Consider the following 144,179-nt stretch of genomic DNA (forward strand, 5'->3'; position numbering starts at 1 on the left):
AAATTGTTTCCTGGTATTCTGCTTTCATTCCAATCTTGATAGTATTAGTTATGTTTCATCAAAACCTTTTTAATTTAATGTATTTAAAATTATCTGTTATGTATTTCAAAATTTATCCCATCTCTTGTTGGGTCATAAATTGTTTCCTTCTCTATATATCTGAATAAACAATTCCTTTGTCTCCTAATTTGTTTATGGTATCTCCTTTTATTTCTAAATCATGTTCACATTTTGACTTTAACTTGGTTTTGGATGTAAGACATTGGTATATAACTAGTTTTTGTCATATTCTTTTTCAGTTTTCCCAATTTTTTTTAGTGTATGGTAAGTTCTCAGCTCAGACGCCGAACTCAAACAGTACTGTTTCTTTGTACACATTCTATTTCACTGCTTAAGCATTCATTCTATTTCTTAACTGATACCAAATAGCTTTGAAGATTGTCACTTTCTGATATAGTTTTAGATCTGATACTAATAACCACCTTCATTTGCATTTTATGATTCCTTCCAGTTCTTAACCTTCTGTTTTTCCAGTTAAATTTCATTAGCATTTTCTATAGCTTTACAAAATAATTTTTGGAAGTTTGATGTGTACCTTTTGTTTTTAGTCTTAGGAGTTAAGAAATCCTATATTGTGCAGTCAAACTTTGTAATTGATGTTATAAAAATATATCTGGGAATAGAAGAGGATTTTTTTTCTGGTGAGGGCTTAATTTGCCACATTATTTTATTCTTCTAGTTAATTTACATTTCATTTTTATCCATATGGTCTAAAATCCAAAGACAATGGGTTTCTAGATTCTAATTCACCATTTTTTTGCACTCAGGGTTCAGCATTATTGGAATTCTCTCCCTCTTCACATCATCGTTGTGCTTACACATAGAAATCAGCTTAAATTCCTCTTTCTTCAGGAGACCACTCCTTCCCTAATCTCTCCTTTTAAAGTCTGCTTTTGCCCTCTCATTAAGATTATCTTTCATTATATTTTATATATCTTTGATATAGAATTTTTTCCTTGTTGTCTTCCATTAGACTGTGAACTCACTGACAGCAAAACGTGCAAGCCTTGCTTCATATTTCAGTTCTTATCATGGTACCTAACACTTACTAAGCCCTTCCTATTTTAGTAACTATGCTTATAGTTTAGTAATGAAATGAGTTTAAATATGTGTGGTTATTTTCAATTTAGGCTTAAATACTGAATGTAATTTTCATTTTTAGAACTGGTAGAAAAAAAAAATTAGAATGATTTTATTTTTCTACCTAGTAAATAATGGGTGTTGTATGTTTATTTAATCTCAAAAGTTCTTGTACTAATAGATATTAGAGATTTTTTGGAAGTTAGGTATGATGCTGAACACACTTAGCATGGCTCCAATTTTGGTGCCAGTTGAATTATGTAATTTCTTTTTGAGTGAATGAAAGGAAAAGTGAAATAGGACATAGCTTACAATATTTACTTTTCTATTATAAAACTGTCAAAAAACCTAAAGTAAAGTAAAAGGGAAAAAGCTTTTGCATTTATTAGAAACCTGTAATGAAAAATTTAAATTTGATTAAATTAAAATAATCTAAAAGTAAACAATTTGGAATTTGAAAGCTTTCACAATATCAAAACCCCATTTAGGATTTTTTGCAATGCTATTATTCTGTCTTTGAGTGAGAAGCATTTGTTTCAGTAATGAATATTTTCTAATAAAGAGGAAATTTATAAAAATGTCAAATCAGATAATTTGAAATTATTTCAATACTAAAATAATTTCATTGTTAAAATTAATCTATGTAGAAGCCCCCCTTTGCCTCTTCTTCACAGCCTACTGCTATGTATAACAACAACAGTATAAACAAAAACAGCATAGGGAGCTTATAAGGGTTCATAAAGCATTTTTCAATTATTATCACATTTTAGCCCCTAAAAACTCTTGGAAGTTAGATGTTATTATTATCATCATCCCTATTTTACTGATGATGAAATTCAGACAAAAATATTAAATGACTTTCCCAGAATGACAGAGCTAATAATCATCTGAAGTATGACTTGAATGCAGATATCATTCACCCCAGCTCCTCCATTCTTAGCTACTGTGCAACCTAGTTGCTTTGGTTCTTATAAACTTGGCCTGCTCAGTTTGTGGTTTCATTTGATCTCTATTATTTGAAGATAATAATGCATATACAATTTGACTATAAAATATGTTTAGTATCATTTTTCCTTCTGTTAATATACCTATGGAAGTAATTCATTATTTCTATCAGTTCAACACTTTATTAATATAATAATATCTCCCCTTTCATATCTCTGCAAAAACTCACACAATCACAACACACAATTTACATTATAGCACTTTAGGAATGACTGAATATTTTTATTTGCTAAGAAATGCATATATTTCTGATAATAATATAGGAGTAAAATGATTTATCTACTAATAAACAAAAAATTTAAAACTAAATACTGAATTCCTCTAAGTTTTCAATTTCACTTAGAGTTCTTCATTATTTCCTCACTTTTTACAAAATGAAAACTGTTCACTTTTCTTTTCCATGTGTTATCATTGTTCAAATACAATGATTCATTTTTATCTTTGTGATGAGTGACATTTTCATTATAAAAGTAAGGAGAAAATTTGTTAATCAATGTCAAAGAAAATTTTATTCCCTTCTGTCTCCTAATCCATTGTCAGATTGAAATTATTATTTTTAATTATTATTGTTAATTATTATTATTATTATTTGTGAAAGAGCAACAGTTGACATTAGGCAAAGATCTAAAGCAAACCAATGTCAAAGAAAATTTTCTTCCCTTCTGTCTCCTAAACTATGCTCAGAGTGAAATTATTATTATTATTATTATTATTATCATTATCATCATCATCATCATCATCATCATCATCATCATCATCATCATCATCATTATTTGTGAAACAGCAACATATGACATTAGGCAAAGATCTAAACCAAACCATTTGATTGGTTTTCCTTCATTTTCCTGAAGAAGAGTATGAAATATTGATGCGATTGTGAATTAGTTGCAAGTTATTCTATAGATTAAGAGGAAAAATTTCTAACATTTAAGGGATGTTTCTATTCTAGAATTTCTATTCTATTCTTTTCTCATGAATAGACTTGTCATAGCTGGGTAATGAAAAAGTACTAAAAGAACTTCTTTTTAACTATGAAGTGCATTAATCAACACATTTTTTCTCAATAAAAATTGTGATAGTCCCTGCCCTTAAAGAGTTTACCATCAAACTGGGGGAAGAAGGGAATATCAAGGGCACTAAATGTGAAACAAGTAGAGAATAATATTACATAGTTTATCCTTAAATAATTAATCCTCTGCAACAAATTATAAGTGCCATGTTAGAGTAAATGAAGTCTTTAGGCATATAAATAGACTAGATTATGATTGTAAATAATTATTATCTATTAATGGAAGAAAGTATGTAAGTGTTATGTGACTGACCTTAACACTAACAAAATAAGTAAGGAATGGATAAACAGTTAACTTAGCAATAACTCAAATATTCATGCACATTAAATAGAAAAACGTTATTTCAGAAATGAAAAAATGGATGAACGAGACCGAGGTGAAACATTTTCTTGATCATCACACATTGTTGTTGTTAATGTGTACAATATTCTGATTCTGTCCACTTCATCAACTTCAGCTCATGCAAGTCTTTCCAAGCTTTTCTGAAGTTCACCTGTTCATTATTTCTTACAGAATGATAGTATTCCATCACATTCACAACTTGTCAGACATTCCTCAATTGACAGACATTCCTTCATTTTTCAATTCTTTGTTATTACAGAAAGAATTGCTATAAATATTTTTTTATCACATGAGTTCTTTTCGCCTTTTTCATGATTTGAGTAATATGAAATGAAGAGAGAAGAGAATGACAGCAGGAGAAGGCATCAAAAGTTTGAGGAGGGATGAAAGAAAATGGAAAAGTCTTTGTGAAGAGCAGGAACCAGGTTTAATAAGACACGTGAAGAAGAATTGCTTAAGGGACAATAAGGGCCCAGTTGACAAGTTTAACATAAATTTCTAGTTGATTAAATCAGAACAGTTATGTGATTTTTCTCAGCCTACTTTCATCAATACATGGATTGAAGCAAAGGTAATTGATGGTGAAAGTTATGCAAGCTTATGGCTCAGTATGGTGCAATTAATAATATGATAACAGTGACCCAAGAAAACTGTATAGAGTTTAAATCATACACCAAAGCGTCAAGTTGGGGAAAAGAGAACTGAAAGTACAGAGCAGGTGGTCTTAGAGAAAATAGAGGCATTAAGAAATTAGAGGTCATAATATCAAAAAATAAAATAATATTGATTAAGAGAAGTATAAATCAAATAGATTATAGCAAGATTTAATAATTCTTAAATATGGAGGTTATAAATATGATGGTAAGATCCAGAATATGAACATTTTTGTGTGTAGCTGTGGTAGGGTGGATGAGTTGGCCATGAGAAATATGCTGAAGAACTGCATGTTTTGATTATTTGGGAGAAGAATCAATATCTTGAAGTCTTTAAAAGGATAAAATAACCCTTGTGAGGCAAGAAATGAACTCATTGAAGAAGAAGGGGAAATGATCTGGTGGTCTATAGGTATCTGCCAGGATTTTGATGGTAGGTAGATATAAATAATTTGAACCTCAAAGGAGGAGAGGTTTCTGAAAGAATTAGGGCAAGAACATGGAAGTGATAATGGGAAGCAAGGTGCAAGATAAACCTTTTGGTTTGATCAGTGAGCTGAGGGAAATAAGTAAAAGCATAGTTAGTACTAAAAAAGGGTAGCCAGGTTTCACTATTTGCTAATTGAATAGCTAGGTTGTTCAGTGAGTAGAGTGCCAAGCTTGGAGTCAGTAAGACCTGAGTTCAAATTTCGTCTTAGTCACTTACTAGCTATGTGTCCCTAAGCAAGTCACTTAAACTTGTGTGCCTCAGTCTCCTCATCCTTAAAATTAACCAGAGAAGGAAATTGAAAATCACTCCAGTATGCTTGCCAAGAAAACCCTAAATAAGGTCACAAAGAATCAGATGCAACTGAAATGATTAAACCACAACAGATGATGAAAAGAAGGGGAGAGGAAAAGATTAAGAATGAATGGAATTTTTAATAGGTATTTGGAAAGTCATAGTGGAAGGGACTAAGTGGTGTTCAGTTGGGACTTGGGTTGAAAGGACTGAAAAGGATGAGGAAAAATTCAGTTATTACGAGGAGAATTCAGTTTGAATGATAGTTCGAAAGGGTTCAGAATCATTGGAATGTGTGGGGTATGACCAGAGTAAGAATGCTGATTACTGAGTGAAAGATATCTTAGTTCCAAAATAAGCTGGAAATCACGCAGAAGAAAAGAACATAAATTGTAAGACAGAAGCCAGAATATCTGGATGCGGATATCATTTTGTTCCTCTCCTTTTCCCTAATATGACTGAAGATTAGAAAGGAAATGAAACATTTGGAGGTAGAAGTAGAGCTTGCCTGGTAATAAAGGGAAGTTCTACTCTCCTCTGTCTTTACTCTTCCTTCATGTGATAGGTGCAGCAAAAGAGGAAAAGACTAAAGTCAAAAAGAAAATTGCTTCTCTTCTCATTAGAGGCCCTCCACAAAGCAAGAATTTATTGGGCAGGTGAAGGAAGTTACCTCAGTGATTCATAGCAGCCTTCCCTCAGGGGACTTACATAGTGGGAGCTACAGTACTGGTTTGCATGAAGGTATTTTGGTGATGGTTAAAGGATGTCTTCCTGGAGGTAATAAGAGAAAAGTGGTCTCACAGCATTTTTTTTCTGACAACCTTATCCATGACTAAATCCTATCTGCCTTGGCTTGCTGGAAGATCAATAGGTATTTGCAAAAGAGAAATGATATATTATTTGGAATATGCTATCAGCATTTTGGTCATACAAAAAATAAATAAATAATACATTGTTTAGTGCTTGTCTAGCATGGAGGGATGATATACTAAAATACTAATTAGGAAGACTTTAATTATCTAGACATCATTTTTTTGGCTTAGCCACTGATTAGATACAGAGTACAAAGGAAAGAGCAGAGTTAAGATAGTTTTAGGCCTGGACAAATTGGAGGGATATTGAAGACAACACTAGAAATACACAAGTAATGAGGGAATAAGAGGAGAAGAAAAATGGGGACTTAAATTAAACATATACTGATTTTGAGGTATCATCAGCCTGTCAACTTTAAAATAAACAAGGGGCAGAGAAGAAGATTTTACTGAGTGTTGAGTTGGACTGGCCATAAATTTGGAAAATGAAGCCAAAAGGGCAATACTTGAAGCCATGGAAATGGAATTTGAAGGGAGAGGATATAGAGAAGTGAACCTAGGGAGGGCAAAATGGAAGAGGGAGTTACATTTAAAGTTTAAAGTAATATAATTCATACATTTAATTCAATGAACTTACTATTTTCAATGCATAAGGCTAGGCACTGAATATTCAAGAGAAAATGACATAGATACCAATTTGCTATTTCTGAAGAAATATGGCCAAGAACTGTTTTATTTTTATCTTTGTGTTGTCAGCATCAAGTAGGTAATAAACCCTTGATGAATTTGATTTATCTCTTTACAGCAGAAAGAGAACCAGAAGAAAGCAGTGAAATAAATGACATGGTAGAAGCAAATATGCAAAAGGAAGGATAGAGGAATGGAAAGACCAAAAAAGTTTGAGGATAGATAAAATTAGACATCAGTAGAGTGGGAAAAACTTTTATAAGCCAAGTTGCAAAGGAAAGAGTTAAATGGTGAGTAAAGATTACCATTTCTAAAAGTTCCACAGTAAAGGAGAAATACAGAATGATAGTTAGATGGGATAACATGTTTAGTGTAATAGATTCAGCAGTATTCCAACTTCAGTTACAAGAGAAGTAATAAAGTGAGAATCTTGGAATATATTAAATATGCCAAAATACTTCACTAGAATACTATCCTTCAACTTTTGAATTTAGAAAGACTATCACTTTTGTTTTACTTTTCATATCCTCCCATCTTTGCATTCTGAAATTTTATCCAGTTTTCAAATCCTATACCATACATTCCTCTATTGAAACTTCACCAATATGCTCAATAAGTGATCCACCTCTCCCAGGAATTCCATTTTAACTCTCTGTATTTCTTATTCACTTTTTTTATCACTCAATTAGACTTTCAATTCCATGGGAGGAGGGTATGTGACCTTTAAACTACTTATTCTTCAGCACTTAGTACAGTGAATTTCACATAGTAAAATGTTTAATGATTTTTGCATATGTTGAATACATCCATAAATAAATGAATGTCAAAACAAAACTGATGATAAAAATACTAAAATTCACTAAATACATGTGTTTAACCTCTGGTGTGATGCACATGATATCTCAGCTAAAGAGGAGGCTGATGGGACTCATGTACATCATCATCTATTACCAAAGTGATTACATATTCCTTTTGTCCATATTTGAAAAAATCTTTTTCATTAAAATTTTCTTTTTTTCCAATTATATACAATAGTAGTTTTGAATTTTGCAATTATTCCCCCACCTTCATTTCCTACCTCCACCCCACACTCACAGAAGGCAGTTGAATAATTTTTATATTGTTGCCATGGTATACTATACATTGATCAAAAATAGAATATGTTGAGAGGGAAGTCATATCCTTGAGGAGAAAACAAAATATTAGAGATAGTAAAATTATATAATACATAAGAAACTTTAAAAAAATTGAAGGCAGTAGACTTTGGTCTTTGTTTAAACTCCATAGTTCTTTCTCTGGATACAGATGGTATTCTCCATTGCAGGTTCTCTAAAATTGTCCCTGTTTATTTCATTGATGGAATGAGCAAGTCCATTAAGGATGATCACCAGCGCCACATTGCTAATTCAGTGTACAGCATTCTTCTGGTTCTGCTCATCTCAGTCAGCATCAGTTCATGCAAGTCTTTCCAGGCTTCTCTGATATCCCATCCCTCTTGGTTTCAAATAGAACAGTACTGTTCCAGAACCTATATATAAAGCAATTTTTTCAGCCATTTTCCAATTATTGGACATTCACTCGATTTCCAGTTCTTTGCTACCACAAACAGGGCTGCTATGAATATTTTTATTCAAGTGATGTTTTTACCCTTTTTAATCTCTTAATGGTATAGACCTAGTTGAGGTACTGCTAGATCAAAGGGTATACACATTTTTGTTGCCCTTTAGGCACAATTCCAGATTGCTCTCCAGAGATTTTGGATCAGTTCATAGTTCCAACAACAATGTATTATTGTCCCAGATTTCCCACATACTTTCCAACATTGAAAATTGTCCTTTCTGATCATATTGGCCAATCTGACAGGTGTGAGATGGTACCTCAGGGATGCTTTAATTTGAATTTTTCTAATTAGTAATGATTTAGAGCAATTTTTTACATGACTATGGATAACTTTGATTTCCTAATATATTTATTGCCTTTGCATATCCTTCAACCATTTGTGAATTGGGGAATGACTGTATTTTTTTTTAATAAATTTGACTCAAGGGGCAGCTAGGTGGCATAGTAGATAAAGCACCAGCCTTGGAGTCAGGAGTACCTGGGTTCAAATCCGGTCTCAGATACTTAATAATTACCTAGCTGTGTGGCCTTGGGCAAGCCAATTAATTCCATTTGCCTTTCAAAAACCTAAATAAATAAATAAATAAATTTGACTCAGTCCTCTGTGTATTTTAGAAATGAGTTCTTTGTCAGAAATACTAGCTGTACAGTTTTTTCCCAATTTATTACATTTCTTTTGACCTTGGTTGAAATGGTTTTGTTTGTGCAAAATGTTTTTAATTTAATGTAATAAAAAATTATCTAATTTGTCTTTAATGATGTTCTCCATCTCTTCCTTGGTCAGAAACTTCCTCCTTTTCCATAGATATGACAAGTAAATTATTCCTTGATCTCCAAGTTTGCTCATAATATAATCTTTTAAGTCTAAATCCTGTACCCCATTTTGATCTTATCTTGGTATAGGGTGTGAGTTTCTGCCATGCTAACTTCCAATTTTCCCCATCATATTTTATAGAAGAGAGAGTTCTTGTCCTAGAAACTGGACTCTTTGGATTTATCAAACAGCAGATTACTATAACTGTTTCCTGCTCTCTCTCTTTTGCACCTAGTCTATTCCACTGATCCATCACTCTATTTCTTAGGCAATACCAAACAGTTTTGATGACAGATGTTTTATAGCATAATTTTAGATATTTTAAGGCTAAGTCATCTTCTTTCACACTTTCTTATTATTTCCCTGGATATTCTTGAGCTTTTGTTTCTCCAAAAAATTTACTTATAATTTTTTAGTGCATTAAAGTAATTTTTTGGACGTTTGATTGTTAAGGCACTGAATGAGTAGTTTAATTTAGGTAGAATTATCATTTTTATTACATTAACTTGGTCTATGCATGAACAATTGGTATTTAACCAGTTATTTAAATATGATTTTATTTGTGTGGAAAATGTTTTACAGTTGTTTTCTTAGCATTTATGAATCTGCTTTGGCAGGTAGACTGCGAAGTATTTTATATTGTCTGAAGTTAATATATATATATATATATATATATATATATATATATATATATATACATTTATACACATATACAATTTAATTTAATTATTGAAGCCAATGGGGTTAAGTGACTTGCGAAAGATCACACAGCTAGGCAATTATTACATGTCTGAGGTCAAATTTGAACTCAGGTCCTCCTGACTCCAGGACCAGTGTTCTATTCATTGTTTTACCCAGCTGCCCCTGAAGTTACTTTAAATGGAATTTCTCTTTCTTGGTCTTGCTGCTGCATCTTGCTAGTAATATAGAGAAATGCTGAGGATTTATGTGGGCGTTTACTTTATATCCTGTGACTTTGCTAAAGTTTTTAATTGTTTCTATTAGTTTATTAGATGTTTTTATGATTCTCTAGGTATATCACCATGTCATCTGCAAAAAGAGTGAGAGTTTTGTTTCTTAATTCCAAGCTCTAATTCCTTTAATTATGTTTTTTCTTTTATTGCTGAAGCTAACATTTCTAATACAATACTGAATAGTAGTGGTGATAATGGGCATCCTTGTTTTACCTCTTATCTTATTGTGAATGCCTCTAGCAAATCCCCATTTTATATAATGCTTATTAATGGTTTCAGATGGTTGCTACTTATTCTAAGGAACAATCCATTTATTCCTATGCTCTCTAGTGGTTTTTAGAAGGAATAGGTGCTGTATTTCAAAAGTTTTTTCAGTGTCTATTGATTTAATCCTGTGATTTCTGTTAGTTTGTTATGATATAGTCAATTATACTAGCAGTTTTCCTAATATTGAACTAAGCCTACATTCCTGGGATAAATCCATAGTAGTCATAGTGTGTTATCCTAGTGATAACTTGCTGTAATCACTTTATTAAGATTTTAGTATTTTTATTAAAGATTTTTCTTAATGAATATAGAACTATATTCATTAGGAAATTTGGTTTACAAATTTATTTCTCTGTTTTGACTCTTCCTGGTTTAAGTATCAACATCATAATGGTGTCATAGAAGGAGTCAGGCAGAGTTCTGTTTTCACCTGTTTTTCCAAAGAGTTTATATAGAATTGGAACCAATTGTGCCTTAAATGCTTGGTGGAATTCATTTTTTTCTTAGGGAGTTCAATGATGGCTTGTTGAATCTCTTTTTTTTCTGAGATAGGATTATTTAGGTATTTAATTTCCTCTTCATTTTACCTGGACAACTTATATTTTTTGCAAATATTCATTTATTTCACTTAGATTATCAAATTTATTGGCATACAGTTGGGCCAAAACATTCCAAATTATTAAGTAAATATTCCCCTTATTAGTGGTGGAGTTCACCTATTTCATTTATGATGCTAGTATTTGGGTTTCTGCTTTCTTTTTTTTAAAATCAAATTAACCAAAGGTTTATCAATGTTATTGACTTTTTCATAAAAACAATTCATAATTTAATTTATTAGTTCAATAGTTTTCTTGCTTTCAATTTTATTAATTTCTCCTTTAATTTTTAGAATTTATAATTTGGTGTTTAACTGGGTTTTTTAAATTTGATCTGTCTCTAATTCTTTTAATTGAATGATTAGTTAATTTCCTTTTTCTCAATTTTATTTACATAAACAGTTAAAGATATAATATATTCCCTACTAACAGCCTTGGCTATATCCGAAAAGTTTTGATATGTTGTCTAGTTATTGTCACTATATATGATGAAATCACTAATTCTATCTGTAATCCATTGTTTGATCCACTCTTTCTTTAAAATGAAGTTATTTAGTTTCCAATTAGTTTTAGTTCTGTTTCTTCCTGGACCATTATTCCATGTGATTTTTATTTCTTTATGATCTGAGAAAGATGTATTCACTATTTCTGCCTTTCTACAATTGATTATTAGGTTTTTATGCCTTAGTACATGGTCAATTTTTGTGTTAAGTGCCATGCACTGCAGAAAAAAAAAGGATCTTCCTTTCTATCCACATTCAATTTCCTCCACAGGTCTACCATGTTTAGGTTTTCTAATAATCTATTTACCTCCTTAACTTCCTTCTTGTTTATTTTATGGTTATATTTATCTAAATCTGAGAGTAGGGGTTTGAGGTCTCCCACCAATAGCATTGCTTTCTATGTTTTCCTCTAACTCCTCAAACTTTTCCTCTAAGTATTTGGATGCCATACTCTTTGGTGCATACATATTTAGTATTGAAATTACTTCATTGTCTATGTTGCCTTTTAGGAGGATGTAATTTCCTTCCTTAACTCTTTTAATAAGATCTATTTTTGTAGCTGCTTTGAGGTAAGTATTGCTACCCCTTTTTTCACTTCAGCTGAAGCAAAATATATTTTTCTCCAATCTTGTATGTTTGCTGTATATTTATGTCTCTGCTTCGAATCAATTTCTTGTAAGTAGCATATAGTAGACTCCTGGTTTTTAATACACTCTGCTATTCTCTTATGTTTTAAGGGAGAGTTCATCCCATTCACATTTAAAAAACAATTACTAACTCTTTCTTGCCCTACATGCTATCTTCCCTTTGCTTATATTTTTGCCCTTTTTTCACTTTATCCATATTCCCCAGTATTTTCCTTCTGAAAAGCACTACCTTCAGTGGGGTTTCCCCCCTCTATCTAGACCCCCCTTCACCTTTCTTTCCCCTTTCCCTTTGCCCCTTCTTCCTTCCCCCCCTTTCCCCTTTTAATATTTGAAAGGTAAGATAAGTTTCTTAACTTAATTGAGTGTATTTATGTTAACTTTAAGCTAAATATGATGAAAGTAAGATTCAAATGGTTCTCAACTCCTCCCTTCTTTCCCTGTTTGCAGTAGGTCCTTTCTACATCTTAATGTAATGGGACTTACCCTATTCAATCTCTTCCATACTCCTGTCTCTTTACGCCTTCTTTTTAAGGAGGTATTGCTTTTAAATTATTTTGAGTCACAGAGAAGTCATGAGTGTCAATCACTTCTGGCTAAGTGTATTCTCTCTAATAGTTAAAATTCTCAAGAGTTATGAGACTCTTTCTCCCAGGTGGGTATATAGCCAATTTCATCTTATTGGATAGTAGTTTTTTTTCTTTACCCTTTTTTAAAGCCTTTTCATGTGTCTCTTGAGTCACCTGTTTGAAATCCCAATTTTCAATTAAGCTCTGGTCTTTTCGTTAGGAAAAGTTGGAAGTCTCTTGTTAGATTAAATGTTCATCTTTTCCCCTGGAAGAGAAGGCTCAGTTTTGCTGGATAGTGAATTATTGACTGCATTCCAAACTCTCTTGCTCTTTAGAATATCTCAGTCCAGGTCCTTTTGATCCCTTGATGTTGATGTAGCCAGATCTTGTGTAATCCTTACTGTAGCTCCTTGGTATCTAAATTGTTTCTTTCTGGCTGTTTACAGGATTTTTCTCTTTTATCTGTAGTTCTGGAATTTGGTCACAATATTCCCTGGCATTTTCATTTTGTGATCCCTTTCTGGACAGGATGGATATATTCTTTCAATAACTATTTTTCCCTCTAGTTCCATAATGTCAAGGCATTTTCCCATCACTAAATCCTGTAATATTAAGTCCAGGCTTTTTTTTCTCTTCAATATTTTCAGGGAGCCCAGTGATTCTTAAGTTGTTTCTTCTGGTTCTATTCCAGTGGTCAGTGGTTTTGTTGATGAGGCATTTTATAGTTTCTTACATATTTTCAATGTTTTGGTTTTGTTTAATGGATTCTTGTTGTCTTATGAAGTCATTAGTTTCCAAAGACTATATTCTTTTTTTTAAGAGAAGAATTTTTTCATTTATGTTTTGTAACTCCTTTTCCAATTTGTCAATTCTATTTTTGAAGAAGTTTTCCATTTGTCCAATTGAGGTTTTAAAAGAATTATTTTCTTTTTTGCATTTTTCCAAGTCTATTTTCCAAGGATTTGTTTTCTTCTTGCAAGGTGTTAATTTTCTCTCCCAAATTTTCCAACTGATTTTTAAACTCCTTCCTGATTTCTTCAATGAATTCTTTCTTGTCATAGCCTACTCAGAGGTTCTAGATCTCTCTGAGTTATGGTGGTTAATTTATAGGTAGTTATCTATGGACCCCCCCCCCTTTCAGCTGGCCTTTCTTTATTTTCTTACGATTTCATGCTGTGGGATGGGATGGTTCACAAGGGTTTGGTGTTGAAATCCTTAGAGTTTTTGCTCACTGGGTTTTGTAACTCCAAGTGACTGGCCTGTAGGGATGCTGATTCCTTTCTCTGGAGTGTCTGTGACCTTTATTTGAGACCCTCCTCCTTGGCCTGGAGGGGTTGAGTGGTGCTGATGGATACTCCCATCCTCAAACAATGTGGGCTAGGCCCTGGGGTGAGAATATTACTCTCCTTATTCAGTTGAGGGAGCTCTGCTGCCCACACCTGAGCCTGAGGGGAGGGGAGGTGGTCTGTTACTATGGTTTTTTTTTTCTGTGAATAGGGTTCTAGTGAAATGAAAGTATGGAGTTTGAGGTGCTCCATTCCAGGTGAGCCCAGTGGCTTGACATCTAGTTGTACTCTTCCATTCTCTGTGCTTTTACTCACCCTCCAGTCCTGTTGAAGTGCCCCAGACCATCAGTCCCACAGCCAAAGCTTCCATGCCCTAGTTGGTTCTGAGACCACAGCTCCTACACTCAAGGCCTGTTGGGTTGATCTTGGATTAGTCCAGCTTTCAGCCCACCCCCACTGGCTCTCAGCTCTCTGTCCCTAGTTCATCCACAATCCCCCAAAATAGACATTGTTCTTAGATGTTCTTCTTCTAGCTTCTTTTCTGGGTTTTGTTAATTGAACTTTTGCAAGAGGTTTGTTTCATATTATATTTGAGGGAAGATGAAGAGACCTCAGCACAGTGCCTGTCTTCTCTACACCATCTTGGTGGGAAGTCCCTCCAGTTGATTTTTAAAATCCTTCTTGATCTCTTCTAAGAAGTCGTTCTGGGCTTGAGACAAGTTCATATTCTCCTGCAAAGTTCTAGCTCTCTCTGAGTTAGAGTCTTTACTTTTGAGGTAGCTTTCAATGGATCCCATTTCTGCTAGCTTTTCTTCATTTTCCTAGGATCACATATTGGGGGAGGGGCTTTGGTGTTGAAATCCCTAGATGCTTTGCACACTGGGCTTAGTAATTATAGGTGGGCTGGTCACTAGGGGATGCTAGACACTTTCTCTGCAGTGTCTGTGGCTTTGATTTGTGGCCCACTCCCTGGTAATGTGGGTAGGGGGAGTGGGGGGGGCAGCATGGTCTAGCCCAATGTGGACTGGGCCTTTTGGTTACATAGTTAATCTACTTATTCTACTGAGAGAGATCTGCTGCTCAAGCCTGTGCCTTGGGGGAGTGAGGGGGGTCTGTTACTGTGCTTGTTCTAGAAGAATCACTTTCTCCCACAGGTATGGGGGAGAGGGGACTCAACTGGAAACATAGGCACTCTGCTGAAAATATGGGGCTCACTGCCCTGGTCTTCCAGGCCAGCGGAACTGACCATATTGATATCTAGCTGCTGCACTGGAGCTCTCCTGCCCACTGTGCTGTAACTCTCCCACCTACCTCGCTGGAGCTCTACCACTAACCACTCACAAGGCCATAGCCTCCATGGCTTTTCTCAAGTTAGTCCTAGGCCTCTACCCCCAGTCACTGGATTGGGTCTCTGCTCACTGACCCAACTCACCCACATTCCTATGAGACAGACCTTGTTGGTAGATGTTCTTCTCTTTTTTTTCCTCTGGATTTTGTGGATATGAATTTTGTTAAGATTCTTGATTCATATTAGTTCTGAGGGAAAGTCAGAAGACCTTAGGACAGTGCCTGACTTCTCTCTGTCATCTTGGTTGTAAGTTGACTTTTATATATTCAATCTCAGTGTTATCAACCCAAGAAATAGATTCAGGTCTGGTAATGTTTTGGTGTTATGCAATGCAAAATTGGTATATGACTCTCAGGATTTATTTAACTCTTAGCTTAACATCTGGGAGATGAAGCCCAAGTGGAAAAGCCCATAATGTTCCAGATTCCCCCCAAAATACATATAAATTAATCTTCACACAAAATGATCAGTGAGGAAGGAAGCTCAAAAAACAAGTTTGTAAATTAATTAAGATTAAATAATAGGGAAAAGTCAAAAGATTAGCAACTGAAAAAAAGAAAATGGAAGAAAAGCTGTGACTTTTTTATGCTTAAGAATTCTTTGTTAAATTCAAATATAATGATTTGAAAAATGATTTTATCTTTTATCCAAGCTTGAGATTGTAATATCAGTAAATACTAGAAAGCTATTATTACCATGTGGAAGTATCTTAATTATCATATATAGTATTAAATGAATTTTTAGTCTCCTTTAAACATAAGGGCAAGGAAATGAACTACCATATCTTGGTCTCTTCTCAGTTGTTTTTCATAAAATGATAAGAGAGAGTCTTTGTTTATAAAGTATAAACAATATTTCAGACTTCTTTTACAATCACAGCCAGATCAATATGGAAAAATTGAATATCTTTATAGCCCTCCTCCCCGTTTTAACTTAAAATGAGATTTTGTTTATTGCCAATAACAACAGTGATAAAAGGCCTCAAAAAAATGGCAGGACTTGCAAAATTTATTGAGTTTTCTCAGCTAATTCATTAGCAGAGATCCTGAAGTTCACTCAACTCTAATTACATGGTGTTCAAAAAGTCTAATGCCACTGGCTATGATTTGTTTACTTGTCCAGGAGAAAGGCAAAGAATGATGCACACACACACACACACACACACACACACACACACATACACACATACACACACACATATACACATCTGCAGATGCATACCTACTTCTTACTTCAACAGGAAAAAAAGCAAAATAAGGAAGTCAAAGTGTTGTCAAACTCGGAAATAACCTTTTTTAAGTTTCAGAAAGATTTTATTTATTTTGAATTTTACATTTTTACCCCCTGATCTTGCTTCGCTCCCCCCCCCCACCCCACACAGAAGGCAGTCTGTTAGTCTTTACATTGTTTCCATGGTATGCATTAATTTAAGTTGAATGTGATAAGACAGAAATCATATCCTTAAGGATGAGATATAGCAAAATTAGATAGTAAGATGACATTTTTTAAAAAAGTAAATGTAATGGTCTTTGGTCTCTTTTCAAACTTCAAAAATCCCTCTCAGGATAAAGATGGCATTCTCTGTTTCTCTGTCACAGATACACCAAAATTGTGCCTGATTGTTGCTGTCCTGGAGTGAGCAAGTCCATTAATGTTGATCATCACTCCTATTTTACTTTTAGGGTGTTCAATGTCCTTCTGGTTCTGCTCATCTTATTAAGCTGCTCTGAATTCCCATCCTTCCTGGTTTCTAATGGGAAAAGATTGTTATATGACCTACATATACCACAATTTATTAAGCCATTTCCCAATTGAAGGACATTCACTTAATTTCTGATTCTTTGTCATCCATAAACAGGGCTGCTATGAATAATTTTGTACAGGTGATGTTTTGACTATTTTTCATAATCTCTTCAAGGTATAGACCCAGTAATAAATCGCTGGAACAAAGGGTATGCACATTTTTGTTGCTTTTGGAGCATAATTCCAAATTACTCTCCAGAAAGTTTGGATGAATTCACAGCTCCACCAACAATGTATCAGTGTCCCCTATTTACCACATCTCTTCCAACATTGATCATTGTCTTTTCTGGTCATAATGGCCAGTCTGAGAGGTGTGAGGTGATAGCTCAGAGATGTTTTAATTTGCATTTCTCTAATAAATAATGATTTAGAGAAATTTTTCATATGACTATGGATCACTTTGATTTCCTCATCTGTAAATTGCCTTTGCATATAATTTGACCATTTGCCAGTTGGGGATTGGTTTGTCTCTTTTTTTAAGAATTTGACTCAGTTCTCTGTAGATTTTAGAAATGAGACCTTTTTCAAAAATCCTAGACATAAAAATTGTTTCCCAATTTACTATATTTCTTTTGATCTTAGTTACAGTGGTTTTTTCCTGTGCAAAAGTTTTTTTTTTAATTTAATGTAATGAAAATTATCTAGTTTGGGGTGGGTAGGTGGCACAGTGAATAAAGCACTGGCCTTGGAGTCAGGAGTACCTGAATTCAAATCCGGCCCCAGACACTTAATAATTACCTAGTTGTGTCGCCTTGGGCAAGTCATTTAACCCCATTGCCTTGAAAAAACCTAAAAAATTACCTAGTTTATTTTTAATGATGTTCTCCATCTCTTCCTTGGTCATAAACTGCTTCCCTCTCATAGATCTGACAGGTAAACTATTCCTTAATCTCCCAGTTTGCTTATATTATTTTTTTATATCTAGATACTGTATCAATTTTGAATATATCTTGGTACAGGGTGTGAGATGTTGGTCTAATCAAAGGTTTTATCCTACAAACTTCCAGTTTTCTCGACAGTTTTTATTGAAAAGAGATACTAATCCAATAGCTGGAGTCTTTGGGTTTATCAAACGGCAGCTTATTATAATCAGTTCCTGCTATTGCACTTATTCTATTTCACTGATTCACCAATCTATTTCTTAGCCAATACCAGACAGCTTTGATAACTGATGCTTTAATAATATAATTTTAGATCTGGTAGAGATAAACCACCTTCTTTTGCACTTTCATTAAATCCCTGGAGATTCTCTACATTTTATTGCTCCATTTGAATTTGCTAACATTTGTTTCTAACTCATTAAAAAAAATTTGGAATAAATATTGGTAGGGCAATAAATAAGTAGTTTAATCTTGGCAGAATTGTCATTTTATTACATTAGCTTGGCCTATCCATGAGCAGTTAATATTTGACTAGTTATTTAAATCTGATTTTATTTGTGTGAGAAGTGTTTTGTAATTGTTTTCAAAAAGTTTTTGAGTCTGCCTTGGCAGGTATACTCCCAGGTATTTTATATTGTCTGAGGTGAGTGAATAGGATTTCTCTTTCTAGTTCTTCCTGCTGTATTTTGCTAGTCACATATAGAAATGTTGAGGATTTCTGAGAGTTTATTTTATATTATGTGACCTTGCTAAATTTGCTAATTATTTCTAGTAATTTTTTAGATGATTTTTTTGGATTCTCTAGGTATACCATCATGTCATCTGCAAAGAGTGACAGTTTTCTCACTTCCTTCCCTATTCTAATTCCTTTGATTTCTTTTTCTTCTCTTATTGCTGAAGCTAACATTTGTAATATGATGTTGAACAGTAGTAGTGATAACGGGCATCTTTGTTTCCCCCCCTGATCTTATTGGGAATGCCTCTAGCCTATCCACATTGCATATAATGCTTGTTGATGGTTTCAGATAGATATTTCTTATTATTCTAAAGAACAGTCCATGTATTCCCACACTCTCTAGTATTTTAGTAGGAATGGTTGATGTATTTTTGTCCAAAGCTTTTTCAGCATCTATTGATATCATCTTGAACAATCTTCATTTTCCAAGTAGGAGTTAGTATTATGATATTCTGTGCTATTGAGTGAAAAACTCCAGAGAGCCAGGAAGACTTGATTAACTCTGGTTGGTCAGAAGTGACCAAAAGATATGGGAAATTTATTCTTTTCTAGCCAAGTATGTTCTGGAAGTTATATTTGGCTCATGGAGGCTTATTCATTGGGTCTTCGAGAGTCTTTTAAGGATGATAGAAGGACATGTTTGGAGTTAAAGCAAAGTATTCAGCTTTGGTAATTGCATAGAATTAAGAGAATGTAGTCAGAATACAGCAAAATCCTAATGGAAAAAGATCCTTTATCTTTAATTATATTCCACCTATATTGTTGTTAACAGTCATATATACTAAGAATGTAACATTGGAAGGGATAGGTAAGGCTGGATGATAGGATCTAAATGGGGTTTCAAAGGAATAAATATATAGGCCTGTATGAATAAAAAGAGGCCTATTATTGATATAAATAATCACACTAACCGTTTTCCTGATATGGAACCAACCCTGCATTTCTGGGATAAGTCCTCCTTGATCATAATACATTATCATGGTAAAAACTTACTGTAATTGTTTTGCTAAGATTTTCTTTAAGATGTTTTCATCTCGAGATGGCTAGGAGGTACAGTGGATAGTGCACCCGGCCTTGGATTCAGGAGTACCTGAGTTAAATCAGGCCTCAGACACTTAATAATTACCTACCTGTATGGCCTTGGGCAAGCCACTTAACCCCATTTGCCTTGCAAAAACCTAAAAAAAAAAGATATTTGCTACTCTATTCCTCAGGGAGACAGGTCTAAAATTTTCGTTCTCTGTTTTAACTCTTATTGGTTTAGGTATTAGCACCTTACTGGTTTCATTGAAAGAGTTGGGCAGAGTTCTGTCTTCACCTATTTTTCAAAAGAGTTTGTATAGAATTGGAACCAATTGTTCCTTAAATGTTTGAAAGAATTCACTTGTGAATTCATCAGGCTTTGGAGAATTTTTTCTTAGGGAGTTCAAAGATGGCTTGTTGAATTTCCTTATGTGAGATAGGGTTGTTTAGATATTTAATCTCCTCTTCATTTAACCTGGGTAACTTTTATTTTTGTAAATATTTGTCCATTTCACTTAGATTGTTAAATTTATTGACATTGAGTTGGACAAAATAATTCTGAATTATTACTTTAATTTCCTCCTCATTGGTGGGGAGTTCATATTTTTCATTTATGATGCTAGGAATTTGTTTTTCTTCTTTTTTTAAACAAATTGACAAATTTTTATCATAAAACCAGCACTTGTTTTATTTATTATTTCAAACATTTTCTTGCATTCAATTATATTAATTTCTTCTTCAATTTTTAGAATTTATAATTTTATGTTTAATTGATGGTTTTTAATTTGTTCTTTCTCTAATTTTTAGTTGCATATTTAGTTCATCGATTTCCTCTTTTTCTAATTTTTTCATATAAGCATTTAAAGACATAGTATATTCCCCAGCAGCAGCCTTGAGTGTATCCCATAGGTTTTTGTATGTTGTGTCATTATTGTCATTATCCAGGATAAAATAATTAATTTGTTATTTAATAAGTTGCTTGTTCCACTGATTATTTAAAATGAAGTTATTTAGTTTCCAATTAGTTATATATATATATATATATATATATATATATATATATATATATATATATATATCCCTGGACAAATATTTCCTAGTTTTTATTTTTATTATGATCTGAGAAAGATGTATTCACTATTTTTGCCTTTCTGCAATTGATCATTAGGCTTTTATGGTCAATTTTTGTGTAAGTACTGGTACTGCAGGGTAAAAAAAGTATATTCCCTTCTATCCCATTCAATTTCCTCCATAAGTCTATCATAGCTGGGATTTGAAGCAATCTATTTACCTATTTAACTTCATTCTTGTTTATTTTATGGTTTGATTTATCTAAATCTGAGAGTGGGGGGTTTGAGGTCTCCCACTAGTAGAGTTTTATTGTCTTTGTCTTTTTGTATCTCCTAGAACTTCTCCTCTAAGAATTTGGATGGTTTACCTTTGGGTGCATACACATTTAGTATTGAAATTACTTTACTATCTTTGATGCCTTTTAGGAGGATATAGATTCCTTCCTTTTCTCTTTTAATGTTATCTATTTTTGGAGCTGCTTTGTTTGAGATAAGGATTGCTACCCCTGCTTTTTTCATTTCAGCTGAAGTAAAATATATTTTACTTTAATTTATATGTATCTCTCTGCTTCAAATGAGTTTCTTGTAAGCAGCATATTGTGGGTTCTGGTTTTTACTCCACTCTGCTATTCCCTTATATCTTAGGGAGAGTTTATCCCATTCAAATTCAAAGTTATAATTACCAACTCTTCATTGCCCTCCATCTTATTTTCCCTCTGTTTGTATTTCTCCCCTTTTTGCCTTTTAATCTACATCCCCCAATATTTTGTTTCTTAATACCTCCACCTTCAGTGTGCTTGCCCTCCGATATCCAACGCCCTCCCCCCTTTCCCCCCCCTTTCCCTTTGCCCCTTCTTCCTTCCCTTCCTTCTGTTGGTTCTCCCTTTCCTCCTCCTCCCCTGCCCCTTTTAACTCTTTAAAGGTAAGATAAGTTCTTTAACTTAACTAAGTATATTTATGTTAATTTTAAGCCAATCTAATAAGAGTAAGATTCAGGCGGTTCTCACTTCCTCCCTTCTTCCTCTCTATTGCCATATGTCCTTTGTACCTCTTAACACAATGAGATTTGCCCCATTCAGTCTCCTCTATCCTTCCATCTCTTTACTGTTCCCCTTTTTAAGGAGGTATTGTTGTTGAATCATGCTATCTGAATCAGAAAAAAAGGCCACAATTGTCCATAATGTCTGGCTAAGTGTATTTTCCCTACTATAATTACAATTATTGAGAGTTTAATTAAAGTCTTTCTTTCAAGTAGGGATATAGCCAGTTTCATCTTATTGGATAGCAGTTTCTCAAATAAGTCATGCATATCCATCTCTTCTGGCTAATTAAATTCTCTCTAATAGAGTAATAGTTCTCTACAATTATTAAAGTATTTCTCCCAGGTAGATATGTAGCCAGTTTCATCTTATTTGATATGTTTTTTTCTTCCATCCCCCACTTTTTCTAATTTTACCCTTCCATGTGTCTCTTGAGTCTCCTGTTTGAAGGCCAAACTTTCTATTAAGCTCTGGTCTTTTCATTAGCAAAAGTTGGAAGTTTCCTATTTCATTAAATGTCCGTCTTTTTCCCTGGAAGAGAAAGGTTAGTTTTGCTGAATAATGAATTCTTGGTTGCATTCCAAGTTACCTTGCTTTTCAGAATATTGCCTTCTAGGCCCTTTGATCCCTTAATATTTATGCTGTCAGGACCTGTTGCTACTTAGTATCTAAATTCTTTATTTCTGGCTGCTTACAGAATTTGCTCTCTTATCTGATAGTTCTGGAATTTGGCCACAATATTACTTGGTATTTTCATTTTGGGATCCTTTTCTGGAGGGGATCAATGTATTCTTTCAGTAACCATTTAACTCTCTAGTTCCCTGATATAAGGGCAATTTTTCATTACTAGATCCTGTAATATTGAGTCCAGGTTTTTTTTTTTCCTTCGGTTTTCTCAGGAAGGCCAATAATTCTTAGGTTACCTCTCCTTGATCTATTCTTGTGGTCAATGGTTTTGCTGATAAGGCATTTCACATTTTCTTCTATTTTTTTCAATTTTTTGGTTTTGTTTAACAGATTCTTGTTGTCTCATGAAGTCATTAGTTTCCAAAGACTCCATTCTGTTTTTTAGTGAAGAATTTTCTTCATTTACCTTTTGCTACTTTTTTCCATTTGATCAATTCTATTTTTGTAATAGTTTTTCATTTGACCAATTGAGGTGTTGAGAGAAGTAGTTTCTTTTTGCATTTGTTCAATTGTATATTCCAAGTATTTGCTTTCTCCATACAAGGTGTTAATTTTCTCTTCTGTTTCTTTTCCCAAATTTTCCAGGTGATTTTAAACTCCTTCCTCATTTCCTCAAGGAAGTTTTTCTGTGCTGGAGACCAAATCATATTCACCAAAATGGTTCTACATCTCTCTGAGTTAGGGTCTTTTCTTTCTAGCAACTTTTCTATGGACCCTCCTTTCAGCTGGTCTTTCTCCATTTTCCAAAAATCTTGTGTTGGGAGAGGGGTTGGTTCACAGAGGTTTGGTATTGGGATCCCTAGGGGTTTTACTCACTGGGTTTAGTAACTCCAAGTGGGCCATCCAGTAGGGGGTGCCAGGGGCTTTGCTTGCTAATTGTAATATCTCCACCAGGCCAGTAGAGGATGTTAGAGGCTTTGCTCACTGAGTGTAATAACTCTGCCTGGCCAGTAGGGTATGCTAGAGGCTGGAACTCATCCTTCAGCCTTCTTGTTAAGCCCCAGATCATCAGTCCAACCACCAAAGTCTCCACTCTCCAATTGTTTCTGAAATTGGTTCCCCCAGTGAAAGCTTCTGGAGATGATCTTCTGGTAGTACAACTCTCACCGTGCCCCTACTGGCTGTCTATTCTCTGCACTCAGCTCACCCATGATCCCCACAGATAGACTTTGAGGTTGGTGTTCTTCTCCTAGCTTCTCTTTCTAGGTTTTGTTGATCATATTTTTTTAAAGATATTTGTTTCATATTATAAATGAGGGAAGATTAGGAGACCTTAGCACAGGGCTTGGCTTCTCTCCACCATCTTGACCGGAAGTGTCAAAAATAACTTTTTTAAATACATTCTAAACACATCAACCATTCTCAGTTTTTAAAATCTGGTGATTTATGCATCTTAGTTTGCATTTCCCCATCTCCCCCAGGCTTAAAGTACAGGCTTTTCAATACTGATCACTATGGGAGACTAGACCTACTCTTTTTTCCAAATAGGAATATTGCATATCTCCATTGACAATCTGAGAGACTTCCTCCACACAGAGGTGAGCCATATTGATGCCAAACTTACTGTGTAACCCAATCTTAATATCTCACTGCTTGGAAATGGAAGCTGACACAAAGTGAATTTCTGTTTATCTGAATCATTGAACAAAGAGTACAACAGCCTTGATGGAAGGAAAGGACAATTCATATGTCTACTACTTAAAAAAAATAAGTTGGCCTATTATTTGAATTTTATTCTATTCTGTACCTAATCCAATTAAATTACTAAGTAAAGTAATGATTGTTTGTGAAGAGGTTTGATAAATAAATTGAGAAGGTAAAAAAGAAGATGATTAAATGTAAGGTTACGATCAGAAGTTGTGTCTTAGAAATTAGGGGAAGAATTGTTACTTTGTAATTCCAACTAATCAGTAGACCTTCAGTGGTAGATCAAAAAGTAGATATAGGGATTAATACAATCCTTTTGAGAGACATTTGGGGTAAAGAGGCATGTTAGTAGGAAAGATGAAGCCAAATCTAATAGCAGGGCTTGGAAATAATGGTCAGATTATGACACTGTCTTTCAAAATACAAGCAACATATTATAACAATTAAAACTCTATTTATTGAATAAAAATTCAAATTCATTGAGTTATTTTAAGGATTACAGCTCTAGTACCTGGGAATCACACACATATATTTATATATACATGCATGGCCTAAAACTGTGATATTTCTTCCCTCTTATTTGTCAAAATTACTAGCAAGGGTTAATCTAAAAAACCAGACAAATTGAGAGTGGACACAAAATTAACTTTATTTGCCATTAGCGTGATCATTTATTTCAAAAATCCTAAAGAGATAACAAAGGTATTGATTTAAATATTGAATTAACTGGGGTCATGAAAAACTTCGGTCAGTATACCATAATTTAATCCATAAAAATCAATAGAATTTCTATTCAACATTTATAGTTTCAGAAGGAAATAATGGAAATTCTGTTTAAAATAACTATAGATGAATAGAATAACTTGGAGTTAATATGTTAAGGCATGCCAAATTTTATATTAATACATAATACTCGTTAAACAAATAATGACTTAAAAAATTTTCAAGGTATTCATTGCTCTCATTGGGTTGTATCTATAAAAATGATGGTTCTTAAACAAACTGCGATTTAGTTGTATACTAATAAAACTACAAAATTAATTTAGATGAAAAACAAAGTTCTAGAATCTAAAGATATTTTTCTATCTCATGTGGTTATTGCTATTATTTAGGCAACCAATGGACTATATTGCAATTGTCTGTCCTAGCATTTATGCATCCAATTTTATCTGGTGACCATGTTAATGGAGAGAAAGAGGCTGATAGAGGAAATATTATAAATGAAGATGTGGCAAGATTTTGCCATTTAATTGGATATGAAACTTCAACGAGAGCATTAAGAAATATCTAAGTTTCCAAGCCTAAATGACTGGAAACAGAATGTTGCTTTCACCAGATCTGGAAGAGAAGTAGTTATATGCTGCAGGGATACCTTCTAAATATGTTGATTTTGCCTGTAGGACTCATGACATTTAGTAATATAGTCCTGAATAATAAATGCTTAATCTATTTAAAATTAATTGGAATTATAGAAAAAATATTAGGTATCTTTGTCCATCTATCTGCCTCTTTTGATAAATATATACGTAGATGGATTACAGACAGAGTGAAAAAGAGAGGAATGGAAAGTGGAGGTGAGAGAAGGAAGGGGAAGGGTAGGAGAGTTGAGGGGAGTAGAGCAAAGGAGAGAGTTAAATTATTTCCAAAGACAGAATACATGGTTCCAGAATTCAGGATTTCAGAACCTATTGAAATTATCAAGAGGGAGATAAAATACAAAAATAAAATAACACAAATGTAATATGATTACCTCTATAGATGATGAAAAAGCATTTGACAAAATACAGCACTCATTCCTACTAAAAACACTACAGGGAATAGGAATAAATGAATTGTTCCTTATAATGATAAGTAGTATCTAACTGAAACCATAAACAAGCCTTATATGCAATGCGGATAAGTTAGAGGCATTCCCAATATGATCAGGGGTCAAAGAAGGATGCCTGTTTGCACCAGTAATTTTCAATATCGTATTAGAAAAGTTAGGTTCAGTAATAAGAGAAGAAAAAGTAATTGAAGGAATTAAAATTGGAAAGGAAGAAACATAACCCTCCCTCTTTGCAAATGCTATGATGGTATACCTAAAGAACCCTAAAAACTCTTCTATAAAAAACTACTGGAAAAAATAACAACTTTAGCAAAGTCACAGAATATAAAATAAACCTACATAAGTCCTCAACATTTCTATATATATTACTAGCTAGATACAGCAGCAAGAGCTAGAAAGAAGAATCCCATATAAAATGATTTCAGATAACATACAAGACTTGAGAGTCTACCTGCTAAGGCATACTCAGAAACTATGAAAACAACTATAAAACAGTTTTCACACAAATAAAGTCACATCTAAATAACTGGGAAAATATCAACTGCTCATGGATGGGCCAAGCTAATGTAATAAAAATGACAATTCTACCTAAATTAAACTACTTATTTAGTGCCATTCCAATCAAACTTCCAAAAATTATTTTAATGAGCAAGAAAAAATTGTAACTAAATTCATATGGAGAAACAGAAAGTCAAGAATATCAAGGTCTTTACTGAAAAAAAATGTAAAAGAAGGTGGTTTAGCCTTACCAAATCTAAAACTATACTAAAGTATCAGTAATCAAAACGATCTGGTACTAGTCAAGAAATAAGAGTGGTGTATCAGTGGAATAGATTAGGTGTAAAAGATGATTATAGTAATCTGCTGTTTGATAAACCCAGAGTCCTGCTTCTGGTATAAGAACTCACTCCTTGATAAAAAGTGTTGGGAAAATTGGAAGATAGTATGGCAGAAACTTGGATCAGACTAACATCTCACACCCTATACAAAGATAAGAGCAAAATGGGTGCGGGATTTAGACATAAAAGACAAATAGGAGAACAAGGGGTAATTTAGCTTTCAGCTCTATCAAAAAGGAATAAGTTTATGGCTATGGAAGAGATAGAGAATATCATCAAAAATAAACTGGACAATTTTGATTACATTAAATTAAAAAGCACTGTTACCAAGATAAAAAAGTTGCAGACAATTAGGAAACAATTTGTACAACTAGTATTTTGGACAAAGGACTCATTTCCAAAATTTATAGAGAACTGTATCAACTTTTTAAAAAACAAAGCCATTGCCCAATTGAAAATGATGAAAAGATATGCAAAGGCAATTTGAAGATGAGGAAATCAAAGTTACCCATCATCATATGAAAAATTGCTCTAAATCATTACTGATTAGAGAAATACAAATTAAAGGATCTCTGAGATATCCCCTCATATCCATATGTCCAGAAAGGACAATCATCAACATTGGGAGGGATCTGGGAAACATAGGAAATTAATGTATATTTGGTGGAGCTATGAACCAATCCAACCTTTCTGGAGAGTAATTTGGAAATGTACCCAAAGAGCAATAAAAATATGCAAATCCTTTGATCCAGCAATATCACTTCTGGGTCTATACTCTGAAGAGATCATGACAAAGGTCAAATCATCACTTTGTACAAAAATATTCGTAGCAGCTCTATTTGTGGGTAGTAAAGAATTGAAAATTGAGGTGATGTCCAGCAATTGGGGAATGCCTGAACAAATTGTGGTATATATATATATATATATATATATATATATATATATATATATATATATATATATATATATATATATAACATTATGAAGAACATTATACCCTCGCAGTAACATGGGAGTGATGATTAAACTTAATGGACTTGTTCATTCCATCAGTACAATAATAAAAGACATTTCTAGGGTATCTGTGATGGAGAATACTATCTGTATCCAGAGAAAGAATTGTGGAGTTTAAACAAAGACAAAAAAGTCTTATGTACTATGTAATTTTGCTATTTCTAATATTTTATTTCTTCTTCATGGGTATGTTTTTCTCTGAATACACTTAATTTTTATCTTTGCATAGCATGAAAACAATGAAAAGATTATCAGATTTCCTTCTGTGGAGGGAAGAGGAAAGTGAGATTGGGGAATAATTGTAAAATTCAAATACTTACAAAAATGATAGATAGGAACTACTATTGTATATAATTGGAAAACAAAAAAAATATTTATATAATAGAATCCTACATGGGCAATAGAGTAACTAATAATTAAATCATGTGAATAAAGGGCATTCAGGAAAAGAAATGGTTGAAAAGTCAGAGAATTCAAAAAATGAGCATGAGAACTGATTTCATTTTAGAGTATTTAGTTTGATAAACTTTTCAAGAACTGTTTCAGTATCATGCTGGAAACATAAAGCTTATTGTAAGGTTTTTTGAGAAGTGGGTGGGAGATTCCAAAAAAAATGGATCGTGTTTTAGGAGCTTGAATGCAAAAGTGAGGAGAAATCATTTTAAAAATATTATTATTGGGGTGGCTAGGTGGTGCAGTGGATAAAGCACTGACCCTGGAGTCAGGAGTACCTGGGTTCAAATCCGGTCTCATACACTTAATAATTACCTAGCTGTGTGGCCTTGGGCAAACCACTTAACCCCATTTGCCTTGCAAAAACCTAAAAAAATTATTATTCATTTACATACAAAGATAGTTTTCAACATTCATCTCTTTATAAACTTTTGAGTTTCACATTTTACTAGTCCTTTACTTCTGTTTTGCCTTCTCATTACAGCAACTTATCTAATGTAGCTTATGCATGTACAATAGTGTTTAATGTATTTCCATATCAGTCATGTTGTGAAAGAAGAATGAGAACTAAAGCAGAAAACCCATAATAAAAAGGAAAAAAAAAACACAAAACCAATTTGTAAGAATGAAAAGAGTATGGGTTTATCTGCATTCAGTCTCCATAGTCTTTTCTCTAGATTATAGATAACATTTTCCAACACAAGTCATTTAAAATTGTTCTTGGTCATTAAACTGCTGAGAGGAGTTTAGTCTATCATAGTTGATCATAATGTATACAACATTTCCCAGGTTCTGCTCATTTCACTCAGCATCAGTTTATGCAAGTCTTTGCAGGTTTTTCTGAAGTTTACTCACTTATTATTACTTTCAGAACAATAGTCCACAATTTCAGTCATTCCCTCATGAGGCAACCCTTTATTTTCCTGTTCTTTGTCACTACAAAAAGAGTTGTTGTAAATATTTTTCTACATTTAGATCTTTACCCATTTTAATGATCTCTTTGGGAGATATCCATAGCAGTGGTATTGCTAGATGAAAGGATATGCACAGTTTGATTGCCATTTGGACGTTCTTCAAATCTGCTCTCCAGAATAGATCAGTTTACAACTCCACCAACAGTGCATTTCCCACTTTTGCCACATTCCCTTCAACATTGATCATTGTCCTTTTTTGTCATATTAGACAGTTTGTGAGTGTGTGATGGCACCTCAGATTTGTTTTGATTTGCATTTCTTTCATCAGAGTTGTAAGCTGATTCAGTCATTCAGGAGAACAATTTGGAACTAGTTCCCCTTGGGCAATTTAACTGTGTATAACTTTTGATTCAGCAATACCACTAAAAGTCTCTAATCCAAAGATATAATAAAAAAAGAGAAAATGACCTACATGTGTAAAAATATTTGTAGCAGTCCTTTTTCATGGGGCCAAATGTTGGAAATTGAGGGGATGTCCATTAGGAAATGGAATGGACAAATAGTATATGTTATATGAATAAAAAGGAAAACCTTTGTGCTATAATGATAAGAATTTCAGAAAAATGTGGAAAGATATATGAACTGATGCTGAGTGAAGTCAACAGAACAGGAGAACATTATATACAGTACAAACAACATTATTTATCATCAACTATGATAGATGTAGCCCTTTTCAGCAGTACAGTGATCAAGACAATTGCAAAAGACTCATGATGGAAACTGCTATGCACCACAAGAGAAAGAATTATGTAGTCTGAAAGCAAATGGAAGCATTCTTTTTTCACAATTTTTCCTTTTATTTCTTGTGTGTTCTTTCCCTATTGTCTATTTCTTCTTTTATTACAAGATTAATGTGGAAACATATCTAACATGATTTTCATGTAAAACATATTTTAGGTTACTTGCTGTTTTAGGTAGGGAGAAGTGGAAGAAGAGAGAGAGCAACAATTTAAAACTCAAAATATTATACAATAAATGGAAGTTGAAAATACTTTGAAAACTTTCTTTACATGTAATTGGAGAAATAAAATTTCTTTTAAAAAACCAAAAGTAACAAAATATATTAAAATCTGTGAATCCTTCCAAACTATGCAGCACTGTTTTTAAATGTATTATTATCAATGAAAATTCACTTTCTTTTTTCTCTTATCTTTTCCTCTACCCTCAATTGAAAAGGAAGGGGGAAAAAACCTGATTCTAAACATGTGTAGTCATGCAAAACAAATTTCTGAATTGGCAATGCAAAAACAAACAAACAAACAAAAAAATTTCCTCCATCTGAAAGCTTAGGAAAATTTTTTTTTCATTTTCTTGTCCTTACCATTGATTTATTTGGCAAAGGGGAATTTTGAAGAAATTTTTTATAATATACATTGGCAACTAATTTTCAATTTATCATTTTAGAATTGCCTGGGAATAAAGAGAGGTGATGTGACTTGTCTGAGTCACAGAAAGCGTGTATATATATATGAAAAACCAACTTGAACCCAGGCCTTCCTTTCTGACATGGATAATCTTTTATACAATGCATTGTTTTCTCCTAGAACATGATTGTTTTGAGAAAATAAAGATCACATTACCACATTTCCTTTCATTTGTGTAAATTAAAGAAATACAATTTTTGAGGAAAGTGATTACAAAAGCATATTTAAAAGATTAAGGAGAAAAATCGTAATGGTCAGATTCATCCAAAGGAGAAACTGAGTGCTTTGGGGAAAAGTGAGTTACTCATTTATGACCTTCAACTAAATAAAATATATACTTGCTTGATATGTTGTAGAGGGGATTCTTGTGCATCTGCACCTTCTAATTCTTTGATGTTGCAGAAAAAAAATAGAGAAAATAAGGTAGTTCATATACACAAATACATATATATATGGGAAATAACTAATAAAACAAATTTTGTCAGGGTCATTAGAGAAGGAAAAGAATTTTTCAGATATTTAAAGGTGATATGATTACTTCTGTTTAACTTGATCAGGTGAGATTTTCCCACATCTAAACTTGGATAAAAGGAAGGAAAATATTTTAACAGAAAAATATGAAGAGAACATTCTAAATTGTGAGAATTTTGAAATTGCGTAATTAAGTTGAATGGAGGAAAGGAACTAAGATAAGTTTTTGTAATTATAAAATCACTTCTTTACTCATTTCTTTGGGTATGGATTCCTAAAATTACATATTAAATACAAACTCCTTAAATGTCTTTTTCAAAAATTTTTATATTGTTAATCACTTCTGTCTAAAAATATGAGAATGGGAGACAACTAAAAACACCTAATAACACATATTTCTCTACTATGAAAAATCTCTAGTTGCTTCTTGGTTTTTTGCCAATGCAACATTGGTCTCTACAAAACCATTTTACTCTATTATAGATAAAAGTACTTTATTTTCTAGGAACAATCTGTCAGAGAACATTGATGTGTGTCCTACATGCCATTTATTTATGTATTATTTTTTTTCCCTTTGTTGTCAGCTTAGTGATTAGTTTCTATCTTCCTTGCATCATGATCTTTTGATTATTTAAAAAAAAACATTTTCAATCCTACTTTCAAATGTTAAACATGACATTTGTAGTTGCAATGTAAAACTAGAACTTATGTTTGTTTGCTGTGCTTCAAAAACTATAGAGTAATATTTTAAACTTCTTTTTAAGAAAGGAAAATTTCAGTTATTTTAGACTTTACAATGGATAGATGTATCTGTGAAGATTGCTTGTATAAATTGTAAAGTGTCACATACTAGACTAATAAAAGAAGGAAGTACCTTTTACTTTTGTTCCTCTAGGAATGTGACCATCACCCACTTGTCCACCAATTCCTCTCCTACTTCTACTTCCTATTGTTAAATTTTTAGTCATAGCCCTTGGTTCCACCTCTGAAGTGAGAAGGCTCTTGGGCTTCCTAGGCAAAAACAATAGGAAACAGGTTCATGTGAATCAGTGTTGCAGTCTACTCCACACAGAAGACAAATCTACTTTCTTTTTATGATTTGTCTAAGGGCAACACCATATCTATGGTTCCTTACCCAACCATGGGCAGTTTATAAAATAGAAGCATCAACAATCTCTCTGGTTTAATGAATGAACTCTAAATTGGAAAATTCATTACTCTAAACAATTAATCTAGAACATCTAGTCTCTCTATCCTCCTGACATCCTACATAGCATGCTTCATTCTCTCAAATTTTGCAACTCCCTATGCACAAATAATGTAAAACACTCCAAAGTAGTAGTTTTAATTCATCAGACTATCTAGGTATCATCAATATTACTCAAACAAATATAAACAAAATATGAAGAAGAGATGAACTTGGGGTTTTTCATTCTCTTCTGAATGAAGGAAGTGATGGGGGAAGAAAAGGCAAAAAATATGACTATCAGTATCAGTCCTGACATAAGTTCAGCTTGCTCTGACTTCACACTATCCTGTCTTGGGATGAGGAAAATTGGTAGAGGATGTTAGCAGTCATTGAAGCAGTTTTTCAAACTCTGCACACACCTCTATAAAATTCCCTCTCTTTTTCATTCCCTGTTCAAATCACAGATTCTGTCTCTTCATTTACACCAATATACTTTACAATAGTTATAGCTCTTTCTCTCCAGGAAGATAGAAGGCACAATGAACTTAAATGATTTCCAGAGATTCCTTTAGTGACATGGACAGACCTCTTCCTGCAGAAAACTGATGTTCAATATCAAATTACCAAATTCTATCTTTTGTTAATTCCAATGTCAAAATACAAGATACATATTGATAAGAAAATCTTTACTTCCAAGATGTAATTAAATAGAATTCACAACAGAACTCAGAATATAAAATAATATGTAAAAACAATAGAACTTTTGATACTGGAGGAATATTTTTAAAACAAATCACAAAGTAAAAATACCATGGAGATTTCTATGTGACTGAATCAACACTAGGGTCAGATGGCAAATTGTTTTCTGACTGATCTGAATTTATCATCTTAATGCTATTTCAGACCTCTACTTTTACCACAGTGAAAAAGGTAGGGAATGAGGAATGCTTGGTTTATCTTCAAGAATTACATTTTTTGGGGTGGCTAGGTGGCACAGTGGATAAAGCACCGACTCTGGAGTCAGGAGTACCTGGGTTCAAATACGGTTTCAGACACTTAATAATTACCTAGCTGTGTGGCCTTGGGAAAGCCACTTAAGTCCATTTGCCTTGCAAAAAAACCTAAAAAAATTACATTTTTAAAATTTCCTTTAGTTTACTTCAATTAGAGAGAGCTCTATAACTCTTTTCTATTTGTGCTTCTATTTTTAGATTTAGGCACATTTTTTAAAAAGTTTAAAAGTTATTAAGTTATTACAACATTATGAAAGATATGCTACTTTCTTTGAAAAAACCCCAAGAAAACAAACAATAGTAAGCTCCTGTGAAATTCCTCCTAGATTTTAGAATAGGACATTACTTCTGATATCTACTTCTTTGCTATCTGATCAATTAGTTTCCAATAGTCTCATGATAAGTTAGAAAAAGAATCTGTCAAGTAGAATATATTTGAGAGAAATAAAAGGTTACTATTTGTGGAAAATTTGACAATGAAAATTATTTTGCATTTGTTGTACATAAAACATATTGTTGTACATAAAACAAGATACATATAAGTTATTTCCTTTGATTGGATTATAAGCTCCTAGTATGCAGATACTATTTCACTTTTGTTTTTATATTTTATAAATGCTTGGCAAGTAGTATGCACTTATAATAAATGCTTCTTAATGGATTACTTGATAGAATAAAGACTTTACACAATCAGATCTAAGGAAATATTTATAATTCTGCAAATTAATATAACTGGAAATGAGTTAATTTCTTAATTTTAAAATTTTATAATATTGCTGTTGCAATATTGCAACATATTGTTAATATATTCTGTATAATATGAAAGGATACAAATGTATTTAATATTTAAAAGAGATCAATTATAAAAAATAGATGTAATGGAAAAATGGTGATTTTCATTAAAATACCATAGTATATACTATCTAGGTGATGTTAAAATAATTCAAGTAGTATAATAATAACAATATTTTGCAACTTACTGTTTATAATGTAATATTGTATCTTTTAATATTATATTTTCCTTTCATCATATCTGTAAGACACAATATCTAAAGTATATTACTTCAGTTGTGAAGAAGTAATTTGTTTCAGTTATTAAAGCCACATTTCAAAAAAGTCAATTTTCTTCTGCATTACCTTTTTTCTTTTTTAGCTAGACACTCCAGATTAAGTGACTTAACCAGGGTCACAACGACTAAGTATCAAGTGTCTGAGGCCATATTTGAATTTCAGTTTTCCTGACTCCAGGGCAGTACTCTATCCACCTGTACCACCTAGATACCTTTTATCTGACATTATTTCATATGTACAAACTTGCATACAAGAAAGATGCTTTGGATGAATAAGCTTTCTGTAGGTACTGCTTCAAATAGTACCTATTTGGTCCTGTTTTGGTACCAATAGTACTGAATACAAAGTAATTTTTTGCACATTTTTTTCATGCTTGATCATATATAGATTGAGGAAATCTAAAACCAGATCATTCTATAATGTTATCCAATAGTGAGATGGGCCACTAAAATCACTGGTTTCTATATGGAGGGGGCAGAGTACAAGAAACCTCCAGAGACAGAATTTAGTAGCTAATATCTCTAAAGTCAGATACTAGAGAAAATACTATGAGATATAACTAGAGATACAACAATGGCATCATTGAATATACTTATATTTTGAGGTAATAGCATATTTCTAATTGATGGATTATGAAAAGAAGAATATCCCATCAGATTTCCCTTGTACCAAATTAATTGAGGACTATTATAGTTTCCTACTTTAAAAAAATTAAATGTTCAACTCATTTGATTTTTATTCCACAGATACTTCCTTCAACGACTCCAACCCTCTCCTGTAACAGAAAATAATAAAATTATACTTTTGGATAATGCAAACTACATTTTGTACAAATCCTCAACTTCTGTACTGAAACTAAAGAAATATACTTTTTCAAAGAAAAATTTACTCCAGGATTAATTTGAGTTCAATTGTTTTCTTCTGTTGCATTCACATTACCTGATTATGGTCAATATTCTACTGCTTCTGTTCTGTTTTCTTCATACTGCATCAATTAATGCAGTCTGACTATGGGTCTATTTGTTAGTCTTATTTATCATTTCTCATAGCATAACAATATTCCATTCTATTAACTTGTAATCTTGAACTATAGTATTCATGAACTATTATATTAATTTTAATCTAATTTATTTAATTATCTTTTGATTTCATAACAAATACAAACATTTTTGATGTTACTACTTTATAATAAAATACAAGATTTAAAAATACTAATGCCTCTTCCAGGTATACTTTTAAAAATTCTCTTGAGATTATTTGGCCATTTTCCCCTTCCTGATTAATCCTATTATTGTGTTCTTTAAATTAATCCCATGGAAGTTTGATTTATTGTCTTTTTTTTTTCTTTAGCACAGCCACAACTTTAGTTCAGGGCTCTAGGCACTCCAAATTAAGTGACTTATCCAGGGTCACAAAACCAAGTATTTTTGAAGTAACAGCAGCCTTTTAATTCCACCTCCCCTTGTCTCAAGTATCTCCATTTTACAATCTATTCTTCACTCAGGTGCCAAAGTGAGTTTCCCTAAAAACAGTTCTGACTCCATCACTCCCTTGACCTATAAACTACAATTACTGCCTATTATATATCTATGATCAAATAAATCTAATCTCTTCTGGGAATTTAAATATTGTGATAATCTGACTCAAGTTAACTTTTAAGGCTTATCTTATGTTGCTCCTCTTTACCTATGTGATTCAGTCACCATAGTCTTCTCTCTGTTTCTCCAAGGTACCATTCCAATTTCCTATTTTGGTAGCTTTTCACTCCATGGTTAAAATGCTCTTTCTTCACTTCTATGTCTTAGATCTCTAGTTTTCATTAGGGATTTCTGAAGTAGAGCCACAATAGATACGTGAAGCTAGAATGCTCTGAGCTTATCCCTATACAATGCTAAATAAAGCCTTTACAGAGACCTTAAAGTTATAGGTCCCAAGATCAAAACAAATTTTCAAGTGTAGACATCATGGAGGATCTTCAGTGAAGGTTTGTGTCTTTAGGGGAAAAGGGGAAGTAAAGCCCAGAGAGTTGGGAGAGTAGGAAAATCAGCAGGAGGCTTTTAGCCACAGTGTAGTTTGACAATAGCATAGGTCCAGAAGCTAGATAGCAAGTCAGCAGGGAAGATCCTAACCTTAAACAATCTTGCATCTTGGGAATACTGGGGCAAAACACAGAACTGGGTTTGGAACAAACCAACTGCATAGGTGGAGCCTGGACATAAAGGAGAAAACAAACCTCTGTAAAGGCAATGCCTGGGCTGCATAGGCAACTCTTGGTCAATGATAAGTCCTGCAAAAAAGCTTGGGTCTATACTCACTATAACCCAGGAGCAGAGCTCAAGCATTCAAAATGAGTAAAAAACCCAAAATAGTACTAACCATAGAAAGCTACTAAGCAGATTAAAATGATAAAAATGCCACCACAGTAGAAAAAAGCTACGAAAAATTACCTACCTGGAAAGTCTCAAAGTCTATGAATTTGAATCAAACTAAAACCTCATAGAAGAGCTTTAAAAAGAATTTTAAAAAACCAAAGAATAGAGGAAGAAGATAAATGGAAAAAGAAATGATTGCCATGCAGAAAAATTATGAAAAATTTACCAAAGAAGTCAATTCATTAAAAAGTAAAAATAACTTGAATAAGAATATAACTCTTCAAAAAATAAAATAGACCAACCAGAACAGGAATGCAGCTCATCTAAATCTCAAATGGAACAAATGCAAAAGAAATGTAACTCATCTTCATCTCAGATCAAACAGCTAAAAAAGGAATGCAATTCATATAAAATACAAATCAACCAGCTGAAAAGGGAAGGCAATGTAGCAAAAAGTAAAATTAACCAACTGGAAAAGGAACCCCAAAAGCAAAGTGAAGAAAATTCCTTTTATGTTTTTTTTTCTTTCTCATAGTTTTCTTTCTTTTCCCTTAATCCTAATTCCTCATATAGAAAATGACTAATCTGCAAACATGTTAATCACAATTGTGTATATATCTATATCTATATCTATCTATCTATCTATCTATCTATCTATCTATCTATCTATCTATCTATCTATATCTATATCTATATATTTATCTATATCTATCTATCTATCTATCTATCTATCTATCTATCTATCTATCTATCTATCTATCTATTTATCTATCTATACTATTCACCAAGCTGTTTGCCACTTAGAGGAGGTTGGTAGGAAGGGAATGTGAAGGAAATTATGTAATTTATGCATATGAATATTGAAAGTCTTTTATAAGCTGTAATTGGAAAAATAAAATAAACAAAGCAAAAAAGAGCATTAGCTTTTTACATGAAACTTCTCCTTCCTCAAATTATCTAGTATTAATTTTGTATACATTTATATAAACATATATGAAAGTCTCACATAGAAGATAAAGAACTGACCTTGTAAATTCTAACTTCTAACCTAGATCACAGATCATTTTACCCATTATATCTCAGTGCTCTTTACTTGAAGTTGGAGAAATAGAGACAAGTATTCTAATAGAGATAGTTTTTTTGACTAAGAAGTTACCTTTACTCACCCCCTAAAAAAATCAAGGTCCAATTCATCTTCCTATGTTATATACATGTATATTGTGTCTCCCAACAAAATATAATTTCTTTGGGGGCTTAGATGAGTAAAGGTATGCTTTTATATTGCCAGGGTTTAGTATAGTGTCCAATATGTAACAGCTACTTATTAAATACATATTGACTGTTAATTTAGTTTTAATCTTTAAATCTTAATTTTTACTATTTTTAATGTGTTTCTTATTTATATAAATAAACTAATTGCTTTTAACACTTGAAACATCTTTGCCAGTCTGATTCATACCATATTTCTTCATAATGAATATTCTAACTGAATAAATATGTGCTGTCATTGCTATTATATATATGTGTGTGCATATATAAATATATATGTAATCATACATATAAATATGTAGATATATACATACATACACATGTGCAAGCATCCAAGTGTATCTACACTTGGATGCTTGCGCATGTCTATCTATGGAAAAAGGAAAAAAGAGAGGGAGGAAGAGAGAGGGAGTAGAAATAAAGAAATAGTTTCTCAGATTTGTAATTTAGGTTTATCTTTTACAACTCACTCACATGTATTCCCATTTGTAATACCTTGCCTAGTCTGACTTTTTCTTTTTGTATTATTTTTATTTGACCTCCTGTTACTAAAATGGTCTCTATTCTCTCTTTTCACAAAAACTCCATCTTAATATAGTCTATGATCACCTCTAGTTTATTACAGTAATCTCCAAATTATTTTATTTGCTTGAAATCTCACTTCACTATCATTTCTCCTCTACAAAGGTATCAAAATATTCTTCACTAAATTGAAATGACTCCCATTGCTTTTAAAAAAAAAATCAAACCTATTATTTTTTTTCCTGTTTAGGTTTTCAAACCTTTCAAAACTTGGCCCTACTCTCTTTTTTAGTCTTAGTACATTACTCCTTTTGTAACAGTTTTTGATCCAGACTGACTTTTCTCTTGTCTATGTTCCTCAGATTCGTTCCTCCATCTCTTGTTCTTGTACTTTTGTTTAAACAATTCCCAATATTTAGAATGCACCCTGTTCTCACTTCTACTTCCATCATCATGCAATTCATCCACATTGGAGAAAAAATCACCCAAATTATTAATACAAGAATTACAAGTCATATTAATAATATTGATAACAATAATAATATGGTGGACAAGACTCTTTAAACAGGTCACTATACCAATCAGAGACATGCAAAAAAGAAAATTTGGAAAACAAATAAAAAGCATTTATGGAAAAATATGCTGGTTAAAAAATTCAGACTCTGAACATGCTAAAATACTAAACAATTAAAACTTGAGAAGATTAATCCTTAAAGCCCCCTGTATGAAATATAAGCTATTCATTATCCATGTTTCTAGTGAGAATGCACAAACTATTTTAAAACAATTATGTTCTGCTATTTAGTACCCACATTGGAATCCCCTCTTCTTATTGAGGCTTGACCATGATACTTTAGCTTCTGTTTACATCCCCAACCCACAAAAATTAGTAGAAAATGATAACGGTCAGTTTTTGAAGGAGGAAAACAAAGGAAAAATTGTGTTGTTCTCTGTATGGGACAATGCTGAGAATCAGGAACTCAGATGTTAAAGATATTCTTTATCAAAAATTCTAAACATCCTTATCTGACATGACAATAAGTAAAAGGTATTTATTTAGCCTAACTAGAGTTATGATTTTTAATAGGAATAATTTCTAACACTGTTTCTTTAAAATAAGGGTTAGTTAGTAAACAACTCCTCCCTTCATTTCTCAAGTTTAGTTTTCCCTTAGAGGAGATAAATTCCTAGGACTTAATTAACTTCTGTTTCATTGACTTAGATTGCTGTTCACCTAAGGGCATAACCCTATGAGCCTTTTGCAAGTGGAGACCCTGCTACTTGGTGGATTTAAGAAGATCATGCATCCAGACATATTTGCATGTAGAGAAGAATAAGGCAGAGCATCCAAAAAAGCTAAGTGCCATGGTAGTCTTGCTATGTTAGGGCAAATTAGGATGGGTTATTCCGAGATGACCTCATATCTCCCTTTGGGCTATTATGAGGCTTCAACTTTCCATATCTCTGGTAGTTTCTGTCTATAAAGAGAAGGCTGAGTGGAGTTTTTGATAAGTAACAAGTGGTAGATTGGAAAAATGAATATTATCTTCTGGAGATTAAAGTTCCCTTGAGCAATCTTTAGCTATACAAACACTGAGAAGTAGTTTCTTATCTGTGTAGAGTTACCTATCTTGGGTCCAATGATATAAGAGACATAGAGTCGCAACAGCCTTTAAATGCTAATTGAAAATGGTACATTTCCTTTTACAAATATTTCTCACTATGCCAAAGACCAAGTTTTCTAACCCAAATAATAGAATTCTTCCTACTATGGTCTTAATAGGGTCTCACCTATATGAGAAACATAATTTTACTTTGACTACATAACTGGACTTCAATAGTTTATAATCTCATAAAAGAAGGTACTCTATAGAACTATAGGTTATATGGCTTATATGTGAGGTAACTTTGAGGAATGGAGGAAAGAAGGTTTTCTTCAAGAATATTTCCTAGATAATAGTCATGGATTTGAAAGCATAGTTTGAAGCTTGTAGAATATCAGACTTGACTATAAAAGTGCTTTGGGACAGTTTCAATTAGGAAATTTTGGATAATTTTTTCAGATATATTTGCACTTCTTTGTGAGGTATATCTTTATCCATCAGAGGCATATTCTAAATGATCATATTGGAGCTATCAAAAGAATAAGGGAGATTAGGGACTGAGTTGATGTGAATATTGAGGTGCTTATAGCATTGTGTACTGCACAGTTCCAAAATCCAAAGAAAAATCAGATACCTATTCCTGTGCATTTTGACACATCTTGCCATTTGGAGCACATTGAGAGGGTTAAGATGTAATAACAATTTTAAAAAAACAGATGTGAAGTTAGTCAAGTATAACTGAAGCATCCCCTCAAAATAGTATATATCAACCATCCAATAATTGAATCAAAGTGTTTTTAACAAAGTGCTCTTCTTCTGTGGACAACATCTTGTTATTCAAAAGAAAGAGACTGAGAGTCTTTCAGTTTAGTTGGCAGAAGCATGAGAAAGAGATGGACCTAAAACTAACATAATACTGTCATTTAGAAGAAAAATTATGATGAGGAGTGAAGTGATAAAACTTGGAATTTAGAGGGTAATACATACTATGTGGAACAGCATCTATGAATGTGACTACCATTATGAAATTGATGTTTCTCAGAGTAATGCACAAAAACGACAGCAAAAGGGATAATGGGACAAATTATATAATGTCAAAGATATGTAAGTTGTTTATAAGGTAATTTCAATTAAGTACTTTGGAAGCTGTAATATGAAACAAAATGTCAAAGAAGGAATATGTAAACATATAGACAAAAATTAGGCTTTAAAATTTCAAAATAAACAGGAAAGGGAAAGATTTAATTCTTGGAACAAAGCAAAGAATTCTTTTTTTAAAAGGTAAAAAACAGAAAATACCTAAGAAAAATGGTGTAGGAAAAATGACAAAGAAAGATTGGAAAATAAATAAAAAAAGAAAAATAAACAATGTTTTTTGGTAAATTTTAGTAATTTTCCTATTTAGATAAAGATTTGACAAATATGACAAATAGGGATTGGGGGAGAGGAAGGAATAAAAGGCTCTGGTAATAGGATAGCATGAAAGTAATTGAAGAAAACTGACAGAGACCAAGTAATAATTTTAAAGAGATGGAAAATTAATATACAAAGATCCAGACTTGTAAGCACCACATACACATGAAAAATAGCCCAGTAATCTATCTCAGTGTAATGAACTAAATCATTCAATAAAATAGTAGTGACAGAAGAATAAAAATGTCACACAATCTATTGCTTGTGTTAAACTACACACACATTTAAGGAAGTAAAGACAATGAATTCAAATAAGAAGCTGTTTTTTGAAAAAAAAAGCAGGGGATATAAAAATACTATAGAAAAAAGAAAAAAAGAAATTCTATACTATCAGTAAAGACAAAAAAGCAAATTACATTTTGATGAAAGAAATTGTAGACAATGAACTGACATATATATTAAAAAAGTATAACAAATAGCATATCTGAATCTATAAAGGAAAAAAATCTACTCAATAACAAAAACATTCATACATAGCAATACAATAATAGTTAAACCATTTAATGAAGGAGATAAAAACCACCAGAAAGAAAGCATAATAGAAAATATAGAAATGAACAAATTCAAGAATTTACACCTTAAAAAACAAACATTTTGGTCCTTTGAGGTCACTAAGGAAAAAATATCTTTCTCAGTTTCATAAAAGACTCTTGCAAAAATAGACTATATCAGAACACAGGAAAATTTCAAATACTTTTGAAAATTGCTAAGCACATCCTTCTTAGGTCATAATTTAGTTATAAAAATATAATCAATATAGAGAGAACATCTAGAGGACAAGTATAGATGTGACCATTAAATCCTAAATCATTTGACCAAAGGAAAAAATAACTTGCTCTAAAATGTAAAGATAAGGGGAAAACATATTGAAATTTCAGAAATATAACAGAAGCAGATTTACCACAGATTTGAACCTGGGCAAAATTCAACATTAATAAAGGACACACAATGAGTAGTTCTTATCCCCTATCACTACTTGCCACTATAAAGATTTGAGTATTTGTGTGTGCACATACATGTGTGTGGATAAAAACATAGTATTTAACTTAGCTAATGAATGAGCCTTCAGAAGAAGGGTGTTATTAAAATCAAAGCCAAAAATGAACCTCTGATTCATATAGAAATTGAGATTATATTTTTGCAAAATATATTTTGAAATAAATATTTTCCAACATATTTTTCCAAATTCACTCCAATCTGCTTTCCTCCTTTTATTCACTTAAAAAGTATGCATTGTTCAATTTACAATTTGTCCAAGATATATATATTCTGCCATATTATATCTATACAAATGAATATGTATTTAGGAAACAGGTATTATTCCTCCACTTGAATTCTACACATGAAATAAATAAGCTGAATTCCTTTAAGTGAAGACAACTTTAGAAGTTTCTGCAGTGTTGCAGGACTTGATGTATTCATCACATTATTTACAAAGAGAAATATCTAGAAGATTTATCAGCAATATTTAACATTTGAATATTGTGCAGGTGTCCTTTGACAAGTATAAATATTTCCTTTTTTCTTGGCTTGCTATATGCCACATTATTAAATAAAATTATACCTCTTAATACTTGTTTCAGAAGAAGTTGTATAATTTTATGGGAACAGTAAGACACTTTATTAGGAGATAGTATACTTTTTTGCTATGCTGAAGGAAATTTGTTTCATTTTGTTTTTGTAGAAAAAAATTTAAAGAAATCTTATCAGAAAGACCAATTCATAACTTAAGTGTTTAAGAGAGAAGACAGAGATGAGCAAAAAATCATTAGGGAAACAAACTTCAACTACTGTGGAATGATTACAAAAGAATGATAAAAGTGGAGAAGACTCAGTAATCTGGGTTTGTGAAAATGAGTTGGAGGGAGAATTCAGAACAGTTCAAACAAAACTACTGGTCTTTCTTTTTCCATATCCTGAAACATTATAAAAGTGTTATGATATAGAAAAATACCAAAACAAAAAATCATAGTTGAATGGCACTGAATTTGATGAATTTACATAAAATTTATGTGGCAAAATTAATGAAAAATAAAAGCAGTCTCCCAAACCACATTTAAGACAAATATATATATATATATATATATATATATATATATATATATATATGTATAGCAATATATTATAAAAATAATTGAAATCAATTGGTTGAGCATTTTAAAAAATATTAAATGTATTTATTGATATTCCATTGTGCCCACCTTTTTTGTGACCTTATCTGTATTTTTCTTGGCAAACATGCAGGAGTTGTTGCAATTTTCTTTTTCAGTGGATCAAGGTCACACTTAAGTTAGATGATTATCCAGAGTCAAACAGCTAGTGAGGATGCGATTGAATTCAGGCCTTCCTCACTCCATTTCTAGTACTCTATCTACTGAGGTACCTAGTTGAATCCAGTAAATAAAGAGAATAACAGGATGCTAAGAGTCATTCACAGAAAAAAAATGAAAAAGTCATAAATGAACCCCAAAGGATAAAACGAAGTTTCCAATGAGATGTATAAGTAATATATATCAACATCTGCATAAAATAAGTTTATATAAATTATTTGTAAAAATAAGGATACAAGATATGTAACTAAACATATTTTAGGGGACAATTATGATTATGGTAGGCAAGGTGGAGGGAAAATAAAACAAAGAATGAAAATTACCACTAACATAATAATTCAAAATATTGAATAAAATATTTGTAAAGAGATCAAAGAAATATATCTGACAGATTACTCCTATGACCAGGAAAGTATGCATGTTTCATTATTTGCAAAACTAAAAAAAAATTGACAGATTATATTAATGATAAAATACATGTTTATACTGATAAAAGAAATAAAGGTGATCATTAAAATAGAGCACTTTTTGTTTCAAAAAAGTAAAATCCGGGGGCGGCTAGGTGGCACAGAGGATAGAGCATTGGCCCTGGAGTGGAAAGTACCTGAGTTCAAATCCAGCCTCAGACACTCAATAATTACCTAGCTGTGTGGCCTTGGGCAAGCCACTTTAACCCCATTGACTTGCAAAAAATAAAATAAAAAATTAAAAAATAGTATTAGCTTTATCTAAATTAAAAATATTATTATAACATATGATCAAAACAATATTACTATAATTTTATTCTTTTTTGACTATTTCCTTTTCCTAATTAAAACAATTTTACATAGTAATAAAAAATCTTATTCCCAATTTCTCTCTCTCTCTCTCTCTCTCTCTCTCTCTCTCTCTCTCTCTCTCTCTCTCTCTCTCTTCCCCCTTCCCTCTGAAATGGTAAACAATTTGATTTAGGTTCTACATGTGAAATTTGAATAAAATTGAATAAAATTGAATAAATTGAATAAAATTATTTTATGTGACATCACACACATTTCTATTGTGAAAAAAAAACAGACAAAAAGTAAAAAATGAAAAATAATAATCTTCAATCTACATTCAGACTCCATCAGCTCTTTTTTATGGAGAAAACATTTTTCATTATAATTTCTTTGGTATTATCTTTGATGATTATATTATGGAGAATAGATGTCATTCAGAGTTGATCATCCATGTACAATGTTCTTGTCCTTCTGCTCATTTCATTCTGTGTCATTAATGTAAATATTTCCAGGACTTTTTTGAAAGCATCCTGTTGGCCATTTCTTATAGAACAATAATATTCCATAAAAATCGTATACCACAACTTATCCAATCTTTCCTTAATTTAGTGACATTCTCTTAATTTCCAATTCTTTACCATAGCAAAAAGAACTACTATAAATATTTTTGTACATATCATTCTTTTCCCCTTTTCTTTGATCTCTTTGGGGTACAGAGCCAGTAGTACTATTATTAGGTCACATAAATATAGCTTTTTAGGTATAGTAAAATTGTTCTTCATAATTCCAATAATGCATAAATTCCAATATTCCCACATTCCTGCCAATATTAATGATTTAACCTTTCTCTCATATTAGACAATCAGATAGGTTTGAGGTGGGATTTCAGAATTATTTTAATTTTCATTTCTCTAATCAATTGGGGAAGAGTTTATAGTCTTACAAATAAGACTCAATTCTCTATATATTTGAAAAACAAGATTTTTATCAGGAACACTTTTAAACTTTCTCCAAGTTTTCTGGTTTCCTTTTAATCCTGGTAATTTTGTCTTTGTGTAAAAACTTTATAATTAAATGTAATCAAAATTTATATTAATACTATTTCTCTTTCTTGTTTGATTATAAATTCTTTCCTTCTCCACAAATTTGGCAGGTAATTTGCTTTTGGTATTGTATGTTAAATTCAAATAATGTATTCATTTTCACCTAATCTTGGGATACAGTATGAGAAGTTAGTCTGCAATTACTTTCTATCAATCTGCTTTTTATTTTTTCCCTGTAGGTTTTGTCAAATAATGGGTTCTTGTCCCAAAATTTTGATTTTTGGGGTTTTGTCATACATAGATTATTATGATCACCTATCAGTGTATTATGTACTTTATCAAGTACACTGATTTACTAGTCTATTTGTTAGCTGGTATCAAATACTCTTCAAGATCATCATTTTATAATACAATTAAAATAAGGCCTCCTTCTTTCACAATTTTCCATTTATTATTTTTGACTTTTTTGATATTCTTGACTTTTTTTCTTTTTTTCTAAGATGAATTTTGTTATTATTTTTCCAGCTTTGTAAAATATGATTTTTGTATAGTTTGGCTTAAGAGAGAATAAATAAATTTATTTCATTAATATTATAATTATTATGCTGGTTCTTCTTTCCCATGAATAATTAATATTCTTTTCAATTGTTCTGATATGAATTTATCTATATGTAAAATTTTTGTAGTTGTATTGACATAGTTCCTGGATTTGTTTTGGCAATTATTATTTCCATGTACTTTAGTTTGTCTTCAGTTGTTTCAAATGCATTATCTCTTTCTACATTTTTATTGCTGGACTTTGTTGGTAATAGATAGAAATACTCTTGATTAATGTGGATTTATATCATATCCTGCAACTTCACTAAATTTTCTATTTTACCTATTTTAGATGATTGTCTAGAATTCTTAAGTATACCTCACACTATCTGCAAAGAATGATAGTTTTATTTCTTCATTGTCCATTTATTTAGATCTGATTTTATTTGTGTGAAAAGTGTTTTATAGTTGTTTTCAAAAAGTTTCTGAGTCTGTCTTCTCAGGTAGACTCCCAACTATTTTGTGTTATCTGAAGTTATTTTAAGTGGGATTTCTCTTTCTTTCTTGTGTTGCTGTATCTTATTAGTAATATATATATATATATATATATATATATATATATACACATAAATGTTAAAGATTTGTGACAGTTTATTTTATATCCTGTGATTTTGCTAAAGTTGCTAATTGCAATAGTTTTTTAGATGGTTTTCTAGATTCTCTTGGTATACCATCATATCATCTGCAAAGATATTTTTTCATCTTTGATACCATTTCTAATACCTTCAATTTCTTTTTCTTCTCATTGATAAAGTTTGCCTTTATAATAAAATGTTGAATAATAGTGATGATAATTACATACTTGTTTCACCTCTGATCTTACTGGGAAGGCTTTTGATTATACCCATTACATATAATCTTCTTGAAGGTTTTATATAGATACTATTTATCATTTTAAAGAACATTCCATTTATCCCTATTCTCTATAGTGTTTTATTTTGTTTTTTATTTTTTTATTTTTTGCTAGGCAATGGGGTTAAGTGGCTTGCCCAAGTTCACACAACTAGGTAATTATTAAGTGTCTGAGGCCAGATTTGAACTTAGGTACTCCTGACTCCAGGGCTGGTGCTCTATCCACTGTGCAACCTACCCACCCCCCTCTCTAGTGTTTTTAATAGGAATGGATTTTGTTTTATTTCAAAAACTTTTCATTACCTATTGAAATAATCATATGATATGCTAGGTTTATTATTGATACGGTCAATTATGCTAATAGTTTTCCTAATATTGAAGCAACAATGCATTTCTGGTATGAATCCTGCTTGATCATATTACGTTATCCCAGTGATAACTACCTGTAATCACTTTGTTAATATTTTATTTGATTTTTTTGTATCCATATTCATTAGGGAAATTGGTCCATAATTTTTTTCTCTGTTTTGACTCTTCCTGGTTTATATAAAATTCAAAATCATTCTTCCTTGAATATTTGGAGGAGTTCACTTGTGAATCTATCTGACCCTGGAGACTTTTTCTTTGGCATTTCATTAAGACTTTTTCAATTTTTTTCTGATATGAGGTTATTTAAATCTTTAATTTCCTTTTACTTTAACCTGAGCAAATATTAATCCATTTCACTTAGATTATCAAATTTATTGACATACAGTTGAGCATTATAATTTTGAATTATTAATTCTATTTCCTCCTAATTGATGGTAAATTCATCTTTTTCATTTTGATACAAGTGATTGGTTTTCTTCTTTTTAAAATCATATTAACCAAAAATTTACTTATTTTATTTTTTCAAGAAACCACCTCTTAGTTTTATTTATTAGTTCAATAGATCATTCTTGGAAGGGTTGTGGGAAATCTGGGACACTATTACACTGTTGGAGGAGCTGTGAACTCATCCAACCTTTCTGGAGAGAGATTTGGAACTATGCCCAAAGGGCAACAAAAATGAGCATACCCTTTGACCTAGCAATACCACTACTGAGTCTATACCCTGAAGAGATGATGAAAAAGGGTAAGAACATCAATTGTGCAAAAATATTCATAGCAGCCCTGTTTGTGGTGGCAAAGAATTGGAAATCAAGTAAATGTCCTTCAATTGGGGGATGGCTTGGCAGACCGTGGTATGTGTATGTAATGGAATGTTATTGTTCTATTAGAAACCAGGAGGGATGGGAATTCAGGGAAGCCTGGAGGGATTTGCATGAACTGATGCTGAGCAGAATGAGCGAAATCAGAAAAACACTGAGCACCCTAACAGCAACATGTGGGTGATGGTCAACCTTGATGGACTTGTTTGTTCCATCAGTGCAACAACTAGGGACAATTTTTGGCTGTCTGCAATGGAGAATAATACCATCTGTATCCACACAAAAAAACTGTGGAATATGAACAAAATTCAAGGATTATTCCCTTTATTTTAGAAAAACGAATAGATATTCTTATTGTATGATCTTGTTATCTCTTATAGTTTTTGTTTCTTCCTTAAGGATGTGATTTCTCTCTCATCACACTCAATTTGGATCAATGTACAACATGGAAACAAAATAAAGACTGGCATTGTTTTCTGTGGGTGGGTGGGGGGTGGGGTGGGGGAGGGAAGTAAGATTGGGAGAAAAATTTAAAAAAAAATAAAGAAGAGATATTTCAGTTCTCCTAAGAATTGGTATGGTCAGGGCGGCTAGGTGGCCACAGTGGATAGAGCATCAGCCCTGGAGTCAGGAGTACGAGGCAGGAGAACCTGAGTTCAAATCCGATCTCAGACACTTAATAATTACAGAGCTGTGTGGCCTTGGTCAAGCCCCCATTTGCCTTGAAAAAACCTAAAAAAAAATTGGTATGGTCAATGCCCTAATGGTTTGTGCTTTTTTTTGAGTGGTCAGTTTTCTACTCTCAATTTCTGCCCAGGGTCTTTGCTTCTGCTCATCCTCCTTTTCTCCCTGAGATTGAGACCTTGAACATGCATGGGCAACATAGCAGCATTCTGCAACTTTCAGCAAAGGATCTACTGTAATTTTCTTCTGGTTAGTTTTCTGATTCACTTCCATCAGTGAACCGAAAGCCACTGAATTCATTGCTACAGGTTCAGTCTCTCCCAAAGTCTGCCCCTTATTTAAGCATAATGTGGCTTACAAATGATTGCTTGGTTCTTGATCTGGGACCTCCCCATTGGCTTTGACCAGCCTAGCTACTGGCTTGTTCTGGGGTTTATGGACTCACTGGTGGTTTGCCAAGTGTTGTCTGCATTGGACTGTACTCCCTTTTTATCCTAGTCATACAGACCTTTCTTACTGCCCCTCTATGCTGCCTTGTACTGGAAAATTATTTTACACTATCCTACTTTTGAATTTTGTTCTCTAGAATTCATTTTAAAATATTACTTTAGTATTATCTGGGGGGTAATTTTGGAAAACTAAGGCAATTTCCTGCCCTTAGTCAGTCACATTAACTTCACCTCTCATTTAGTATCATTTTCTTAAACAAATCATCAGAATTAAAACAAAAATAAATAACTTAATGAAATAAACATTATCAAAGAAGGGAAAAATCTATATCTGTACATTATTTGATTTTTTGCATAGTGATTATAGGAGATTGAATGAAAAAATAATTAAATGAAAAAAATAAAAAAAGTAAAATATAATCTTTCAAAAATAATTGTATATTGTTCAGACCATTAATATTAAGATTTATATAAAGTATCACAGAAATATAAAGAAAAATAAATAAACATCTTCCATATTTGGGCCAAAAAAATTAATAAATTTTATAAAACTCCCTTATCCGTTGACTAAATTAGTGCCATACTAATATACTGTTACCAAGGAATGAGTTTATTGAACTCGACAAAATAAAGCAAAATGTATCTTTAATAACAAAAGGTTAAGGATCTTAAAAGAAATAATGTAAAAAGAAGTAAGAATGAGGGAATCTAACTTCACCAAAATTTAAACTATATCACAAAGGAATCATTAATTATACAAATTAATTAACACTGGTTAACAGAAAAGTTCATTTTTGGAACAAATTAAATGATAAGCAAAACTTAGAAAAAATTGAACACAATGATCTGAAGTTTAATCAACTGTAATAAGAACTCTTAACAATTGGGACAAATAATATGGAAATCCTATTGTAAACATGCCTGTGCAATATATATATACACATATATAAAATATATATGCATATATATAATATATATGCACACCTTTCTGTTTAATTATTAATATAGATATGGATATAAAGTCAAATACATGCACATATATATATATATATATGAATGTTTATGGTAAAGATATATGAATGCTATTTTAAATAAATAAACAGAAACTAACAATAGTTTAATTTAAGACATCTCTAAATCTTTACTAATAAGAGATTGCATATTAGAACTGAGCTTTCATATTGTATTCATCTGATTAGCAAAGATAACTAAAAAGGAAAATAATATTGTGGGGAGGGAGGGTAGTGGGAAAACACTGTTGAGGGAGTTCTGAACTGTTCCAATATTTCTAGAACACAATTTGGAATGATACCAAAATATCCATGTCTCTGACTCAATTAAATCATTTTTATTAGTTATGAATCCCTCAGAAATAAAATGTGGAAAGATCCAATTTATTTCCTCCACAACAAAAAATAAGACAAAAACCCTCTAATTATATATCCAAAATTCTTCTCTTTTTAAAATGTTGTTTTATTTATATATAAAAAATCTTTATTGTCACTTCCCAATATCTTCATCCTTCTCAAAAAAACATAAGCACAATTAATCAAAACAAATAAACATTTGGACATTTCTAAATATTTACGCTTGTTTTGTAATTATTGTCTCTTCACTGAGAAGTGAAAGCATGATAGCCTCATCATCAGTCCCTAGAAGCTGTGATAGGCTGACCAATATTCTGGAGTCATTTCAAATTGTTTTCCTTTACCTTATTGTGGTCATGGTGCAATTTGTTCTCATGGTACTACTCATTTCACTCTGTCTCATTTGGTATAAGTCTGGATTTCTTGAATCCAATCTTTCCATTTCCTTAAAGCAGCATAATAGCCCATTATTTCATCTATTATGACTTTTTCAATTATTCAATAGTTTGTTCCTATCCAATTTCCTTCAAATTCTTTGCTGCTACATCTACTTCTGCTGTGATTGTTTTCTTTTGGTTTTTGATTCTTTTAAGATTCAGTTCAAAAGGTGGTGTACTGGATAGAGCACCGGCCCTGGAGTCAGGAGTACCTGAGTTCAAATCTGGCCTCAGACATTTAATATAATTACCTAGCTGTGTGGCTTTGGGCAAGTCACTTAACCCCATTGCCTTGCAAAAATCTAAAAAAAGAAAGATTCAGGTCAAAGACATTCTTTTACAGGAAAACCATCCTAGCTACCCAGATACTAGTATTGGCTAAAGACTTCTATTATGAGATTACATTCTATCTAGTTTTATGAGAAGTTTTTATTTTTTCAGGGAGGGGTGGACATATACACACACACACAAACATAAAGAGAGAGACAGACAGATGAACAGAGACACAAAGACAGACAGACAGAAGAAGAGGCAGACTGAGACAGAGACAAAGAGACAGAGATAAAGACAGATATAGACAAAGACACAGAGACAAAGTTAGAAATACAGAAAGAATCCCAGAAACAAAGATAAAGAGATGGAAAAGGACAGAGACAGATACAGACAGAGAATAAAGAGATAAAGACAGACACAGATAAATTCAGAGAGAGACTGGAATTCCAAAAAATCTCATGGTTAAATTTGGGGCTATTTAGTTAGATATCTTTTTTGTCCTTCTCCACAGTGTGTTCTTGTTGAAATTATTTGAACTTTTGTTCTTAGACATAGTCACTTTCCATAAAGAAATTATAAACTAATAACTTGTAAAATTATATATATATATATATATACATAAATTGTATATGTGTGTTTACTTGTATATACTCTACACACATACATTGTACATGCCCATGTATAATAAGGCATGTATGCATATATGTATGTCATGAACACATATATATCAAAAATCCAAAATCATTTCTGTGAACTGAACATTTTACATCTATTGTGTGTCTATGAATGCATACATGTCAAAAGATGCATGAAGAGTATGATAGACTAATTCATATATATATATATCATATATGTAAAACCTAATAAAAGAAGTTTTTAAAAGTAATATTTGAATCATAAAACAAATATCCTTCCAATTTTTCCTATTTACACAAGATTGAGAAGAAAATTGAGTTGAGCAAGATTAGCAAACAAAATCTGCAAATTTTATTAACTTTTCCAATGCTTTTCCTAGTTGTTCAACTTGCCTAAAGGGATTGAGAAGCCTTTAAAAGTTGACAAAATGTAGGAAATATTGTCTTAGTAAGAACTCTATTAAAGTAAGATGCTGATCTGTTTTTCATCTAATGCTTCAAGTTTATTGAAGACTGAATTTTAGAAGAGATTTAAAATTTGTGAAGAACATCTGGTTGTTATCAATAAATAATTATAATCTAAACATAATAAACAGAATAATGTTGAATTTGATGAGATCCATCTGATGGTGTAAACATAACCTTAATAATCAACAAATCCCACTTAACTTTGTGTTTTCCTGGCAATTATCTCCCAGGTGTTGATTAAGAAGATGTGTGGCAGTTACCCTGTGTTAATACAGATGACAAAGAAAACCTTCCCTTGTAATTGTAGCAATTGTTCTCCAGATCTCCTAATTCTTCCCATAATTAACAAAGTAACATGTAAAGGTGATTTCCTGTATGATAGTGATAAAGTCAGTCATCTTTCATTTATGGAACATTTAAATAACTACTCTTAATTTGGGGTAATTAATTTCTTATTTTCTTCATAGACTTTATTGAAAATTAAACTTGCTGCGGTCTTTGGCAAGGTTTTTTCTTTCATTAATCAATAATAAAATCAATAAAGAAAATAAAGCCCAGCCAAGGATACATATTTTCTTTAAAAATTCTACTATCTATCTATCTATCTATCTATCTATCTATCTCTATCTATCTATATATATATATATATATATATATATATATATATATATATATATATAGTCACACTTCTGGAGCATTCCATGCCCACAAATCTTTTTTTTAGGTTTTTGTAAGGCAAATGGGGTTAAGTGGCTTAAGTGGCTTGCCTAAGGCCACACAGCTAGGTAATTATTAAGTGTCTGAGACTGGATTTGAACCCAGGTACTCCTGACTCCAGGGCCGGTGCTGTATCCACTATGCCACCTAGCTGCCCCCCATTCCCACAAATCTATCTTTAAAAAAAATCTCTTAATTTCCAAACATCTACTCACCTTCATGTGAATACATTATTAGAAGCTTTGATGAAAACTTAAATAAATATGGTACATGTAGCCTTTGTTAACCTATTCTAACATTGTAGTTCCTTGAAAATAGAATATGAAGTTGAAAAATAACTAAATGTCCTTTCATTCAAAGGACAAAATACAATAGTTCATTGTCAAAATGCTGTAAAACAAAAAGTACTGACACTAACAAATTAGTAGATAAATTACACTATTTTTCAACAGTGTTAATTCAGCACCTTTTATGCAAAGCAGCTTTGTGTCAGATGTAAGATTATTTCAGTCACAGACCTTGTTTACTCCTTTAGTTTAGTAAATACCTGTTTCTGCATCTGAAGTTTGTCTTATTTTATTAATGAATTTCAGATTCTCTGAACCATATTGCTGATTAATCTTGTTATAAATATTTTTCATAATCAGTATCATTGCCAAAGTTATAATTTGCCAAGGGGGTGGAGTATTTTTAAGTAACTGATTTGAAATGATAATAAGAAAGTATCAAGGAAATTCTAAGATTGTTTAGGCTTTGATCATGGAATACTAGAAGTTATTTTCCTGAAGCTACAAAAGTAGCTATATTCCTGAGGTCAAGTGGGAGGTGGAACTCAAGAGCTGTTTACAAGAAGATCCTAGATAAATGAAACTCTCTTAATAGACAAGCCCATACAGACAAAATAACCTAGCCTATTCATATTTTTGCTGATTTTATTCAATTATCAAAGTGAATTGGCCAAAAAGTACTGTTTTAGTGTTTTATAGATACAAATTAAATCTGTCAATGCTTCAGATTCTAATGTTATATAATAGAAAGAGTACTGAAATGGAGACCAGAATACCATGGATTTTTGTCACTAAAGCTATATTTACTTGGGCAAGACATTCAATATTTCAGATTCTAGTTTCCTTATCTCTAAAATAGACACAAAATTATGTGATCTGGCATCACCACAGTGTTGTTAAGAGAATTAAATGAATGAAAATAAGTTAAAGAAATTTTAAAGTATAAAATACCATATAATTTTAATAAATTTTAATTATGGAAAAAGAAAATTATGAGAAAACAGCACAATTACTACTTACTTTTAGTAAGAATTTCATTACTCTGCGTGAACATTATCTTGTTTATCTTCTTAGGGAGGCAATTCTTCTTTATTCCTTTACTCCTCTGGAAGTTCAGATATCATAAAGGAAAAATACATTAGTGAGTGACCAAAAAAATAATTGAGAAGGGATGATTCAATTCAAAAATCGTGCAGTAGAAAGAGAGCAGAGAATCTTTCCTTCTATTGTATTTATTCTTAGTGCTCAGCACATAACGAATACTTGATAAATGCTGCTGTCTATTGACTGACAATTGGATTCTGAGTTTTTCCTTATATGTACTCAGTATAATTATAGTCTTCTCAGTTGTAATAAATGAAGGGTCTTTACACATGTTCTTTTGGAGTTTCCTCAATTGAAAATCATTGTTATTCTTGGGATAAGATCCCAGGTCCTTTGACATCATTACCAGAGTTCTATATATTTCAACATGATGGAGGTAAAAGTATTTGGCAACAAAAACTGATGAGTCTACATCCTGAAGGTGACAAAGCAGTTCAGAAATTAGCTCACTGGTGTTTTTCTGGATTTTAATCTTCTCTCTCTTGCTTTCTGAGATTTCTATATGCAACCAAAACTGTGGTGTGTGTGTGTGTGTGTGTGTGTGTGTGTGTGTGTGTGTGTGTGTGTGTGTGTGTAGAACAACAGGAAAATTGTTCATGCCACTTTCACTTTGTTCTCATACTCAAAAGTCTTTGGATGAATTTAAGAAGTGTTAACCATGAATAATTATAGGGGAACATACAAATAAAAAATGTTAACAGCTCACGAATTCTCTAAACTCTTCAAACATATGTAAGTTCTCCTTAATATTTTCTTATTTATTTTCTTTCTGATATTCTTTGTACATGAACAACTAGATTTCATGCATTTCTAAAGACAAAGAGGAACTACAAAGTGAACTTAGTTGCATAGAAACTAAGTGTTCAGTTTCAGGAAAAAAGGATAATATAAATTAATTAATTTATTTATTCTATTATCCTTGAACCAGATAGGAACTGATAAATTATATTTACTTTTTCTGAACACAAATCTATGAATTATAAAATGTTCAACAAGATTTAAAACAATCAAACTAAAGAAGTAGTAATCTATTTCAGAGCAAACCTGGGGCCTCCTGAATATTTTCATTGTTGCTGCAGAGCTCAGAATTAAAATCTGTTGCTAAATAGCAGTTTGTTAAGACATTGGTAGATGAAACAGTGATACACAAAAGTAAAAATAGATTACAAAGTCAAAACATTGGAGACATAAAAGATGGTGCCAATATATCATTTAACTCAGAAACAAGAAGGACTATGTGAGGGACTACTAGGACAGAGCCATGATAGCACTGTGGAGCTAACACACTCCCAGAGTTTTTGCAGGACATTAAAGCTACAGATCCCAACAAGAAAAAGTGAAGATCCAAAGAAGTTTTCAATGGTAAACATTATGGAGGATCTTCAGTGAAGGTCTGTCACTTTGGTGGAAAAGGGTAAGTAAAGCCAAGTGAGTCTGGATAAAGGGAAAGCCAGTAGAAGGCTATTAGCCACAGTTCAATTCAGGTTCCAACAGTTTGATAGCAGCATATGTCTCAGCAAGTAGATAACAAGCCAGCAGGGAGGGTTTGAACCTGAACCCTGGGAATAACAGGGTAAAAGACAAGACTGGTTGGGAACAAACCATTGCATAGGCAGAACCTGGATATAAAGTAGGAAATGAACTTCTGCAAGGGGAAGGTCTATACAGCATAGATCACCATCTTGGCTAATCACAAGCCAGGGATCAGACCACAGCCCTTGCATAAAAAAGCAGGAGCAGAGATAAAACAATGAGCAAAAAATGAGCAAAAGATGAAAAAAGCTAAAAGAAAGCACATTACAGAAATGACTTTGCAGATAAAGATGATAATAATTCCAAGTTGGAAGAAGAAATCAATGAGGAAATTACATCCAGGGGAAGTCTCAAAAGAGGCTATGAATTGGGCTTAAAACCAAAAGCTACAGAAGAGCTAAAAATAATTAATATCCAAAGGAGAGGAAGAAGAAAAAAATATAAAAAAGAAACAAGAATCATGTAGGAAAATTATGAAAAATTGAGCAAAGAAATCAGTTCCCTTAAAAATAAAAATAATCAAGTGGAAAAGGAAACAGAAAAGCTAACTGAAGCAAATATAACCTTAAAAATTAGAATTGAACAAATAGAAACCAATGAATCTATGAGACTACAAGAATCCATCAAACAAAATAAAAAGGTTGAAAGAAATATAAAGTATATTTTAGGAAAAGCAAACGACCTGGAAAATAGATCCAGGAGAGATAATTCATGCATCTTTGGACTGCCAGAAGCCTAGAACAAAAAATAACCTGGAAAACACCAAGCAGGAAATTATCATGGAAAATTGTTCAAATTTGCTAGAACAAGAAGAATATCTAATGCAAGAAAACACAGAACTCCTCCAGAGAGAGACACCCCAGCATAAAAACTCCAAGGATTATAATAGTCAAATTGCTGATCTCTCAAAAAAAGGAGAAAATTCTGCAAGCAACAAAAAGGAAAATCTTAAATAAAAAGGACACATACAGGACCTATCAGCCTCAACAATGAAAGACCAGAGGAGCTGGAATACCATATATTAGAGGACAATCAACCTGGGATTATAACCAAGAATTTACTACCCTGCAAAATTCTGTATATACTGCTGGGGAAAAGATGGATATTCCAAAAATAGAGGATTTCCATAATTTCCTGACCAAAAGTCCAGAGGAGTTCAGTCACCAAATATACAACTAGAGAGATGTATAAGAATGTAAATGAAAAGGGGAAGAACAAAACAAAGCAAAACAAGTGGTAGTGAAGACCATCAAATTGTATGCAACCCTAAGAGGGAAGGTATTACACATAATTATTGAGAATTGTACTTCTCTTAGGATAACTAAAGGGTGAAATATAATTGAAGAGATTAGACTTAGGATATATGGGTAGGGTTGTCTCTGGTCTCTCCATTGAAGAGATCCCAGATGACATCACTATGTTTGAGACAAAAAGCCCTGACACAGGGTATCTCAGTGTCTCAAGAGGTGTCTCAGTTTCCTTTCACCTACTCTAATTCTGCTGGGCTCACAAAACTTTGCACTTTCTCTGAGGAGGGCATAATAAACTGGGCAGTCCTGAGTCAGTGTCTCCCCTAACATGCAATCAATTGGAAAGTTCTTAAGGGAGACATTAAAAACATCTCAATATTAGAATCCTTTGAGATTCTTATATTTAATTAAATGAGGGTTGGATTCAAGCTATACTTCAATTAACAAGGAGTTAACTGCTCCGGGTGGGGGAAGAAAGTGAGATTCTTATATTTAATTAAATCAGATTTGGACTTAGTCCATACTTTACTTAACAAAGGCTTGGGTGTGTGGGGAGCAGGGGAGAAAGTATGCTTGGAGAAAGCATACAAATAGTTCATGAAATTATTTGGTTTTGAATGATACTTTGGCTCATGTGGATTGTATGTCCTGAAATAGGGCATAAGGTTAAAAACTGATTATAATTTGATGTAATTCTAGAATCTTGAGAAGTGTATTTCACATGGGATAGAAGAGGGGAGAGTAATTAGAGACTTTGAGGAAATGATGCTTATCAAAGAATCAAACAATAAATCAGCAATCTGTGATGGTACTTTGATAACACTTGAGCTTATCAAGTAATTACTTAATCAAGCTGTAATTGAAGATACCTAATTAACAGTACTTGAGTGATAAATAACACCAGGTGAAGAGGAACAAAGATTTATAATTTTAGAGGGAAAGAAGGGAGAATGTGAAGATTGAGTAAAAGCCATTCAATAGTTTTGACCCAGACAGGGAATAAGAGACATTCCCACTTGGGTTTAAAAACCTATCCTACTCCAAAGGGAAGAGGTGAGGAAAAGACAAGGAAAAGAGAAACTGATAAAAGAGAAGATGAAGGTATAAGTGAAATAAAATGAAAGTTAAATTTATTTTTAGGTTTTTCGAAAGGCAATGGGGTTAAGTGGCTTTCCCAAGGCCATAAAGCTGGGCAATTATTAAGTGTCTGAGGCCAGATTTGAACTCAGGTATTCTTGACTCCGGAGCCAGTGTTTTATCCACTGTACTACCTAGCCACCCCATGAAAATTTAAATTTTAAAAGAAAAGTTAAAAAGGAAAGGGAGTAAAATATTCATGAGGAGAAATAAGAATAAATGAAAGATAAAAATATAAATGGAGAAAGATGGATGGACGGAAATGCAGAATTAGTAATCTTAATTGCAAATGTGAATAGGACGAAATGTACCAAAAAAATGGAAGGAGATAGAATGGATTAAAAACCAGAATCCTACAAAATGTTGAGTGCAGCAAACACATCTGAAGCAGAGAGATAAACACAGGGTAAGGTAAAAGGATGGAGCAAAACACAGTAAGCTTCAGCTGAAGTAAAAAAAAAAAAGGATAGCAATTCTGATCTCAGATAAAGCAAATGCAAAAATAGATTTTATTAATAGGGATAATGAAGAAAACTACATCTTCTTAAAAGGCACCATAGGCAATGAATCTATATTATTATTAAATATCCATGAACCTAGTAGTATAGCATCCAGATTCCTAAGGAAAAGTTGAATGAATTTCAAGGAGGCATAGATAGCAAAACTTTAATAATGGGTTACCTCAATCTCTTTCAGAAGTAGATAAATCTAACCACAAAATAATCAAGAAGGAATTTAAGAAGGTGAATGAAATCTTAGAAAACTTGGATATGATAGACCACTGGAGAAAACTTAATGGGTATCAAAAAGAATATACCTTTTCCTCAGAAATATATGGCACCTATACCAAAATTGACTAAGTACTAAGGTACAAAATCCTTATAATTAAATGCAGAAAGGCAGAAATGATAAATATATACTTCTCTTACATATAAATATAAACCAAAAACTAACTCGAAACTAAATAACAATTTAAATAATTGATGGATAAAACAACAAATAATGGAAATAATCAATGATTATATCTAAGGAAATTATACTAATTAGACATCAAATTATGGGATGCTGCCAAGGCAATTTTGAGAGGAAACTTTATATCTATAAATCCCTATATGAGTAAAATGGAGAAAGAGGAGATCAGTGTCTTCATAACTAGGATTTCTGATCAAAGCCTCATTTTTAAAATAAAGGAAATTGCAACAAAAGATCCCAAGTCATTCCCCAATTTATATACAGTCAAAGAATTTGAACAGACAATTTTCAAATGAAGAAATTCAAACTATATGTAATCGTATGAAAAAATATTTCAAATCATTATTTATTAGATATATGAAAATTAAAACAGGTATGAGGTATTACCTCACACCTATCAGATTGGCTAAGATGAGAAAAAGGGAAAATGATCAATATTGGAGAGGATGTGGAAGGATTGGGACATTATTGCATTACTGGTGTGGAGTTGTGAACTGATCCAGCTATTCTGGAGAGCATTATGTATCTTTGTCCAAAGAGAAATAAAACTGTTCATTCCCTTTGACCCAGGAATTCCAATTGTAGGACTATATCTAGAAGAAATCATTAAAAATGGGAAAAGTTCCACATGTTCCAAAATATTCATAGTAGCTCTTTTTGTAGTGGCAAAGAATAAGAACAGTTAAACAAGTTATGAAACATAAATATTATGGAGTACTATTGTTCTATAAGAAACCATAAGTGGCCAAACTCTAGGTACACATGGATTACATTACAGAATCAGATGTTGAGCAAGGGGAGCCGAACTAAGAGAACAATGTACACATTAATAACAGTATTGGAAATTAAAGCTTCTCTGAGGTATCACCTTACACCTCTCAGACTGGCCAATATGGCCAGAAAGAATAATGATCATTATTGAAAGGATTGTGGAAAATCTGGGATACTATTACATTGTTGATGGAGCTGTGAACTTATCCAACCTTTCTGGAAAGCAATTTGGAGCTATGGACAAAGGGCAACAAAAATGTGCATGCCCTTTGATCCAGCAATACCACTATTGGGTCTATATGCTGAAGAGATGTAAAGGGTAAAAATATCACTTGTACAAAATTATTCATAGCAACTCTGTGGTGGCAAAGAATTGGAAATCAAGTAAATGTCCTTCAATTGGGGGATGGCTTGGCAGACCATGGTATGTGTATGTAATGGAATGTTATTGTTCTATTAGAAACCAGGAGGGATTGGAATTCAGGGAAGCCTGGAGAGATTTGCATGAACTGATGTTGAGTGAGATAAGCAGAAACAGAAAAATACTATATACCCTCACAGCAACATGGGGGTGATGATCAACCTTGATTCACTCACTCATTCTGTCAATGCAACAATCAGGGATAATTTGGATCTGTCTGCAGCGGAGAATGCCATCTGTATCCAGAGAAAGAACTGTGGAGTTTGAATAAAGACCAAGGACTATTGCCTTTAATTTAGGAAAAAAAAACCTGATATCTTACTCTCATTTTGCTATCTCTTATACTTTATGTTTCTTCCTTAAAGATATGATTTAGCTCTCTCATCACATTCAATTTGGATCAATGTATAACCATGGAAACAACGTAAAGACTGGCAAATTGTTTTCTGCTGGGGGGGGGAGGGAAGTAAGATTAAGGGAAAATTTATAAAACTCAAAATAAATAAAACCTTTAAAAAAACAATAATGGGAGATAACCAATCCTGATGGATGTATTTGTTCTAAGCAATTCAGAGATCTAGGTCAACCCTATTAGACCAGCCATGGATAATGATCAAGAAGATGAAAAACAAAACAAAACAAAACAAAACAAAAATAATACCCCAAATCCTTCAGAATCTGATGAACATTACATTTATTTTTTTAAAATATCTCTTAGGTATTTCTTTCCCTTAACCCTAATTCCTTAAAGGCAAAAAATGATTAATCTATAAGCATGTATATGTACAATATTAACCTGACTGCCACTGAGGGTTTAGGGTTGGGAAGGGAGGGTGGAAGGAAATTTTGTAATTTAAAAATATACATATGCATATGTATGAATGTTGAAAAACCTTCAAAACATGTATTTGGAAAAGAAAATGTCAACTAAAAAAAGTAAGACTGTGTATAATCTTTAAAAGGCTAAATGAGACATGTAACTCCTACCTATATGCCATTCAGCATGGGGGGAAATATTAGTATATGAATTTCTCTTATGGGTTTAAATTTATATTGCAAGTGTATAGAACACATTGTGCTTAATATAAGACATATATTTGACTTCATGAAATTAAATGGAATAAATATTTTTTATTTATGAATGTAGCCTTTCCTAAGAATTGGTAGTATGAGCTGTCTCAAGAGTGGGCTTTGAAGTTGGATTGGAGGGCAACTTCTCAGGCATGTGGTATAAGACTCTTGTTCCACTGTGGACTAGTTTAATAGACACCTAGGGCTCTCAAGACTAAGATATTTAATGGTTCAGTTATTCAACAAATATTTACCATTCCTCTTACCTTAAAGGTATTGCTTATGATATTATAGTCAATTTTAGTTTTAAAAAGTCTATTTTTATGCTATTAATTAAGCAAACTAAAACTTAGTTTTGATTCTTCACAAGTAGGGAAATATAAGAGTTAAAATTGCAACAGAATACTATTGAATAAAGAAAAAAAGGGGGAAATTGGATCAAGTGAAAATCCATGATCATAGCATGCTCCATTCTTCTGTTTTATGGACTCTTTGTTAATTGACCCCTGAAGCATAACTCTTTTGCGAAATATTCCTCATTTTGTACTTGTCTGACCTTTCCTTTTTCACTGCAATTCTAGCTTCTAGACTTGGGGTTAATTGCTTTTTTTTTTTTTTTTTGATGTGCTCCACCTGTAGTCAGAGGCCCTAGGACAATGAGGGCATTTTTAATGAAGTCAAACAAACAAACATACAAGCAAGATTTCTTTAGAACTTTTTCTGGTACCTTGGATACTGAATGAATTTATTCATTAAAAAAAGGTATCTTATTTTTCTATTTTATAATTGAATCAAACAGAGTAGATCATTTGTTCTTTCCTCAATTTTTAGTAATTTATTTTGAAAAAAGAAGCCTTTGTCTTTCATATAAATTTGTCTTTTAAAACCACAATTAAGGGATATTTGTAGTCCTTTAAGACAATAGATTCTGGGGGAAAGTATGCAGAAATATAAAAATTGTTTTGGACCATTAAAATTATGATAAATTTAGGAAAATAAATGGTTAACATTTTTCAAAATACAAAGGTCATGTTCTTTTTTATTATTTTATATGAAATATTCAGTTACTTCCAAGTAAAGATTATTACACACACACACACACACACACACACACACACACACACAAACATCTAAAATATTATTCCTATTTAGCATCTCCTTTCTTCTATAACTCAAGAATTAAGTTAAGTATCATATATTGACTCTTAAAAAAGTTTAATTCAGGTAGGGGGTGATATGAAAGAAAATCTCAGAAAATCTGAAGAATTTATTAAGAACAGATGAGAGAAGAGAGAGAGAGAGAGAGAGAGAGAGAGAGAGAGAGAGAGAGAGAGAGAGAGAGAGAGAGTCAAATAAATGCCAGCTACTGTATTCTTTAAAAAGCACCAAGAAGGATCTGGCATGCTTTTGGAAGAAACTGTTTTATAAAATTACTTCATTGGGAACAGATAACACAATAGTGATAGTGCATATTTTCAAACTATTTCTCTTGGTTTCTGGGTTTGTTATCCAGAAAATTACTCTGTCTCAGTTTTGAGATCTAAATATCAATATTCTTTCAAATATATAAGTGCACAGTTGCCATACTTACTTATTTAGGATTTATGTTCTCCCCACTTCAAAACAGGATTTGAGGTCATTTATGTAATCCAATCCAACATACAGGGAACAAGTGACTTATAATACACGAACAGAAAGGTAAAAGAAAATACATAAACTGAGAGTGAATTAATACAAAAGGAAAATCTGTTGGGTCCTATACTATTTTGTGCCTACAAGAAAAAAAGGAAGTCAGTTTTAAAAAGTATTTACTCTTAAATCTTTTTACTTTTCATTATCTCTCTAGTTCATGAATATCAAATGCAAAATAAGCATGTAATAAACATTTTGATTAATTATTTGGAATTTTGCATCATGTTAAATAATTTCCACATAATTAATTAGATCTAGTAGATGACAGTCCAAGACAAACAATATGATGTCTGAAATCCTTTGAAACTTGTGATTCTATTAATGGGGATGTTACATGCCACTTTAATTTTTGATGTATATGTCAAGAAAGGAATGATTAGAGCAGCTAGGTGGCACAGTGGATAGAGCACCGACAATGGTGTCAGGAGTACCTGAATTCAAATCCGGCCTCAAACACTAAACTACCTAGCTGTGTGGCCTTGGGAAAGCCACTTAACCCCATTGCCTAGCAAAAACCTAAAAAAAAAGGAATGATTTGTCAAGTCTTAATCTGTTACCTCTTCATTTAAAATTCATTGTAACAGGGCAAATGTCTTCAAATAATTTATGTCAATATTCTAGATTGATTAATATAAAAACTCTACTTCTTACCATGTATAGACCACTCAAGTGAGTTTGAGTTCAAGAGACCAGTTATGGCTGGAAAACCTGAGCTCTGGAAAGCTCAAGGAAAACCTTGAACTGAAAGCTTCCATGGAACTCTGATTTGATAACACAAATGCATCCTTTGTGGCCTCATTATTGGATAAGCCCTGTTTCTGAACTTTGTGATCTGGGTCGTATCCTGCTGGGTTAATTCCTCCCCAATAACAAAGTTGCATCATTGTTTTTTTTTTTTTTTCTGTATGCTAATTTTGAGGTTTCCTTCTATAAGACCTGTTTGATGTTTTCAATAAACCAGCTGTCAAATGTCCTGCTGACATTACCACCCAGTTGTGGGTGTGTTTCTATTCTCTCCTGAGCTGAGTGGAACCCCTGCTGCTCAGGGGATCTCAACATCTGGCATGCTTACATGGGGCAGGCACAGACTTGAAGTCATCTGGAGACTGAGATAGTCCTTCAGGAGAAGAACCACAGCCCCCCCCCCCCCAACCCCAGCAAAGCTGTGAGGAATCCTAGGATCAGAGGTAGGTGAAGGCTTTGGATAGAGCCGTTCTACAGTGGCGGCTTTTTTCTTTTCTTTTTTTTTTTTTCCAAGCAGGCATAGCCAGTGTAATGGGGATAGAAATCTCCAAGGAAACAAAAAAGCCAGGATAGGATGGATAATATCTTAAAGAAACTGGCTAATAAGAAGAACTTAGAAATTCTCAAAAAACAAATAAGATAAGTCTTTACAGACTGTTTATGATGTTCTCCATGGTTCCCATGGAAAGGAGAATTGAGCTTACAAGGTACTTTGTGGGTGGCTAGGTGGCACAGTGGATAAAGCCTGGCCCTGGAGTCAGGAGTGCCTAAGTTCAAATCCGGCCTCAGACACTTAATAATTACCTAGCTGTGTGGCCTTGGGCAAGCCACTTAGCCACATTTGCCTTGCAAAACTAAAAACCCCTAAAAATATAAAAAAGAAGGTAATTTGAATCAAACAGATAAATGAATATTAGTATGATAAAATTCTGTTGAATTTTTTCTCTCTCTGACTTCTTCACTGAAATTCTGCCAGAATATTTCCCCCTCCTTCTCCTTCTCTGTGGCTTCTCCATTTTTGCAATCTGGCTCTTATCTTTTGACCTTGGAGTTACTAGTCGGAGAGACAGAGAGAGAGAGAGAGAGAGAGAGAGAGAGAGAGAGAGAGAGAGAGAGAGAGAGAGAGAGAGAGAGAATGCTTCATGAAGATTTGGAGATACAAGTGTTAAAAAAAGAAAATTTATTTGGAGTTTAAAGAATCAGGAAAGACAAAGTCTATTACCAAATATGTTATAATGTTATTTAAAGAAATCATAAAAAGAAATGTTATTTTTAAAAGTTTTGGGGAAGTATATTCCAAAAAGACAAGAGAGTTAGGTTAATTCTAAAGTATATAATTTGGGTCCTAAGTAATGCCAAAAATAATAAATAAAAGAAATAAAGGGGAAACTAAATAATCTTTTACCAGAATGATATGGTCACATTATAGCTCCAGGAGTTTATCAATATAGATTCTGATAATGTCAGTTATTTCGGAAAAGTAAGTGTCAAATGAGAATTTAGGAAGAGAAGATTCCACCCCCCATCCCCCAGAAAAGACTTAAGACTTTTCCCTTTAGAAAGAAGTTATTTAGTTTACTCTAAAATAAGAAGGGGGACAGAAGATATTTCTATTAGGCTGAGAAATTTTTAAATGACTGTTTGCTTTCTCAAAAGTTATACTAGTTAAAACCCAGAAGTGTTAAATATTAATACCCTTTTATGGAAAATGTATTGTGATATATTAAATGTTCTATGTATTGTTCTTACTGTGAGAACTAGGTGGGGGTTTCCTACGAGTTTGGAGGGGGGTCTCTCTGGTTCAATGTACTCTGCTGTGCTTTCTATGTTTGTTTTAAAATCCAAGCAGAGGAAAGCTCTTAGCTATCTCTGTATGGTCAAACTTGCTGTAATATCTTTGTGTTTTGGTTGACCAATCTTCTTTCCTTTCTCTCTTTTCAAATTTGGATCCTTTTCTTTTTTCAAGAACTCATGATTGGTGCCACAGGAGATTTTTGTGAGAATTGTTTCATTTTCGGGAAAGAAGGGGTACTATTAATTTGTCTTTTTTACTTTTTGTTTTCTGATCTGATTTTCTAACAGTTTACTTACTGATTTGGCAAATTATACTTATAAGGGATCTACTATAAATTGAAATTATCCTTAAAAATTATTTTCCTTGACTGGTCTTTATAAGAGAATTTATGGTAAAGAATAATGGAGGTTAAAGTAAATGGAGATATGTGTTTAAATGAGCTTGGGATAATCTGAAAATTGCATTAAACCAACACTTTTACAATATCTGGCAATGAATTGATTGGAAAAGTAATAATCCCCATAAAGAGAAAAGTTTTTTTAAATACTTTATTTATTTTGAGTTTCACAATATTTTCCCTTATCTTACTCCCTCCCCCACCCCACTGAGAAAGCAATGGGCCAGTATTCACATTTTTTCTGTGGCATACATTGATCCAAATTGAATGTGATGAGAGAGAAATCCTATCGTTAAGGAAGAAACATAAAGTGTAAGAGATAGCAAGATCAGATAATAAGATGTCAGGTTTTTTTCCCCCTAAATTAAAGGTAATAGTCCTTGGTCTTTGTTCAAACTGCACAGTTCTTTCACTGCATACAGATCGTATTCTCCATAGCAGACAGCCCCAAATTGTCCCTTATTGTTGTACTGTTGGAATGAGAAATTCCATCAGGGTTGATCATCACCCCCATGTTGCTGTTTAGGGTATACAGTGTTATTCTGTTTCTGCTAATCTGGCTCAGCATCGGTTCAAGCAAATCCCTCCAGGCTTCCCTGAATTCCCATCCCTCCTGGTTTCTAATAGAACAATAGTGTTCCATAACATACATATACCACAGTTTGCTAAGCCATTCCCCAATTGAAGGTCATTTATTGATTTTCAGTTCTTTGCCATCACAAACAGGGCTGCTATAAATATTTTTGTACTAGTGATGTTTTTACCCCTTTTCATCACCTCTTCAGGGTAGTGGTATTGCTGGATCAAAGGGTATACATGTTTTTGTTGCTCTTTGGGCAGTTCCAAATTGCTTTTCAAAAAGGTTGGATGAGTTCACAGCTCCACCAACAGTGTAATAGTGTCCCATATTTCCCACAACCCTTCCAACAATGATCATTATTCTTTCAGGTCATATTGGCCAGTGTGAGAGATGTGAGCTGGTACCTCGGAGAAGCTTCAATTTAAATTCTCTAATCAGTAATTATTTAGAGCAATTTTTCATATGACTGTGGATTGCTTTGATCTCATCATCTGTAAATTGCCTTTGCATATCTTTTGACCATTTGTCAATTGAGGAATGGCTGTTTAAAAAAATTGACTCAGTTTTCTCTCTCTCTCTCTCTCTCTCTCTTTATATATATATATCTTTATTAGAAATGAGTCCTTTGTCAAAAACATTAGTTGTAAAGATTGTTTCTCAGTTTTCTACATTTCTTTTGATCTTGGTTACAGTGGTTTAGTCTGTGCAAAAGCTTTTTAATTTAATGTAATTTAATCATCTAGTTTGTTTTTAATGATGTTCTCTATCTCTTCCTTAGTCATAAAAACTTCCCTTTCCATGTATATCTGACAGGTAAACTACTCCTTGATCTTCTAGTTTGCTTATATTTTTTACATCTAAATCCTGTATCCATTTGGATCTTATCTTGATTTAGGGTGTGAGGTGTTGATATAATCTAAGGTTCTTCCATACTAACTTTCAACTTTCACAGTAGTTTTTATTGAAGAGAGAGTTTTTATCCCTATAGCTGCACCCTTTGGGTTTATCAAACAGAAGGTCACTATAATCATTTCCTGCTATTGCACCTAGGTTATTCCACTGGCCTACCACTCTATTTCTTAGTCAATACCAGACAGTTTTGATGACTGATGCTTTATAATATAATTTTAGATCAGGTAGGGCTAAGCCACATTCTTTTGCACTTTTTTTTTTCAGCAAATCCCTGGAAATTCTTGACATTTTATTTCTCCATATGAATTTACTTACACATTTTCCTAACTCAGTAATTTTTTGGAATTTTGATTGATAGGGCGCTAAACAGGTAGTTTAGTTTTGGTAGAATTGTCATTTTTATTATATTTGCTTGACCTATCCATGAGCAACTGATGTTTGCTCAATTATTTAAATCTGATTTAATTAGTGTGAGAAATGTTTCATAATTGTATTCAAAAAGTTTCTGATTCTGTCTTGGCAAAAAAAAAAAAGATTTACAGGTATTTTATATTGTCTGAAGTTAATTTGAATGTTATTTCTCTTTCTAGTTTCATCCTGCTGTATCTTGCTAGACATATATAGAAAAGTTGAGGATTTATGAGGGTTTATTTTGTGTCCTGAAACTTTACTAAAATTGCTAATTGTTTCCAGTAGTTTGGTTTTTTTTTTGGATGATTTCTTTGGATTCTCTAGGTATAGCATCATGTCACCTGTAAAGAGTGAGTAGTTTTGCCTCCTCCTTACCAATTCTAATTCCTTCAATATCTTTTTCTTCTCTTTTTGCTGAAGTTAACATTTCTAATATGATATTGAATAGTAGTGGTGATAATGGGCATCCTTGTTTCACTGCTGATCTTATTGGGAAATCTTCTAGCCTCTCCCCACTGAATATAATGCTTGTTGATGGTTTCAGATAGATACTGCTTATTATTCTAAGGAACATTCCATTTATTCCTATGCTCTCTAGTGTTTTTAGTAGGAATGGGTGCTGTATTTTGTCAGAAAGCTTTTTCTGCATCTATGATTTAATCATATAATTTCTGATATGCTCGTTGTTGATGTAATTAATTTTACTAAAAGTTTTCCTACTATTGAACCAACCCTGCATTACTGGGATGAATCCTACTTGGTCAAAATGTATTATCTTAGTGATAACTTGAAAGCATTTTGCTAAATTTTTCATTTAAGACTTTTGCATCAATAATTACAGGAAGATAGGTCTATAATTTCCTTTCTAAGTTTCAACTCTTCCTGGATTAGGTTTCAGAACCATATTGGTTTCATAGAAAGAGTTAGGCAGAGTTCCTTCTTTCCTTATTTTTCCAAAGAGTTTATAGAGAATTGGTACCAATTGTTCCTTGAATGTTTGGTTTAATTCACTTATGAATCTTTCAGGCCCTGGAGATTTTTTCTTAGGGAGTTCAGTGATGGCTTGTTGAATTTCTTTTTCTGAGATAAGGTTGTTGAGGTATTTAATCTCCTCTTAATTCAACCTGGGCAACTTATATTTTTGTAAATATTCATCCATTTCACTTAGTTTGTCAAATTTATTGACAGAGAGTTGGGCAAAATAATTACAAATTATTACTTTAATTTCTTCCTCATTAGTGGTGAGTTCACTTTTTTCATTTACATACTAGCAATTTGTTTTCTTCTTTCTTTTTTTAATCAAATTGACCAGAGGTTTATCAATTTTACTGCTTTTTCATAAACTATCTCTTATTTTGATTTATTAATTCAATAGTTTTTTGTTTTTGATTTTATTAATTTCTCCTTTAATTTTTAGAACTTCAAATTTGATATTTAATTGGGGATTTTTTATTTGTTCTTTCTCTAATTTTTTAGTTATATATTTAGTTCATTGATGTCCTCTTTCTCTAATTTATTGATGTAAACACTTAAAGATATACTATATCCACTGCAGATGCTTTGAGTGAATCCTGTATAGGTATATTCTCTCTGTTAGAGTTACAGTTCTCAAGAGTTATGAGAAACTTTTTTTACATGCTGGGATATGGCCAGTTTCCTCTTATTGCATAGCAATTTTTTTTTCTTTACACCTTTTTTTAACCTTTTCATGTGTCTCTTGAACCTCCTGTTTGTTGTCCAAATTTTCTGTTTAGCTCTGGTCTTTTCATTTGGAACTTTGGAATTCTTCCATTTTGTTAAATGTCCATCTTTTTCCCCTTAAAAAGAAGTCCCAGCTTTGCTGTATAGTGGATTCGTGGCTGCATTCCAGGCTCCCTTGTTCTTCAGAATATCTCATTCCAGTCCCTTCAATCCCTTAATGTTGATGCAGCCAGGTCTTGCATAATCCTTTTTGTGACTCCTTGGTATTTAAACTGTTTCTTCCTAGCTGCTTGCTTTTGTCTGATAGTTCTGGAATTTGGCCACAACATTCCTTAGTGTGTTCATTTTAGGATCTCTTTCCAGAGGGGATCTATGTATTCTTTCAAAAACTATTTTGTAAAAACCAAAAAAAAAAAAAAGGGGGCGGCTAGGGGGCTTAGTGGATAAAGCACCGGCCTTGGAGTCAGGAGTACCTAGGTTCAAATCTGGTCTCAGACACTTAATTACCTAGCTGTGTGGCCTTGGGCAAGCCACTTAACCCCATTTGCCTTGCAAAAAAACCAAAAAAACCTATTTTGTACTCTGGTTCCATGATATCAAGGCAATTTTCCATCACTAGATCCTGTAATATTAAGTCCAGGATTTTTTCTCTTCAATGTTTTCAGGAAGAGGAATAATTCTCAGGTTGCCCCTCCTTGATCAAGGTCAGTGGTTTTGCTGATGAGATATTTTTCATTTTCTTCTATTTTTTCTATTTTTTTTTTGTTTAACCAGCTCTTGCTGTCTCATGAAGTCATTAGTTTCTGTAGACTCCATTCTCTTTTTTAGAGTGGAGTTTTCTTCATTTGGCTTTTGCAACACCTTTTCCAATTGGTGAATTCTATTTTTGAAAGAACTTTCCATTTGACCAATGGAGGTTTTGAGAGAATTTCTGTAATGGAAACTAGATCATATTCTCCTCAGAGGTCCTCGGTCTCTCTGAATTAGGGTCTTTTTTCTTCCAAGAATTTTTCTATGGATCCAACTTTCTGCTGACCTTTCTTCATTTTGCTAAGACCTTGAGTTGGGGAGGAGTTGGTTCACTGAGGTTTGATGTTGTAAAACCTAGTCTTTACTCACTGGATGTAATATCTCCAGCTGGCCAGTAAGGGGTGCTAGTTGCTTTCTCTGGAGTGTCTGTGACCTTGATTGAGGCCTTCTCCCTTGGCCTGCAGGGAATGATTGAAGCTGTTACATAATTTTGTCTTCAATCAATGATGGGCTTTACCCTGGGTTGAGGTTATCCCTCTTACTATTGTCAGCTGGGCTGGCTCTCCTGCTCACACATTTGTGCTCGGGGCAGAGGGTCTATAACTGTGTTTGTTCTGGGAAGAGGCTTCAGCTGAGATGGAGGCATGGCCTCAGAGTTCCTCCTGACCAGAGGAGCCCAGGGATGATGTCTGCAGCATTCCTGCTCTGGAACTCTCCCCCCAGCCCTGTCTGCAAGCTCCAGATGGTTAGCTTCAACACCAATGCCTTTGTTCCTTAGTTGACCCAAGCCTCCGGGATCGACCAGTCTCTAGCGGAGCTGATCAAGCAGGTCCAGCTCTTGGGCCCTCAGCCTCCAAGGGCTCCAACCCCACTGCTAATCAGGCTGATCCAGGGCTGATCCCCCTCTGTGCCCAGACTCACCCATGACTGTGGAAGACAAATCCTGAAGTAAATGTTCTTTCTCCTGCTTTTCTTTCTGGGTTTTTTGACTGGATTTCTGTTAAGAGGTTTGTTTCATATAATATATGGGGAAAGATAAGGAGATTTTAGAACTGTGCCTCTCTTCTCTCTACCATCTTGCCTGGAAATCTGGAGAAAAGTTTTTATATGAAAGCAATTGCTAAGTAAATGTTAAATGTTTCTTCCAACTGGATAAATCTATAATGTGCAATCCTGTGAACAAAGTTATCTGAAAATACATGTAACTGAATTAAAGGATTTGTAAAGTTTTTTTTTTATTATAATATTTTTTGGCTCCTCCAGAGTCATAGGAGGAAAAAGAACTATTGGAATGCTAAAATAGGTAGTCAGAATGGCTTTGATACTGGGTGGGAGTCTGCCAAAAACTTTTTTTTAGCACAGACTTTGAGAAATTAGAATAGCACTAATACAGAGAAGAAGAATTTGCAAACTTTTATATTTTGTAAAAGCAAATGATTTAAGGTAATTTTTGAATATGAGTTTTAGAATTTATAAGATTATTAAGAGAACTACAAAGAAAATCTTGTAAACAACATTTGTAGAAACATTTGGTCTTAAGAATTTTTTTTTTGCAAAGCTTTAGGGAGAATAGGGGATATACTTTAAATTAAAAATGAGATTATGTATAATTAGTAAACTGTATAAGAACAGATTCAAATATATTTTTTGAAAATTTAAATTTGTGTTACAATTACAAATATGAATGAATTAAAGTGTTATCCATCACATTTGTAAAGATTTGTTATAAGAAAATCAGAGAAATCCTTGCCAACATATTTTATCTCTCAAGGTCTTTTTGGCCCAGAGAGTTTGTGACAAGTTTTTCCATCTCATGTTTGTGAAATTATATCTATTAAATTATATATTTATCTTATAACATTAGCTTTGGTAAAAAATTTTTACATTGAGGTTTTTGAAATTTATATATATATATATATATATATATATATACATATTTAAAAACTGAATTCATAGTAAATCTTATTTTCTTTTTGAAAATAGGAATATATTTGGAATAAGAAGAAAATAAACTTATAATACAGAAAGATGAAACTTGTGTATAAAAGATATTCAGATATAAGATTATCTTTAAGTGAACTTGTTTTGTTTTTGCTTAAAGAGAATGAAATGTCTGTTTGGGAATCTTATGTTTCATGTAGGTTAAGAATTAATAATATCTAAGCCTAGAATTAATAATTATAGTTTTGTAGAGAATAATGAGGGCCAATATCAGAAGTTATGACCCTCTGAGTTCCCTGAAATTTTTAAAAAATGTAATGGACCTTATTCTAAACCTGTAGGTCCAAGCATGTTGCAATAATAGAAAAGATATTATATATTCCTTTTACATCTATACAAAAGAAGAGTAACAACCTGTATTAATCAAAGCACTGATGAAGTATATCAACTCTGTAAAGAATTATTAGACATTATTAAAAATGGATACAATTCTTTTTTTATTGAACATATAATATCCCATCCTGGATTACCTGAACCTATGAACACACACACACACACACACACACACACACACACACACACATGCACACACACACACACACACACACACACACATATGAAATTAATCATAACACCAATCAATTAACCCTTCCACTCCTTATAAGCTTAGTAGAAGAGTAAGCTAAACTGTTTTACAAAAAATTTCTTCAGAATGCCACTTTACTAAGGAAAGAATTTAATGTCACCAGAGAGCAAGCTAGGAATATAGTAAAATCCTGTCTACAAAGGGATATTTAACCTACCCCTCCAAATTATTTTAAGAATCCTAGAGGTCAGAGTCCTAATGAGTTATGCCAGATGGATGCAACTTATTACATACCTTTTGGAAAAAGTAAATCTATTCATGCTACTGTAGATATATTTAGTTCACATACAATGGCAACAGCACAAAGTTCAGAGGCTACTCTGGATGCGATTGGTAACGTATTCTATAGTTTTGCAGGGATACAAAATTTATAAAAACAGATAATGGCCCTGGATATACTTCTATGGCATTTAAACAATTTTGTCTATGTTACAATATAAAATATTTTACAGGCATTCATTATTATCCCATGGGTCTAGCCTATAGTTGAGAGAAAAAATAGGTCATTCAAAATGTTCTCACATAAACAGAAAAGAGGGAATGTGGGGAAGCAGATACCATACTAAGACTAAATAAAGTTCTGTAATAATTATTTATTTGATTTTGGATGATAAGAATAAAACCTTGGCTGAAAAACATGTTGGTTACAAAATTACCATAGATAACATAAAGAAACAAAAGATGGACATTGGAAAAGAATTGATCAATTGCTAATCTGGAGTCAAGGGCATGCTTTTGTTTTGTCCACCAATGGAGAAACTGTCTGGATGTCAGAAAGGAACATCAGACCATGCAGACCAGATGATCAAGTAATAGAGAAAATGAACAACTCTCATTTAAGAAATCGACAAAGAAAGCATAAGAGGAGAAAAAAGGACAGAGCATGTGAAAGGAAAGAACAACAAAGACAACTTGTGATTCTTATATTAATCATGAACAATTTTGGAATTGCAAAAGGAACTGAAACCCTCCATGGGTAACACTATACTATGAAGAGAAAAGTGTGACTGAAGTTATTTTGATAGGGGAATCTAAAAATTTATTTGGATTATAACAAAGTTACTATTGGAAATATCAAAGAAATGATGCTGAAAAGTTAGGCATAATTTTTCTGACTTAAAGAGTATCACACTCCATATAGAGGAATTTATAATCATTACTGAGAAAAAGAGGGAAACAATAATAATACAATTGTATTATTTGAGCATGTGTATGTAAAGAAGTGATGAGTAATGATAAGACAGAAGCAAAATTTACTTAAAATTGTCAGAGGGGAGGCTAGGTGGCACAGTGCATAGAGCACCGGCCCTGGAGTCAGGAGTACCTTAGTTCATATCTGGCCTCAGACACTTAATAATTACCTAGCTGTGTGACCTTGGGCAAGACACTTAACCCCATTTGCCTTGCAAAAAGCTAAAAAAAAGTCAGAAAATGTTACCAGAACATTTAAGGTTCAGAAGAAGACTTTATGAAAATCTTTATCATTTGATTAATACATTACAAACTTCTGTAATAAACAACTTGTGTTAGGAAATAATATAAAAATTTGAGCAAAGAAATTGTATGGTTAATTGTAATTTCCATCTTTAATTGGTTCATGGTTACATGGTATTATCTCTGTTTTCAGCTTTGTTGTAATTATGATGTTGATCATTTGTTATTTGCCTCTCATTTTAAAAACTCTTTGCTCTAAGTAAGAGTATGGCTTTCACATTTAAGGTGTTAAAAACCAAAGTATGGTACAAATCCAGCACTTATCATGTTTTTGGTGAATTCTATGACATGAGAGCCTCCATCTGGAAGGTTTAAGAAATGTATTAGTTGTTTTGTAGTTGGAGTTATTATGCTTATATCTCTTAGAGCCTCATTTGTATCACTTGCCCTGTCTATATCTTATGTACATCCAACCATCTTAAGGCATTGGACCCAGAGTATTATACAATTATGTCTTATATTAATTCTCTTTATGCTTCTCTTTTGTTGTTTACCAAGTTTTTCCAAAGTATTATTTTTGATAGCCAAAGCCACTATATGTGCTATAAATCGAATTCAGGATTGTGTCACCCAGGTTGAGCATCAGGTCGGGAAATTGTGAGTTTGTTGTTTAAACAGAAAAAAAAGGGAAGTTTAGAGCTGCTCAAGTGAGTTTGGGGTCAAGGGGCTAGTTATGGCAGAGAACCCAAGCTCTGGTGACCCTAAAGCTGAAACCTTCTATGGAACTCTGATTTGATAATATAACTGTCATTCGTGGCCTCACTATTCGATGATTCCTGTTTCCAATCTTCTTGACCTGGTTTACATCCTGCTGGATTAATTCCTGCTGATAGCAAAGTTACCTCCTTGTTTTTATCCTGTTTGCTAATTCTGTGGTTTTCTTCTATAAGAACTGTTTGATATTTTCATTAAACCAGCTCTGTCAGATGTCCTGCTGACATTCCACACCCAGGTGTATGCAAGTTTCTCTTCTCTCCTGAGGTGAATGGATCCCCTGCTGGTGAGGGGATTACAAGATTACCACAGTCTATAAATTTGCTTTTTATATTTTTCTTGAGATAACAAGTGCTAGTATATGCACATATCTTTATATAATTCAAAACTAAATTTTATATGAAGAGATTTTCTTTACTATTCTAATTTCACAAATGTTATGAAATGATTTGAAATATTAATGACATTTGACTTGAGAATATAGTTTATTCCATTGCAATAAAGCAGCAATTAAATTGACTTAATAGGATAAAATTTCATGTGTTTATATTTTTAAATATTTACATTGAACTCTCATCAGTAAAATTATGAATATAATAAAATTGAACTTTGCAAAATAATCATTTTCCATTGATTAGGTTATTCCTGTTGTCAATAGGAGAATGAACTTAATTGAACTTAATTAAATTAATTAGATTTCTCAAGTGTCTTCTGGTATCTGAGATAAGTAAAACATTTTTAGTATTAATAGTAAAAAATTGTCCCATTGTCAAAGCTTTTTAGGAAGTGTTGATTTTCAAATATTTATTCACCTATTCAATAAAGAAGTTTTCATAACACTGTTAACAAGGAATATTCGATAGAATTCTGTAATCTTACTAAGACTTGAGTTCAAGAGTCATATTTACTATTTATGTGATTAGGGACTAATTAATCATTCTCATTTGTCTCCTCTCTTAAGAGAATACATTTATTTCCCACCTACAGAGTTGTAAGGAGCTAAAATGAGAATATAGGATATTCTATAGGCTGTTGCAAAATGATCTCAGTGATTTTTTTAACTTACTGATGCTTAAAAATATAACTTTATATGATCTTAAAAATTTTAGGTATTTTCAGAGAATCACAGAATTTTAAGTAGAAGAGGATTTTAGAAAATATAATGCCTAACAGGTATATTCACTGTATTACAAGAAATTATTGTCTGGCTTCTGCTTGAAGACTTCCAGTAATAAAGAAAACACTCATTTCTTTAGGTCTATTCCTCATTGGGACAGTACTCATAGCTGGGAAGCTGTCTTATTTCCCTTGATATCAAGTCTAAATTTCCATTTTTTTGAATTTCCATTAATTGCTCTCGGTTCTGCTTTCCAGAATCAAATAGTAGGTGTATTGTCTTTCTTTTTTTTTTTTTTTGCATGACTAAGCCTCAAGTATATTTTGAGAAATTCAATGTTTCCCCTTAGTTTTTTCTCAAAGGACTGTTGGCTTCTTGAATCTATTCCTTTATGAAATAAATTCAAGACCTTTAATTATCCCGATAAGCTTTATGCTTAACTGCAAACTGTTGGCAGCATTACGTGACATTTGCTTTTGTATTATTTTATTTTGAGATGAATAGCTCATCTTTTTTTCATAATGGTCCTAAATTATAGAAAGATAATCTGAATTTCAGTCCTACCCCATATAACTTTGTTCAAGTCATCTAATTTATATGGTCCTCCTTAGGCACTGTAGCTGATCAGTACTTCTATCTTTTCTCTTCCTAGTATCGTCATTCATACCCTATTAAGAGAGTATATGGCCCATAAACTTGCATTTTCTGGAGTAGGTTTAAGAATATTATCCTTTGGTTGCTCTATATATTAAAGTAAAACAGTTCTTCAAGTTAAATGACTCTTTAAAAGAGAATAAAAAGACTCTCACGTCAAAGATAAATTGACATATGCCCTGAATGTATAAACTAATTTATCTTAATTTAAGGATGGCTATGTAATAACTTAATCTGGTTGTTGTAACCTCCCAACATCCAAGCTATTTCTTTTGGAGGACTGCTTATTCTTCCCATTGCTCTCAAAGTAAACCAAAGTTTAGAGCAGTCAATGTCAGGACATTGAATTAACTATCATGATAAATCAGGAAGGCTTGAATGACAGATGCAGAACACAAGGTAAGGGCTCATGTTAATAGTTTATAGATTAGGACACAGACAATATCATGGTCAGTAAAATAAGGAGATAGGAAGAAAAAGAAAAATAGATGAACAAATGAACCTGTTTGGATATGACATGTATATTCATGTTGATGATACTGTTTAGTTTTGTATAGTAGATTTTGTGTTGATCAAACTGTACTCTGAGACACGAAGTGCTGATCAGAAATCCCTGAGTGAATTTTAACCTGTTTGAGATAAAGAATATTTTAGAATATGGAGATTGATTTGAGGGTTGAATTGTCACAGAATCACCAAATTTTAGAATTTAGCTTTATGTTTACAATCTCAACTGTCACACAGTTCAAACACCAAAAGAAATGACACCTATATTAAGATAATTAGCAAGTTGTCTTGGGGACAGCTAGATGGCACAGTGGATAGAACACTGGCCTTGGTGTCAGGAGGACCTGAGCTCAAATTTGGCCTCAGACACATAATAATTGCCTAGCTATGTGACCTTGGGCAAGTTACACAACCCCATTGCCTTAAATAAATTTTAAAAAAATTTTAAAAAATTTAAAATTTTTTAAAAAAATTGTCTTGAGGGGCAACTAGGTGGCACAGTGGATAGAGCACCGGCCCGTGGAGTCAGGAGTGCCTGAGTTCAGGTCTGGCCTCAGACACTTAGTAGTTGCCTAGCTGTATGGCCTTGGGCAAGCCACTTGAGCCCATTTGCCTTGGGGAAAAAACCCTAAAAAAGTTGTCTTGAAATCTTGACTAGACTGGGGATAGTGTGAAGGGATGGTGAGAGACTTCTGCCTCACCAGAGTGAGTGTGGAGTAGAGCACCTGCCTCAGAACAGCCCTGCAGTGAGAATTTGCAGCATGAATCAGCGGAGCCATCCAGCATTTCCAGAGCTCCCAGCCCACAGACAATAAGGGGGTTGGAGGAGACTGCAGAGGTCTCTCTGCTCTCCCTAGGGCAGGACACTGCTATATGTCCTTACTCAGATCCTGGTTGCAGTTTAGGCCCCCATACTACCATAGTGGAACAGGGACCCTTATCACAGCTCCAGTGCAGAGGGGAGTGTCTGTAATCATCTACATACCAGAGCACAAGCAAGAGAATCATCAGTGACTCTCATAAGACTTTGGAGGAATGAAGGTCTCTGTGGGGTGTCCCGAAAACCCCCCAATGTCTTGGAAGTGCAATAAATCAGTCATCAACTGAGGAAATGGGCAAACAACAGAAAAAGATCTTACCATAGAAAATTACTTTGGTCCCATGGAAGATGAAAATACACACTTAAAAGATGACAAAGTAGAAGCTTCTGTATCCAAAGTCTCTGAGCGAGATAGACAATGGACTCAGGTAATAGAAGAGTTCAAAAAGATTTTAAAAATCAAGGGAGATAGAAGAAAAATTGGGAGGAGAAATGAGAGCAATGAAAACCAAGTCAGCAGCTTGGTGCAAGAAATACAAAAAAAATACTGAAGAAAAATAACGTTAAAAACCAGTTTTGACAAAATGGAAAAAAAGGCAAATGAGGGAAAAAAGCTCTCTGAAGATAATAACTCCTTCAAATGTAGAATGGAACTAAAAGAAGCTGATGACTGTGAGAAATCAAGAAACAATAAAAAAATATGAAATAACCAAAAATTAGAAGGAAAATGTGAAATATCTCATTGGAAAAACAACTGGCCTCAAAAAACAGATCCCGAAGAGATAATTTAAAAATTATTGGGCTACCAGAAAATCAGGACCAGGAAAAGAGCTTAGACTCAATTTTCAAGAAATAATCAAACAAAATTGCCCCAAGATCCTAAAAGCAGAGGGGAAAATAGAAATTGATGGAATACACTGACCATCTTCTGAAAGAGATTACAAAAGAAAAACTTGCAGAAATATGATAGCCAAATTCCCAAATTCCCAAGTCAAAGAGAAAATACTAAAAACTGCCAAAAACAAATAATTCAATTACCATGGATCTATAGTCAGGATTACACAGGATTTGACAGTGTCTATATTAAAGGTACATAGAGTTTGGAATATGATATTCCAAAAGGCAAAAGAACTTTCATTACAACTGAGGATCAATTACCCAACAAAAATGAACATCCTCTTTCAGTGGAAAAGATGGACTTTCAAAGAAATGGGGGACTTTCCAACTTTCCTACTGAAACAACCAGACTGAACAGAAAGTTTGATCTCCAAGTAAAGGACTCAGGTGATCAATAGAGGGGGTGAACAAGATGGATTAATTATGAGGAACTTAGTGATGTTGAACTGCTTATATTCCTGCATGGGAAGAAGATGCTGATAAGTCATGTAAACCTTCTCATTTATAAGAGAAGTTAGAAGGAGCATATGTATATATAGACAAGGCACAGGAAGGAGTTGAATATAATGATATAATATGATTTAAAGATGGAATCAGTGGGTGATAAAGGAAAGTACTGGGAGGAGGAAGGGAAAGTAGAGCAAGGGGGGCTAAGATACTTCACTTAAGAGTCAAGGAAAAAACTTTTACAATGTAGTGGAATGGGCAAAGGTAATGGGTGAGGCTTCATTCTCATCAGAAATGACTCAGAGAGAAAATAACATACAAACTCAGTAGGATATAGAACTCTATCTTACCATGTAGGAAAAATGAGAGGAAAGGGATGGGATAAAGGGGAATGGGGGGAGCAGTTGGGAGAGTAGGTGATAGAAGAAAGAGAAAATCATGGGAGGGGATACTCAGATACAAAATACTTCTGAGCCTAGATAGGGTGAAAGGAGAGAGAGAATAGGATAAATGAGAGTGGGGAGGAATAGAGTAGAGGGAAATACATCTAGCAATAGCAACTGTGGGGAAAATATTGAATCAACTTCTCTGGTAGATTTATGGTAAAGGAGGCAACTCATCCTAGAAACACAGCTGTTGGAATCTGAAAACAGACTGTAATACACTTCTCTCTCTCTCTCTCTCTCTCTCTCTCTCTCTCTCTCTCTCTCTCTCTCACTCTGTCACTATTCTTGAGGTTTCTCTATCTTTTTTGGGGGGAGAGGGATTTATGTTTATTCTCATAACAAGATTATTGTAATAATATAAATAAATAAATAAAAATGTCAAAAAAGAGGAAGGGAGAGTTCTTATTGCACACAGTCTTTACCAGTGGTAGTATTTTATTTTGATTTAAGAAGGGTTGGGTTAATTAGGCAGTGAAATTAATAAAAGCAGGTGCACTGGATTTTTTAAAAAAATACATATTTGTTTCTTTTTATTAAAGTTACATTTTATTTTTTTCTAATTTGAACATTTTTACCTTCTCCCTTTCCCCCCACAAAAAATAGAAAAAGAAAATCTTGTAACAAATGTTCAGGCAACCAAAGCAAATGTCCACATGTGCCTTAGCTTTCATATCAGTACATCACAAATGAGGAACCAAGAATAGTTGATATAGTGTTTTCTGCCCGGCAACTCCAAGACAAATGTCCAGAGCAGAATAGAGGTCTGATAAACAGAGGTCAGTCATGAAGTTTATGGAAAAGTATGTCAAAATTTGATTGTCTGGAGAAATTTATCAATATTTTACATCAATTCCATGATGTCATCCAGTCATCAGTGTAGTGAACCCAGTCTGTGTGCTTGCTCCTATACTTTTTAGTAAGATTTTTTTTCAGCTATGTTGTCTAATACTTTCAAAGAGACCAAATAGCATCCAGGTCAGCTACCACACTGATGGTATATTTTTCAACACAGGAAGGCTACAGGTTAAGACCAAAGTGGAGGGAGTATTGGTGCATGATTTTTTTGGCTTGTAGATGATTGTGCAGACAATGTAGCCTCTGAAATTGAACTGCAGCAAAATATAGATAGATTCTCTGCTGCTTGTGCTAATTTTGACCCCACAATTAATACCCCCAATATCACAAGTGCTCCATCAACCAGTAATCCATATGTGGAACCATCAGTTACCACAAATGGAGAAATTTTGAATACTGTGGATAAGTTCACTTACCTGGGGTGAATAATTTCCATGCATATATACACAATAATAATGAACTTCATATGCACTTTGCCAAAGTTAGTTCAATGTTGGGGAAGTTCCAAGAAAATTGTGGACAATAAGAGGTATTAGATTGGCTACCAAACTGAAGGTCTACAGAGTTGTGTGTACTGACCTCATTATTTTACATCCATGAAACCTGGACAGTCTACCAGCTATGCCAGGAAATGTGATGACTTTCATCTGAATAGTCTTAGGAAGATTCCAAAGATCACCTAGAAGGAGATTTCTGTTATTGAGGTTGTAATACTAAACTACCAAGCTTTCAAACTCTACTGCAGAGAATGCAACTCCAATGGGCTAACCACATTGTTCCAATGTCAATTGTATGCCTATCTAAAAGACTATTTCCTGGAGAATTCATATAAAGCAAGTGTTCACATGGTTGTCAGAAAATAGATTCAAGGACATTCTCAAAGTCTCTAGTAAGAATTTAGGAATTAATTGCATGCCTGGGAGACATTGGCACAGGACCACCTAACATGGTGTACCCTCATCTATGAACAAAGCAGAATTGAAGTAACTCAAAAAAGTGAGATGTGTAAATTTAGAGAATCCACACCAAATGTCCAAATGGAGTATTTATGCCTGACCTGTGATAGAGAATTCCATGCTCATATTGGTCTGATTAGCCACTGTCAGATATATACTGTAACTTGACTCTAATAAAATGAGGTTAGTTTGTTCCTCTTCAAGAACAAAGGACAACAAAAGTCAAAATGTGAGTTTAAAGAGTCTTCATTATTCATTGATCCCTTAACTGATCAGAGTTCTTAGATCTTCCAAAATTATATGTTTTTAAAACGTTGATGTCATAGTATAAATTATTCTCTTAATTCCTAGGAGCTTTATAATCTGAGTAATCCCCAAGATCCACTCCACCAGTTAAACAATTTCTCTTCCAAATGCATTTATCTCATTTGCTGCTCTACATTAAGTATCTAAATTACCTGGACTGCTGCCTACCTGGGAACAAGAGAGAGAATGTTTCTGAATTCTGGCTATTGTTCTCTAACCACACAATATCTACTCAATGACAAAATAGGGAGCTGTGAACCTGAAACATACATTTGGTTGAAATTTTCATTTTGCAACAACTTTCTCATTTTTTTCTACAAAATGAGGCATATTCATTTATTTAAGTATGATTTACTTAATAATGAAAACATAGTGATAAATTTATTAGAGTGGATACTACAGAGCCATAGTAATTCTGATATTTCCAAGAAAATTTCCTCTCATTTTTTTGTGCTATTCACCCTTTCCACATACCCCAACTCTTTCTGGAGCCAGGTATTAAGAAATTATTATTAATTGTTATTAAGAAATCAAATAGACATTCTATATTGAAGCTTTAGATGAACAAGAGGATATACCTCTCAACAGCAGGGAATCTTAACCTAAGGACTTTGAATTTGTTATAGCAATAATTTTGATAGCAGATTTTCAAAATAATTGCTTTTCTTTGTTATCCTGCATATATATATGTTTACATATATATGATTTATGTATTTATAATATTACTTTGATTTATCTCAAAAAAAGAAACCTTGACTAAAAATTCAAGGAGGTAACATCTACCTAATTTTGAGTTGGTCCCTTGTTCTTTCTGATAGTTCCTCTTGCTAGAATATATTCTTTTCATTTGTGCCATGTCTAAATTGACCTTTTTGTAACTTCTATCCATTGCTTCTTCTTCTGTTTTCTGGGTAGAAGTTAGAATTAAACAATGGTGGTTAGAATCTAACATACTGATGTTAGATCCTCCAATAGGAAAAAGTATAATATTTATTCCTGGATTGAAATAGCATGAAGTTTTTTTTTATTATTTATTTAACAAAATTTTGTTTGTTTTCAACTTTCTTAAATTTCCCCTTCTTGTGCCATCTTAATTAATGACACTGCTCTCTCTCTCTCTCATACACACACACATACACACACATGATGCTTCTTTCATATTTTAGACATCAAAATATTATCAAAGAAATATATTAAAAATTCTTAATGAAAATTTTCCTGAAAATTTATTTAGATTTTCTTTTGCTTATACAAAAACTATTAATTTTGTTCAATTAAATTATCTATTTTACCTTTCAACCCTTGTTTGGTCTTTAGTTCTTCTTCCCAGAGATACAAAACCTATTCTTCTTTGTTCATCTAATTTAATTGGGATTTCACTTTTAAATATCAATCCTATATTTTTGAGGTTGCAAAGAATTGAAAATTAAAGGTATGTCCATTAACTGAGGAAAGACTGAAAAATTCGATGTTAGTTGCATTCTTTTTCCTGTTGGCCAATTTTATTTTTTGAATATTTACATTCTTCTTCTATTTTTTACTTTATTTTTAAAGTTTTTTTTTTTTTTTACTTTTAAAGGAGTTGATTCCTTCAGTCAACTTTTCATAATTCTCCTGCATGGTTCTCACATTTTTTTACAATTTTTTTCTTCCTCTTTTCTTTGGTTTTTAAAATTCTTTTGGAACTCTTCCAAGAATTTTTTAATTTGAAGTCAATTCATAAACTCCTTTGAGACATCATATATAATCAATTTGTCACTGCATGCTTATTCTGAAATAGCATTTTTATTATTTCTATCTATAAGAGCTTTCTATGATTAGTTTTTTTTATATTTTGCTCATTTTGATAGTCCAACTCTGCTCCTTGGGTACAGGGAATCTTTTTTGTGCTGGATCTGAGATCTGATGCGCTATTTATCATTTGTCAAGGTATTGCCTATGCAGTCCAGATGTTGCTTATGCAGAGGTTTGCTTCCTCATTTATGTCAAGGATTTGCCTATGCAGCAATTTCTTCCCAACTCATACCCATCTGTTACCTTAGTGTTTGCAGGACTCAAATTTTGTTTTCTGATCTAGAGTTAGGACCCTCACTCCTTGCCTGCTTCCTTGCCAGTTTGCTGAAAGAGGACCTGAATTGACCTGTGGCTGAGTCTCCAGCTGGTTTTCCCACACTCCTGCCTTTGTTGGGAATACCTTCCCTTTACTCCAGAAAAGACAGAACTTTACTGAAGATCCTCCACAATATTTTGAGTTCAGAGCTTGTTTTGCTCTTTTATTGGATGTTATTTGTAACCTTAAGATGTGTGTGGAGGTTTCATTTAAAGTTATTCTGAGAAAAGCTGCAGGAGCTTTGCATCTTGGTTCTTCCCCAAAAGTCCCCTCAGCAGTTATTGTGCATGAATGTAATGAAATACCATTGTTCTATAGGAAATGATGAAGAGGCAGATTTTAGAAAAAACTAGAAAAAGTCTTACAAGAACTGAATTTTAGTAAAATGAACAGAACCAGGAAAATATTGCACATGGTAGCAGCAACACTGTGTAATGTTCAACTATGACAGACTTAGCTCTTTTCAGTAATACAGTGATTCAAAAGAATTAAGTTAGAAAATGGAAACTACATTCCATGAAATAACAATGAAGTCTGAATGTACAACAAAGCACAATATTTTCATTTTTTTAATTTATTTTTTCTTTCTCACAGTGTTTACCTTTCATTCTTATTCATCCTTCATAAGGTGATTAATAAGTAAATACGATTTACATGAATGCACATCTATAACCTATATTAAATTCCTTTTTTTTTGGATAAGGATATGGGAAGGAAAAAAGTAGAACTCAAAAGTTTTCTAAAATGAATGTATAGGACTTCTGGCCAAGATGGCAGAGAGAAGACAGGCACTCTGTTAAGTGCTCCTCTTTCCCCTCAAAAACAACATGAAAGAAACCTCCTAACAGAAATCTGATTGACAAAACCCAGAAAGAGGTTAGGAGAAGAACATTTACCAAGGTCTGTCTTAGGGGACCGTGGGTGAAGAGGGAGAAAAGAGCAGAGGATCACCTCAGGCATAGCAGCTGGGTGAAGCCAGAGGGCCAGTCTCAGCCACTGGTGAGTGTCATGTGCGAGATCCAACTTCAGCTGCAATTGGGGGGAGTGGAGCTATGGGAGGCTGAGTTCCAGTACAGAGTTTCAGAGCATGCCTGGAGAACAACCAGCTGGGCTAGGAACCTGAGCTCCATAATTTCAGTATAGTCCTTTTTCCAAGAACAAACAATAAAGAACCCCCCACCGAAGACCTGGGCAACAGAGTTCACTCAGTGGAAAGAGATTAACTCCCTCCCACAGGGCTCAGCACATTGTTCAAGGTCAACTCAGACTCTGCTGCTGAAGAGCCCATACACTCCAGAGAAAGCAACCAGTACTCCCTACTGGACAGCCCTTGTAATTACTAAGCCAAGTGAACAAAGCATCTAGGGTCTTCAAAAGCAAACCCCAGAGAACCAGCCCCCACCCCAGCACAAGATCCTAAAAATATGAAAAAAAGCAAAGTGAAAAGGGGGAGGCATGGAGAAATACTTAGAAGAAATAGACTCTAAACAAGAGAGAACTAGCAGTTCTGAAGAGAATAGGAATTGGTTTCCAGCCCAGAAAGATTTCCTTGAAGAAATCAGGAAGGAGTTTACAAATCAATCAGAAAAATTGGGAAAAGAAGTTCAAGAGAAAATTAGTACCTTGCAAAAAAGAAACAAATGCTTGGAAAACATAATTGAACAAATACAAAATGAGAATAACTCTCTCAGATCTTCATTTGGGGAATACAAAAAAGAAAATAATTCTCTCAAATCCTCATTTGGGAAAAATGAAAAAAGAAATTGATTCTTTCAAAAATGCACATAGGCAAATAGGAAACTCCTTCAAAAACAGAATTGAGCAGCTGGAAAAGGAGTAGGAAAGAAAATGAAGAAAATTCTTCTCTGAAAAAAGAATGGAATTGCTGGAAATTAATGACTTCATGAGACAAGATTCAGTTAAACAAAACCAAAAGATTAAAAAAATACAAGAAAATGTAAATTACCTCATCAGCAAAACCACTGACCTTGAGAACAGATCAAGACAGGAGAACCTGAGAATTATAGGCTTTCATGAAAACACTGAAGTGAAAAAAAGCCTGGACTTAGTATTACTGTATTTAATGATGGAAAATTGTCCCGCTATCATTAAACCAGAGGGCAAAATAGTTATTGAGAGAATACATCAATCCCCCTCTGGAAAGGGATCCTAAAATGAAAACACCAAGGAATGTTGTGGCCAAATTCCAGAACTCTCAGATAAAACAAAAAAATCCTGCAAGCAGCCATAAAGAAAAAATAATTAAATACCAAGGAGCCACATTAAGGATTACACAGGATGTGGCTGCAACAATATTAAGGGATTGAAGGGCCTGGAATGACATATTCCAAAGAGCAAGGGAGCTTGGAATGTAGCCAAGAATCCACGATCCAGGCAAAGCTGAGCCTTCTCTTCGAGGGGAAAAGATGGACATTTAATGAAATAGGAGAATTCCAACTTTTCCTGATGAAAAGACCAGAGATAAATAGAAAATCTGGACAACAAATGGGAAGCTCAAGAGACACATGAAAAGGGTAAAAAAAAGGGGTAAAGAAAAAAACTGCTATCCAATAATATGAAACTGGCTATATACCCACTTGGGAGAAAAGTTCTCATGACTCTTGAGCATTGTAACTTCATTAAAGAGGATATATTTAGCCATAAGTGATAGACATTCATAACTTTTCTGTGATTCAGAATGATTTAATAACAATACCTCCTTAAAAGGGGGAAGCAGTAAGGAGATGGGAAGATGTAGAAGATTAAATGTGGTAAATCTCATTATATTAAGAGGTACAAAAGACCTAATGTAATAGAGGGGAAGAAGGGAGGAAGTGAGAACTACCTGAATCTTCATCTCATCAGACATGGCTTAGAGTTAACTTAGACACACTCAGTTAAGTTAAGAAACTTATCTTACCTTTCAAGCATTAAAAGGGGGGAAAGGGGAGGGTGGACAAGGAGGGGAGAAAAAGGGGAACTAACAAAAGGAAGAAGGGGAAAAGGGAAAGGGGAAAGAAAGGGGAGTGGGGTTCATAGAGGATTGTAAACACACTGAAGGTGGTAGTATTCAGAAACAAAACACTGAGGAATATGGATAAAGGTGGAAAAAGGGGAAAAATACAAACAAAAGGAAGATAGCATGGAGGGCAATAAAGAGTTAGTAATTACAATTTTGAATATGAATGGGATGAACTTTCCCTTCAAAAAAGTAGAGAGTAGAGTAGATTAAAAACAAGAATCATACAATATTCTGCTAAGAAGAAACTCATTTGAATCATAGATATACATAAACAGTAAAGGTAAAAGGTTGGAGAAAAATATATTTTGTTTCAGCTGAAGTGAAAAGAGCAGGGGTAGCAATCCTTATCTCAGAAAAAGCAGCTGCAAAAATAGATATCATAAAAAGAAATAAGGAAGGAAACTTTATCCTCCTAAATGGTACCATAGACAATACAGGAATTCCAATACTAAATATGTATACACCCAGTGGGATAGCATCCAAATGAGTAGATCAGAAGTTGAAAGAACTAAAGGAAGACATAGACAGCAAAACACTACAAGTGGGAGACCTCAACCTCCCACTCTCAGTTTTAGATAAATCTAATCATAAAATAAACAAGAAGGAAGTTAAGGAGGCAAATAGATAGTTAGAAAACGTAGAAATGATAGACTTATGGAGGAAAGTGAATGGGGATAGAAAGGAATATACTTTCTTTTCTGCAGTCCAAGGCATTTGCACAAAAATTGACCATGTACTAGGGCATAAAAACCTAATGATCAATTGCAGAAAAGCAGAAATATTGAATACATCTTTCTCAGATCATGATGCAATAAATATCTTTTGCAATATTGGGCTAGGGAGATAAAGACCCAAAACTAATTGGAAACTAAAAAATCCTCATTTTAAAGAATGAGTAGATCAAGCAACAAATTATAGAAAGAATAATTATTTCATCTTAGATTGTAAGAATAATGAAACAACATACAAAAACCTATGGGATACATGCAAGGTGGCGATCAAAGGATAAATTATATCTTTAAATGCTTATATGAATAACTTAGAGAAAGAGGAAATCAATGAGCTAAATATGCAACTAAAAATTAGAGAAAGAACAAATTAAAAACCCCCAATTAAATACCATAATAGAAATTCTAAAACTTAAAAGAGAAATTAATAAAATGGAAAGCAAGAAAAGTATTGAACTAATAAAACCAAGTGCAAGTTTTAGAAAAAAACATAAAATTGATAAAGCCCTGTCCAATTTGATTTAAAAAAAAGAAAGAAGAAAACCAATTTGCTAGTATCCTAAATAAAAAGGTGACCTCACCATTAATGAGGAGGAAATTAAAGCAGTAATTCAGAATATTTTTACCCAACTCTATACCAATAAATGTGACAATCTATACAAATATTTACAAACATATAAGTGGATTAAATGAAGAGGAAATTAAAAACCTAAATAACCCTATCTCAGAAAAATAAATTCATTAAGCCAATATTGAGCTCCCTAAGAAAAAATCTTCAGGGCCAGATGGATTCACAAGTGAATTCTATCAAATATTTAAAGAACAATGGGTTCCAATTCTATATAAACTATATGGAAAAATACTTGAAGATGGAACTCTGCCTAACTTTTTCTATGACACAATTATGGTGCTCATACCTTAACCAGGAAGAGTTAAAATAGTGAAAGAAAATTATAGACATATCTCCCTGATGAATATAGATGCAAAAAATCTTAAATAAAATCTTAGCAAAATAATTACAAGTTATCACTAGGATAATACATTATGATCAAGTACTATTTATCCCAGGAATGCAGGGTTCATTCAATATTAGGAAAACTGATAGTATAATTAATTGTATCAATAACAAAACCATCAGAAATCCTATGATCATATGGTCATATCAATAGATGCAGAAAAAGCTTTTGACAAAATACAGAACCCATTCCCATTAAAAACACTAGAGAGTGTAGGAAGGAATGGACTGTTCTTTAGAATAATAAGCAGTATCTACCTGAAACCCTCAATAAACATTATATTCAATGGGGAGAGGCTAGAGGCATTCTCAGTAAGATCAGGGGTGAAACAAGGATGTCCATTATCACCACTACTATTCAAAATTGTATTAGAAATCTTAGCTTAAGCAATAAGAGAAGGAAAAGAAATTGAAGGAGTTAGAATTGGGAAGGAGAGGACAAAACTCTCACACTTTGCAGCTGACATGATGGTATACCTAGGGAATCCAAAAAATCATCTAAAAACCAACTAGAAAGAATTAACAATTTTAGCAAAGTAGCAGGATATGAAAGAATCCCTCATAAATCCTCAACATTTCTATATATGACTAGCAAGATATAGCTGAAACAGTTAGAAAGAGAAATCCCACTCAAAGCACGCTCAGACCGTATAAAATACCTGGGAGTCTACTTGCCAAAGCAGACTCAAAAACTTTTTAAAAACAATTATAAAAAAGTTCTCAGAAAAATAAAATCAGATTTAGATAACTGGGCAAACCTCATCCATTCATATATAGGTTGAGTTAATATAATAAAAATGACAATTCTACACAAAGTAAACTACTTGTTTAGTGCCCTACCAATCAAAATTCCAAAAATTTACTTTAATGAGTTAGAACAAATTGTAAGTAAATTTATATAGGGAAATAAAAGTGAAGAATTTCCATGCATTCAATGAAAACTGTGAAATAGAAGATGGCTTATCCCTGTCAGAACTAAAATTATATTATAAAATATCAGTCATGGTGGATCAGTGGAATATCCTAAGAGCAATAGCAGGAAGTGACTATAGTAATCTGCTGTTTGATAAATCCAAAGAGTCCAGGATTGAGATAAAAACTCTCTTTGATAAAGACTGAAAGGAAAATGGGAAGTTCGTATGGAAGAAAACTTTCATTAGACCCACACCTCACATCCTATACCAAGATAAGATCAAAATAGATACAGGATTTAGATATAAAAACAATATTATAAGAAAACTAGAAGATCAAGGATTGGTTATCTGTTAGATTTATGGAAAGGGAATCAGTTTATGACCAAGGAAAAAACAGAGAGCATCATTCAAAACAAACTAGATAATTTTGATTACATTAAATTAAAAAGCTTTTGTACGAACAAAACTACTGTAACCAATATCAAAAGAAATGCAAATTGGGAAACAATTTTTACAACTAGTATTTCTGAAAATGAACTCACTTCTAAAATATACAGAGAACTGAGTCAAATTTTCAAAAAATAAAAGCCACTCCCCAACTGACAAATGGTCAAAGGATTTGCAAAGGCAATTTACATCTGAGTAAATCAAAGCAATCCATAGTCCAATGAAAAATTGTTCTAATTATTAGAGAAATATAAATTAAAGCTTCTCTGAGATACCACCTCATACCTCTCAGACTGGCCAATATGACCAGACAGGTCAATGATCAATTTTGAAAGGGATGTGGGAAATCTGGGACACTGGCTGGTGGAGTTGTGACCTCATCCAAACCATTCTGGGGGAACAATTTGGAATTATGCCCAAAGGGCAACAAAAATATTCATACCCTATGATCCAGCAATAAACCTACTGGATCTATACCCTGAAAAGATTATGAAAAAAGGTTAAAACATCACTTGTACAAAAATATTCGTAGCAGCCCTATTTGTGGTCTCAAACAATTGAATTAAGTGAATGTAATTCAACTGGGGAAAGGGCTTAACAAATTGTGGTATATGTATGTCATGTAACGCTCTTGTTCTATTAGAAACCAGTTGGGATAGGAATTCAAGGAAGCCTGGAAGGATTTACATGAACTGATGCTGAGTGAGATGAGCAGAACCAGAAAAACATTGTACATCCTAACATCAATGTGGTGTTGATGATCAACCTTGAGTGCAACAAGCAGGGGCAATTTGGTACATTTGCAGTGGAGAATGTCATATGTATCCAGAGAAAGACTTGTGGAGTTTGAACAAAGACCAAAGAGTATTACCTTCAATTTAGGAAAAAAACTCATTATCTTATTATGTAATTTTTGCTATCTTTTATACTTTTCATCACATTCAACTGAGATCACTGTATACCATGGAAATAATGTAAAGACTAGCAGAATGCCTTCTGTGGGGGGGGGGGCAAGATTGGGGTAAAAATTGTAAAACACGAAATAAATAGAATCTTTCTAAAAAATAAAATAAAATGAAATGAAAGCAACCTCTTAACACAAATTTGATTGGCAAAACCCAGAAAAAGAAGCTAGGAGGAAAAAACACCTACCAACCATGTCTGTCTCAGGTGACTTTGGGTTAACCCAGGAGTTGACACCAGAGGGCCAGCAGAGGGACAGCATTGGGGCCGGGGGGGGGGGGGGGAGCCAGAGAACTTGTATTAGCTGGAAAGGATTTGGTGAGTGGCAGGTCTGAGGACCAAATTTAGCATCAGAATCTTTGGTTGGGGAGAGAGGAACTCTGGTGAGCCCCAGTCAACAGAAAGATGAGTTCCCACACAGAACGTTGCACAGCAAGACTGGAAAATGACCAACTGGGCAAGGGACCAGAGCTCCATACTTTCTGCGGAGCATTCTTCCTTGAATGAATGGTAAATGCCCCCTCATCCCCACTCCCTCAGGCTCAGGTTTGGGCAACAGAGTTCACACAGAGGAAAGGGAAATTAACTCCCTCCTCCAGGGTCCAGCCCAGTGTTCTAGGTCAACTCAGACCCTGCTGCTGAGGGCCTCAAACACTCCAGAGAAAGCAACCAGCTCCCCCTACTGGCAGGATGATAGCATTACTAAGACAAGTGAACAAAACTTCAAGGATTTCAAAAGCAAGAGCCAGCCCCCTCCCCAAATACAAGATGCTAGGAAAATGAAGAAAGGCCATCAAAAAAAGGGGGTTCCATGGACAAATATTTAGAAGAAATAGATTCTAACACATAGAGATCTAGCATTTCTGAGGAGAGTATGAATTGGCTGCAGCCCCAAAAGACTTCCTTGAAGAAATCAGGAAGGAGTTTGAAAAATCAATTGGAAAAATTGGGAAAGGAAACTCAAAAGAAATTTAACACATTGCAAGAGAAAATTAACATCTCACAATAAGAGGACAAATAATTAGAGAAAACAATTGGAAAATTGAAAATAAGATTAATTCTCTGAGATCCTCAATGGTACAAATGAAAAAAATAAAAGTATTCTCTCATAATTATACTAAGGCAAATGGAAAACTCCTTCAAAAATACAATTGACCAAATGGAAAAGTAGTTGCAAAAGGCAAATGAAGAAAATTCTTCTCTAAAAAAAGAATGGAATCACTGTCAATTAATGACTTCATGAGACAACAAGATTCTGTTAAACAAAACCAAAAGATCAAAAAATAGATTAAAATGTAAAATACCTCATCAGCAACACAAATGACCTCAAGAATTGATCAAGAAGGGATAGCCTGAGAATTATAGTCTTCCTGAAAATATTGAAGAGGAAATAAAATAAAGCCTAGACTTAATATTACAGGACTTAGTGATGGAAAATTGCCTTGATATCATGGAACCACAGGGCAAAATAGTTATTAAAATTACATCAATCCCCTCCAGAAGGAGATCTTAAAATGAAAACATCAAGGAATGTTGTGGCCAAATTCCAGAACTATCAGATAAAAGAGAAAATCCTGCAAGCAGACAGAAAGAAAAATATTAAATACCAAGGAGCTACAATAATGATTATGCAGGACCTGGCTGCATCAACATAGAGGAACTCTAGGGTCTGGAATGAGATATTCCAAAGAGCAAGGTAGCTTGGAATGTAGCCAAGAATCCACTATCCTGCAAAGCTGAGGCTTCTTTTCCAGGGGAAAAGATGGATACTTAACTTAATGGGAGACTTATAACATTTAATGGTGTAAAGACCAGAGCTAAATAGAAAATTTGGACATCAAACAGGAGGCTCAAAACATACATGAAAAGGTAAAAAAATGATGAAGATAAAAACTGCTATCCAATCAGATGAAACTGGCTATCTCACCACCTGGGAGTAAGATTCCCATAACTCTTGAAAATAGAGAGAATATATTTATCCAGAAGTGATGGACACTGATGACTTTTCTGTGACTCAATTAGAATGATTAAAAAACAATACCTCCTTTAAAAGGTGGACAGTAAGGAGACTGGAAGATGGAGAAGATTGAGTGTGGGGGGATAAATTTCATTAGTTAAGAGGTACAAAAGACCTATTGTAATAGCAGGGAAGAAGGGAGGAGGTGAGAACCACCTGAATCTTTATCTTATCAGACTTGGCTTAAAGTTAACATACTCACACTCAATAAGGTAAGAAACTAATCTTACCTTTCAAGTATTAAAGGGGGGAAAAAGGAAGGGGGGACAGGGAGGGGAAGAAAAAGAGGAACTAACAGAAGGAAGGGAAAGAAGAAGGGGAAAAGAGAAAGGGGAAAGAAAGTGGAGGGGGATTGATATAGGAGGGCAAACACACCGAAGCTGGCAGTATTCAGAAGCAAAATACTGATGAAAAAGGGGGAAAGGGGAAAAATATAAACAGAAGGAAAATACCATGGAGGGAAACAAAGAGTCAGTAATGATAACTTTGAAAGTGAATGGGATGAACTCTCCCTTAAAATGTAAGCGAATAGCAGAGTGGATTAAAAATCAGAATCCTACAATACGCTGTTTACAAAAATTCATTTGAATCAGAGAGATACATATAGATTAAAGGTAAAAGATAGGAGCAAAATATATTTTGCTTCAGCTGAAGTGAAAAAAAAGCAGGGGTAGCAATTCTTATCTCAGACAAAGCAGCTGCAAAAATAGCTAGCTTTGAAAGGGATGAGGAAAGAAACTATATCCTCCTAAAAGGTACCATATACAATAAAGTAATGTCAATATGAAATATGTATGCACCTAATGGTATAGGATTCAAATTCTTGGAGGAGTAGTTTAAAGAACGACAGAAAGATATAGACAGCAAAAACTCTACTAGTGTGAGACTCCAACCTCCCACTCTCAGATTTAGATAAATCTAATCATAAAATAAACAAGAAAGAAGTTAAGGAGGTAAAAAGATTATTAGAAAACCTAGATATGATAGACTTAGGGATGAAACTGAATGGGGATAAAAAGGAATATACTTCTTTTTTCCTGAAGTACATGACACAGAAAAACTAACCATGTACTAGCGCATAAAAACCTAATGATCATTTGCAGAAATGCAGAAATAGTGAATACATCATTTTCAGATCATAATGAAATAGAAAATCACATGCAATATTGGGCCAGGGAGATATAGACACAAAACTAAATAACCTCATTTTAAATAATGAGTGGATCAAACAAGTTATAGAAAGAATTAATTATTTCATCCTAGAAAATGACAATAATAAAACAACAAACCAAACCTTATAGGATACACTCAAGGCAGCCTTCAGGGGATTCAGGGGATATATACATACATACATACATACATTTATATATATATATATATATATATATATATATATATATATATATATATATATGTATATATATTTATACATATATATTATATTTCAATGCTTAAGTGAATAAATTAGAGAAAGAGAAAATCAATGAACTAAATATGCAACTAAAAATTTTGAGAAAGAACAAATTAAAACCCCCCAATAAATGCCAAATTAGAAATTTTAAAAATTAAATGAGAAATTAATAAGATCAAAAGCAATAAATTTTTGAACTAATAAATAAAATGAAGAGTTGGTTTTATGAAAAAGCCAATAAAATTGATAATCCTCTGGTCAATTTGTTTTAAAAAAAGAAAGAAGAAAACCAAATTGCTAGCATCATAAATGAAAAAATTGAACTCACCACCAATAAGAAGGAAAGTAAAGTAATAATTCAGAATAATTTTGCCCAACTCTATGCCAATGAATTTGACAATCTAAGTGAAATAGGTGAATATTTACAAAAATATGAGTTGTCCAGATTAAGTGAAGAGGAAATTAACAACCGAAATAACCCTATCTCAGAAAAAAGAAATTCAATGGGCTATTATTGAACTCCTTAAGGAAAAAAATCCCAGGGGCCAGATGAATTCACAAGTTAATTCTATCAAACATTTAAGAAAGAATCAGTTCTAATTTTATGTAAACTCTTTGGAAAAGTAGTCATAGATGGATCTCTAACTCTTTCTATGACACTAATGTGGTGCTGATAACCAAACCTGAAAGAGTTAAAACAGAGAAAGAAAATTATAGACCTATCTCCCTGATGAATATAGATGCAAAAATCTTCAATAAAATCTTAGCAAAATGATTATAACAAGTTATCACTAGGAAACTACAATATGATGAAGTAGTATTTATCCCAGGAATGCAGGCTTCATTCAATAAAAGGAAACTGTTAGTATAATTAATTATATCAATGACAAATCTATCAGAAATCATATGATTATATCAATAGATGCTGAAAAATCTTTTAACAAAATACAGCACCCATTTGTACTAAAAACAATAGAGAGTATAGTAATAAATGGATTGTTCCTTAGAATAATAAGCAGTATTTATCTGAAAGCATCAACAATCATTACATGCAAGGTGAATAGGCTAAGTGTATTCCCAATAAGATCAGGGATGAAACAAGGATGTCCATTATCACCACTGGTATTCAGTATTGTATTATAAATGTTAGCTTCAGCAATTTGAGAAGAAAGAGAAATTGAAGGAATTAGAATTGGGAAGGAAGAGGCAAAATTGTCACTCTTTGCAGATGAGATGATGGTATACATAGAGAATCTGAAGAAATCATCTAAAAAACTACTGGAAACAATTAGCAATTTTAGCAAATTTGCAGGATATATAATAAACCCTCATAAATCCTCAACTTTTCTATATATGACTAGCAAGATATAGCTGAAACAGTTAGAAAGAGAAATCCCATTCAAAGTAACTTCAGACAATATAAAATACCTGGGAGTCTACCTGCCAAGGCAGATTCAAACACTTTTTGAAAAAAAAATTATAAAAGACTTCTCACACAAATAAAATGAGATTTAAACAACTGGGCAAATGTTAAGTGCTCATGGACAGGTCAAACTAATATAGTAAAAATGGCAATTCTACCAGAACTAAACTATTTGTTTATTGCCCTACCAACTAAAATTCCAAAAAAATTACTTTAATGAGTGAGAAAAAATAGTAAGTAAATTCATATGGAGAAATAAAAAGGTCAAGAATTTCCAGGCATTTAATCAAAAAAAGTGCAAAAGAAGGTGGCTTAGCCCAGCAGATCCAAAATTATATTATAATGTATAAGTCATCAAAACTATCTGGTATTGGCTAAGAAATAGAGTGGTGGACCAATAAAATAGACAAGAGTAGCATATGATTATTATAAGCTGCTGTTTGATAAAACCAAAGATGGGATAAAAACTCTCCAATAAAACTGGGGAAAATTGTAAATTAGCATGGAAGAAATTTGGATTAGACCAACACCTCACACTCTGTACCTAGATAAGATCAAAACAGGTACAGGATTTAGACATAAAAAAATAACATTAAAATCAAACTAGATGAAGGAATAGTTTACCTGTTAGATCTATGGCAAGGGAGGCAGTTTATGACCAAGGAAGAGATGGAGAACATCATTAAAAACAAACAAAAAATTTTGTTACATTAAATTAAAAAGACTTTGCATAGACAAAACCTCCATAACCAAGATCAAAAGAATTGTAGTAAATTGGGAAAATATTTTACAGCTAGTATTTCTGACAAATGATTCATTTCTAAAATATACAGAGAACACAGGCAAATTTTCAAAAATAAACAAGCCATTCCCCAATTGACAAATGGTCAAAGGATATGCAAAGTCAATTTACAGATGAGTAAATCAAAGCAATCCATAGTGATATGAAAAATTGCTCTAAATCACTGATTATTAGAAAAATATAAATTAAAGCATTTTTGAGATACCACCTCACTCCTCACACTTCTCAGACTGGCCAATATGACCAGAAAGGACAATGATCAATGTTGGAAGGCATGTGGGAAATCTGGGTCACTAATGCATTGGTGGTGGAGCTGTGAACTTATCCAACCTTTCTGGAGAGCAATTTGGAGTTATGCCCAAAGGACAACAAAAATATGTATACCCTTTGATTCAGCAATACCACTACTGGATTGATAAACTGAAGAGTTTGTGAAAAAGGGTAAAAACACCACTTGTACAAAAATATTCATAGCAGCCATATTTGTGGTGGTAAAAAATTGGAAATTAAGTGAATGTACTTTAAGTGGGGAATGGCTTAACAAACTGTGGTATGTGTATGTCATAGAAGACTATTTTTTTTATTAGAAACCAGGGGGGATGGGAATTCTGGGATGCCTGGAAGGATTTGTGTGAATTTTTGCTGAGTGAGGATGAACAGAACCAGTGAAACACTGTAAATCCTTACAGCAGCATAGGAATGCTAATCAATCTCGATGGACTTGCTCATTCCATCAGTGCAACAATCAGTGACAATTTTGTGATATCTCTGATGGAGAAATTCAGAGAAGGTATTGTAGAGTTGGAAAAAAGACCAAAGACTATTGCCTTCAATTTAGAAAACAAAACCTATTATCTTATTATGTAATTTTGCTATCTCTCATAGTTTATTTTTCTTCCTTAAGGATATGATTTCTCTCTTGTCACATTCAGCTTTGATCAATGTTTATCATGAAAACAATGTAAAGACTAACAGACTGCCTTCTGTGGGTGGTGGGGGAAGGGAAGGAAGAATAGGTGTAAAACTGTGAAAGTCAAAATAAATAAAATCTTTCTTTAAATTGAATTTTGACAATTATCTCTACTTGTAGTTTAAAGAAATAAAATGCTTTTAAGTGCAAATAAAATGATAGTTAACCTAAAGAAAGAAAAACAAGTTAAGAAATCTAGAAAAAGTACAGTCAAAGATTTGGCATAATGATAAATAGAAGATTTTTATTTATAGAATTTCATCAAGTGGGCTTTTGTAGCTCATTTGCTCTTGCTAAATCAGGTGAATCGTTTCAAGATTTTCTGATCCTCTTTAGGTGGATAAATTGTGTGTTGTGCAAAGATGAATTCCCTTCATTATCCATTCCATGATATATTCCATGCTTTAATGAAGTCTAGCAATAGGTTCCATGTCTGACGTGTCATGAGAATTTATTGACCATAAATGCAATAAAATAATTTTACCATTTAAGTATTAAAAGAATAAAAATTAGTCCCCTCTGCTAACTCTGTCACTTTTTCAGGAGTCCCTGAATTGAAGGCAGCAAAATTCAACATTTACTCAGCAATAAATCAACTTAGCATTTCCAAGATCTTTAAGGACCGTACCATATTTTGCACAGAATTTCCCCCTCCAAGTATTTTTTTTTGAATATTTAAAACCACTTGATGTGTGTCAGGAGAGATTTGAAGAACAATTGAAAAGATTCAAAAACTTGTATGGAGATGCAGAATTGTGGATATTCTCCTATGTCCTCAATTTTGCAATGTGGCATGTCACTCCTCCCTAGTGGCAACCACCATCATGGATTACATATAGAGAATAAGAGTAATTGTGGGAATAACTAAGACTTTCTTAAGCTAGGCAAATGACTTGGGCAATTTGGGAGACTAATGCATTGCTGGTGGAGCTGTGAACTTATCCAACCTTTCTGGAGAGCAATTTGAAATTATGCCCAAAGGGATATAAAAATATGCATACCCTTTAATTTATCAATATCACTACTGGAACTATAGTCTGAGATCATGAAAAAGGGTATGGCCAGAAAATTGAAAACTGGCATTTTGCCCAATGTACTAGATGCTTTGGTGTCTTGCTGATTTGTGAGGGAACCATATCCATAAGGTCAAGGACTCCTACAGCATCCAGACGTTCACCAGAAATCCTGGTTCCTATAAAACGGGATCATGGGGTGAAAGGTGTAAAGATAAGTGCGATGGATATCTTTACAGAAAACCACCCTAAATGTAATAAATATAATGTGCAAGCCATGCCATCATGTATCAACAGCAAGGTCCTCTTTGATTAATGACTAACATTAATGGAAATAAGCAAATTAGCAACATCAACAGTAGCAGAATACCATTTGCACACAGAAAATAGAATCACTTATAAATTAAATGCAACCTTTATTATAGAATTTTAACATAAGGATACTGTAGATTGTTGGTGAAGGAGGCAACACATGGGTAAAGCATGGAAACCAAATTCAAAGTAAATGTAATAAAGGAAGGAAATAGAGAAAAAGGAGGAAATAAAATTTTCTTCAACTTTCCAAAACAAAAAAAATTAAATTTTAATAAAAAACAAGAATTTCCCCCTACATATTTTCATTTGTGGTTGTTATGAGAAAGTATAGTGAACAGAATTATTCAATCAGTTATATTTTTAACCTTTTCCTTTCTTCTAATCCTCTCACTGAATTGTTGTACAAATGATTTTCTAAATACCCAATTAAGGAAATTATTTCAGTGTTTATTAGTTTCTTTTTAAAATCTATTTTAGTGTCAACCTTCAAATCAGTGGTGTCGCAATTTCAAGATACTTGGGTCAGATCTTTCTCTTTTGGATGATATTCACTCATCATCCACTTCCTTCCAACTCCATTTCCAATAAATATATTCAATCTAGTAAAGATATCTTGTTAGGGGTAATCCTAAAGAAAACAAAATGTTTGAAGCAAATAAAGGAAAATGGAGAATGAATTCAAACTTACATGAGAGAAGACAAGAAGACAAAGGTGATGCATATTGTTACCTTCATATCAATAGCATTCTAATTCTAGTGATTCTAATATCTAGTGATATCACTCTCGACACTTCTCACAGTTGATCAAGCTGAACAGTGTTGATTCTAGAATCTTCTTTGTGATAGTTATCTCTGTCTTCACTTTCATTTTACTCATTCCACTAGGTTCACATTGTCTTCCCTTCTTCATTTTTACTGCTAATTATATATGGAGTAAATTTAAAGGCCAATTGAGGTGTGTGGCATGTCATCATTTGTCCAGCCCTATTTCTTCCTTTCTAAGATACATGTTTGTACTTCATGAATATATTCATTTGGCATGACTGCATTTTTAATAGTTAGGTCCTTCACCATCCCAATTTCCTTTCTCTGGATATTCATAGGCTTACCATTGTCCTTTCCAAAAGAATAAATTAGTGGGCATCAACTCATGATATGGAAATAAAAAAGCTAGATGAATGTTTTACATTAAACAATAATTTTCTTGACCCAGTGAAGTAAAATGAAGTGGTAAAACAAAATTAAATTATATTTGTTAATGAAGGAAATTATTAAAGGATCACATCATAATCAATATCAACTGAAGAAAAAGAAACCCTCTGAACTAGAGAATATTCCTAGTTGCTTCAAGATGAGACAATGAGGGAACATAATCATAGGATTAAATTATAAGATATTGTTGTGGAAGGAACCTTAGAAATTATCTAAAACAACTTTTCACTTTACATAAGAAATTGAGGTGTGCTGACTTGTCTCATTTACTTGGATAATTAATAATTGAGTTGAGACTTTAAAACAACTTTTAACTTCAAATCCATTATATCATATTGCCTTTCACACTTCTTTTAAATGTGTATATAAACTATAGCTGTATCCCTGCCATGAATGCAGTTGCAGTTTGTATAATAATAAATATGATGCACATTTGGATCAGATCTTAAAGTTTGCAAAAAAATTTTCTCACAACAACTCTATTTGTTCAGTTTGATGGTTAGAATTATTTATTTTACAAATGAGAAAACTAAGGTTCAGTGAATTTAAGTGACTTGCCCATCAATTAAAAAAAAATAATGCAGTTTCCTCAATCTAAGTGCAATATATATATTGTTGAAAATTGCCTGCTATATCTAAAACTTATTCAGGAATAGGATTTAGGAATAAGCAATTTTTTACTACATTTACTATATAACTCCCAGGGTGAAACTATGCATTAGTTTATTTTATTATCTGTAAGATTAAATACAGACTTCTTACCTTGGTATTTTATGCATTTTACAATCCTATTGCAATCCTTATTTCCAAACTTATTTCATATTATTCCCCTTTATGAATTCTATGTTCCAGTTCCAGTCCAAATAGTATTTATGTAATCCATTCACCATGCCCTGATGTTCCATTTTCTTGTTGAAATCCTGCCTTTCACTTATCACTTCCCAGATGCTACCTCCTTCATTAAACCTCTAATGCTATTCCCATTCTAAAATGATCCCTACAATTTAGAATTCCAATTCAACTGGGACCAACTGAATAATTTATGTAATAACAATAACATTGCAAAGACAAATAACTTTGGATAACTTTAGAATTGAGATAAATACGATGACCCCTACTCAAGGTGTACAAAAGGAGTTACATTCTCATACACACACTAATGGAATTTGTTTTGCTCATTGATAAATATCCATAACAAAAACATTTGTTCTATTTTTTCCTCAGGGTTATTGTGGGGTAGGAAATGAGAATGGCAGAGCATTTCCCAAAAATGAAAGAAAAAGAAAAGAAAGATGATCATTGAACCATGTTTTTGTAAAATGTACAGAAAAGAGTGGCTTAAGGAGTCAGAGCCTTGAAAATTTCAAAATTCAATTCATCATAAGCTTAACAACCCTTATATAAAAATAGATTGAACATGTAATGCAGAGTAGATAAAAATGCATGGTCTTTTCTAATAAAAACCCATGTTAAATCCTGTCTTGGTCACTGACTAGCTTGTGACCATGGGCTAGTCAGGCTCTCAATTTTTTTTATCCCTCCATTCCTCTTCATTTCAATTATGGTAATAATATCTCATAAGGAGCAATTGTAAAGGTTTTACAAATCTTGAAGCCCTGTGTAAATGATAGCTGCTACTAGAGCTGCAACTGTTCTGTAGGAGTATTCCTTTTAGTTGATATTTATTTTGTTTAGAATAAAACAAAATGAGGGAAAATCATGTTCATTACTCACTCAAATTTACCAAATATATATTTGTCTGAATTTGTCCTTTGGTCCTGTCACATTCTATCTTGTTATATGTCACTGAGTATATGCCATTTTCCCCCTTAATAAAATATAAATTCCTTTAAATCAAGGACTGTATTATTTTTTCCTTAAAGCCTTTAACATCCATTACAAAACCTTGCCCTTAGTAAACATTTTAAAAAAATTTTTAAATAATTGGCATACTTGAAATGACAAGATTTGAGTTCACAGGTTTTGGGTTTAAAACCTGGCCATGTGATTTTAATCAAATGTCTTAATGTCTCTAGATTTCAGTTTCCTTATGTGCAAAGCTAGATGACTTTACTGAAAGATTTTTAAGACATTTTCTAGTCATTTCTAATTCTATGAACAAAAGAATACATAAAAAAATTATTGATGATTTACTGAGTTAATCATTATTTATATATAAATTATATATATATATATATATATATGTTTGTGTGTACAGATATTTAAACAATGAGATATTACCTAATTAATTAAGGAACCCCCACAATTCTTAAGGGAGACCCTATATTAAAAACATAAAAAGAACATAATTCAGCTTCAAAGGTCAGAGATTCTTAGGGTACATAAGTATATCAGATAGCAGTAGCAGCAGTATTGTAGATTATAGAAAAAGGTCAGTGAGAAGCTGGAGAATCTTAGAAAGTGGTTGCAGAACAAATGGTAAGATCTCATTATTATTCATCTCATTAGAAGAAATGGAGTTGTTGACTCTCATCTCTCATGCAAGACTCATAAACTGCTTTAGGAGGAAAGCAAGGCAGGAATGGTGGGTTTTACCACCAAACAGATGCTCAAACTGAATTTTGGTGAAGATATTTTGCATAAATAACATGTTTAACTTCAATTGGTAAAATATCATAGTTCATTAAATGCTCTATCTTAAATTACTGCATTAATTAGTGGCACTTTAGAACCTCAAATTTCCTGCACCTCAATATCAGAAATTGGAAAATAGTCAAGTAATTATATGCAAAATGAGAGAATGCTGCCATTTATCATTTGAATTTTTAATGTATTAAAACAGAATCATTGAAAAACAAATAACTAAGCAATGGGTCATGGTACAGAAATGTGAAAATAATTACATTGTTAACCCCTCAAGGCATTTATGAAGTTTAAAATACACTCAAATGCCTCCATTCCCCATAGATTAATACATCTCACATGGCTTCATTCTGAAATAAAAAAATTAGAATTAAATAATGCAATTTTAAAGAAATGGATGAGCTAGAAAAACACAGAGACAATAGGAAGATTATACAGCTAAACAATTATTTCAAAATAAATCTAGCATCTAGAGTATTTAATTCCAGTTCACATAGTTTAATTTGGGAGAGATACTTTTCAACTAAAAATCAAGTATTTTCTTTAAAACAAATCTCTATAATAACTTTAAATAAACTATTTGACAAATATTTATTAAGTATATTCTAAATTTGTGATATTCTCCTAAATGGTGGACTTTTTAGTGTACCAAAAATCTGAGAATTTATGGATTTGGAAATTCATTTTAATAATTCAATCCATATCAACCTTCTCATACAACTCATATATATATATCCTCTCCCATAATGGTGGGGTTCATTCATTAGAAACTTTCTTTAATTTCTCTTGATACTCAGTGGTGCTCTCTAATTCTTTACCTATCATACCTTACCTCCCTCTTGTCACAAGACAAGGAAACAATGCTGACCTCATTAAAAATAAAGGAAATGACATGCACATAGGATCATAAATTTAGGCTTGGAAGAGAGTTAGGAAGCTATCAAATCCAATTTTCATTTTATGCATGAGAAAACTGGGGCACAGGGTGGTTGAGTGATTTGTCCAAGCTCATATAGTTAGTAATATCTGCAGTGAGATTAAAGTCAAGGTCTTTTTAATTATAAATCAGCATGCTATTCATTACACCGTGCTGCCTCTCAAAATAGAAATATTATTTACCTTTGCATTATACTAAAACAAACAAAAAGATAAATAAATGAAAAGTACATAATAGAAATAATAATAATAATAATAATAATAATAATAATAATAATAATAATAATTACTGTAAATGAATAGAAAGCACCAAAAGCAGCTTGGATTTGGAAAGATCTCTAGTCACTTCTTTAAGAAACACAAGATGACTTGATTTGATACAGATTATTCTCTAATCTTCTAAATTGTGCTTTGGAGGATTATTATACAAAGTAGAACTGAGGAAGGAATTCATTACAGATATGAAGAATGAAGAATGGAGACCATGTTTCAAGATAAAAGGCAGATAGACTCTCATATTGAGAACTGCTAATAAGGTATTTTGACTGGAATGAGGAATTCTAGAAAGAGGGAAATAATGCCATTTGACTTTGAAATTTTAATATTTTGTTCTGGTATCTTTGAAAAGAAACAATAACAATCACAGAATATGGCACAAAATATGAAAATATGAAAATAATGATAGCTAAAGCTCAGAAGAAAATTATCATATTTATTTTTCCTATCTATATTTATATAATGTGTAAATAATTGTTTGACTTTTGTCTCTCCCATTAAATGTCAGCTCAATAATTAAATTCAGGGAATATCTTTTCTATTGCTTTATATACCTTAGCATAATTCCTGGCATACAGTAAATATTTAATAAATGACCATTGACTCATTATTGATTTATTTAATGGGAGACAGATTATGTCCTGCTTAAATGCTAAATTGAAGGTATTATATTTTGTACTAAAAGTTCTAGGATGTTCCTAAAATTATTGAAATAAGGCATTTGCTTGGTCACATCTGTGTTTTTTGGTATATCAATTAGGCTTCCATATAAAGAATGGGGAGGAGGAAATGGAAATAGAGAATCCAATTAGAAAGTTATTAGGATAATGAAGAAAAAACAGGGTAGAATCTTTTTTTTTTAACATAGGGAAGGAAATTGATGTATGTGAATAACATTTCAAATGTAGAATGATGAAAATTGACAAACTGGATATGGGAGGTAGTATGAAAGATAAAAGAGTTGAAGATGAACTTAGCACAGTGTATGACACATGGTAGGCTTTTAATATATGTGTGTCAACTTACTGGTTTCAATCACGGTTGGCCGGAAGGATTGTTATGTTGTCAAGAAAAATACAGAAATTGAGAGAGATTAGATGAAAGAGATGGGTAGTTAAAAACAAATCTCTATAGTAACTTAAATAATCTATTTGATAAATATTTATTAAGTGTATTCTAAGTTTTTTATATTCTGCTATGTGGTGGACTTTTTAGTGCACCAATAATCTGAGATCATATTGATTTGTATCTTCCTTTTAATAATTCCACCATATCAACCTGCCCATAGAGCTCATGTATGTATCCTCTCCTGTAATAGTGGGGTTCATTCACTAGCATGGAGCCTAAAGTCAAAATGACCTAAGTTGAAATCTGGTCTCAGACATGAGTAGAAATATGGTTTCAGACACTTAGTAGTTGTTTGAATATGAGCAACACATTTAACCTTATTTTGTGAGTTTCCTCTTCTGTAAAATAAACTGGGGGAGGAAATAGCAAGCCACTCCAGTATCTTTGTCAAGAAAACTCCAAATGGATCTCAAAGAAGTGGACATGACTGAGTTAATTAAATAACAATAAAACAACCAAAAAGAAAAATTTCAGTTTATAAGTGATGAATTTGAAAAGTTTGCCAAAAATACAGTCAGTTGTCCAAGAGAGAATCGAATTTAAGAAAGGGAAATTATGAAAGTCATGGACAAAGGTCATACAGGTTGGAAAATATGAATTGATTTTATGTTCCATTATTGGAAAAAGTATCCACATTAGTGAGACTAGAAATTCATTGGTGTAATGTTTTATACTGATTTGAGAACCATCTGAATATAGATTATAATTAAACTGGTGGGAGCTGAAGTGATGAGCAAAAATGACAGTATATAGATAGAAAAGGACCCAGCACAAAGTCTGGTTTGATCACAACCAAGAGTTGGATGCAGATATTGATATTTCAGTAAACAAAATTGTGACATTTTTGGTAGAGAGAAAGAGAATCAAGATGAAGGCTCATCTTTAAATCTAAGTTTTCAGATGGAGGAGGTAAAAGCTGCAGAAAGAAAAGTACTTAAGAAAGCTAATATTAGTAATCTTAGAGGAAATGGATACTGTAGACTGATGGTTTGAGGGATCATTTTTCAAAGAATTAAAAAATGAACTGAAAATGAAGAGCTGAAAACAGTGGATGTAGTTAATTCTTTCTGGAACTTAACCTGTGTCAGAAAGGAAAAAAATAGAGGATGATAGCTTGATTTGAAGCTAGGAACAAGGGTAAAATATTTTTGTTTGTATAATATGGAGGAATGAGTAGATGAAAAGATATTGAATTATTGTGTCCTTTTAAATAAAATTAACATATCTCCATTTCTCCTACCTTCTACATCCTATTTTCTTGGATAATTCAGAATTTCTATTCCTAAGAAAATCTTAAAAATTCTCTAGCACAATATGTCATTCATTTTTATCCTATTGTCTCTGGTTATATTTTCAGCTCTACACAAAACTACATTTTTGTAAAAGAAAATGAAATTAACATCAAGCACTCCTACCCCATTAAACAAATGAAGTTCCAAAAGCATATGCCATTCTTGATTCAACAGTCTTTGACTATATATTAAAACAAAAAAAGTCAACATGTTTAAAAATTGTTCAAAATAAAGAAAATTTTACATATTATTCCTATTAAATATATCCTCTGCTTATCAAAATACTACTTTGTTGATTCTTCAATGCATACAGATTGTGAAGTTTCAGAGATAATCTATTAAACACTTCAGTCATAACTGCAATGTGTAATTGCTATATAAATATTGACCATATAAATAGATGATTGGACCACTTACTTTGAAATCACAGAATAACTGTCATGTATTTTCCTCTCAGAAAAAGAGTAAAACCATGGGGAAAAAACAGTCTCTAACAAGCATCCTAAATGTAATCACACAATTTTAAAGTTCTTATTGCCTGCATTTGAATACTTATGAAATTGCTTCTGCAAATTGCCAATGATTTATCTCTCTTTCCCCATAAAAATTTGTAGAACATTGGATCCAAGAAAGTTTATTAGGGTTACTACATTTATAGTAAACAGGTTTTAAAAAAAAGAAGGTAGAATTATGAGGCATATATGAATTGATATTGGATGAAAATTTAGGGAAAAAGAATGAAGAAGTAACAATGAAGAAACCAGATGAATGTAGTTGGCAGTATCTGCAGAGCAGAAATCAGAAGAACATTCTGGGAAAGTTGATCAATTTATAGAAAGAACAGTAAATGAAGAGAATCATGATGACAAATTTAAACTTCCAAAGGAAGACAATGTGAATTCACAAATGAAAAGAAATCAAAAAGAGGAAAATTTCCTGATTACAATAATAATTAATTTGGTGAGCTATCATATGTATGTGTGTATGCATTTATATATATATATATATATATATGTATATATATATGTATGTATATGTGTGTATGTGTGTGTGTATTTATATATTCACATAAGGCAAAAGTTAATACATTTTGTAATGAACACTACTGATGTATATTAGAAATTTTTCACCTTACCAAATATTAAAAATTTTATTCAGTACTTCATTTAATAAAAGTCTCTCTTTGTATGACTAATGCATTATTTAATCATTACAGATACAAAAGACAAAAGTGGCAGCCTGCCTTCAAAGAGCTATAATTCTAATAGGAATGTCAACATATGCAAATAGTTACACAGAAGGGCAGCTTGATGGTATAACAGATAGACCACCAGGCCTGGAGTCAGCAGGAACTGAATTCAAATTTGACCTCAGACACTTAACACCCTCCTCCTTTTTGACCCTGGAAAAGTGACTACCCTGATTGCATTGTATCCAGTTATCCTGATTTATATCTGGCTACTGGACCCAAATGGCTCCAGAGGAGAAAATGAGGCTGATGATTTTGCACAGCAACATATCATTCAAATCCAATTCATGTGTATACCATGGCATCAACTCTGTAATTTGATAGTCTTTTTCAAGAATGAAAGACATACAACAATAGTTACATATAAAAAAAGATAAAATGCACCTTGAGAGAAAGAGAGTGCTGGTAGTTGTGAGCAACATGGAAAGATCTCAAGCAGAAATTGGCACATGAACTGACTAATGAAAGATTATGTGGATTCCTAAGGGCAAAGGAAGCAAGGGCATTTTCCTCTATTCTGTATAAAGTACATTTAAGAAAAAGCCAGTGTTAAGCTATGGGAGTTAATAAAGACAGGAGATAGTGCTTTGTGTGTGAGTGAGAGATGACAAGGTGTTTGAAAGAACAAGTTGAAAGCAGGGTTATTCACAGGGTATTTAGATTGTTCAGTTCATGTCCAATAGCAAGCCTTAGCTAAGGGAGAAAGTGATTTTTTTTCAGAGTCTTTGAGGATTATGAAACACTAATAAATCCTAGTTATCTGTGACTTTATGCCTCTGAATTTTTTTAAAATAATTCTTTGAATAATTTTATCCATTACAGAAGACATTGAAAGCTACTCTCCCTTGAGCTGTTTTTCATATTTGGCACTTTTTTTCCCACTCACACAAAACATCTGCAAGGCAGGAAGTCATAGAAAGAATACATAACCAACAATATTTATCTTTATGGTGAAAAGGAAAGTTTTATCAGTTTTCTTTTACTTTTCTTTTTCTTTTTCTTTTTCTCCAATGGAAGGGGTGAACATCTTGTTGTGTGGAGTTGAAACAAAGCAGATCTATAGATGGAAAATCTAGTAAGCTAGTAGTCAAATTTCTGTCTTTTAGAAGGGAAAGCTTTGGAAGTAGTTTTTTTAATTATATATTTTAATTCTTTCCCAATTATATTCAATAGCAGTTTCAATCAATTTTTTTCAAGGTTTTGAATTTTACAATTTTCCCCTTTCTCTCCCTTGTCACTCTCCCCAACAAAGGGCAATCTGAGATAGATTTTTACATGTTTCCACGATGTGCATAGATGAAAATTGAATGTGTTGAGAGAAAAAAAAAAAACAAACATATCTTTAAGAAAGAAAGAAAAGGGGAGGCTAGGTGGCACATTGGATAGAGCACTGGCCCCTGGAGACAGGAGTACCTGAGTTCAAATCCAGCCTCAGACACTTAATAATTACCTAGCTGTGTGAGCTTGGGCAAGCCACTTAACCCCAATGCCTTTCAAAAAAGCTTTAAAAAAAGGAAGAAAATATTAGTGGCAGCAAAATTATGTAATACATAAAGCAACTTTTTAAAAATTGAAGATAATAATCTTTGGTCTTTATTTAAACTCCATAGTTCCTTCTCTGGATACAGATAGTATTCTACATAACAGATACCCTAAAATTGTCCCTTATCATTGCACTAATGGAGTGGGCATATTCATCAAGGTTGATCATCTCCCCATGTTGTTGTTAAGGTGTGCAGTGTTCAGGTTCTGCTCATCTTGTTCAGCATCAGTTCATATAAGTTGTTCCAGGCTTCACTGAAATTCTGTCCCTCTTGAATCCTAACAAAACGATAGTGTTCCAACACATACATAAATCACAATTTGTTTACCCATTCCCCAATTGATGCACATTCCCTTGCCTTCCAATTGTTTGCCACTACAAATGGCTGCTATGAATATTTCTGTAAATGTGGAGTACATGATTTTCCATGATTTCATGAGGATATAGACCCAGTGGTGGTATTGTTGGATAAAAGGGTATGTACATTTTTATTGACATTTGGGCATAATTCCAAATTGTTCTCTAGAAAGGTTGGACCAGTTCACAGCTCCACCAGTAATGCACTAGTGTTCCAGATTTCCCACATGCCCTCCAGCATTGATCTTTATCCTTTCTGGTCATATCAGCCAATCTGAGAGGTGTGAGGTGGTAGCTCAGAGATACTTTAATTTGCATTTCTCTAATCAGTAATGATTAAGAGCAATTTTCCTTATTATTATAGATAGCTTTGATTTCCTCATCTGAAAATTTCTTTTGAATATCCTTTGCCCATTGCTCAACAGAGGAATGGCTTGTTTTTTATAAGTTTGACTCAGTTCCCTATATATTTTATAAATGAGTCCTTTGTCAGAAATACTGGGTAGAAAAATTGTTTCCCAGTTTACTACATTACTTTTTATCTTGGTTAGAATTCTTTTGTTTGTTCAAAACCTTTTTAATTTAATGTAATAAAAATTGTCCAGTTTGTTTTTTATAATTTTCTCTATCTCTTCCTGGGTCAAAATGGCTCCCCTTTCCATAGATCAGATAGATAAACTATTCCCTGTTCTACTAATTTGTTTATAATATTGTCTTTTATGTCTAAATCCTGCATGTATTTTTCTCTTATCTTGTGAGATATTGACCTAATCCTAGTGTCTGGCATACTATCTTCCAGTTTTCCCAGTTGTTTTTATTGAAGAATGAGTTTGTATCCTACAAGTTGGACTCTGAATTTATCAAAGAGCAAGTTACTATAATCATTTCCTGCTGAATCTTTTTTGCACCTAATCTATTACACTGATCCATCACTCCATTTCTTAGTCAGTACTAGACAACTTTGATGACTGATACTTTGTAATATAATTTTAGGTCTGGTAAAGTTAAGCCACCTTCCTTTACATTTTTTCATTAAATCCTTGTCTTTCTGTTTCTCCATATAAATTCAGTTACATTTTTTTCTAGCACACTAAAGAAATTTGCTGAAAGTTTGATTGGTATGGCTCTAAATAAGTAGTTTAATTTGGGTAGAATTATCATTTTTATGATATTAGTGCAGCCTATTCATGAGCAGATGATATATATCCAGTTATTTGGATCTGATTTTATTTGTGTGAAGAGTGTTTTATAATTTTTTTCATAGAGTTTCTGAGACTCCCTTGGCAGGTAGATTCCAGAGTAATTTATGATGTCTGAAGTAATTTTAAATGGGATTTCTCTTGCTAGCTCTTTCTGCTATATATTGTTAACAATATATAGAAATGCTGAAGATTCTTGTGGGTTTATTTTGCTACTTTGCTACAGTTACTAATTGTTTCCATTAGTTTTTTTAGATAATGTTTAGGTTCTCTCAGTATTCCATCAGAGTGAGCATCTTCTTTCTTCTCAATCCTAATTCCTTTGATTTCCTTTTCTTCTCTTAATGTTCAAGCTAATATTTCTAATACAACATTAAATAGTAGTGGTGATAACAATCATTCTTTTTTCACCCCTGACATAATTGGGAATGTTTTTAGCTTATCCTCATTGCATATAATGCTTGTTGATGAGTTCAGATAGATGCTGCTTATAATTCTAAGGAGCAATCCATTTATTCCTTTGCCCTCTAGTGTTTTTAATAGGAATGGGAACTGTATTTTGTCAAGGCTTTTTCAGAATCTATTGAGATAACCATATGATTTCTGTTGGGTGAGTCAATTATAGTGACAATTTTCCTAATATTAAACCAATCCTGTAATCCTGGATTAAATCCTACGTGGTCATAGAGCATTATACTAGTGATAACTTGCCGTAATTGCTTTGCTAAAATTTTATTTAAGATTTTTTCATCCATATTCATTAGGGAAATTGATCTTTAATTTTCTTTCTCTGTTTTGACTCTTCTTGGTTTAGATATCAGCATCATATTGGTGTCATAGAAGGAATTAGGCAGATTTCCACCTTCAGGTATTTTTCCTATAGTTTTTATAAATTGGAACCAAATGATCCTTGAATGTTTGACAGAATTCACTTATGAATTCATGTGTCCCTGAACATTTTTTTCTTAGGGAGTTCATTGATGGCTTGTTGAATTTTTTTTGAGATAGGGCTATATAGGTCTTTAATTTTCCTTTCATTTAACCTTGGCAATTTATATTTTTTATAAATATTTATCCATTTCACCTAGTTTATCAAATTTATTGGCATACAGTTGAGCAAAATAGTTCTGAATTATTACTTTAATTTTCTCCTTATTGCGTGGTTAGTTTACCTTTTCCATTTTTGATTCTAGTAATTTGATAATCCTTATTTTTTAAAATATATTAAGCAAAGGTTTATCTATTTTATTGTTTTTCCATAAAGCCAACTCAGTTTTATTTATTAGTTCATTAACTTTCTTGTTTTTGATTTTATAAATTTCTCCTTTAATTTTTAGGTTTCTAATTTGGTATTTAATTGGGGGGTTTAATATTTTTTTTCTGTAACTTTTTTTAGTTGTGCGCTCAGTTTATTGATTTCCTCTTTCTCTATTTAATTTATGTAAGCATTTAGAGATACAATATATCCCCTAATAACTACTTTGGCTGTATATCGTAAGTTTTTCCACATTGCCTCATTATTGCCATTATCTTGGATGAAATCATTTCTGTCATTTGTTGTTTGATTCACTCATTCTTTAAAATAAAGTTATTTATGTTCCAATTAATTTAATCATTTCATGACCATTTATTACATGTGACCAAAAAGAGGTATAACTTTTTATCCCCGTTCAATTTTCTTCTAAGGTCTATCATGTCTAAGTATTCTAACATTCTATTTACCTCAATTTTCTTCTTGTATATTTTAAGGTTGGATAGATCTAATTCTTTTTTTTTTAGGTTTTTGCAAGGCGAATGGGGTTAAGTGGCTTGCCCAAGACCACACAGCTATGTAATTATTAAGTGTCTGAGACCAGATTTGAACCCAGGTACTCCTGACTCCAAGGCCAGTGCTTTATCCACTACACCACCTAGCCGCCCCAGATAGATCTAATTCTGAGCAAGGGAGTTGAGTCTTTCACCAGTAAACTTTTTACTGCCTATGTCTTCCTGTAACCCATTCAGCTTCTCCTCTAAGAATTTGGTGAGTATGCACCACTCGGTGCACACATATTTAATATTGAAATTACTTCATTGTCTATGGAATCTTTTAGGAGGATATAATTTCCTTCCTTATCTCTTTAAGTGAGGTCTATTTTTGCAGCTGCTTTGACTGAGGTAAGAATTACTACCACTTGATTTTTCACTTCAGCTGAAGCATAATAACATATTCTGCTCCAGTGTTTTACATTTACTCTGTATGTATCTCACTACTTCAAATGTGTTCCTTGTAAGCATTATATTGTAGGAGTCTGGTTTTTAATCCACTATCTGCTTATGTTTTATCGGAGAGTTCATACCATTCACATTCAAAGTTAGTATTATTAATCCTGTATTGTCCTCCATGCTATGTTCCCCATTTGTATTTTTACCCTTTTTTCTCCTTATCCCTATTCCCCAGTAGTTTGTTTTTGAATACTACCTCCTTTAGTATGTTTGCCCCTTTCAATCCACCCCTGTTCTCTTTCCACTTTCTCTCTGACCCTTCTTCCTTCCCTACCTTGTCAATTTCTCTTTTCCTCCCCTCCCCCTCCCCTTTCCTCTCTTAATATTTGAAAGGCAAGATAAATTTCTAAACTCAAGTGTGTGAGTTTATTAATGTGTGTGTGTGTGTGTGTGTGTGTGTGTGTGTGTGTGTTAATCTTGCTTTGAGCCAAATCTGATGAGAGTAAGATTCAGGAAGTTCTCACTTCCTCCCTAATTCCCCCATTTCCAATAGCTCCTTGAACCTCTTTATGTGATATAATTTACCTCATTCAATCTCCCCCTTCCTGCCATCTCTTCGAAGGAGATATTATTTTTAAACAATTGCATCAGTCATGGACAAGTCATGAGTGTCCATTACTTCTGGCTAACTATATTCCCTCTAATAGAATTCCAGATCTCAAGAGTTGCAAGAATTTTTTTCCCAGGTGGTGATATAACCAGTTTCATCTTATTGGATAACAGTTTTATTTTATTTTCTCCTTTTTTACCTTCTCATATATCTTTTGAGTCTCCTGTTTGAAAACCAAATTTTCTGTATTTTCATCAGGAAAAGTTGAAGTCTCCAATTTCATTAAATGTCCATCTTTTCCCCCTGGAAGATAAGGCTCAGTTTTGCTGGATACTGAATTCTTGACTGTAATACAAGTTCCCTTGCTCTATGAAATATCATATTCCAGTCCCTTCAACCCCTTAAAGTTGATGCAGCTAGGTCATGTGTAATCCTGACTGTAAATTGTTTCTGTCTGACCACTCGCAGTATTTCCTCCTTGATCTGATAATTCTTGAGTATGGCCACAATATTACTTGGTGTTTTTATTTTGGAATCCCTTTCAGGAGGGAATCAACTTACTCCTTCAATGGCTATTTTGTCCTTTGCTTTCAGGATATCAGGGTAATTCTCATTCAATATATTCTGATGTATGGAGTCCAGGCTTGTTTTCTCTTCAGGGTTTTCAGGAAGTCCTTTAATTCTTAAATTACCTCTCCTGGATCTATGTTCTAGATTTATTGTTCCGACAGTGAGGCATTTAGCTTTTCTTATATTTCATCATTTTTTATATTTTTAACAGATTCCTGGTGTCTCATGAAGTCATTATCGTCCACAGATTTCAATTGTTTTGATAGAAAAGAGTTTCCTTCATTTACCTTTTGCATCTCTTTTTCCAATTGTTCAATTCTATTTTTAAAGTTGTCATTTTCCAATTGCTTGATTGTGTTTTTCAGAGAATTATTTTCTTTTTGTACTTGTCCAATTGTATTTTCAAAGCATTTGTTTTCTTGTTGTATAATGTCAATTTTCTCTCGCACTTCTTTTTTCAATTTTTCCATTTGATTTTTAAACTCCTTTCTGATCTCTTCTAAGAAGTCTTTCTGGATTGGAGACTCATTCATATTCTCTTCTGAAGCACTATTTGTCTCTGAGTTTGGATCCTTGCTTCAAGGTAACATTCAGTGGACCTCATTTTGTGCTGGCCTTTCTTCATTTTGGGCCCTTTTTCTTTGAGGGAGAGGCTGGGTCACAGATGTTAATATTGAAATCCCTATAGGCCTTGTCCAGGGGCTAACTCAGTGGGTCTGCCTGTAATGAATGCCAGATGCTTTCTCTGTATTATCTATGATGTTGATTAGTGCCCACTCCTGAGGTCTGGGAGTGGGGTGTGAAGGGTGGGAGGATCTGGGAACAATGTGGGCTGGGCCCTCAGGCTAGACAGTTAATCAACTTAATCATCAATCAGTGCTGGGGATATCTGTATCCTATACCTGATCCATAAGGTACATACACCTGGGGGATGTTACTGTGTTTGTTTTGGAGAAAGTCACAATTTCTCCTACAGAAATTGGGGGAGGGGGTACTCCACTGAAGAAATGCAGGCTAGAGACCCAGGTATTTTAGACTAGCTGGAATATTTGGATAGATGTCTGGGCTGCTGTGCTAGAGCTCTCATGCCTACCATGCTTGTAGCAAATGCTTCTGCCCCTATTCTCAGGTTAGTCCCCAGGCCTTACCTCACCTCCCCTGCACTGTTCTTTAACCCTGGCTCACCCATGATCCCATGACAGGCAATGGTGCACAATGTTCTCCTCATTTCTTCTCTGATTTCTGTAGGTACAAAATCTGTTAAGAGACTTGATTTAGTTAATTATGAAGGAAAGACAGGAGAGTTTAAAATGGTGCCTTGTTTCTCTCAGTCATCTTGGCTGGAAGTTTCAGCTTTGAAAGTAGTTAAGTGTTCCTCTTTCCCTTCCATTAAAAGGGGAAAGGTATGAAAGATGTATAGATATATTTGTATATCTATATCTGTATATCATATGTTTAGTTAAAAATAAACATAAATGAATAGCGAAGTTTTAATAACCAAATGAAATAAGAAAAAATAAAATTATCACTGATGATTAACCTTTCAAATTGGCAAATATAACAAAATATGAGAATAATCAATGTTGAAGAGGCTATCAATAAATACTCTAATGAACTTTTTTCTTTAGGTTTTTGCAAGGCAAATGTGGTTAAGTGGCTTGCCCAAGGCCACACAGCTAGGTAATTATTAAGTGTCTGAGGCCAGATTTGAACCCAAGTACTCCTGACTCCAGGGCCGGTGATTTATCCACTGTGCCACCTAGCTGCCCTCTAATGAACTTTTGATAGAGCTATAAATCAGTACAACTATTTTGGAAAACAAGTTGCAATTATGCAAATGAAGTAAATAATATATTCATACATTTTTACCTGGACATTCCAGTCATGATCTTATTCCACATTAATGAGAGGCCATTGATAAGAAGGAAATGGCTACTTATGTGGCACAATATATAAATAATTGAGACTTGAGTCAGGAATACCTGAATTCGAATTCTGTTTCCCATCTTTTTTGCTATGTGACTCTATGTAAATCATTTAATTTCTGAATATTTCAGTTTCCTTTATCAATTTGTATTATGTAATCTGAGAATCTGACTTTAAAATGGAAATAATACTAGCACTTATATCCTAGGATTGTTGTGAAGATAATTGAGATAATATTTATAAAAAGTTTTTAAACATCAACCTACTATATAAATGCCACCTGTTTCTATTACCCATTACTCCAAAGTTATTGCAGAACTTTTGGTGGTAGCAAAGAATTGGTATCCAACTAAATAGCTCTTGTTTGAGAAAACACCTAAAATTAAATTGTGATATATGACTATAATGGCATATAATTGTTCTATGAGAAGTGGCAAGCAAAATAAATGTAAAAACTCATGCAAATATTTATATGCTCTAATTCAGAGGGAAGCAAGCATAATTAAGTTTAAAAATATATGCAATGACTATAATAATGTGAAAGGAAAGAACTATAACACAATCAGAAATGAATGTTGGAGGATTACAAAGAATAAGAATGATTCCAAGGAAGAGATACTAGAAAATATTATGATTTCATTTCTCTGGAGGGATGGTAAGTCTACAAATCTCATATTCTATATTTCACATAAGGGCAGTTAGGTGGCACAGTGGATAGAACATTGACCTTGCAATCAGGAGGATACTAGTTTGAATCTGTATTCAGCAACTTCGTTCTTGTTAGCTAAGTGACCTTGGGAAAGTTACTTAATGCTGATTGCCTTGCATCCAGGGGCATCTCTAGTCATTCTAATTTATATCTGGCCACTGGACCCAGATGCCTCTGGAGAGAAAGTGAGGTTGATGACTTAACACAACACCCCCTCCCTCACATCCAATTCATATGGTTCTCATGGCATCACCTTCCTGGTATTGTGATCTTCTTCAAAAATGAAGGATAAAAACAAAACAAAGCACATGTCATATATTTCTTGATTTCTTTTGTGTATTTTCAATTTTGCTCACATTTTCTACTTTTTCTTTTGTATTGTATAAAATATCCTATGGAATGGCTCTATGGGAGACAATCAGGAAGAACACTGGGAGAAATATTGAGTATGCAGATAAAAATATAAGAATAAAATTTTATCTAAAAATAATACATAGACTTGAGGCCAAGATGGTAGAGAGAAGACAGGCACAGTTCTAAAGTCTCCTCATCTCTTCCCCATCTATCACATAAAACAAACCTCTTAAAAGAAATCCCACCCACAAATCCCATAAAGAAAAGCCAGGAGAAAGAACATCTACCTCAGGATTTGTCTCCAACAGCAGCCTTGGCTGAATTCCGGCAGGTGAGTCTGGGCTCAAAGGGAGGATCAGCCCCAGATCAGTCAGATTAACAGCTGTAAAGGAACTGGGAGTCTGATGGCCTGAGAGCTGGACCTGCTGGATCAGTGGTGGTACTGGACAACAGGGGCTTGAGTCCGTGGGGAAGCAGAGACTGGTGTTGGTGCGGTCCCCCTGGTGCTTGGGGACAGGGCTGGGGGGAAGAGTCCTGGTGCCATAAAGCTGCGGACACCATCACTGGGCTCCTCCAGTATGAGGAACTCTGAGTCCAAGCCTCCATTGAGGCCTCTTCCCAAACAAACAAATGCAAACAACTTCTGCCTCAGGCCCAGGTGTGTGAGCAGAAGAACCAGTCCAGATGAGGAATGACCTTAGGCCAGGGTAAAGCCCACCATTGGTTGAAGGCAAAAGAATTCAATAGTTCCAAACCCTCCCTTCATGCAAAGGGAGAAGGCCTCAGTTAAGGTCCTCACATACTCAGTTAAGGTCCTCACATACACTCCAGAAAAAGCAACCAACACCACCTACTGGCCAGCCGAGAAACTGCACTCAGTGAGTAAAGCATTTAGCAATCCCAAGTGCCTGTGAACCAGCCCCTCCCCAACTCAGGTTCTTAGCAAAATGAAGAAGGGTCAGGGGAAAAGTGGATCCATAGAAAAATTCCTGGAAGGGGAAAGACCCTAACTCAGAGAGACCTGGAACCTCTGAGGAGAATACAATCTGGTCTCCAACACAGAAAGATTTCCTTGAAGAAATAAGGAAGGAGCTTAAAAATTTGGGTGAGACAATTAAAGCCTTGCAACCTTAGAAAGTACAATTGGACAAACACAAAAGGAGAATAAATCTCTCAGATCATCAATTGGACAATTACAAAATGAGAATGAATCTCTCAGATCAACAATGGGACCAATACAAAATGAGAATAATTCTCTCAGATCCTCAAATGAGAAAATGCAAAAAGAAATTAATTCTCTCAAACCCTCAATTGGTCAAATGGAAAGCTCTTTCAAAAGTAGAATTGACCAATTGGAAAAGGAGTTGCAAAAGGTTAATGAATAAAATCCTTCCCCCCAAAAAGGAATAGTCTATAGAAACTAATGACTCCAAGAGACAGCAAGAGTCAGTTAAACAAAATCAAAAAATAGAAAAAATAGAAGCAAATGTAAAATACCTCATCAAAAAAACCACTGATCTCGAGAATAGATCGAGGAGGGGCAACCTGAAAATTATAGGACTTCCTGAAAACATTGAAGAGAAAAAAAAGGTTGGACATAATATTACAGGATCTAGTGATGGAAGACTGCCCTGATATCATGGAATCGGAGGGCAAAGTAGTTATTGAAAGAGTACATCGATCCCCACCAGAAAAAGATCCTAAAATGAAAACACCAAGGAATGTTGTGGCCAAACTCCAGAACTATCAGATAAAAGAGAAAATCCTGCAAGCACCCAGAAAGAAACAATTTAAATACCAAGGAGCCACAGTAAGGATCATGCAGGACCTGGCCACATCAACATTAAGGGATCAAAGGGCCAGGAATGAGATATTTCAAAGAGCAAGGGGGATTGGAATGCAGCCAAGAATCTACTTTCCTGCAAAGCTGAGCCTTCTCTTACAGGGAAGAAGATGGACATTTAACAAAATGGAAGAATTCCAAAATTTCCTGATGAAAACACCAGAGTTAAACAGAAAATTTGGACATCAAACAGGAGGTTCAAGAGACACATGAAAAGGTAAAAAAAAGGGGGGGGGGCTAGTAAAAGGAAAAAGGAAAAGGCAATCCAGTAAGTTGAAACTGGCTATATCCCAGCATGGGGAGAAAATAAAGATTCTCATAAATCTTGAGAATTGTAACACTAACAGAGAGAATACACCTAGTCAGAAATGATGGACATTCATGACCTGTCTATGAGACTGCTATCTAATGGGATGTAACTGGATTTAACCCCACTTGGCAGAAAGACACTAATGACTCTCAGGAATTTTGACTCTATTCGATAGAATATACTGAACTAGAAGTGACAGACACTCAGAATTTTCTATTACTTTAGATAGAATGATTTAAAAAACACTACCTCCTTAAAAAGGGGGACAGGAAAGAGACAGGAGGAGGGAGGGCATTGAATGAGGTAAATCTCATTACACTAAGTGGTACAAAAAACCTATGGTAATTGAAGGGAAGAAGGGAGTAGAGGAGAAACACCTGAATCTTCTCATCAGACTTGGCATAAAGTCAACCTACACATACTCAGTTAACTTATAAAACATCTAACCTTTCAAATATTAAAAGGGAAAAAAGGGGAGGGAGGGACAGAGAAAGGGAAGGGGAGTGGGGGGGAAAAGGGGAAATAACAAAAGGAAGGGAAGGGAAAAGGGAAAAAGGGAAAGGGGAAAGAAAGGGGAGGGTGTGATATAGGAGGGAAAACTCACCGAAGGGGCTGGTATTCAGAAGCAAAATACTGGGGAATATGGATAAAGGGAGGGAAAGAGGGAAAATACAAACAGAGGGAAGACAGCACAGAGGGCAATAAAGAATTAATAATCATAACCTTGAATGTGAATTAGATGGACTCTCCCTTAAAATATAAGCAAATAGAAGAATGGATTAAAAACCAGAATCCTACAATATGCTGCTTACAAGAAACTCATCTGAAGCAGAGAGATACATATAGAGTAAAGGTAAAAGGTTCGAGCAAAAAGCAGGGGGTAGCAATCCTTATCTCAGACAAAGCAGCAGAAAAAATAGACAGTGTTAAAAGAGATAAGGAAGGAAACTTTATCCTCCTAAAAGGTACCATAGACAATAAAATCATTTCAATATTGAATATATATGCACCCAGTGGGACAGCACCGAAATTCATAGAGGAGAAGCTGAAAGGACTACAGGAAGATATAAACAGCAAAACTCTACTAGTCGGAGACCTCAACCTCCCACTATCATATCTAGATAAATCGAATCATAAAATAAACAAGAAAGAAGTTAAGGAGGTAAATAGATTGTTAGAAAAATTAGACATGGTATACTTATGGAGGAAACTGAATGGGGATAGAAAGGAATATAACTTTTTCTGGGCAGTACATAGAACTTATACAAAAATTGACCATGTACTAGGACATAAAAACCTAATGATCAACTGCAGAAAGGCAGAAATAGTGAATACATCTTTCTCAGATCACAATGCCATAAAAGTCATATGCAATACTGAGGCAAGGAGATATAGACCCAGAAAAAATTGGAAACTGAATAACCTCATTTTAATAAATGAGTGGACCAAAAAACAAATTATCGAAAGAATTAGCCATTTTATTCTAGATACTGATAATAATGAAACAACATACCAAAACCTATGGGATTCATTCAAAGTGACCCTCAGGGGATATATTATAGCTCTAAATGCTTACATGAATAAATTGGAGAAAGAGGAAATCAATGAAATATACATGCAACTAAAAAAATTAGAGAAAGAACAAATCAAAAATCCCTAATTAAATACCGAATTCGAAATTCTAAAAATTGAAGGAGAAATTAATAAAATTGAAAGCAAAAGAACTATTGAATTAACAAATAAAACCAAAAGTTTGTATTATGAAAAAACGAATAAAATTTATAAAACTCTGGTCAATTTGATTAAAAAAAGAAAGAAGAAAACCAGATTGTTAGTATCATAAATGAAAAAGGTGAACTCACCACCAATGAAGAGGAAATTAAAGTAATAATTCAAAATTATTTTTCCCAACTCTATGCCAATAAATCTGATAATCTAAGTGAAATGGATGAATATTTACAAAAATATAAGTTGCCCAGGTTAAATGAAGAAAACATTAAATACCTAAAAAACCCTATCTCAGAAAAAGAAATTCAACAAGCCATTATTGAACTCTCTAAAAAAGATCTCCAGGGCCTGATGGATTCACAAGTGAATTCTACCAAACATTTAAGGAACAATTGGTTCCAATCCTATATAAACTCTTTGGAAAAATAGGGAAAGATGGAACTCTGCCTAACTGTTTGTATGAAACCAATATGGTACTGTTACCTAAACTAGGAAGAGTTAAAACAGAGAAAGAAAATATTAGACCTATTTCCCTGATGAATATAGATGCAAAAATCCTAAATAAAATCTTAGCAAAATGACTACAACAAGGCATCACAAGGATAATACATTATGATCAAGTAGGATTTATTCCAGGAATGCAGGGATGGTTCAATATTAGGAAAACTGTTAGTATACTCAATTATATCAACTACAAACCTATCAGAAATCATATGATCATATCAATAGATGCTGAAAAAGGTTTTCACAAAAATACACCATCCATTCCTACTGTAATCAATAGATAGTGTAGGAATAAATGGATTGTTCCTTAAAATAATTAGCAGTATCTATTTGAAGCCATCAACAAGCACTATATTCAATGGGGAGTGACTAGAGGCATTCCCAATAAGATCAGGGGTGAAACAAGGGTGCCCATTATCACCACTACTTAATATTGTAATAGAAATCTTAGCATCAGCAATTAGAGAAGAAAAAGAAATTGAAGGATTTAGAATTGGGAAGGAAGAGACAAAGCTCTCACTCTTTGCAGAGGACATGATGATCTACCTGGAGAATCCAAAGAAATCATCCAAAAAACTACTGGAAACAATTGGCAATTTTAGCAAAGTTGCAGGTTATAAAATAAACCCTCATAAATCCTCATCTTTTCTATATATGTCTAGCAAGAAAGAGCAGGAAGAGCTAGAAAGAGAAATCCCATTCAAAGTAACCTCAGACAATATAAAATATTTGGGAGTCTATTTGCCAAGACAGACTCAGAATCTTTTTGCAAACAATTGTAAAACACTTCTCCCACAAATTAAATCCTATTTAAATAACTGGGCATATATCAACGGCTCATGGATAGGTAGAGCTAATATAATAAAAATGACAATTCTACCAAAGCTGAACTATCTGTTTAGTGCCTTACCAATCAAAATTCCAAAAAATTGCTTTAATGAGTTAGAAAAAATTGTAAGTAAATTCATGTGAAGAAATAAAAAGTCAAGAATTGCCAGGATCTTAATTTTAAAAAGTACAAAAGTAGGTGGCCTAGCCCTACATGATATAAAATTATATTATAAAGCATCAATCATCAAAACTGTTTGGTATTGGCTAAGAAATAGTGTGGTGGACCAGTGGAATAGGACTAGGTGTAAAAGCAGGAGATGAGTATAGTAATCTGCTGTTTGATAAACCCAAAAATTCCAGCCATTGGGATAAAAACGCCATCTTTGATAAAAATTGCTGGGATAATTGGAAGTTAGTATGTAAGAAACTTAGATTTGACCAACACCTCACACCCTTTACCAAGATAAGATCCAAATGGTTACAGGACATAGACATAAAAAACAATACTATAAGCAAATTAGAAGATCAAGGACTAGTCTACCTGTCAGATCTATGGAAAGGGGAGCAGTTTATGACTAAGGAAGAGTTGGAGAACATCACCGAAATCCAACTATGACGATTAAGATTACATTAAATTAAAAAGCTTTTGCACGGATAAAACCAATATAACCAAGATCAAAAGAAATGTAGTAAATTGGAAAACAAGCTTTACAAATAATGATTCTGACAAAGGACTCATTTCTAAAATATACAGAGAACTGAGTCATATTTTTAAAACAAAAAGCCATTCCCCAATTGACAAATGGTCAAAGGATGCAAAGGAAATTTATAGATGAGGAGATCAAAGTAATCCATAGCCATATGAAAAAATGCTCTAAATCGTGAATTATTAGAGAAATGCAAATTAAAGCTTCTCTGAGGTACCATCTCACACCTCTCAGATTGGCCAAAATGACCAGGAAGTATAATGATCATTGTTGGAAGGGTTGTGGGAAATCTGGGACACTATTGCAGTGTTGGTGGAGCTGTGAACTCATGCAACCCTTCTGGAGAGCTATTTGGAACTATGCCCAAAGGGCAACAAAAATGTGGATACCCTTTGACCCAGCAATAGCACTACTGGGTCGATACCCTGAAGAGATGATGAAAAAGGGTAAAAACATTAATTGCACAAAAATATTTATGGCAGCCCTGTTTGTAGTGGCAAAGAATTGGAAATCAAGTAAATGTCCTTCAATTGGGGATTGGTTTAACAAACTGTGGTTTATGTAGTTCATGGAACACTTTTGTTCTATTAGAAACCAGGAGGGACAGGATTTCTGGAGGGATTTGCATGAACTGATGCTGAGTGAGATGAGCAGAACCAGAAAAACACTGTACACCCTAACAGCAACATGGGAGTGATGTTCAACCTTGAAGGACTTGCTCATTCCATCAGTGCAACAATTGGGAACAATTTTGGGCTGTCTGCAAAGGAGAGTGCCATCTGTATCCAGATAAGGAGCTGTGGAGTTTGAACAAAGTACCAGGACTATTGCCTTTAATTTAGGAAAAAACAGGTATCTTATTGTCTGATCTTGTTACCTCTTAGACTTCTCTTCTTTAAGGATATGATTTCTCTCTCATCACACCTAATTTGGATCAATGTACAACATGGAAACAAAGTAAAGACTGACAGAGTGCTTTCCATGGTGGGGGGAAGCAAGATTGGGGGGAAAATTGTAAAATTCAAATAATATCTTTAATAAAAATAAATTTAAAAACAAACACATAAAAATAACATTAAAATTCAACCAAATTCAAATGTACACATATTTAGTCAGTTAAATATGTACCTTATGAAACTCCTTTTTCAAAAGCAGATCTTACTGACTTTATCTCCTTCAATTAATCTTTTTGTAATTATAATAACATATACCATTCTTTAAAATAGGTTATTTTAAAAAAATCTTCATTAGGATATTAGTTAAAATGTTTTAGAGCGAATCAGTTCTCTATAGTCTTCACATTCAAAATTCACAATGTGACTGATAACTCAGATTATGTTTCAGGGTAAATATTTCTTTGCCTTCAGCACTAATCTCAAGGAGATTTATTTTAATACCTGAGCTAGAGAGGAATACCTAAAATATAAAGGGGCCCTCTACTGGAGGGCAGTGACTGAAATTGTGTCTGAAGATTCTGTCTGTTCCTATAACAACCTTGATGCCTTGTGGCTGTAAAGACAAATACCCATCACTGACAATGAATGGGCAAATTGATTGTAGAACTCAAAGTTCAAGGTGTTTACATAGCATGCTACTAAATTATCCTCTAGGAAATGGGTAACTACACTAATTATTCATTATTTGAAACAATCTGAATTGTGCGGTAGAGCAAGCACTGAACTTGGAGTTAGAATTTCTTAGTTAATAGCTTGATATTGTGAATTACTCATTAGTTCTATGACCTACAGCAAGTAACTTTTTCTCTCCTGGTCTCAGTTTTCTCAGTTTCAAAATGAGGGAATTAGACTGGCTCAATTCTGAGGAACCTTTCATCTCTTTCTTTTTGGGAAATGTAAACATCAAAGCAGATGTATTTCTTATATTAGAAATTAATATTAAATCTCTTATTCATATTTGAGCATGGTAGAATGGAAAGTGTGTACTGTGTGTGTATATATATATATATATGTACACACATATATGTGTGTATACATACAACATATATACATATAAACAAAAACAAAATTCTAGAAATATTGAAAAAGGATTTTTAAAATACTTGGATGAATATCCACAAGAAAGTTCTATATTTGTAATAAAACAAAAGCTTGAAAATATATGTAAAATGCCAAAATTTTCTCCCTTATGTTCTTAAAATAATCTTACTAGCATTTTTGAAAACTATAACATTTTTAGTTTGACAGTAGTTGCAATCAACCACTTTATATTTTCCCTCTTCTCAAGAATTCTCTGTATTATAAATATCTCTTCTTAAGAGTCTTAAAAATTATAAAGAGATTTTAGTCATCTTGTATATTTTTGAGTTGCATATTTTTCTACCACACTCCCCATTCTCCCCCCTCCACAAGGCAACAAAGAATTTCATATAGGCCGTAAATATACAATTATTTTTAACATCATTTACATATTAGTCTTGTTGTGATAGAAGAACTAGAAATGGGGGGGGCATGAGAATTAAAGAATATAAACAACAGTTTTTTTTTACAAGGCAGTGAGGTTAAGTGACTTGCCCAAGGTCACCCAGCTAGGTAATTATTAAGTGTCTGAGGGCCGATTTGAATTCAGTTTCTCCTGACTCCAGGGCCAGTGCTCTATCCACTGTGCCACCTTGCTGCCCCTATAAAAATGTTTCAAAAAGTGAACATAGATTGTCCAAAGGGGGTTGAGCCAAGATAGAAGAGTAAGGGTAGGAATTTGCTTGAGCTCTTCCCCCAAACCACTCTAAATAGCTTTAGATAATGACTTTAACCAAATTTTAAAGAGGTAGAATCCACAAAAATCTGAGTGAAACAATTTTCCATTCCAAGTCAATTTGGAAAATCTGGGGAAGGGTCTGTTGCACTGGGGTGAGGGAAGATTATGAAGGTGCAGCACACAGGCCCCCAATATCTAGCAGGAGGCATTGGAGCTACTGGGTTATTGACAGCAGAAGTATATTACAGTCCTCTTAGGTCAGAGATTACCAAGGAAACCTTGGAAAGTCAGAAGGAAAACTGCTGCCCTGGGTAAGAGTGGAGCTCAGACCAGCAGAGACCATAGCAGTGTAGACTGGAACCCATCAGATCTGAAGCAGGACTCAGAAGTCACTGAATCAGCCGATACAGCTTCTTCTGGAGGTTGTAGGACATTGATGCTAAGTGGATCAGAAGGAGGTTACAGGGCTCTTTGCTATCACTGAGACAGGATTCTCTTGTTTTATCCATACTCAGATCTGTGATGTAGTTTGGGGTCCCTGTCCCAGGAAAAGGAGCAGAAACAGTACAGAACTATCAGCCCCAGTGGAGCAGGGACTCTCCTTACAGTTCTGGGACTGAGGAGTGTTTTTTGACCACCCACAGACCAAAGCACAGTCCGGAAGAGTAGTTATAACCTCTCATAAGATGTTGGAAGAATTGGAAACTTGCTGATCCCTAGAAATATTCCAGAAAACAGGAGCAAAAACCCTTAAAAACTTGAGGAAGTACATTCACCACCCTGGAAGCAGAGAGCCCCTTCCTCCCTTTTAGCAAATGAGCAAAAAAAACAGGAGAAAAATTATCCAACCATAGATGGTTACTATGACTATATGGAAGATAAAAATACACAATCAGATGATAAAGTCAAATCCTTCATGAAAATGTATAAATTGGTCTTAGATGATGGAAGAACTCAAAAAGGATTTTGAAGATCAAGTAAAAGAGATAGAGGAAAAATTGGGAAGAAAAATGAAAGTGATGTGGGAAAATCATAAAAAACAAATGAGTACTTGGTGAAAGAGATATCAACAAATATTGAGGAAAATAACATCTTAAAAACTAGTTTGGGTCAAATGGGAAAAGAGATCCAAATGTCTATGAGGAGAAGAATACCTTAAAAAGCATAACTGGCCAAATGTAAAAAGCAATACACAAGCTCATTATAGGAAATAATTCCTTAAAATATGAAAAGGAGCAAAGGGAACCTTATGAATTTGTGTGAAATTAAGAAACACAAGCAAAAACAAAATAATGTAAAATTAAAAGAAAACATAAAATATCTCTTTGAAATACAACTAACTTAGAAAACAGATCTAGGAGAAATAATTTAAAAATATAGGACTACAGAAAAGCCAAGGCCAATAAAAGAACCTCAACATTATCCCTCTAGAAATGATCAATGAAAAATTTCCTACATTCTAGAGGCCAAGGGTAAAATAGAAATTGAAAGAATCCATCAATAAACTTCTGAGGCATCTCAAAATGAAAACTGCCATCAATATTATAGCCAAATTTCAGATATCTCAAATCAAGGAGAAAATATTGCAAATACCCAGAAAGAAACAATTCAAATATCATGGAGCCACAGTCAGGATAGTTCAAGTTACATAAAGGAATTGTAGGACTTGCAATATGATACTCAAGAAGGTAAAAGAGTTAGAATTACAACCAAGTATAAGTTATCCAGCAAAACTGAACCTACTCTCTCAGATGGTAAGATAAACATTCAATGAAATTTGGGACTTTCATTTTCTCCTGATGAAATGACCAGAGCTGAAAAGAAAATTTGACCTTAAGAGACAAGATTCAAGTAAAGCACAAAAAGGTAAACAATAGAAGCAAAATATAGGAGACATAATGAATGGTTATATTTCTGCAGGAAAAGATTATACTAATAACTCATAAAAACTTTCTCATTTACTAGGGCAGTTAGAAAGAGCATATGATGTATGAAGATTATAGAGAATTCTTGATCTGTAAGAAATCATGAGTGATCTCATCTCAAAAAAAACCTGAAAAGATTTGCATGAACTAATGCTGAGTAAAGTGAGCAAAACCAGGAGAACATTAAACACATTAATAGCAACATTTTTTTTTAGGTTTTTGGGAGGCAAATGGGGTTAAAGTGGCTTTCCCAAGGCCACACAGCTAGGTAATTATTAAGTGTCTGAGGCTGGATTTGAACTCAGGTACTCCTGACTCCAGGGCTGGTGTTCTATCCACTGTGCCACCTAGCCACCCCCTAACAGCAACATTTTGAGATGATCCCCTACAATGGAAGTAACTTCTCTCAGTGGTTCAGTGATCAAGAAAATTTTTGAGATCGGTTAAGGAAAATACCATCCCTATCCACAGAAGAAACTATGAATTCTGAATGCAGAGCAAAGCATAGTAGGTTCATTTTAAATTTAGTTTTATTTTATCTTCCCCTGGCTACATGCAAAAACAAGTTTTTACATTCACTTTAAAAACTTTTGAGTTCCAAATTCTCTGCCTCTCTCCCACCCCATTTCCCTGCATTGAGAGAGCAATTTATTTGACATAAATTAAAAATCTGTAGTCATATTTTATATTGCCACAATAGTCATATTGTATAGGGAAACATGACCCCCCTCCTCCCTCAAAAAAAGAATCTTCATGAAAAATAAAGTTAAAAAAATTCATTTCAATCAGTATTAAGACACCATAAGCTTTGTCTTTGGAATGGATATATCACTGTTCTCTTGGGCCACAATATTGCTGAGAAAAGGTAAATCATTCACAGTTGATCATCCCATAACATTGCTGTTACTTTGTATATAGTATATTTCCCAGTGCATTTGCTCATGTAATTTTTTTTTTACTGAGCATCCTGTTCATTTCTTATAAGAGAAAATTATTTCAACTTAATCACATGCCACAATTTGTTCAGTTATTCCCCAGTGTTCACCCATCCCCTCAATCTCCAAATCCCTTCCAGCAGAAAGGAGTTTCCATAAACATCCTTATACATATAGGTCCTTTTCATTCCTGTTTTTCAACTCTTTTGGAATATAGAACAAGTAGTGCTACTGTTGCTTCCAAATTGCTGAAAAGAGTGTTGAATAATTTCACAACTTTTCCAAAAGCACATTAATGTGTCATTTTTCCTCATCCCTTCCAACATTTGTTATTTTCTCATTCTGCCCTATTAGTCAATCCATTTGGATTAAGGTAATATTGTTTGTACTTGAACTGTTCCAACTCACATTTCTCCAATCAATAGTGAGGTAGGAAATCTTTTAAAATGACTTAAATAGGGGGGAGCTAGGTGATAAAGCGGGTAGTCCCTGGAGGACCTGGTCTCAGTAACTTAGCTCAGACTTATAGTTAAGACTTATTTAGCTATGATCTTGGGCAAGTCACTTAATCCCATTGTCCTGCAATTTCTTTTTAAAAATCACTTAGATAGCATTGATAAGGAAGCACATTCAGAATTACAGAGGATTTATCAGCTTCAATATTAAAGGAACAGAGGGTTTAGAATACAGGTTTTCAGAGGGCAAAGGACCTTGGATTACAACCATGAATTTACTATTCTGCAAAATTTAGCAGATTCAGTCAGGGAAAAGATGGTTGTTCCCTGAAATAAAAGACTTCCAAAATTTCCTGATAAAAAGACCAGAACTAAACAGAGATTTTGAATACAAGACTCAAGAGACCCATTAAAAAGGTAAAGAGAAGGGGGGGGTGGAGCGGGAAATTTAGGCAAGAACATTAAATTGCACATAACCCTACAATGGAAGATAATTTAAGTCTTGAGAATTGTATTTTTCTTAGGAAGCATGAATATAGTTAAAGAGATTGTACTTAAAGTCGTATGGGTATGGTTAGATCTTGTCCTTTGTTATTGAAGAAGACCAAAATGATATCATTGGTGTTTGAGCCAAATTTCAGTATGTCCTACTGTGTTTAATTAGAATAATATGTGTTCAAAATGCTCTACCATAAAGGGTGGCTAGGTGGCGTAGTGGATGAAGCACTGGCCCTGGAGTCAGGAGTACCTGAGTTCAAATCTGGTCTCAGACACTTAATAATTACCTAGCTGTGTGGCCTTGGCCAAGCCACTTAACCCCATTTGCTTTGCAAAACCCTAAAATAAATGCTCTACCACACATCTTGCACAAATAGTCCAGGTTAACACCTGAGGTGCTTACTCTATACTTAAATATCTCATGAATCCTTTGACCTGCTCTAATTCTGCCTTTGTCATAGAACTCAACACTTGCTCTGATTAGGGCTACCTTTGCTGAGTGCTCCTGTGCCATGGTCTCCCATGCCTTACAATCAATTCTAAATTTCTTAAGAGACTTCAGCATATCCTAGGAAGTAAAGTACTTAGAGGTTCTGCATAATTAAATCAGAAGTAACTTGACTTGACTAGATATTTAGACATTTGTAATATAATTGGGGCATAGGTTGCGAGAGTAATTAGAAGAGTTGGATATAAAGAGATTAGAAAGTGATCTTGTCCTAATACTTAAGTTAATGAGGGTTTTGGTACCATAATTGGGGTGCTAAAGGGGTATTAGGAGAGAGTGTACCTGATACTTTTGTTGGGGAGGATTGTAAGGATATGTTTGTAGTGTTAAAGAGATAGAGGGAGACAATATACTTAGAGGGACTGTACATTAAAATATCATGAAGAGATTTTGCTTTAATTGACACTGTCTACAATTGGAGGGAATATGTTTCAAAGGGTATAAATTGCTCATGAAATGATTTGGTTGTGCATGATGGTTTGGGTTATCAGGATTTTGTGCACATGGAAGGTACTTGAAAAGGGACTATGGCATAAAGTGGGTAAAATTTGATATGATTCGTGACTCTTTAGAAGTTTATTTCTAATATGACAGAAGAGCAAGCGTATTTAGTTACTATGAGGCAATGCTGCTAATCAATCTTTATATCAGTTCAAATAAAAGGAGTATATTTGGACAAAGGAGATGTAAGGACAAGACAGAGTTAAAACAATAAAAACATAAAAAGAAGAATTATAAGAGGAGAAAGCTAGGCAATAGTAGATAAATAAAACCAAGTGAAGAGGAACAAAGACCTATTATAGTAGAGGGAAAGAAAGGAGGGTGTGAATATTGAGTAAATCCTATTAAATTTATTTGTCCCAGAAAGGGAATAACATATATTTCCAATTGGGTTTAAAGACCTATTCTGCCCTATGTGGGGAGAAAAGAGGGAAAAAAGGAAGACAGAACTGATAAAAAGAAAATAAAAACAAAAGCAAAAACAAAGGAAGGCAAAGGTAAAAGTGAAAGTAACCATAAATTTACAATTTAATAGAAAAGTCAAAGGGACAGGAAGCAAAACTTTAACAAGGAGGAATAAGAAGAAAGGAATGGGAAAATATAAATGGGGAAAGATAGCATGGAGGGGAGTATAGAATTAGTAATCTTAGCTATAAATGTGAATGGGATGAAATCTCTCATAAAAATGGAAGCAAAAAACAGAATGATTAAAATCAGAATCCTATAATAAACTTTTTTTTAGTAAACACATTTGAAGAAGAAAGATATATACAGAGTAAAGGTAAAAGGCTGGAGTAGCATATATTGTACTTTAACAGAAGTAAAAAAGAATCAGGGATAGCAGTGCTCATCTTAGATAAAACAAAAATAAAATTAGATCTCATTAAAACAGATAAAGAAATAAACTACATCTTCATAAAAATCACCACAGACATTGAAATTATAGCCTTATTAATCATATATATACCTAGCTGTTTAGCACCAAATTCTTAGGGGAGAAGCTGAATGAATTACAAGGAGATAAAGACAGTGAAATTATAATCCTCCCTCTCTCAGAACTAGATAAATCTAACCACAAAATAAACAACAAGAAAGTTAAGAATGTCAATAAAATCTTAGGAAACTTAGGATAGACCAGGGCATAATAAATAATAATAATCTATCATGATGCAATAAAAATTGTATGTAATAAAGGACCATGGAATGATAAACCAAAGATTAAATGGAAACTAAATAATTTAATCTTAACGAATGATTCTAACAACAAATCATAGAAATAATCAATCATTTCATCCAAGAAAACGATAATAGTGAGACATCATAATAAAATTTATGAGGTGCAGTCAAAGTAGTTTATAGGGGAAAATTTATATCTCTAAATATTTATAGGAATAAAATAGAGAAAGAAGAGTTCAATGAAATGAGTATGAGACTAAAAAAGCTAGAAAAAGAACAAGATAAAGGTCCCCAATTAAATGCCAAATTGGAAATTCAGAAAATCAAAGAGGAGATTAATAAAATTGAAAGCAAAAAAGCCATTGATATAATAAATAAATCTAAGTTAATTTTATGAAAATAACATAAAAAGATAAACTTTTGGTTAATCTGATTAAAAGAAAAGAAAAAAGAATATCAAAAAACCAGTATCAAAAATGAAAAGAGTGAACTCACCATCAAAGTAGAAGACAATAAAAATATAATTCAGAGCTATTTTTCCCAATTTTATGCAAATAAATTTGATAACCTGAGTGAAATGGATGAATATTGAGAAAAATACAAACTCCCCAGATTAACAGAAGAGAAAATAAAATAACCCCATTTCAAAGAAAGAAATTGAAGAAGCTAATGATAATCTATCTCTCTAGGGGAAAAACAACTAAAAACTCCCTAGGACCTCCCTATGTATTCTACCATACATTTAAGGAGCAATTAATTAACATTCCACATGAAATGTTTAAAAAAATAAGAGAATGAGGTCTGCCAAATTCCTTTAATGACTTCAATATGCTGCTTATACCTAAACCAGGAAGTGAAAAGAGATAAAAAAATTATAGACCAATTTCCTAAATGAACATTGATGCAAAAAATCTTAAATAAAATTTTAGCAAAGCGATTGCAGCAAATTATTATTAAAATTATACAATAATAATTACTAGGATAATGCAACAATCAAATTTATACCAGGTAGCCAGGGATAGTTCACTATTAGCAAAACATTGATTATAATTGGCATATCAAAAATAAAACCAAAAATATTCATATGATTATCACAAAAGAAGCTGAAAAATTCTTTGACAAATTAGAACATCCATTCCTAGGCATAAATAGAAGTTTCGTTAAAATAATATGCAGTATTTATCTAAAAATCATCAACACTATTATATGTAATGGGAATAAGCCAAGAACACTTCCAATAAGGTCAGAAATGAAACAACAATACCTATTATCATTATTACTATCCAATATAGAATTGGAAATTTTAGCTTTAGCAATGAGAGAAAAAAAGTTGAAGAAATAAGAATTGGCATGAAGAAGTGTTTGAATTAATAAAACCAATGCCACCAAGATTAGAAGGATAACAAAAAGCTGGGAAACAATTTTAAAAGCTTAGGTGTTTTTTAATTATAAATGATTTTAATGACATAACATAATATAACATAACATGACATGATATGATATGATCTGATATGATCTGATAGACATAACATGTTATAATATAATATAGTGTAATGTAATGTTATGTTATGTTATGCTAAATTATATTATATTGTATTATATCTCATACAAAGAGAATTGAATGTAATTTATAAGAATACAAACTTTTCCCTCATTGATAAATTGTCAGAGGATATGAACAGGCAGCTTTCAATGAGAAATAAAAGTTATATATAATCATATAAAAATGTTTCAAATCATTACTGATTGGAGAAATGCAAATTAAAACAACTATGAGTTAGCACCTCTTACCTATCATTTATTTCCAGGATATAAAAAAGGGAAAATGAGCAAAGATAGAGAGATTATGGGAGGATTGAGACATTAATGCACTGTTGGTGGAATTGTGAACTAATCCAACCATTCTGGATAGCAATATGGAACTATGTCCAAAGAACAATAAAACTGATCATACCCTTTGACCCAGCAATACTATTACTAGGTTTATATCCAGAAGAAATCATAAAAATGGGAAAAATTCCACATGATTCAAAATATCCATAGCAGCTTTTTTTGGTAGTGGTAAAGAAGTGGAAATTGAAGGGATGTCCAACAATTGGAGAATGGATGAACAAGTAATTGCATATGAACTTTATGGAGTGCAATTGTTCTATAAGAAACCATGAATGGTTGAACTCCAGAGAAGCATGGAATGAATTACAGGAACTGATGATAAGTAAAGGGAGTATTCCTAAGAAAACATTGTATACATTATAAATATTGTTAGTTGATAAACTTTGATGGATGCAACTACTTTTGACAGTACAGAAAGCTAAGACAACCCTGGAAGATGTGCTTCAGACAATGCCATCCCCATCTAGATGAAGAAAACCAACAGAAAAGTAAACTACAGAATATGAATGAACACTGTTCACTTTTCCAAAATTTCTCTTGTGTTTTTCCTTCCTATTTCATTGTTTTCTTTCTTTTCACCTAGTCTTAACTCCTCATACAAAAAAGTACTAATATGTAAACATGTTAAACACAAATGTATGTATACAATATTCACCAGACTATTCACCTCAGAGAGGCTGAGTATGGGAAGGGAGGGTGAGATAAAATTGTGTAATTTATAAATACATATGTGAATTAATGCTGAAAAACTTTCATGCCATGTAATTGAAAAATAAAGTAAATTATCAATAGGAACAAAATGAGGGGTCAAATAATAATGAGAATACAACTTTTAGTCTGTCTCTGAGCATCAGTGATATTTTATTATAATAGAAAATCCATTTTTGGAGTAATAAAGATATTATTTCAAGTTTTGTTGTCACATGTTGGCAATATGCTGGGCAAATCATTAACATTCTTGTTGCATTCCCAGAAAATGTATTGAAATTGCAATTTACATAGTTGTTCCTAATCTGGTTTTCAAAAGGAACTATCCATAGTTAGATTTGCATAAACTGATCAAGTCACAGTTCAGTCAAAGAAACAAATTTGTTTTACTACTCCTGATCTATCTTTGTCCAAAGGACAAAAATGGATATACTATTAGAGAAACTAAATAATATATATTATTACTTCATTAATACATGATACCACTTGAAAAAAATGAGTGAATAGAAGTGTTGTTGGACATAATTTTTTTAGCCTTGAAAAACAAAACAATAATAAAATCATTATTTTGTCAATCTATTATGGAAAACAATAATAAGAAAAATAAACTTGAGGCAGGGACATGAATTAATTATAGGTTATTTATGTAGCCATCAGATAACAGGTGACATTGATATGAATAAAGGTTGTGTCCATGTTGAGGACTGAGAAAGGATGAGCTGTGACAAATGTTATGGAGGTGGAAACAAAAAACCTTTGTCAACTGATTGGTTATGAGTAGATGAGACAAAGTGAATAAACTGAGATAGAAAAAAATTGAGATTATAAACCTGCAAAAGTGGAAGGATCATTGTGCCATCAACAAAAATACGAGTATTTAGAAGTAGTATCATTTAGGATGAAAAGATAATGAGTTCTATTTTGGAGATACTGAATTTGATTGTCTATGGGACACACAGTTTCTTTTCATCAATGGGCAGAAAACAGGTGAGTTTTACTTATGGGTGTGTCTGTGTGCTACATACATATAAAGAGGGGGAACATGGAAAATTTTTCTATTTGATCCATCACTAAAGAGTTTATGATTAAATAAGCAAGAAGATCATAAGAATTAATACTGATTACCTGAAATTATTTTTTGTCCACAAAATCATTTCAGTGAAAATTAGAAGGAAATTACGAAAGTATGAAAAAAATTTTACATCATTTGTCTCTGATGAAGTTCTCCTTTTTCAAATACATTAAGAATTGACCCAAATGTACCAAAATAATCAAAAGTTATGAATAGGCAATTTTCAGATGAAGAAATTAAAGTTATTGATAGTAATAGTAAAAATGCTGTAAATCACTATTTATTAGAGAAATGAAAAAGAAAACAACTTATAAAGCCCACCTAATACCCCCAGAATTGCTAACCTGAAAAAAAAGAAAATGGTGGATGTTGAAGGGGATATGGAAAAAAAATAGAAACATTATACTGTTGGGAGAATTATGAAATGGTCCAACCATTCTGGAGATTAATTTTGAACTATCCCCAAAAGACTGTAAAATTGTCCATAGTCTTTGACTCAATACTACAATTATTAGGTCTGTACACCAAAAGATCAAATACAATTGTAAAGGAATATGTGTTAATAATTTATTGCAACTCTTTTTTTGTAATGATAGAGAATTAGAAATTGAGGGAATTCTTATCGATTGATGCTGAATAAGCTGTATTATGTGATTGTTATGGATGACTATTGAGCTATAAGAAATGATAATGGGGGCAGCTAGGTGGTACAGTGGATAGAGCAAGCACCGGCCTGGAGTCAGGAAGACCTGAGTTCAAATCCAGCCTCAGACACATAATAATTGCCTAGTTGTATGAACTTGAGCAAGACACTTAATCTCATTGCCTTAAATACATTTTTTAAAAAGATATGATAATGATTCAGAAAAACTTGGGAAGCTATACATACATACATACATATATATGTATACATAAATATATTTATGAACTGATGCAAAGTTATGGGAGCAGATCCATTAGAACTTTATACATGGCAATAGTGATATTGTAATGATGATCAACAATGAAGAAATTTACTTACTCTAATCAATACAATGATGCAAGATAATTTCAAAGTACTGCTGATAAAAATGATATCTTCCTCCAAGGAAGTGATGAACTTTGAATGCAAAAAAATAATGCTTTTTGACTTATTTTAGTTTTCTTTAGTTTGCAATATGATTTATAAAAAAATATATATTTTACAAGACCTCACATGTATAATTGATATATTGCTTATGTGCTCAACTGGAGTTGGAGAGGCTGGTGAGAAGCAGAGAGTTTGGAATTCATAATTTTATTAAAATTACTTTTTAAGATAAATGGAGTATTTTTTAAAAGTCAGATCATCCTTTTCTCCCACATGCAGGCATGAAATCCATTTTTGAAATTCAGTATTTTTCTAGTTTTTGATTGTCCAATTCAAACAACATGCCACATATGTGTGTGTGCATGTGTGTGTGTGTGTATATATATATATATATACAAAAACATATATATATAAACCACAATATATGCACATAGGTGTATATCTGCATGTGTATGTATATGCACCTATATATATATATATATATATATATATATATATATAGGTATATATATATGTACATATACATATACATACATATATATGTATATATATATATATATATATATATATATATATATATATATACACACAAGTATATACACACACAAGTTTGTAGAATGCTTGTTAATATACCAAACCAAGCAAAGTAATTTCAAGGATATTAAAAGAATAAAACTAGTCAAAAAATAAAAAGAAATGAACTTTTAAAAATAATTATGAAATCTTTGTGAAGATCCATCTTTACACTATAATTTTTTTTTTATTTTAAAGAAATCTTGAAATGCTACCTGAGTTAGTGGAAGTGGCACTGATTAAAGAATCAATAGAAAAAAATAGCTAGAGGGAACTAATATTATCTTAGAGGTAAAATGACTTGAGAGCGTTGAAGAATTTATCTTAAATGCATATAAGCAAATGAGATTATCCAGGACTCAAAACAAAACAAAAACAAAAACTTGTGAGATGGAACTATTGTTGTTCTTCTCCTGATAATACCAAAATAGATAACTATATGAATAAATAAAATCAACTTAAAGAATATACACAACTGCAGATCTATATTTCTGTTTTTCCCATCTATCAAAAAGCTTTTGTGGTTGATCATTATTTATGTTTTTGTTGACTTTAAAAATATACCTTTGAAAAAACATTTAAAAAACCCTACACAAAGAATATAGCTTTGGTAGAGTAAAATGACACACCCCACTAAAGTGTCTTTCAAATATATTGCCAAAATCATGCCAATTTCTTAAATATGTGTTACAAGAAAACACTTTAACTATTCTCCCATAACTAACGGGAGGAGCTTGATTGTTTTTGTTAAATTAACCCTAGCTTATTGCAATAATACATTTTAGATACCTTTTTTTAGTTTTTTGGTATTTTTTTTTGCAAGGCAAACGGGGTTAAGTGGCTTTGCCCAAGGCCACACAGCCTAGTAATTCTAGGTAATTATTAAGTGTCTGAGACTGGATTTGAACCCAGGTACTCCTGACTCCAGGGCCGGTGCTTTATCCACTATGCCACCTAGCTGCCCCCATTTTAGATATTTTGACTGAAATTAACAAAGAGGAAAATAAAATGATTGAATTAAAAATGTCTTTAGTCCAAAACAAACACAATTGATTGGAAAATCATATAATTATTCCACTAGGATTTGAATTTGGAGCAGAGAGTATAACCTTAGTACACAGTTGAAAGGGAGAAAAAATGATGATTTTGCATAAATAAATAAATATATAATATGCATGTATATGTGTGTGTATACATACAAATCTGATTAATTATTTATCATTCATTTCTGCAAGGCAATGGGCTTAAGTGACTTGCCCAAGGTCACATAGGTAGGGAATTATTTGGAGTCTGAGACTGGATTTGAACTTAGGTCCTCCTCCTGACTCCAGGGCCAGTGCTCTATCCATTGTACCATTTAGCTGTCCCTGATAATTTATTTAATTAGTGTGTCCAGTGGCAGCAAACTTTTCCCCTAGAATTAAGGTCTAAATTCTTAATATCAAAGTTTTTCTAGTGATATGACTATTGATGAAATAAAGTTGATGGTCACAAAGAATAATAAAACTATTAATATGTTGTAACATATTATCAATGAAGTATCAAACTGAATGTCATAGAAAATGTCATAAAGGATGTCATCAGGGAGACATATGATTGAAATAATTTATGAGATGGTAATTTAAGAGGGGAAAACTTAACCTGTTAAGAGACAGACTATCCATATCTTCCATTATTTTTATGAAAATATAAAACGAAGTATAGGAAGTTCTTCCTTCAGCTCTTTATTTGAATAACTGAAAGATAACTTATGAGAGGACATGGTCAAACATCTTATAGGGTAAGCAGAAATCCATGAATATAAAAATGCATTATTAGAGAGAGCATATGTATATGTATCAGAATATCAAATCATATTTCATCATACATACATATGTTTTTTTTTATTTCTTAAGCCTTAGTTTATAACTCTAAATATGACAAAATGAAAGGTCATATAGATACAATGAGATATTGTTGAAGCAGGAGTAGATTTAGAGCAAAAAAGCATGGTATTGTCACATTAACTTTTCAGTTGCAATTTTTTCATATATAAAATTGAATAATAACACTTCTATTACATGGCTCATGTCCGAGTGTATGAAAAGAATATACAAATGTGAGTTATCAGAATTATAGATATGAAGTAACCTTCTGTTGAGTCAATCTCTTTAAATAAATAGAAGTTGAACATGAATAAAATCAGGGAAAAAACCCTTCAGCATCAGTATGCCTTTTTCTTTGGAAACAGATAAAAATTTCTAGAGAAATGCTTACTCTAAATGTAAATCTTTTTTTTCTTTTGAGGAAATTTGAGTTTATATATATATATATATATATATATATATATATATATATATATATATAGAGAGAGAGAGAGAGAGAGAGAGAGAGAGAGAGAGAGAGAGCAGGATTGAATATGAAAAATTTATTTTGAATCCTGTCTCTCAGATGTATTAATTATACAACCATATCATTATTTCTCATGCTATAATCACACCTATAAGACATTAGGTGATAGAAGACTTAAAAAACTTCATTAGTGAAAGGAGTTTCCAAACCAATTAAATAAATAATCAGTACAAAAAAGGAAAGAAGCTTAGTGTTTATGCTTTTAAAATATTACTAGTAGTAGGAAAGGAAAAGGGATCTAGTAGAGTTGTAAATTACTGTGAAAAACAAGACATAATTTTTGAGGGCAACACTGTAAGAATAATATATACATATGCTATTGATGAAGTAGCATTACTGAATACTTTCATGAAACCCAACTCTAATCAATGTGTCATAAATATATTTTTATAATTAAGCAAAGAAAGTACAGGAATGGAAATTGTGGTCTAAGAAAACTACCACTAGTTTTCATCTTATTTATTTGCTTACTTTGACTGCTACCTAAATAATTTCTGGTTTTTGATTTATATCAGGAAAAAAATGAAAGAAAGAGTGATAGATGTTTTGCTGTTTTGGGAACTTGGATAGTGAAGGAGATTTGTGATACAATATGAATTCTTTCCTAGTCAGTGTACTACTTTGGAGCTAAGTTAGCAGTGACCCAAAGATATTTATTTCTTAAGACTCTTTGAAATGAAGTTGGTTATCTCAGTCTTTCTCATAAAAATTGTCTCTGAGCTCAGAAATCTCAACAAAGAAGCCCAGATTACAATGTTTTTGCATTCTCTATTTCAGAATTAATATTTTCCATGGTAGCACATGATTTGGGATTGAAATTATGGTTCAGTTTAATCCTAGGCACTTCCTACTGAAATTGATATGGAAGTTCTCTAAGTCTTTGAAAAGTTATGATATAATGCAATATTTTGTCATACTTGCTTAGATTTATGATTGTTTTAAATAGGAAGTTGTATTCACAGAGAATCCATATGGTGGAATAAGATACTTTGTTTTAACAGAATACATTTTCCCTGCAATTAGCAAATCTAGGATTCATAGAAAATTACTTTTTTTTACATATTGGGTCAAAGGGTATGAAGAGTTTTATTGCTCTTTAGGCATAGCTCCATATAGCTCTCCAGAAAGGTTGAATACATTCACAACTCCACCAACAATGCATCAATGTCCCAATTCTCTCACAACTTCTCCAACATTGATCATTTTCCCTTTTCCTCATCTTGGCCAGTTTTATAGTTGTGAGATGATAACCCATTGTTATTTTAATTTGCATTTCTCTAATCAATAATGATTTGGAGCATTTTGTCATATGATCACACATATATATATATATATTATATATATATATATATATATATAAAATCATTAATTTCTTCATTTGAAAACTGTCTATTCATATCCTTTTGACCATTTAGTAATTAGGAATGATTTGTGACTTTAAACTTTGATACAATTCTCTATATTTTTTAGAAATGGGACCTTTATCACAACTTCCTTTTGTAAAGGTTGTTTCCCAGCTTTCTGCTTTCCTTCTAATTTTGGCACCACTCATTTTTTTTAGTGTAAAATATTTTTAATTTAATATAGTCAAAATGATTCATTCTGCAGTTTATAATGTTCTCTAATTCTGATGTGGTCATAAATTTATCCTTTTTCCATAGATCTGATAAAGTATTTATCTATTGATTTACCTATGGTATTGCTATTTATGTCTAACTCCTGTACCCCTTTTTGACTTTAATTTGATATAGGGGGCTCTATTCTTTTAATTATGTTTTTGACATATTATTCTTAAATGATATATTCTGGATATATTTTCTAAGTTGGTCACTTTCTCTTTGAAGCACTTTATAATTTCTTTAATTTTTTTCATTCTATTGATATTGTTTGGTGGATTCTTGATATTTTTTGTAGCATTTCATAATTCCTTTTGAGCTTTCACATTTAATCCTCTTTCTACTGCTTTCTTCTTCTGAGATGGTATTTTGATTTTTCCATGTCACCATGATAGCTTTCTATGGTTAGAGTTCTTCTAATGACAGTGGTCACACCCCAGTAAACCATATTGCTCAAAACAGATGGGCTAATCCAGTTTGAAATCAGCCATGAAAATCTCATACTCATTGATAAGTTGGAGGTAGTGTCTATCCCAGTCATGTGAATTCCCTCTTGTTGGTGAAATAAACAGATGAAAACTATGTATTCCAATGGTCTGAAGGAGGTACTGTGGTGAATTTAGAGCTTGTTTAGACATCTAAAATGCCAAGGTCATCCACTGCATTTAGAGCCATCATTAGTTGTCTTGACTTTGTCTTGTCACTATCATCCATGACCATGGAAGAGAAAGTAAGGCCTACAACTTCCTAAAACTCTGCATCGCTTAAATACAATTTATGCATGATTCAACATCACCCGTTTCATTATACCATTCTTATCTCAAAGTCCTATGATGACAAGAAAGTGACAAAGCAGTAGATACATATGCTTTGGAAACTATAGTCACAACTTTGCACACAGGCCATAGGGTTATTTCCCCCACTGAAAGTAGCAGTGGGATTTGGTGGTACCCTGGGTGTCTGATCAGCCCTTTAAAGGATTGCACTGCTCAGCACCTGGCATGAGTAAGGAGGTGGAAAAAGTATCCTAAAAATTGTGTGCTTATCTAACCCTGGCCTGATTACCATGACAGGTAGGTTCCTACCCTGCTATCAAAACACAAATAATGTAGAGAAACTTCGTCAAATAGAACTGATAACTTCGAGGGAATGCTGTGCCAAAACACCAGTTGGAAACAGGGAAGCAAAAATAAAAAAGAGGCAGGAACTTTCTAACACTTGCTGTATAGCACTGCATTTACTCATCTGGACTATAACACTCACAAACATCAAGTCTAGTTTTATGAAAATGATGGGGAAATACAGAAGCTGCTAAAGGAAACACAGGAAGTTCACATAGTTTGCCAGCCAGAAAGTTCATCTGTTTCTAAGAAGGTAGCATTTAACTCCATCAAAAGTAAAGTACAAGCAGTGCTTTAAGAGATGCAGAAGTCTTGGTTCAGTAAGAAGACAGATGAAACTCAGTTTAATATAGATAATAATAATAATCCAAAATGTTTTTATGATGCTCTGAAGGCTATTTATGGGTCAAAAACATACAGTGTATCTCGACTACTAAATTGAGGCACATTTTTAATGATAGGAATATTATCCTAGAGAAATGGGCTGAACTCTTCTATAGTGTTCTTTTATTATTATTTTATTTTTTGAATATATGTTATGAAAGTTTTTTCAAAATTCATCCATATGCAGATGGATATTTTTAAGTTACAAAATTTCCTTCCAACTTCCATTCCCACCCCACTCCCCTCAGTGGCAAACAATCAGGTTAACATTGTACATACTATATCTAATAAACATGTTTATGTATTATTCATTTTCTATATGAGGAATTAGGATTAAGGGAAAGAAATACATAAGAGATAATTTTTATAAAGTGTTCATCAGATTATGAAGGTTTTTTGTTTTACTTTGTTTTGTTTTTCTTCCTCTGGATGGGGATAGCATTGTCCATATCTGGTCTAATACGATGGTCCTAGCTCTCAGAGCTACTGAGAGGAGCTGCTTCCATCAAGATTGATTATCTCACAATGTTGTTAATATGTACATTGTTCTCTTGGTTCTGCTCCCTTTGCTCAGCATCGCATCTTGAAATTCTTTGCTTCTCTGGAGTCTGACCATTATGATATCATATAGAAGAATAATATTCCATAGTATTCATGCACCACAACTTGTTTAACCATTCCCCAATTGATGGGCATCCCCTGAATTTTGAATTCTTTGCCACTACAAGAAAGAGCTGTTATGATTGTTTTGGAA

This window comes from Macrotis lagotis, chromosome X (assembly GCF_037893015.1).
Source record: "Macrotis lagotis isolate mMagLag1 chromosome X, bilby.v1.9.chrom.fasta, whole genome shotgun sequence".
In the NCBI taxonomy this organism is placed as follows: Eukaryota; Metazoa; Chordata; class Mammalia; order Peramelemorphia; family Peramelidae; genus Macrotis; species Macrotis lagotis.